The following is a 144179-nucleotide window of genomic DNA, read 5'->3' as shown; positions in this document are numbered from 1 at the left end:
GTGGCCTGTTAGTTAATATAAAGATGAGAAATGACTAGGGATGCTCCTCAATATCAAATTGACATAAAGAGCCTCTGAAAGGGACCTGCTTTCCAGCAAGCTTCTCTCTTCATTAGTACAAAAGTAGATGATGACCTTAGAGAGATGCTCAGCCAAGATGTGCCTGAATTTGGTGCGTGTTGGTAAAGAAGAGCTTTGACTCCTAAGCAGCTCAGTTCACCAATGGCTAAAGATTCTACCTGGGGATTTCAACAAGCTCTTAGGAGCAAACGACAATAAGAACAGTAATAGCAAATACTGACCTAGTGTTCACACTGTACCAACTGTTGTTCTTAAGCAATTCACGACAGAGGAAGCTAATTTTATCCTTAAGACAACCCTGCAATGTAGGTCACTGTGACAGAGGCTGCTGATTTTTTTCTGCCCATCCTTAATGTTTCTGGGCACATAGCTAAGCATCCATTTCTCAGTTTCCCCCTGGGCCTGGTGTGTCATGTGACTCAGACAGCCAGTGGATTCAGAGCAGAAGTCATATGGCCTCTTCCAGTCTCTCCTCCGAGTTTTTTCCTCCAGGGACTCTTCAGTAGAGTTGATAAAAGTGTTATCAACCAGAGTCCCTAAATGACTAGAACAGAATTGGCTGAGCAGCCAATTCAGGGATCATCTGAAGGTCCCTGGAACAAATGTGTAACTGAGAAATAGAAGCAGTCTTTCTTTTAACGTGTATCATGTTTTCTCCCTGCTAGCATTCTAGGTACTCACTCTACCACTGGGTTAAGTGCTCAGCTCTGAACAGACTTCTTTCCTATTGAACTAATGCCATCTGGAATGTTATCACCATTTAATCGAATCTAGTAAATCAGTGTATACTATTGTTAGCAGCATAACCATTGCCTTTGTACAGATGAGGACATGGAAGCACAGGTAACATTCCCATCGTCACACCCAGTATAACTGGACTTTCTCTCTCTGGGGCTCATTTGGAGGTTGTTACAATGGTCATGGAGGCTGGGCATTTCTCAGGCACCTCCATCAGCTTTCTTTATGCCCCATAGGAGGAGTTTGCTCTCCCCCTGCAGTTGGTCTGGGCACCGTCTTGGAAGAGCAGGCCCCTGCCAGGAGCCTCCTCCAGCTCCAGGGCCACCCCTGTGTCAGTCAGTCAGTCATCAACCGGAGTAGATGTCGAGGGGGTACAGGTTGGAGAATGACGCCACCCCAGGGCCTGGCACGAAGGAGCAGCTCACACCCCAGACTCCTGGTCAGTGCCCCTGGGCCAGCCCAGCCCTCCTGCCGCCCCCGAGGGGAGGTGGCCGGGTGGGTGGTCGCGGGGAGGGTGGGATACCTGGCCCCCGGCCCGCGGCTCCTGCTGGCCCTGCGCATCTCTGTCTCCACAGTGAAGCCAGAGTCCTGCATTGCAGGGGTCCCAGCGCACCCCAGCTTGCCACTCCCCACCCACCCGCCTGCTTCCTTTGTCCTGGCCTGGCTGCAAGTCTGCGGCATTCAGGGAGGCACTGCCAGGCCGGGAGAGGCTTGGTGCTGCCTGGTGCAGCAGCACCACCTAGGGGCATCCTGGAGAGGAAAAGAGAGAGGGAGGGAGAGAGAGAGGGACAGAGAGAGAGACAGACAGAGACAAAGAGAGAGAGAGAGAGAGAGAGAGACAGAGACAGAGAGACAGACAGAGAGAGAGACAGAGACACAGAGAGACAGAGAAAGACAGAGAGAGAGACAGAGACAGAGACAGAGACAGACAGAGACAGAGAGACAGAGAGAGAGACAGAGACAGACAGAGACAGAGAGAGAGACAGACAGAGACAGACAGAGAGAGAGACAGAGACAGAGAGACAGACAGAGAGAGAGACAGAGACACAGAGAGAGAGAGAAAGACAGAGACAGAGAGAGAGACAGAGACAGACAGAGACAGACAGAGAGACAGAGAGAGACAGTGAGACAGAGAGACAGAGACAGAGACAGAGACAGACTGAGACAGAGACAGAGAGAGAGACAGAGAGAGAGACAGAGACAGACAGAGACAAAGACAGAGGCAGTGAGACAGAGAGACAGAGGCAGAGACAGAGAGAGACAGTGAGACAGAGAGACAGAGACAGACAGAGACAGAGAGACAGACAGAGACACAAAGAGAGAGAAAAAAACAGAGAGACAGACACACAAAGACACACAGACACAGACGCTGATGCAGACACAGTCACAGACACAAACACAGAAACAGACACAGACAGACAATAGATAGACACACACAGAGATAGGCACAGAGACACAAACACACATACAGAGATAGAGGACAGAGAGCCATAGACAAACACACAGACACACAGAGACAGAGAGATCAAATCCATCCACCGTCTGGGCCATTTCATTTCCTAATTAATTTAGATCATCATCCCAACAGACAAAAAGGGAAACTGATGCTCCAAGAGATTAATGCCATCTCTACAGGTCAAAGGGCAGCATAAGTCAAAGGGCAGACCCCAAATCAGATACATTCCTGCATATGGCACCTTTGCTCCTCTACTGGGGGAATTTCTCCTGATGTAAGCCACCGTGGAAAAGGGTCTTCCCTTGTTCTTCCTTGGCTTTGGCAAGCTCTTTGCTGTGTAACCAGTGGCTAAAGCAAAGGACCTCTCTGAGACCCAGCGGTGTCACTTAACCTTTGAGATCATCCCAAGGCCTTCTTTGGTCCTGGCTCCCAGGAAAGTGTGCCCCAGCCCTGGGGAGGTGACTCGGTTCAAACACAGTCCAAAGAGCTAAGTCAGATGTTGTGAGTCATGGGGTTGATCAAGAGGAGATCTCTGAGAAGACAACTAGCTCCATAAACCAGCTAAATGATTATCCCCACAAAGACGGGCTATGTATCCCTCGGGGCAGAGCTGCTTCTTTGAGACCCTGGTTTTGAGGCCTAGAGCCTGTGTCATTATCTCCATTTTACAGCTGAGAAAACCAAGGCACAAAGAGGCTGAGACATTTTCTCAGAGCTTCAATTCCAAGGGAGCCACGGCTGATGTCATACCCCGGTGCTCTGGTGCTCAGGCCCTGTTCCAAGCTGGGAACTCCTTCAGGGATTCCTGAAAGCAGAGGGGTTCTCTGAGCCCCCATAGAGAATGCCGCCCTGAAGGTGAGGAAGAAGAAAGTGGGAAGGGTGACCTGGAAAAGACAAGACCTCGAGATGACCGGGACTGTATCTAAAGAAATCCAGAAGGGCTGAGGCAGAGTGGAAGGATACACAAAGCAGATGAGTTTCAATAAGGAGCAACCCAAGCAGAGAGAGAAGAGGAATGCCCATAGCCCAGTGGCATGCGCAGTGGCCTTGTCCCCAGAGCTGACTTCTCCCTGAAGCTGGTGGTTTCCCCCAAGGCTTGTTCTCAAAGGCCCCCCAACAACACATCTGTCCCAGAACAAAAGGCTGTGCCCTTGAACTTGCTTCCCTCCCTTAGGGCAACTGAGGCAGCTGGGGAAAGCATGGGCCTGTCCTTAGAAAGGGCTTCTGCAACTCTCCTCAGCTCTGGACAACCCCCAAAGGGAGTTTATTTCTTACACGCCACAACCTCACCTAGGCACACATTCATTTGTCCTTTCTGGAACCACTTCCTCCTTTCCCAGGCATCAACTCTCTTGAGGCCTCAAATTGTTTTGTTCATTCCCTGCCTGACACATTCCACCACTCCCCAGCACTGCTGACGAGACAATGTTCCAGAAACATGTCAAGTGACAGTACTTCTCTTAGATAGTGGTGTGTGTGCCAGGCCCTCTGGTCCGACCTAGGTGAAACTATGGCAAACGATTCCCACAAAACTACGTGGCAGATTGACTCAACCCCATCATATACAGGATTCCTAGGAACTAGTGAGCCATCTTGGGGATGTCTGCAAATAGGACTGATTTCTTCAGTTAACCAATTGTGTGCCAAGTTATCAGGAAATTCTTCATCTCCTCTAAGAATGGAAGTCTGCTGTTAACCTATACTTTGCCTCCACTTTTCAAGAACCTTTGAGTGTTCATAGGCCAAAGGGATTCATTTTCCTCCCAAATACCAGGTGAAAAGTCTGATAGCAGTTTAGTACCATAATACACTTCATGGGAAACTGGCCTACTCAGAATACCATGTTAACTACCTCTCTGGAGCCTTTGCAGGCCTAAGGTCCAGACCAACCCCAGTGGTTACTGCTCACACCTCTGACATCGGGAGTAGGTATTATCCTCAGGGCTACCAAAGCTTATTCTGGAGAGGTTCCGTCTATTTTCAGTCACATATTATGCGAAATTTGGCCTTCTTAGGCCTTGAGCCTGGGCCATCGCCATAGCTCACCTTCCTGGGAGTTGGCAGCGGTATTGCCCCCCAGAGAAGATCCAATACAGTAAAAATCTCAAAAGTGGGGTTAGGTCTCAGCCTCTTTATTTCCGGAAGGTTCTTTAGAAAATGTGCCAATTGCTTTTTCATTTATCAACTCTGTTGACCCTAAATATCAGGAGGTATAGACTTTGTTAGGACAGAGAAAGTTCCTACACTATTTTCCCTTAGCAGTTGATGTCAACTTAACCTAGTTTTTAACCCGAAAGGAAGCTAGTTGATTAACTGTTTGCCTGTATTGGTATGAAAAACCCTGCCATTCCTCTCACCAAAACACTAAACAGTGAGCTTTGCCTCTCCAGATACTCTCTCACTGTTCATAGAAAAGCTACAAGTCAGCCAGACTGAGAGCATGGTACAAGATCATATAGCTTGGGTGAGAAGGTGGTTCTACAGCTGTACATTCTCCAGCTTGTATTGTTGGTTTTGTTTGGAGGTTTGTGAGATTTCCCCATTTGTATTCATGCTGGTGGCAGGCATTTCACTGTCTCAAGTACGACCTACATTAACAGTCTGTTGGAGATGGGCTATTTTTACTTCCAGTGCTATTAAAAGCTCAGCTCTCTGCTCCATCTCATTCTACTCTGCCAAAAGTGTGCTAGAGTCAGTGGGCCCAGCTTTGTTGTTTGATCCCCAGTGTCTGTCTGCAGGCCAGGACCAGTGGCTATGTACCAGTGAAGCTGGGATTGCCTGGGACTGCCAGCCTCACGATGTAAAAGATCCAATGAGAGTTTGGAAGGTGTCCTCACCTCATGGTCATTTGACCTTTCCAAAAACAAAACAAACAACAACAACAAAAACAAGATCTGGCAGAGGCCAAAGGTTGTTGAGTTTTCAGATCTAGATGATTCTCAAAGCATTTAGGTCACACTTACATAGCACAGTTTTCATGACGTGGAATGGGGGAAGAGGTAGACAATTTTCTGTGGTCACCCAGAAATGCTAAAGAGGGGCCAGGAGTTTGGCCTAGTGGTTAAAGTGCTTGCCTAGCATGCATGAAGACCCGGGTTCGATTCCTCGGTACCACACACATAGAAAAAAGCCAGAAGTGGTGCTGAGGCTCAAGTGGTAGAACTCTAGCCTTGAAAAAGTCCAAGGACAGTGCTCAGACCCTGAGCTCAAGCCCAGGAATGGCCAAAAAAAAAGGCAGAAATGCTAAAGAACCAGGGGAGAAGATATGATATGTGTCACAGAGATTCTGGTTCACTGTTACTCTTTCTCTAAGACATTACCACAGAGAAGCATGTAGGGACAAGTTAGCATCACTGATTTATAAATAAGGGACCAAGATCCAGACAGTAGAAATGTCTTTTCTTTTTTGCTGTGATGGGGACTCAAGCTCATTATCTGATGCATTCACTCTGCTTCAGAGGTTCTGGAACAGAGGTTCTAGTTGCACCTGGGGAATTGTAGACTTACGGCAGTTATCTTGTGCCTCAGGATTGGGACTGTTGAGCTGCTGTTGATCCTAATAGACACCACTGCTCTTGCTGTCTTTGTAGCAGGAACCCTAGCAAATGACTATGTTCTAGAGAACTTGGTTGGTCCTCTGATGCACAAGGCCTTGGTCACCACCTAGAGGGACTCGGTTGCTGTTGCTGCCCTGCACTTTCTCAGGACCCATCAACCAACCTCAGTCAGAGGCTATTTCTGCTGCTGCCCTGTCACTTCTGCATGAGGGGATCTTCTCAGGCCTCCTGCTTGCCTAACAGCAGGGGTCCCAGCTTCACCAATCTCTGATGCCCTGCTTGTTCCTCTTTTGCTTCCTGTAACGCTATTCTACTCCTGACAAAAATCAAAAGTTGGCAAGGAAGGCTACTCTAGAGAAACTTTTTAATAACACCTAAGACTGAAACACCCATAAGAGGTATGTTCCAAATATTCACCAAATGAGCTCCACAGTCTGTTTAGATAGCCAGAAAGGGGATAGAACAGGGATGTGGTCACCAAACATACCAGTTATTCCCCTTGTACACAGGAGACATTGTACTTGTACACATGAGGATTGTGTAGACACAATCCCACTTGTTATTAGTCATGGTGATCCTTTGTGCAAATGAAAGATTGTGTCTGCACTATATATATATATATATATATATATATATATATATATATATATATATATATTGCTGGGCCTCCGGAAAAAGACAATGGCCATGTAGACTTCGTTGAAGCTTATGATGGTAAAAAGTCTAGAGTGAGCTATTTTGCTGGGCCAATGGCCTGATGAGCCAGAATCATGCTTTGGATCCAAAGCAGTTGCTGCTGGCACGAGGGAAGCCCAGCACCCTGAAAAGGGCCTAACAGCTGACAATTAGAGAAACAAATCTCCCTGCCCCCTAACATCTCATTTGAGGGGAAAAATACAGCAAAATGGTGGTGACAATAAAGGCCTGGTATTAATATCATCAGTACTTCACAGCATTTAGCATTGTTCTTACAATGCTTCACATCTGCCCCAGTGCCTAAGAGAGAAGTGAGCTCTTAACATCTGTCTCATGATCACTTGCCATGCAGTAGGATTGAGGGGGTCAGGCCTAAAAACACCGACCAAATTAAATGAGTGAAACCTCTTCATGTTGCACAGGCAAATCAAAGCCTAGAGAGAGGCACTGACTGGCCCAAGGTCATTCAGTCAATGCTTCTAGCCAAGCATCTTGCTTTCTGTTTAATCCCTCCTTCTCCAAAGTACACCAGAGGGGAAGAAGAGACAAGGGCACTGCAAGTAGTACTTGTGAAACAGAATAGTGATCAGGAAAGAGGAGATACGTGATGAGAAAAGATGGAGAACAGTGATGGAATGGTTGGCACTGATCAAGAGGTCGTGTGCTCTTAATCTGACTTGTTAATCGAAATCTCTTTGTGCAACTACTTAAAACTTAAAAAAAAACAAGCTTGCAATCATTAGTGAAGTGATTAAAGCAGTCACCCTGGTGTGAAAGAGCTGATCCCTCTAAAGCCAAGCTTGCAATGTGGTTCAATTGCCTTCTGCCATTGGCTTGTCCATAGTCCCTTTGCTCATCAAGATTTAACCGGCCAGGTGAGGATGGGATCAATAACAATGGTTCTATTTACAATGGACTCAGAATCACACACAACAGACATTCCCTTTGTACTCTCTCCTTCTATGTTGTGATTGGGGTTTTGAACTTCAAAACACATACTAAGAATATTTAAGTAGACCATACTTGGAGAAGATAGTGGCCAAATATATGTCCCCCCCAAAAGATCTGTATTCAGATTTTACAAAAAGCACAACTTTACACTATGACAAGTAATATAACTTCACATAGGAAAAATATATAAGGATAGATATTTTATCAAGAAGATAGGTGAATGGCTCAAAAACACAGGAAAAGATACTCAAGCTAGTCATTAGAGGAAAGTTAACTAAAATCACAATAAGATCCCATGACATGTTCACTGGTAAAAGTATAATAAATAAGACAATAAAAAGATGTAAAGTAGACAACCAGACTATATTTTTTCTTGGATAAAAAAGCTAGAACATAACAAGGAAGTGACTAGTGAGGATTAACTATAAAAGAATTGCATTTTATTATTTTAACTTGCACTGTAAAGTATCACCACAAATGAGATAGTTTAACGAGTTTCATGCTTGGTTAGTTATAAGAATTCCCTATGTAAGAAAAATAAATGTAGATTATTATTTTCTAGTTTCTTTTGTTGGTGATGAAGGATTGAATTCAGGGTTTCATGCTTATTGGTTAGTTTTTCTATCACTTGAGTCATATCTTAGCTCCCCTTTTATTCCTTGTTTGTTTTGATAGGTCTCGTACTTTATTAAAGTATATTAGACGATAAGATTATTAGATGATTTTCTAGTAGAAACTGCAGATAAATGAAAAGAGGGGGATTAAGAGGAGTAAGGAGCCAGGGATGTGCTGTGGCTCACGCCTGTAATCCTACCTACTCAGGAGGCTGAGATCTGAGGATCAAGGTTCAAAGCCAGCCTGGGTACAAAAGGACCTGAGACTCTTATCTCCAGTTAACCTCTAGAAAACTGGAAGTGGGGCTTGCCTCAAGGGTAGGGTGGTAGCCTTGAGCTGAAGAGCTCAGGGACAGCGCACAGGCCAATATCAAGCCCATGACCCACACTAATTTTTTTTTTTTTTAAAAAGAGGAGTGAGGGAAGGGGTGGATAGGGAGGGATGGGTGAAAATGTTGAAAAGGGTGATCAAGATGCATTGTATATTCATAAGCTCCTTTGCTAAAACTCCTTTGTACAACTACTAAGATATTAATAATACCAATAAAGAGATTTTTGGATGTTTTTCTATGTGGAAATTGCAAAGATAAGCACGTAAATTTATTATAGAAATGCCATTAATTTATTAAATACCTTAAAATATGACTTTTTTTCTTAGGATGGAAGGAGAATTCTCTGGAGATATACTACAGCAGGCAAGTCCTGCCCCATGCTCAGGTATAGGATTTAGAGAGAAATAGTCATTGGTCGGGACTTTGTGTTCCCCCAGAGAAAGGTCATCGTGTCTTAACTCAAGTAGCACATTTGATGTTCTGATCCTAGATATCAGTACAAGAAAGTCTTGGCTGAGCCCTTGTCCCTCTTGAGCAGGCAGGATGTGTGAATCTCAGATATGTGTGGGCCTCATTGCCTTAGTGTCTTTATTGATTGTCCAGAAGTGAGTTTAATGAAGACAGAATGTCTCTTGTAAATAAATCATTATCCCTGATCAAGGAAGTATAAACAGAACCTGGCCTGGGAAACAATCTCTTTGTCTCTCCCTACCACAGACACATGAAACATCCAGGCTCTGGGGATTTACTGAAGTCTGGAGTCAATAATAAACTTCCTGGAGCATAGTAGGAAGATCCCAAAACAAAAGACTCCCAGGAGAGAAGGAGAGAGAGAGAGAGAGAGAGAGAGAGAGAGAGAGAGAGAGAGAGAGAGAGAGAGAGAGAGAGAGAGAGAGAGAGAGAGAGAGAGAGAGAGAGAGAAAGAGAAAGAGGAAGAGAGAGAGAAAGAGGAAGAGAGGGGGAGAGAGAGAGAGAGGAAGAGAGAGAGAGAAAGAGGAAGAGAGGGGGAGAGAGAGAGAGAGGGAGAGAGAAAGAGAGGGAGAGAGAGAGAAAGAGAGAGAGAGAGAGAAAGAGAGAGAGAGAGAGAGAGAGAGGGAGAGAGAGGGGGGGGAGAGGGAGACAGAGCTGATTCTAAAAATTGGGAAGGAGGAATTGAGAGGAATAGGTAAATATTATTATTATTATTGTTGTTATTGTTATTATCATTGTTGGTGGTGGTGGTTGTGGGGCTGGATCTCTGGGCCTGGGCACTGTTCCTGAGCTCTTCAGCTCAAGGCTATTGCCCTACTCCTGGAAGCACAGCCCCACTTCCAGTTTCCTAGTGGTAAATGGAGATGAGTCTCACAGACTTTAATGCCTGGTGCCAGCTTTGAATTGCAATCCTCAGATCGCAGCCTCCTGAGTAGCTAGGATTACAGGTGTGAGCTACCACATCCAGCAGTAAGCCTTATTTTTTTCTTTCTTTTTTTCATATATTTTTATTGTAATTAATGGAGGGGTTACATGATATTTGCCAGATAGAAGGTGCATTAATATTCACATACATTGATACCCTCTCACATGTCTTGGTCCCCATTTCCCTCAATAAGCCTTATTTTTAAAATATTCATTCTTAGGCCATGAAAGTGCTTATGACATCATCATTATTAAATTCTTCTTTATAAATTAATGAAGCTAGAGAAATATGAGTCAAATTTCATTCACTTTCCAAGAACTATCTTCTACTTTCTCTGTGAAAATCATTACAACTGAACATTCTTCATTGATGATGTATCATCTATCTACTTTATAAACTTTCTGTAGCTCCTTTTATCCTTCATGAAGACTGAACTGCTTAGTGGATTATAAAGTATTAGATATAAACAGTGGTTTACATTTGTTCACAGTCTAGCACATAGTAGGTCCTTAATGGGAGATTGTCTTTCTGAGGCTATCATTCTCATCATTAATTATCTTGGAGTAAAACAGATGCTGTAAATATTTTCTATTAATAATGTGATGATATATACCTCTTATTGGTCATAATGTATGTGTCAACTCTCAGACTCGTGCTTCACATACAAATTAACCCACGAGCTTTATCACCAACTCAGAGAGAACCTTATTATCATCATTTACACAGGCTCTGAGAAGTTGGGTATCTTGCACATAGTCCATGGGCATATTCAAGATCCTGCTCTTTTCATGATCCTGCACTGTCTGTCCTGGAGAGATTGACAACATATTTTAGAATTATTTAAAGTATTCCTCCTGACTCTATCAATGTATTTTATTCACTTGGAAATATTGGCCAAGCTCTCTTGAGGCATATTGTAAGCCTAGAGAAGTTCTTTGAAGTTTCTCTCCTCTTTCATTCCCTCATGGTCTTATTGTCATCTTCACACACTGTGACTCCAATAGCATCTCCTGGGCATTTGCAAGCCCCTTCTGAAGGTTTACTTGCAAAATCTGACACCCTATGTCTCATACCTAGACCTGCCTACCAATTACCAGAAAGAGCTTCTTGGTCATGGGCTCTCCCTGTAATTGGGAATAGCTTGGATCAGAGTGAGGTTACTGTGCACACGATTTCTGTGTGCCCTGTGCCACTCTGGCAGCCCATCAACTCACACTCAGCCACCTGACAGTTGAATACATGTGAAAACATCCAATCACAAGAGGCCCACTGCCTCCCAAAGAAGCCAATTCCATGACTGCAGAGCTCTAGAAATTTGGAAGTGGGACATAGATATTACTATTAAAAAAACTGAAGGAGCATAATTTGAGGAACATTTTCTGGAGGACAATTTATCACTATGCATCAGTAGCTTAAAAACGGTACGGCTTTTCAATCGAATAAGTCTGTTTTAGTACTTATGCTGCCCAAAGAATTTAAAGTATTTGGGGGGGGAATGTTATTGTTTTCAGTTGTTTGAACTCCAGGCAGGTCTTTTACCTCCTGAGCTGCCCCTCTAGCCATTATTATTATTATTACTATTAGTTTATGTGACACTGAGGAATTGAACCCAGGAATTCCTGCATGCTAGGCAAGCAGGGTACCACTAAGCTACATTCCCAGCCCCCCTGTAGCCCTTCTGTTTTTAAATTTTAATTTTGAGATAAGATCTCACTTTTATGTCTAAGGCATCCTGAACCTCAATCCTGTTATTTATGTTTCTCAAGATCTTGGGATAATTGGCTCATCACTATGCACAGCTCTTTATTGGATGAAATGGAGTCTCTTGCAGGTTTTTCCCAGGTTGGCCTTGAACTGCCATCCTGCCAATATCTACCTTTGAGCTAGTTAGGTTCCAAGTGCAAGCCACTGTATTAGGCCATAATATCCTTCATCGTAGTGAATATGTATGCATCATTAAATATTTCAGTTGTCTTAACACTTGCTCCAACAACTTGTGTGTGAACCCTAAAGCGACATTGTAGAGTTCAAACACGTTAACTTCTGACTCATCTGACCCAGACCTACAAATGTACATTAGTGGGAATAAGCCTGGGTACTGATACTTTTTTCAAGCTGTCCTAGCGATTTTCATGAGCTATTGTTCTAGAGGGAGTTTCAGTTACTCATGGAAGTGATTGGTCAAGATGGATTTAGGTTATGACACCCCAAACCACGGGAGCCTCTTCAAAAGCCCTAGCTGAGAGGGTCACTCAAGGAGGCTGGATGCGAAGTGCTAAGGAGGGTTCTCTGTGAAATCAGCCCCAGTTCTCCCCTAACAGTGAGAACTTAATTCCATTCATTTCTTCTCCTTGGTGCCTGGCCACAGCTTACTGCTGTTGGTTCTATCCCAGTCAGTGAGCCTTCTCTGCTCCTCTGCTGCCTGCCATCCTAATGGGTATCAGCCTCTTTCTTAACTTACTTCCATGGGATGCAAGTATCTACATCAATCCTCTCTAGTTGGATGAAGAAACAAAATGAATTCAGCCAGCTGTTTTGTTTGTTTATTTATGCCAAGAAAACAGCTGTTCTTGGCCCATACCACTACCAGGATTGGAATTCATAGTTTCTGGTTCTTCCAAATCCATGCACTTCAAGGTGTCAGACTGAGGTCACTGAGAGACACATGAGAGCCAAAGTGGTTCTGAGCATCAGTGCCTGGACCCTTCCAGATCTGCCGCTTCTGTTTTGGGGTTTGATCATGGAGAATATAAAGCATTGCTGCCTGTGGTGTGGATCCAGGTACATAGTAGCCTTCTTGGATAAGCATATGTTAGAAAAATAGGAAATACACTGCAAGATGCATTCACATTATATGGCTTTTGTTTCAATATCCTAGAGGTCCTTTCAAATTGTCCTTAAGGTACTATGTTATCTCTCATCTCTTTTGCTGTCCCTTGGTTATCTCATATTGTTACAGTATCTCACTTTGTTATCTGATATATTGGATATATTTGTATTTGGTTATTTGAAATTGGATAGGGAAGGGGGGAAAACAAGATGGGGGGAGGTGGGGGGAGGGTAATGGGGACCAAGACATGTGAAAGGGTATCAATGTATGTGAAGTAATGCACCTTCTATCTGGAAAATAGCACGTAACCCTTTTATTAATTACAATAAAAATATCAAAAAAGATGCATTCACATTAGTCACTTCTCCTCTCCCCCTCCACCATCCCTCTAGTACAAGGCACAGCTGTCTTTTATAACATTAACTATCCATATCAAGCAACTGCTATGATTTGTCATCTGAACTAATGCAAGGGGTTGAAGCCAAGAGTCTGATGTTAATGGTATAAAGAGAGTGTTTAGGGGTATGGCTTCTGGGATAAGATTATGTGAGATTTAGTCACACAGTACACCTTCATAGTGGAACTGTGGTTGCTTTATGAGATGGATGAGGAGGTCACACAGACACAGAGTCACATGCAGTCACAAAGCTGTGGTTCAGCCAACAGGGCCTCTTACCAGAGTCTACACCATGCTATTTGAATGTCCTCCCTCCCAAACTGTGAGTTCAATAGATCATTTTTTTTCTCTGTAAAGTAGCCTGCCTCAGGTGTTTTGTTATAGCAAAGAAAAGCTGATCAACACAATGGGAGACTCCTAAATCTTCCTCTACTTACCCTCTTCCCCTGCCCCAGATTTTAGGAAATTAGAGTAGCTTTTTGATAAGAAGTTGATACCATGTCATTCCTTGAATTAAAACTGCACAGTGACTTACCATTTAGCTCCAAAGAAGAGTCTAAGTCATTATTATGATGAATACACATGAGCTGATCTGTCTCTGGCCAGGTCTCTGTCTTCAGAGCTCCCTCACCCATCCTCCCACAACACAAGCACAATTCCTATTCCAGTAGAGTCTACCTTCTCTCTCCTCCTCTCTTTACCAACTTCTTGCAATTCCAAGCCAAGGCACTTTATTTCACAGTACATTTAAGAATGCGAGTTAGCTGCAGTCTCAGTACAAGAGACAGCAGGGCGGTTGGTCTGGAGGTTAGACATGTAAAGAAACACTCGTCTGTTTATTGAGGATTTCCTGGTCTGCTTCTACCTGAAGCCAAACATCTGGATGGAATATGTAAAAACCAGACCACATATTTGGATGTTCTTCGCATGGTAGCGCTCGCCGGAGAACACAGACCATCTGGGGACTTGTAGCAGTTTTCACTTTCTGTCCTTGCAGTCAGGTTCAGTAGCTCTAAGTTTCACAAATATTTGTTTATAACCTTCTGCTGGACCCTGTGCAGATCACAGGGGATACAGAGATTAACAGGTTCCATTTGGGATCCAGATAATGGATGAGGAGGTTGTAGGTGATTCCTCCTAAGGAAAAAGAGCACTGCTAAGGCTCTGTATTGGAATCCATGGGCAGATCATACAGGGGCTCTGAAAAATAAGTCAGAGAAACCAATGAACCAGACCTGGGAGGTTGTGTCTGCCTTCACAATGAGAGGGAGGTAAAAAAAACTAATGTCCATAGTGTGAGGAAAATACTATTATCAGATGATGGACATATGTGCATACACTATTACTTCTAATACATCTCTTCTTTATGTCTGAAAGTAAAGTTTAATGCACGGTCTAAGACAGACCATGGTCTACCTTTATGGAGGCCCTTCTAGTGCTTTCTCCACTGAGCAAACATTTAACTGTGACCCTGAGCACAGATAAACTGTCCAAGCCCCTAGGAAGCTCTCCATTGGGCTGTGGACCCACCTGTGACCAGTGAGTATTCTGTCATGGTTTGTATCATCTGCCCTCAGCCCCAGACACCAGGGCAGTTCCAGCAGCCAAGCTTCAACATGGAGCCTTCCCCAGATGCCCTGAAGGGAACAAGTCCTGAAGGGGTAATTGTGGAAAGGATACAAAGATACAAGAGTGCTAAGGAAAGGGAGGGAAGGACATTGCCCAGAAGGCATAGAGTGCCAAGACTTTTGGCTTTCATACAGCAGGGCACCCTGGTGTACTTCTGGCATATGATGTTCTTGCATGAATAGATAAGTTACTCTGATTTCTCCTATATGGTGTACATTGCTTTCTGTTTTTTTCCCCCCTTGATTCCTCTGTGCCTTCACTGCTTTTCTTGTTCTCTTCCTTTCTACCCATCCATTTTCATTCCTATCTTTTTTTCTTAGGAAGCTCTGGATTCTTATAGGCAAGGAGGGATTGAGGAGCAGAAGAGAACAACATCTTTGTATTTTCTGTGAGTGGAGCAGTATCCATATATAGTCTAATGTTATGTTTATCCTGCTCTGGCTGTCAGACTTTCTTGGTCCTGCTACGTAGATGAGTCCAAAAGTGTTTTTCAAATCACACATCTACTGAAAAGAGGTTATTCTATACATTGAATGTCAATTACATGGTAGATCACGTGTAAGGTACCAAGGTACATATGATCTAGATTATGAATTTGAATTTCCTCATTTAATCAACACACACACACACACACACACACACACACACGCACACACACACTAAGCTATTAGTAAGTGCTGGAGTGGTAGCTGCTTGGATGGTCACTGTGATGCTTTTGTTCAACCTAGTTTATGTCTGTAAGGTTCCATGGTACGTGATTTATCATAGAGTCTTTTCAGACATAGCCTCAGGTTCACAGTGGAACATCAGAAACTATGATGCCTGGAAACAGAACCTGGAGACAATCTTGTCTCTCTGATATCCCCACATCTTTGGTCTGCACAGTTCCCTAAGGTGAAAACAGCTGTGGAGAAGGGAGGATTTCATATGATGAACGACCCATAGCCCCTCTGCCCCAAAACAGAGAGCCATGTGAAGTCACAAGTCTGTCCAGCTCAGACTTCATGAGGTACTTGATTCTCTATTTTCCAAGCCTTCTCTTATAGAAGGCAATTATTTTAGAACACTCTAAAACTAGTTCTAAGACCAGAAACATGGACAATTGTGTTGTGGCCTCATAGGAAACTCCTCAGAAAGCCAAAAATGATGGTCCCATCTTCCATCTGCTCTCAGTAGCTTCTCTGCTGGATCCTTTAAAATCTCTGGCCGTGATGGCTTGTTGGTAGCATCTGGAGCGGGTGTGGCAGATGTCAGACCTCCTCTTACCTCAGATGCTACGTACCCATGACCCTCTCAGAAAGCTGCCCTTTCAGTTGTCTGTTTTCAGGCTGCAGTGCCAGGTGCTGATATGGAACTTTTTTTTATTTGTGTAATGTAGATGCTGAGCTTGATCAAACCCTGCTCTCTTGGTTGGCCAACTCAGTCAGGCCATAGGGTATGCCAATCTATCAGTGTAGTGCTTTGACTCTGTAGTTGTTCTGGGAGACCTGGAGATACACAGAGAATATTATGTCATTCATTCATGTGGGACCTGGAGTGATGAAAATGTAACTCAAGCTGAATGTGCTCCAAAGCTAGATTTCATTCATTTTGCCTATGAATAGTTCTGTTTCAAGAGCGCGGTCTCATATCTACCCAGCCACTCCTACCACTTTGGATAGTCTTCTTGATTCTTCTACATATAAGCAGTACCACATTCCAGATTATTCTTCTCCCCAGAGACTCTGCTAGCTCTGCCCCTATCCAGCCCTCTTTCTGTCCTAAGCTCTGGGCCTTGACCTTCTTCACTATGAGGCTACATGATGATGGTTCTAGGCACTCTCCTTTTCCCGGCTTGCCAAAGTGTCTCCATACTTCTTCAAAGAAAAGCAGGTATGCCCCACAGTGCCAGCCCATAATTGTCTCCATTTCATTTCCTCATAGCCTCCTCTAGGGAAGCCAATCTGGCTCCTTATAACATCAACTCGCAGATGTGGCATTGTAGCTCAAAGTGGTATAGCACTAGTCTTGACTGAAGATCTCAGGGACAGGACCTAGGCCCAGAGTTCAAACGCCATAGCCAACAACAACAACAAAAATAACATGACTCACTCCTGTAATCCTAGCTACTCAGAAGGCTGAGATCTGAGGATCACAGTTCAAAGCCAGCCTGGGCACTAAAGACCATGAAATGCTTATCTCCAGTTAACCACTAGAAATGGGAAGTGGTGCTGTGGCCCAAAGTAGTAGAGCACTAGCCTTGAGCTGAAGAGTTCAGGGACAGTGCCCAGGCTCAGAGTTCAAGCCACCACCACCACCACCAACAAACATCAGCTCACATTCTTCTGATGCATCCCCTTTCTTTCTGCTAGTAAAATTCTGTCTGGAATGAATCTCCCTTTGAGTATTTCCTGTACTTTACCCATGGCTCAAATGCTAGCTCCTCTATGATGTCAATCTATCCCTGATCAGAAAGCAGCTTCCTCTTTCCTAAATCAATGCACAACTTGTATTTATAAAAGCATTTGAATCCAAGAGGAAGTTTTACATAAAGCAAGGTGGAGCTTGAAATTCAACTAAACCACACTAAATCCTCCTGTGTTCCTAAGTAGTTAACACCCTGAATTCCAGTTGGGTTTTTCCTTTTTTTGGTGGTACTCAGGGCCTCATACTTCCTAGGTTGGTGCTCTACCACTTAAAGCATGCCTCCAGACCTACTTTTTTCCTGCTGTTTACAGTCCTTTATTGCTAGAGTATGAGCAAAGCTTTTGTGCCAATAACAAACAGCTTGGTCCTGGCTCTTGACCATTATTTTCTCACTACCACCAAAGCTGATCTAGTCTTCTCAGTGTTATGCTAAGCTCTTTCTTTGGATAAAGGAGCACTCTGCTGATTGTGAAGACTGTTTGGTTTATTGGGATGCAATTGGCTGATGTTCAGGCTCTAGGCCACACTGTCTTTGTCGCAGAAGCTGTTTCTGCATCTCTTTGTTGGTACCCACAACTGCACAGTGTTGAAGACACCCTTCCTGCACTGCTCTTCAAACACAGGGATGCCTGTGCGCAGGGGAGTTGTCTGCAGCTGCAGTGGCAGGAATTTTATTCAGCCTCCTGCTGGCAGGAGAAAATAGGAATCACCTCTGATTACATTCCTGGCCGGGAGACCTCACCTCCAGGAGACTAGTCCTCACAATCAGAAGCCATCCCTCCTCTCAGCCCAGGGCCTCCATGCAGGATGACCTGCAGTTCCACTTCTAGAATGGATGGCTCCCCCGGAGCCAGGCTCGAAGAATTAAAATGCTGTAAAGAGCCCGGAGTGTTTAAAAGAGGAGATGAGCATGGAAAATAGTTCTTAGTGGATGTCTGGCCCTCGCTGGATGAAGAATACTTGCATCACAGCTGTGGAAGCGGAGAGAGAGGGTGCCAGCCGTCCTGCGGCACCAGGGCCCTGCGTTTGGATGTTGGTTTAACAATCTCGGGATGGTTCAGTCGGCAATGGGCGCAAGGTGGATAGGAGTGGAGGAGGAGCGAGCCCTGGCTGGAGGGCTGGAGCTGGCACAGAGCTGGAGATGGGGTCTCAGACAGGACGTGGGCTGAAGAGAGGGAATGGGGGCGCCTGGTGGGCGCAGGGCGCTGGCCCGGCCTGGCACAGAGGGGACAGTGAGACTCACATGGCCGGATGCAGGGGAGTCTCCCCACACCTTCACGCTTCCTGTGCTCATGCCAAAGGTCTCACGTGGACCTCAGGACTTCCACCCGATTCTTCCTGCCATGCTCAGCATCCACGCCGAGGCCCGTGAGGCAGCCATGAGCACTCACCGAGAGGAGTCTCAGTTTGAAGTTCCCAGAGATCCTGCAGGTGGCAAAAGCCAGCAGTGGCCCAGAGCCTCCAGGGAGGAAGAGCAGAGGTGAAGACGTGGGCACAAGAGCAGGGGCTCCCTCCAGACCTACTTTTGCTGGTTGTCATAGAGACTGGGTCTAAAATTTTTTTGTCCCTAACTGACTTCCAACTGTGGTCCTCCAAGTGTCAGCCTCCCGAGTGAGTGGGGTGGGCACAGTATTTTCATCTGTGAAAGTGAACATTATCCAGCCGCTTACTTCAGAGATTAAAGGCACACAACACTTACGGGATACATCTAGTAGGTGTTTGGTAAAAAATAGAGGTGGCTATTATTAAGAAGGCCGATTGTTATTATATGCCATCTTTGAGTTATTCTGGTACCAATAAGCCAAGGCTCTTGGCATCTGAGGCCTGATTCCATTTCACAGGGCAGTAGAACCAGAGCCCGCCCGTAGGGGTGATTGATGGGTGATGGCCAAACTTCCTGCAGGAGGTTGTGGAGATCTGCTCCGAGCAAACAGAGGGTATAGAAAGGTCACAGAGAACAGCAGGCCCAGGCCCAATAGCATCAAAGGCCCTCAGCCTCACAAGGACCAGCCTGTTCCATTCAAACAAAGGGAAGGGTTTCCTTGAAAATCCTACCCTTTCCTCCCTCAGATTTCCCTCTCGGCTGCTTCTGTGGACACACATGTTTCCGATGAATCCACATTCAAATGAATTTCGGCCGACAAATAACTCGATACAGCTCTTTGGTGGGAGAGAATTCCATCGGAATGAGGTCATGGTTTGGCAACAGTAAAATTAAAAATAACCCAGAACCCCCTGGGATCCAGCCTGGCATCTGCCCAGGGCCGAGCATTTGGGAACCATTATCGGGTTTATCAGGGTAACGTATCACAGAAAACCTGCTTCTGTTTATAGACCATTTTATTATTCCATTTTGACATTTCCCTTTTTTCTTCAATCTCTTCCCCGCCCCCTAAGCAAATATCTATTAGACTGAGCTGAAATGTGATCCAACCAAATATACTGCCCCCCCCTCCCTTCAACTTAAGGCTAAAGCAGGTCTGACTGGAAGCAGAAAGGCTTAAGTGAAAAGTTATGATTTACTTGCTTTCTAAAGAGAAACAGTGTCAGAAGGAGAAGTTTATGAGACAGGGGAAGTTGTGGGGCTTGGGACAGGGCTGGCAACAGACAGAGATTTCCTGAGAAAGTCCCAGGACTTGGGAAGGTTGGGCCTGGCTCTCCAGCACCCCTCGTGGCAACTTGTGGTAGGACATAGCCAGAAAGAGAGCATCAACCATCCAATTGGAAAAGGAACTCCTTCCTGCACATTCTCACCAGCATTATCTTACTGTTGGATACATCGAGCCCTCTTGCCCCCCACCCCTCTCCGCGCAGTGACCTGCCCAAGATAATAATGCAAGAATACAGAGTAAGCTAGAAACTGGTGGCTCACACCTTTAATCTCAGCTATTCAAGAGGCTGAAAGGTGAGGATCAAGTCTGTCATCAGCCCAGATAAAAAAGGTCTATGGGATTCTTATCTCCAATTAACTGTCAAAAAGCAAGAAGTAGAACTGTGGCTCAAGAGGTAAAGCAGTAGCTTTGAGTGAAAAATGAAAGTGAGAAGAGCTCTACATTCTGAGTTCCAGCCTCGGTATCATTCTTCCCTCTCCCCCCTCACTTACCCCACACACATATGAGATGAGCTCTAAGATGAACGCTGGAGTGTGGAGGACGCCAGCGTGAGAAGGAGCTTCACCATGGGATCCTAGGAAAGAGACTTTACCTGATGGCATCTGAACTATAAAGTGACAATACTTGTATTACATGGATATAGGATTAGCCTGTGGAGCAAGAGTTTAATGTGCATTTATTCCACTGTTCTATGTGTTACCGCAGTTGCAGGCCTCACAGGACTCATTCATCTGCTACACATAGCATCCTGCTGCAAGATACAGTAATGACGCCCTGGGCATGCTCCTGAAGAGGAGCATGCTGGGTGAGGCTCAGAGAAGTTAGCCTGATGTGACCAAAGCTCTACAGTTGGAGAGCAATGGAGGCTTGTCCTAAACCTGGAGTGTCCGACTGCAGAGTCTGCGCTCTTAGGCATGAGGTTATCTGATCTCTGTGACCAATTAAATCAGAACCCAGATGTGAATGTGAAAGGGGAAATGTGGGACTGAGCTAGAAACAGAGACCCCCTATCTCCTGACTGCTGCTTCCAGCTCATTTTCCAGGACTATGGACTATCCCAATGTCTATGGATGCAGGGGAGATGACCTCAGGTTGCTTTTCCACCCTTTCTGTTAGGTCTGAAGCAAAAGATGGTGCTATGAAATAGAAAGATGATTTAGATTGTTTTGGGAATGCATCAAAGTACAGATCTGAAAGGAATAAGTGCTGGTAAGGGTTGGGGTACAAGAAACAGGGCCCTGCCTAAAGGTTGACACACATAAGGGCATTTCATGGCTGGGAGTGGGGAAGGCCTCTGCTACTGGCTAGATTTTAGTCTCTGCATTTTCTCCGATCCCTTTTTTCTCCTTCTCTTTTGGCTTCTGATTGTTCCCAGACATGACTACTTCCAGGCTGGCCTCTTCACAAAGACCCCGATACTCGATGATTTGCCCTATCTTCCTCCTTAGCTCCGTGTTTATCCTTTGAACCTTATTGCTCCAGCACTGATGTCTTAACTCATTCAATACATTAAGCTCTTGTCCTGTAGGACTCTTGACTCTATCCAGAACACTCCATTCTTCACTTTTCCCAACCAACATCTCACCCCTCAGTCTTCTTTTTTTCCCCATGTGTGAGAGTGTGTGTGTGTGTGTGTGTGTGTGTGTGTGTGTGTGTGTGTGTGTGTGTGTGCGTGTTCACGTCTGTGCCAATACTGGGGCTTGAATTGGGTACCTCATGTTTTTGCTAGGCATTTCCATTCAAGGCTTCTTGTTCTGCTTCCTGAGATACTGCACCTTCACTTACAGCTTTTTGCTGGTTAATTGGAGGTAAGAGTCTCACAGATATTCTTTTCTTTTCTTTTCTTTTTTTGCCAGTGTTGGGGCCTAAGCACTGTTCTTGGGCACTTTTCGCTCAAAGCTAGGGAGCTGTCACTTGAGCTGCAGCACCACTTCTGGCTTTTTCTGAGAATGTGGTACTGAGGAATTGAGCCCAGGGCTTTGTGAATGCTTGGTGGGTACTCTATGCTCCTGACCCATCTCACAGATATTCTTGCCTGAGCTGGCTTCAAACTAAAATTCTCTGAACTCAGCCTCCAAGTAGCTAGGATAACAGCCTTGTATTCTCAATCTTATTAATCTCTTTCCAGCCTTTTGGTTTGTAACCTTTACCCGCCCCCCAACATCTTTCCTTCGTATATGTATTGTTTTGCATTTGTTTCTTTATCAGTACAAGGATCATTACACTATTACTGCAATGAACTGTTTCCTTTGTAGCCCATACTGATTGAGAGTTAAGAATGTCACTATTCACCATAGCTCAAAGGATGAGTAGATGGAGAAGTGGGGTATTCATCCATTGGAAAGAATGATATTGTATCATTTGTAAAGAAATGGAAAGACTTGGAAGATATATGTTAAGTAAGTCAGGCCTAGAGAGATAAAAAAAATCCATGTTTCCCCTTACATATAGAAGCTAAATTTAGCTTACAAACTCATAAGTAAATGAATGGGGGGGGGTATACAAGTATATACAAATGTATTAACTAAAATATGAAAAGATCAAGGGAGAACTCAAATAGTGTAATGACCAAGAAAGGCAAAGTTCAACAAAATAAACACCAGAAAATGGGTACTTGAAAGAGGTGGGGAAAAGTCAAGGGGAAAGGGAAAGACAAAGAAAGAGAAGAGGGGGAGAATGCAGTCAATAATTCAATGCATAAGTCAGGCACGGTGGCTTATATCTATAATCCTAGCTACTTAGGAGGCTGAGATCTGAGGATCAAGCTTCAAAGCCAGCCCAGTCACAAAATGACCTGAGACTCTTATCTCCAATTAATGGCCAGAAAACAAACGAGAAGTGGGGGTTGGCTCAAGGGTAGGGTGGTAGCCTTGAACTGAAGAGCTCAGGGACAGGGCCCAGGCCCATGACCCACAAACAAACTTAAAAAAAGAAAGAATTCAATGCATATCTTACAAACTTAAGAGGGAGGAAGGAATGTGTGGGGAAGGGAGGGGTAGGTGATGGTATTGAATGGTGACATCAATCAAGATGCATTGTATTCATAGACTGTACAGTCTTCTTTGTACGGTATTTTTAAGGAATTTGATTCATTAGGTTTTAGATAGTTGCACAAGCATTCATAATTTCCTCAATTATTCTTTTTTTAGTCATGCAAACCCTAAATTGTTAGTATTAATGCTTAGCTTTTCTAATTGTTTGTTGACACTGCCTTAGACTGTAATCTCTACGAGAAAAGAACTTATGTGTGTCTGATTACTGTACACACCCATGCTGTGTGTTGTCTGGTTCTATAGGTTCCCTCTCCATGGATCAGCCAGCCATACATTGAAAATATTTGAAAAAAATTGCATATCTGTTGAGAGTGCACCAAACAAATATCAGTATTCCTTGAACAATCCGTTTTTACCTCTGTTCACATTAATTTCATTGCTTCTGGTATTATGAGTAATCTAGAGATGATTGAATATATAGGGCAGGATGTGTGTAGATTATATACAAACATGAGGTCATTTTATTATAAGGGTTTTGGAACTAAGCAGACACTGAAGTGAATCCCCTCAAAGAGATCAGGGAAAGACTGACTCAATGCCTATCGTGTGGTGAATGTGCAAGAAAAATTACTCTACTGAAGTAGCCAATGATTTCTCTCCATGATCTCTAGTTCCCCTCCACTCTTGGGAAAAGAGGAAGAACTAAAGCTGCCTCCAAAACACGAGCTGAACTCCAATTCTGTGAGAGTCTCAATAGCTTTAAATGAAGGTAGTCATTGGGGACGTTAAGATAATAGATGGAGAGGCCAATAAAGAAGGTAATATACAAGTGGCTCAAATGTAAAGAATATAGAAAAAGTTCATTATTCTGATAATATCTAGTGTTGCTGAGCCATCTATCAACTTACTGCTGTATGGCTTCAAATCATCTTTCATCGGTTGCTCTGTAGTGATCAACCAGGAGGAGGAGCTGGTAAAAGTCTCCCTTGATGACTTGTGCAATCTTTGCGTCTCCCAGTAGAGGGTGTGCAAAGAACACATCCAGAGGGAGAGCTTCCTGATTCCTGTGTGTTGCTTCTTCTTCTCACTACACTGCCAATATTACATAGGAGGGGCCATTCCCAGAGACACCCCAAATGATGCTTACCTTCACCAGGTTTTGTTGGACTCCATGTGGACAGTTTCTTAGTCATTTTCAGTGGTCAGTAACTGTGGCACATTGTCAGTAGGACTTATAAGTCCTAATTTTCCATCCTGGCCTATGCCATAGTGCATTTCCAACTTGCCAATCATGGCTCTGGTTCTTTGCTTGCAAGCTTGGGCACAACAAGCATCCCCCAGATATACCATCAACTGGTAGAATCCTGACATCCAACCCAGGGGACAAGGATGGCTGTGGTAGAAAAAGCTAAGTGGGCATCCTTGCATCATTCCCTGCCTACCAAGATGTCACACAGGAATGTTCTGGAAGGAGTGCAACAGTGGCAGAGAAAATTTGTGGACTGTTTCCCATTTCTCAAGGTAAAGGGCTCCAGTCTTCACCATTCCAATTAGAGAGAATGTATTGTTCAGCACTTGATTTATAAAGGGTCTCAACCGTAACTGAACCAGGGGGAAAGATAGGTCTTGAGAGAATCCTTGAGAATCAAGATCTTATGGGCCTCAACTCTTCTCCCACCCTCAGAAGAGATTATATTTGTATTGAGGAGAAAGACACATAGAACCATATGAAAACTGGACTTGGAACAGTGGGAGAATCCATAACTCTAGTACTTGGGGCAGAGACATTCCTGTGGGCTGAGAGAGTGACAAAATGTCCCTTACATGGGAAGGAAAGGGCTTTGGTTAAAGCTATAGGAGTGCTTAAATTTGAAGAGGTCAAGACAGCATTATGGAGGTCAGTGGCAGGGAAAGGAAAAGTTTTAATCCAGAGTCTGGGGTCACAAATCTGGGGGCTTGAAAAATACTTTATAGAGCCCCAGGGAAGTTCTGAGACCTTGGCTTGCAGTGTGTAAAGTGGGTGCCTGCTGTCAGGGCCTCCCTTCAGTCTCAGCTGTGAGCAAGACAGCCTTTTACCCTTTCTGCCCAGATGCCCACACAGCTGGAGATTTACTCATAACAGTGTATGGATTCAAAAAAGCTAAGCCTTAAAAGAGGAGCACTGCATGTAAATTTCTTTCTTCTTAATTCCGGTGTCTTCAGTATGGGTGACACATCAAGGGAAACGCTGCTTCCTGCATCAGGTGTTGGGGGTCGGTGGAGCTACATAGTTCACACCTTACAGCCAATGGCTTGAACTCATCAGAACATTTTGACAAGATAAACGTGGGTCTGTCAAGAGCTTGGCTCAATCGTTCTGAGAGCTCCTCCTGTGGGTGGAGCCGTAGAATTCACACTAGAAAGCCCGTGAGATCGACGTGGTGGATGAAGATTCCACTCCCCACATTCTTCAGCTTTCAGTCAACATAAAGTCCTCCAGGGATCTGGATAGGCGTGAGTGGCAGAGAGATTATTCAGCTTTTCCAGAAGAGGGGATCACTGGGAAATCAGTATGGCGAGAAACCAAGGGCCTCCAGTTGTCCTTCCTTTGGACTCATGTAAGGATCCTATAATGGACCTCAGCGTTTGACTACCTGTAGCAGTGCATTAGTTGAAAATCCCATGACAAAAACTATGGCTTTCCCAGGGAAATGAGCATGTTTAGATGAAGATGATATGTCCCATGTCTGAATCTAGACTTTGGCATGCCATCTTCATATGTATCCATCCCACGGAAACCAAGCTGCTATCCACCTGGACCAGGTCAAGCAAGTTCAAGTGGAGCATGGCTAATGGGGGAGGACAGGGTGACCGAGAGCAGAGGGCCTTCCCCACAATAACGTTGCCTTTCACTCTTGCTTCAGAGGATCCGATGTATAGGTTCAGTATAAACAACTGGGTTTATACTTTGCAAACAACATCAGAAAGACCATGAATTTTCCTTCAGAAGTTTGGAGGTCACCACTGAAGAAAGAAGAGCAGGATATGAAGGAGGTAGAAATCACACATGTGAAGCAGAATGGAAGACACAGAGCAAAGAGCTGTGGAGAAGGCTTGGTCATTGTTCTCAGAACTCTGCATACAGAGTGACCTTGGTGTTGTAATTCTAATTTATATTCCAAGCCTTGGAATGTAATAGAGAGGGAATAAATGTTTGCTTGCTTGCTTGAATGAATGAATGACTAGATCCAAAAGGGAGGTCTAGAATCAAACAAATGTGAGGCAGAAAAGAAGACATGAGTGAGGTGCCAGTGGCTCATGCCTATAATCCTAGCTTTGCAGGAGGCTGAAATCTGAGGATTACAGTTCAAAGCTAGGAAAGTCCATGAGACTCTCATGGACCGTGGCCCAAGGTGGTAGAACATTAGCCTTGAGCAAAAGAGCTCAAGGACAATGCTCAGGTTCTGAGTTCAAACTCCATGACTGACTCCCTTGCCCCCGCTCCCAAAGGCACCTTATGGCTGAATATAAGCTAACTGAAAAATCAACTTTAGCTTATTAGACAGATCCTTCTAGAGAATTAGGCTCCTTAATTCTAGGATGTCAGATGTGAGGAGATCAATGTTCTCATTAGGAATACAGTAAAAGCCACTGCTGCCGTTGAAATGTATGCCAAGCAGTGTCTCTCAGGACTTACGCTGAACAAGCCTATATGTATCTATGTAGATACGTGGTGGCCATCAGAGATGGTTTAACCCTGCAAAAATGTATTTTCTTTATAGGCCCATCTTTATATTTCATGGACATTACAACTCCGCTATCTTACTACCCTAACCTTTCTTTGTAGGTAAAGTACAGGTCAATGGGGAAGAAAAGAGAGAGAAGATACAAAAATCTTCATGATCGCCATAGGCTACATTGAGTAGTCATTGGATGATAAAAACCAAGATGAAAATACTCTCTACCACTGTCTTATTTTTTCTAAATCTATCAAAAATATTTAATTACAGCAATGCTTTCAGAATGAAATGGGTTTCACAAAGTAGATAATGAGGTAAATAGAATTTAGGAAAGGAGCCACTTCAATAATCACGTGTAAATATAAAAAATTGGATGGTATGTTAGGAAACCAAGAACAATTTTGTAACATGGGAAAATAGAATAACATATGTAACAAGGATAAGCACAATGGGAGAAACAATCATAGATTTTTCCCATGTGTTGCTAATAGATCTCGAGGTACTGGGTTTGATGTTATAGAATGTTTGCAAAATGTTAATACCCATGATAAACTATAGATGTTCTATGAAATGAGAGTTTTGTAGACAAATTCACTTAAGGATTGCTACATATCAAATAGATGACTCATTTGTAAACATCCACAATGCATAAAAAATTGGAGAGCAAAATGAATTAATAAATATCTTTTTAACTTTGATGAACACTTGAAAATAAATATATCACCTGTGGAACATCAACTACCTTGCCTGGGCATATATTTCAGGAAGCTTGTTGAAAACTCCAATACAATTAAATAAATTTCACAGACAGGTCAGTGTTGGTGTGGAGAGAAGAGACTGGAGGAATGACAGGAAAGTGACCTGGGGAAGAGCTAAAGAAGTCTTGTGTAATTAAAGATAAACAAACTGTACTTAAGGAAGTTTGTACTTTAGGAAGTACATGTGTTAGGGTATAATGAACAATGTGTGACATAGTTTAAGAATGAAAGGTCTAACACAAAGGTCTAACACTGCAAGAAAACACAAAGAAGTATATGTTTTCTTTTTTTCATATTTTTTTATTGTAATTAATAGAAGGGTTACATGATATTTGCCAGATAGATGGTGCATTAATTCCCATACATTGATACCCTTTCACATGTCTTGGTCCCCATTTCCCTCCTCCCACCCCCACCCTCATCTTGTTTTTCCCTGGTTCCCTATCCAATTTCAAATAACCAAATACAAATATATCTGATATATCAAAGTGAGATCCTGTAACAATATGAGATAACCAAGGGACAGCAAAAGAGATGAGAGATAACATAGTACCATAAGAACAACAATCATTCATTATATGGCTTATGTTTCTATATCCTAGAGATCCCTTCATTTAGCGTCCTACTATATGGCCTTTTGTATCAAGGTTTTGCTCTATTGCAAATCTCTGCTAGGAGAGCCCAAGGTTTCTACTGATTATGACAAATGAGGAAAACCATTGAGCCTATGTTCCTTTGAGACTGGCTTACTTCACTTAATATGATCTTTCTAAGTCTTTCCATTTCCTAACAAATGGGACAATGTCATTCTTTCTGAAAGCAGCATAGAATTCCATTGTGTACAAATACCACATATTGTTGATCCACTCATCAACTGAGGGACATCTAGGTTGGTTCCATATCTTTGCTATGGTAAATAGTGCTGCAATGAACTTTGTTTACTGGTGGATTAGTATGTCCTTGTTTCTGGACAATTGGGTAAATGCCTAGTAATGGAATTGCTGGCTCATAGGGGAGCTCTATGTTTAGTCTTTTGAGGAAGTGCCATACTGCTTTTCATAGTGGTTGAACGAGTTTGTACTCCCACCAACAGTGTAGTAGTGATCCCTCCTGGCCACATCCCCTCCAGCAGCTGTTGTTATTAGTTTTCTTGATCCTGGCCATTCTAACTGGAGTGAGGTGGAATCTTAGAGTTGTTTTGATTTGCACTTCTTTTATGACCAGAGATGTTGAGCATTTCTTCATGTGTCTATAGGCCATTTTTGTTTCTTCTTCAGAGAAGACTCTCTTTAAGTCTTTGGCCCTTCTTTTAATGGGATGGTTGTTACTTTGGAGATTAGTTTTGGAGTGATTCAATTTTTTTGAGCTGTTGATATATTTTAGATATGAGGCCTTTGTCTGTTGTTTGGTTGGTGAAGATCTTCTCCCACTCTGTAGGCTTCCTAACTAATTTACTAGCTATGTCCTTTGCCATACAAAAGCTCTGCAGTTTAATGCAGTTCCACTTATCCAGCCTTTCTCTGATTTGTTGTGATTCTTGGTCCTTTTAAGAAAATTTCGACCTGTGCCAAGGAGGCCTACTGTATCTCCTATTCCTTCCTGTAAAGTTTTCAGTGTGTCAGCTTTTACCTCCAGGTCTTTGATCCATTTGGAGTTAATTCTAGTGCAGGGTGACAAAGAAGGATCCAACTTTAGTTTTCTGCATGTACTTAACCAGTTCTGCCAGCACCACTTGTTGAAGAGGCTATCTTTCTTCCATTCTATTTTTTTGGCTCCCTTGTCAAAGATTAGGTGGCCATAGGTCTGTGGTTTAATATCTGGGTCTTCAGTTCTATTCCATTGGTCTTCAAGCCTGTTCTTGTGCCAGTACCAAGCTGTTTTGATGATATAGCTCTGTAATAGAGTCTAAAGTTTGGTATTGAAATTCCTCCAGCGCTGTTCTTTCTGCTAAGAAATGTTTTTGCTATACAGGGTCTTTTATTATTCCATATGAAATTTTGAATTACCTCTTCTATTTCTTTAAACAATGCCATTGGGATATTGATGGGTATTGCATTGAATTTGTAGATAGCCCTTGGCAAGATTGTCATTTTCACGATATTGATTCTTCCAATTGAGGAGCATGGGAGGTTTTTCCATTTCCTCAGTTCTGCTTTTCCTTTTTCAGACTTTTAAAATTTTCATCAAAAAGGTCCTTTACATTCTTAGTTAAGGTAATTCCTAGGTACTTTATTTTCTGTGAGGCTATTGCAAAAGGAGTTGCTTTCCTGATTGTTGCCTCATTCCTCTCACTGTTGGCATAGAGGAAGGCAGTTGGTTTTTGAGGGTTAATTTTATACCCTGCTACCCTTCCAAAGTTTTGAATCAGCTCAAGGAGCTTGGGAGTAGAGTCTATAGGATTCTTTCAATACAGGATCATGTCATCTGCAAAGAGGGATAGTTTTACTTCCTCTTTCCCTATTTGTATCCCCTTTATGCTCTCTTCTTGCCTTATTGCACTGGCTAGGAATTCTAATACTATGTTAAAGAGGAGTGGAGAGAGTGGGCATCCTTGTCTCATTCCTGATTTTAGAGGGAATGGCTTTAGCTTTTCGCCATTAAGTATAATACTAGCTTTGGGCTTGTCATACACAACCTTTATTATATTGAGGAATGTTCCATGGATTCCTAGTTTCTCCAGAGCTTTTAACATAAAGGGGTGTTGGATCTTGTCAAATGCCTTTTCTGCATCTATTGAGACAATCATGTGATTTTTGTCCCTGCTCCTGTTGATGTGTTGAATTATATTAATTGATTTGCGTATGTTGAACCAGCTTTGCCTCCCTGTGATGAAACCTGTTTGATCATAGTGTATAATTTTTTGATGAGTTGTTGTAGACGGTTGGCCAGTATTTTGTTGAGAAGTTTTGCAACGATGTTCATCAAAGAAATAGGTCTATAGTTCTCTTTCTTTGATGAATCCCTGTCTGGTTTGGGGATGAAGGTTATACTGGCTTCATAGAATGAGTTTGGTAAAGAACCTTCATTTTCAATTTCGTTGAACAGCTTGAGGAGTATTGATGTGAGCTCTGCTTTGAAGACCTTATAGAATTCAGCTGTGAATCCATCTGGCCCTGGGCTTTTCTTAGGTGGAAATTCTCTTATTGCCATTTCTATTTCAGTGCTTGAAATAGGCCTGTTTAGTTGGGTTAGTTCTTCTTGGTTCAGTGTGGATATGTTAATATTGGCTAGGAATTCGTCCATTTCTTCTAGATTCTCAAATTTGTTGCTGTAATGGTTTGAGAAGTATTCCCCCATGATACTCTGGATCTTGGTAATGTCTGTCGTGATATTACCATTTTCGTCTGTGATTTTATTTCGGTATGCTCCCTTCTTTTTTTGGTAAGATTTGCTAGGGGTTTGTCAATTTTGTTAATTCTTTCAAAGAACCAACTCTGCCGGGGCCAGCCGGCAGCAAACCAGGGTTCGCAGATTGGGGTTCCTGAAATAGGGGGCAAGGACTAGGAAAAAATAGAAGAGAGACAGACACACCGGGTCCGGGATGTCTGCAGCCCAAGTAAAGACTGCCTCGTTTATTCAACTCCAGCTTCTCCCTCCTTGAAACCAGGGAACTTTCAACTGTTACATTCATATGGTAAATCTCAGGTAATTTAAACAGAATAAGGCCATAAAACAATAGGACAATAAAGCCATGGTCTGGTGCAAATCAAGGTACAATTTGATTCTACTCTGGCTCCCAACACAACTCCTTGTTTCGTTGATTCTTTCTGTAGTTTTTTTGGATTCCAACTCATTTAATTCTTCTTTGATTTTAATAATTTGCTTCCTTCTAGTGGGATTAGGGTTGGTTTGTTGCTCTTTTTCCAGGAGCTTAAGGTGAGACATTAACTTGTTGGTTTGTGATTTTTCCAACTTGTTGTTGTAGGCACTCAGCGCTATAAATTTTCCTCTGAGTACTGCCTTTGCCGTGTTCCAAAGGAGCTGGTATTTTGTGTGCTCCTTTTTGTTAAATTTCATAAACTGTTGGATTTCTGTTCTGATCTCTTCGATGACCCATTGGTGATTCAACAATGTGTTATTCAATCTCCATGAGTTACAGGGTTTTCATTGGTGGGGATGGGTGTTCAGTTCCAATTGGATGCCCTTGTGGTCTGAGAGAGTGCAGGGAATAATTTCAGTGTTTCTGAATCTGTCCAGGTTTGTTTTATGGCCTAAAATGTGGTCTATTTTGGAAAATGTTCCATGTGCTGCTGAGAAAAACATATATTGTGTTGTTGCTGGGTGGAATAATCTGCAGATGTCTGTTAGATCTAGTTGGTCTATATAGTTGTTCAATTCTAACGTTTCTCTGTTGAGTTTTTGCCTTGTTGATCTGTCCAAACGTGAGAGTGGTGTGTTAAAATCACCAACAATCACTGTGTTTTGATCTATGTATGGTTTCAGTGAAAGTAAAGTTTGCTTGATGAAATTCGGACCTCCGGGATTCGGAGTGTAGATATTTAGGATGGTTATGTCCTCCTGGAGGAAATATCCCTTTATAGTATGTAGTAACTGTCTTTGTCTTTTCTCACTAATTTTAGTTTGAAGTCTATTTTATCTAATATGAGAATGGCAACTCCAGCCTGTTTATGGGGGTCGTTAGCTTGATAGAGTTTATTCCAACCTCTCATTTTCAAAAGGTGTTTGTTTTTTTGGGTAAGATGTGTCTCTTGAAGACAGCAGAACGATGGATCTTGGAGAGTTAAGTCCATTGATATCGACAGTCAGGATTGAGAAATATTTATTAGTTCCTGCCATTTTTACAAGCTTTCATTAGGGCCTGTGTCTTGAAAGTTTTTGTGGTACTTAGATGTTATGAGTTTCAGGTGCCATGTCTTCCTCTGTATTACATTTGTCTTGGTTTTCCATATGTAGAACATCTTTGAGAATTTTCTGTAGTGTTGGTTTTGTTGCTACATAATGTTGAAGCTTTTCCTCGGAATGGAATGTTTTTATTGTTCCCTCAGTTATGAATGAGAGCTTAGCTGGGTACAGTATTCTTGGTTGGTAGTTATTTGACTTCAGGGCATGGTATATATCGTTCCAATCTCTTCTTGGTTGCATGGTCTCTGCTGAGAAATCTGGGGTTATTCTGATTGGTTTGCCTTTATAGGTGATTGTTCTCTTCTCCCTGACTGCTTTTAGGATCCTATCTTTGGCCTCTATTGATCCAGTTAGGATTATAATGTGGCGGTGGGATGTCCTTTTCTGGTCAGGTCTGTTTGGGGTTCTAAAAGCTTGTTGTATCTGGATGGGCCTGCCATTCTGGATATTTGGGAAGTTCTCTGAGATGATTCCCTGAAGTATATTTCCAATACAATTGATCTCTTTCTCTAGACCCTCCTCAATACCAATTAGCCTTAAATTAGGCTTCCTAATTATATCTTGGACCTCCTGTAGCATTTTCTCATATTTCCTGGATTTGAATTGACTCATTTCCTGTTCTTTTTCTATAACATCTAAATTATCTTCAACCCCGGAAATTCTCTCTTCTGCATTGTCTAACCTGCTATCAAAGCTATCTACTTTATTCTTCATCTCCCTTGCTTCTAACTGCTCATTTTTGATGACTTGCATCTCTTGTTTTAGATCACGTATGGATTTCTTTAGCTTCTTGATTTCCATTTGAGTGGTCAGCTCAGAAGCTTTATTCTCTTTGAACATTTGTTGGAGTTCAGTCATCTTTTTGTTTGTGGATTCTATGAATTCATCCATTTCTCTTTGAAAAACCTTTATTATGGCCTCCTTTATGGCTTCCCCTTTTTCACATATCAGTTTGTTTATGGTTTCCTCTTGTTTAGCTGTGCCTTCCTCCCTTATCTCTTTCTTTATGTTTTCACATTTTTCATTAATGATGTTTATCAATTGCATTTGTATAGCACTTGGAAGGCTCTCCTCTAGATTTGCCACTGACTGCTCCATTGCTTGTTTATGTTGGGTGGGAGATGCTATTCCTTGATTTGACATTTCTCTTGAGTTTCTTGTTCTGCCCATTTGAGGATGGGAGCAAGATTAATACTAAAGAGGATTATAATTTTTCAGATACAACCAACCTAGACCTTTTTAGTTGGCTGACAGTAGATATTAGCTCTTTTCGATTGGTATTAACACTCTCTCTTTCTTTTTGTACACTTACATACAAATCTAATACAATCACAGATGACCAATTTATGACCAAAACAATAAGCCCCTCAATCCAATCTCTATTGTATTTAAGTCCTTCTGAATCTAGAGTATGATTGAACATCTAGATGCACAGTATTGCTCAACAACCATCAAATGTAGATCCATGCATTATAAGAGTTGAAGGATGAACAGAGGACCAGAGTTAGAAAAATAATATGAAAGATGACAAGGGAGGTAGGAAAAGAATAATACAGGAGTATAAGAATATTTTAGTAATGAAGAAAGGGTATCGTGTAAGGATAACTGACCTAAGGTGATAGACAGGTAGATTATTTGTGTAGAAAGTTTAGATGAACTTAGATAAAACTTATCAAAATAAGAAGAGTAATAAGAAGAATATATAGAGAAAAGAGAGAGGTTGATATAGGAGATTTCAATGATACCAATTTAAGAAACAAAACAGCCACAAGATAAAAGAAAACAGAACACACACACACACACACACACACACAAAAGCAAAACAAAAAAAAAAAGAAAAAAGGTGGGGGGAGATTCCTCACTGTTCTGAGTTCTTACCCAAAAGATACTAGGGTTGAGAACCTGGAGTTTAAAAAGCAGGTGACTGTATCAATGAGGATAGCGTTTTTATTCAAACTGTACCCAGAGCTGTCACTGTGTTTCTAGGAACGACCACAGTGACAGCAGGATTGTGGGAAAAGAGAGAAGAAAAAAAGAAAAAAAGAAAAAACAAGGAATGAATCATAACATTAGAAAAAGAGGTGCAGGTTAAATGGCAGAGAGAAAAATAAGAACATTGAAAAATGCAAATGAAATGGGTTAAAAAATAATAAAAGGGTATTCTTCAGGTTTTTGTTTGTTTGTTTGTTTGTTTTTTGGTGGGAGGGCAGATTAGGAAACTTGTGTCTCCACTAAATTCGGGATCTAAACACTTCACAAAGTCTTTTTCTCTTGTGATTTGGCTTTGTGGTTTGTGGTTTGTTTGGTAAAACAAAGCTGAAAGATCCCCGGGCGGCTTTGTTTACCAGGTCTGCAGGCGGTGCAGGGGGATGGACTTCAGCAGCGCTGGGGCCGGATTTCTGGCTAAGGGATCTCTGGGAAATCCTTTGCCAGTTAGGTGGCGCTGTCAGCACCACCTCTCAGGCTCCAATTGCTTTGGCCTGGGTCCTTGCCAGCAGTCAAGATGGCGCTGCTCTCAGCTGGAGGGGGAGGGGCTCCCTCCCAATGCCGTTCTCGCAGCAAGAAATGGAAACTTCTCCTCGGAGCTACTCACACATTACTGGATTCTCCGGTTCTGTGAAGCTGGCAGGTCCGTGCAAGGCCGGGTGTCGGCTCTGGGCTCGTGCAGGCTCTGTGTGGCTCTGTCTGCAGCTGGCGCTGCTGTGGAGCACTTTCTCTGCTCTGATTGAGAAGAGCCGTTGTCTCCCCGGCCGCTCCGTGGCGGAGCTCCACGCTCTCTTTTTGCGCTGGTATTCTTCCTTTTTTTCCTTTTATTCCTCTCTGCCTGAGTTCTCTGTGGTCCTAAAGCTTACTTAGGATCAATTTCTGGTAGAGGACTGTCTCCTGCACTGCCAGTACATGAATCTTGGCAGGAGCTCAGTACGTCTCACCCTGAACCGCCGCCATCTTCCACTGATTCGAAGTATATGTTTTCTAAGAAAACATCATAAGGACTTGAGAGAGGCTATCAAACTATACTTTTCCAAATGTTAACTGATTTGAAAATATATTTCTTCCTTTTGTATGAAATAGCACAATTGCTATGGAAAAGGCACCACAGCAGTAATGTTACTTTTGAATGTGGAGGCGAAGAATGAGATGCACAGGACAGATGGAGAGATATTGAGCAGCCAGATATTTACTATCTCCCAAATGATTCTGTCATCAGTGTACACCATTTTCTTTTCTATTTTAAAACTACTTGGTCATCAGTATCAAGGTCATTCTATCATCCACTCCATGGTGCCTCTTTTCCTCACGACCTCCAAGTCCATGCGAAAATTCACTTAATTTATTTTCTAATAAAAAGAGGCCACTGCTGAGTGTTGGAAATATATGTTTGCTTTCTCCATTACATTTTGAGCCCCTGGGGACAGAGAATATATTTTATAGAGAGCTGAACTCAGTACAGGCCAGCGGTCTATACTGAGTGAAACCTCAGGGTCCTGAAGCCTGCATGTGTCAAAATTAATCTTTGTGAATTAATTTCCTAAGCTAAGCAACCATCCACAGTAACAAATTACCTTCTTCCTGGGATGGCCAATTTTATTTCTAGAGTAAATATTTACTTACCTGTTAGTGTATATATAAGTATTCTGCACACACACACACACACACACACACACACACACACACACACACACACAGCTATGTATATGTGTATGTATATGTTCACATTTTCTCTGTGGACCCAGTGGACAGAATTTTCAGCTTGTGGCTAATCTGTCACATGTCCAGATGAGAAATCAATTGTGTGGAGTAAAGTTGGAGGCAGCTGTAACTATACCTGGCAGGGCATCTAGCCAATGGGCTCATGAGATAATGTCTCACTTAGTCTGGGATGAGCTGGTACTCTATCAGAGAAATTGACTTTAACACAGTTAGAGATGAAAGGCCAACAGAAGCAATGTTTTAATACCTACAGAAATTGGTTCAGCACCTTGGATAGCAGTCTAGGCATCTTGCCCTATCTATGTAGTGTCATTGGTCCTGAAATCCACAAATCTTACTAGCCTGTCATGGTTCATATCTGGAATCCTATTACCTGAAAAGCTGAGGACAGATGATTACAAGAGTGAGGTCAGTCGAGGTAAAAGCCTACACACTGAAAACTTTGCAAGAAGGAATAGGAGATACAATAGGCCTCCTCGGCACAGGTCGAAACTTTCTTAATAAGGACCAAGAATCACAACAAATCAGAGAAAAGCTGGATAAGTGGGACTGCATTAAACTGCAGAGCCTTTGTATGGCAAAGGACATAGCTAGTAAAATAATTAGGAAGCCTACAGAGTGGGAGAAGATCTTCACCAACCAAACAACAGACAAAGGCCTCATATCTAAAATATATCAACAGCTCAAAAAATTGAATCAATCCAAAACTAATCTCCAAAGTAACAACCATCCCATTAAAAGATGGGCCAAAGACTTAAAGAGAGTCTTCTCTGAAGAAGAAACAAAAATGGCCTATAGACACATGAAGAAATGCTCAACATCTCTGGTCATAAAAGAAGTGCAAATCAAAACAACTCTAAGATTCCACCTCACTCCAGTTAGAATGGCCAGGATCAAGAAAACTAATAACATCAGCTGCTGGAGGGGATGTGGCCAGGAGGGATCACTACTACACTGTTGGTGGGAGTGCAAACTCATTCAACCACTATGGAAAGCAGTATGGCACTTCCTCAAAAGACTAAACATAGAGCTCCCCTATGAGCCAGCAATTCTATTACTAGGCATTTACCCAATTGTCCAGAAACAAGGACATACTAAATCCACTAGCACAATGATGTTTATTGTAGCACTATTTAACATAGCAAAGATATGGAACCAATCCAGATGTCCTTCAGTCGATGAGTGGATCAACAAGATGTGGTATCTGTACACAATGGAATTCTATGCTGCTGTCAAAAAGAATGATATCACCCCATTTGTTAGGAAATGGAAAGACTTAGAAAAAAATCATATTAAGTGAAGTAAGCCAGACTCAAAGGAACATAGGCTCAATGGTTTCCCTCATTTGTCATAATCAGAAGAAACCTTGGGCTCTCCTAGCAGAGATTTGCAATAGAGCAAAACCTAGATACATAAGGCCATATAGTATGATGCTAAATGAAAGGACCTCTAGGATATAGAAACAAAAGCCATATAATGAGTGATTGTTGTCCTTAATATACTATGTTATCTCTCATCTCTTTTGCTGTCCCTCGGTTATCTCATATTGGTACAGTATCTCACTTTGTTATCTGATATATTGGATATATTTGCATTTGGTTATTTGAAATTGGATAGGGAAGGGGAGAACAAGATGAGGGGTGAGGGTGGGGGGAAGGAAATGGGGACCAAGAAAGGGTATCAATGTATGTGAATTAATGCACCTTCTATCTGGTGAATATGATGTAACCCTTCTATTAATGACAATAAAAATATATGAAAAAAGAGTGAGGTCAGAAAGTCTGTGACCATGTAAACAACATTTAATTTTTTTCCCTAAAATTTGGCTGGAAATCTAAAAAACCCATCACTATGAAAATCCAACTTGATTAATCATCCTTTCTTACTTTGTACACTGCTTATATGATTTTCACATGTTCCAGGAAGAAGCAAAATCCTTTTAGAGAAACCCAGTAACTTCCTATGTTTTCATTAAACATACTTATAAGCAGTGTTTTTTAAAGAATTTTGAAAACTATCCTTCATTGTCTGCTTTATTGACTGGTTATTTTCTGTGGGAATTGAGCTCCCTTGACTTGTCATTTTTCTTGTGTTTTTCTGTCTTGTTTGCCAGGGAAATCCTTCTGGTTTTAATTTGGAGGGCGTTGGTGCTGTGGTCTCCTAATTTTTAGTTGATTTTCCAGTTGATGGTTTGATACTCTGCTGAGATTTGTTTATCCGGGGTCAGATTTTGTTGAGAGCATGAGTGCATGACTAGACTTCAGTCAGGTTGACATGCTGTGATATTAACACTCGACTATCAGTTGGAAGAAGGAAATTGAGGTAGGCAGAGAGAAGTAGTTTTTCAGAGAGGACTCTAGGTAAGGAAAGTCTAATGTTATAGAAGATTTAGTTGAAGAGTGATGAAACAGATGGTAGGTAATGGCTGTAAAGGAGGAAATAAATGAGGTAGAGTGATCTCATAGTCTTCATTACTGAAGAAAATCCAGTTGAGAGTCTATTCATAGACTCCCTAAACACTTATATTGCCTATTTTAAAATTCCTATCACTTGTTGGTATAACCAGAATACATCTTTATTTTGGGGTATAGAAGGTAATTGTGGAGAGGGAAAAGAGATTCAGTGTATCTGTAACTGCTGAGTAAATCAGTTGTAAGAGACACTATGAGCCAATGCAAAATAATATTGAGGGTAACAAAAGCACTCAAATCTAAAACCACAACAGGATACAATATAAAATAAAAAACCAACATAAAGCCCTACATTTGCATATACTTTAAACCAGAGGTATTAAATCATAGATAGCTATTTCTCTATCTAAAAAAGCCTTTGCTTTTGTTTGGTGAGGGGTACTGTGATGCAGAAAAGATTGTATAGATTTGTAGCCAGTAAGCAAATCTGTTGTAAGGGTCAAGACAAACTGAACCAAGCTAAAAAGAGAACAGAATGAGCCAACTAGAGAGAACCAAAATGGAAAGAAGACAATCAGACACATAAAAAGGGAACAAATGAATGAAGGAAAAGAAATAGACTGGGGTTGGGGTAGGGGGGAAGGAAATAAGAGAAAAATAAAGGAAGGGAAAAATAAACAATTTTTAAAAAGGGAAAGAAAAAGGAAACATACTAAAAAAACATGGACAATCAAAAATATAACCATAATCAAACATGTACACAGTTAAGGAATAGGCTTAGCAATCAGCATAGACTATATACCAAAGACAAAACAAAACAACAACAACAAAATGAGTCTCTTGATGTTTGATATGCAGTATCTTAGTGGAGTCTCTGTTTTAGTTGCTGAGATCTGCCTCTTCCCTTGTAGCCATGATCTTGGCAGCACATAGGGATGGACTTCCTTAGTTTACAGGTAGGAGAATCTCTGATAGTTTGAAGTTGGAATCCCCACTGCTTAAGTGAAGAGGGCTAGAGGAATAATTGGATTCTGAGACCTTCCCGACATGGGGGTATGGCTGTTACCTACATTCTCACTGTCAGTATAATTGAGAAATAGCTAGGCTCTTAAGGTGTGTCCGTACTTATAAATCAAAGAGAAGAGATGCATTCTCTGATCAGGTTGTGTGAGTGGCCAGAAAACATTCTGCCTCACCAAGTTGGAGTTTCTGCAGCTCTCCTCCTGGTCTAGATTAGGCAGCTCAGGCTCAACGTGGGGATGCTTAGTTCACAGAGAGGAGAGGGCTCGCTTCTGCAGCAGCCATCTGGGTGTGGGTGGAGCTGTGGCATATCTGGTAGATAGTACCTCAAGTCCCACTTCAGCACAGACCTGTCTGGGTGGTGGTTTTTTTTTTTTTTCATTGAGATTTTTGGAGACTTTCAGTTTAATAATTCCAAAGTGCTCGATTGGCTGACCTCATCCTTGCTCACTGCTGGGGGGCAGGGCTACCTCATTCTGGGCTGGTCTTTGGTCAGCTACCAGAGAAGGGTGGTAACGAGGGTATCAGATTCCTTTGCCCTTTTCAAAATTGGTACTGAGCAGTACCATTGTCAAGTGTTTCTTGCCCAGGTGTTCTGGTGTCCACTTTGCCCCTTTCAAAAATGGCAGCCTTCTTGGGAAGGGGGTCAAGTTTCCAGCCGGATGCAATTCTCTTTTAGTGGGGTATGCATGGTTTCTGGTGCTGTTTTGCGTCATCTGTGATGTGGTGAATTATCTCGGTCTATGGCTGGCCAGCTCTGTCGTGTGCCCTCATTCCTGATTTTTCTTCATGCGGGGTCTTCAAATTCTGTGCTGAAGGCTTGTGTAAAGCCCATGGGCTTGGCTGCTGCCACCCCAGAACACCACTTCACTTGGCATTTCTTCTCGGTGTTCTGTCTTCTTTTATAAGCAGTTTATAATCTTCCTTTGTGGTGTTCATCTCCATATAATCATAGCACACTTGGTGTGACTCTTCAGACCTGGAGTACGTGAAAGACCCCAAAGCTCTGCTTGGCTTGAGAGAGCTTAGGTTGTTCTCATTTCTCTTTCTGCCATCTTCCCCGATCTCTGGAAAGTTTTAATCTTGAAGAGTTTAAGGACTTGTTTTAGTGCTTATGTGGTATCGAAAGGATGCAGTTGGGTAGAAAAGGTTTTCAATGACCTTGCTAAATCCAAAAACTGCTACTGTGCTTATGAGAAAGGAAAAGAGGGGCCGGGAGTTTGGTCTAGTGATAGAGTGCTTGTCTAGCATGCACCAAGACCCAGGTTCAATTCCTCAGAACCACATATGTAGAAAAAAAGCCAGAAGTGGTGCTGTGGCTCAAGTGGTAGAGTGCTAGCCTTGAAGAAGAAGCCAAAGGACAGTGCTCAGGCCCTGAGTTCAACCCCAGGACTGGCAAAAAAAAAACACCCAAAAACCAAAACCCCAAAAACCAAAACACAAAAAATGAAAGAAGGAAAGGACATTTCACATTTCATAAGGTTTAAGATCCTTGATAAACAGCCTCATACCCATTAGATATCAATCATGTCCCCCCCCCTCTCTATACATATATATATATGATGTCCTAGCTGAAATGGGTCAGAGATGTGTGATACCAAGAGTAACATATTTTTGGAATTCTGTGCTATATTTGAAGAAACTGAAGTGTTGCAAAGTGAATGGATAGCTGATGTGTTTTCATCAGACTCATTTACTTATTTCCCATTTCAACAGGAATCATATGCAAAATAGAAGTATATTTTTCAATATATGTATGTACCAGAATTCCACTTTCATTTCATAGCAACAAATACCTTCCATAGAAAAAGAGGCAAAACGGGTTACCTTAGGTTTACAACAGCCTTCACAGATGCCACATAAAAGTTGGCTTCCATGGTTCAGGCTCTTGGAGATAAAACTCCAGTGCTACTTACTAATATCAAGAAAATTCTGTAGCTCTCTGGGATATGAGATTGAATGAGAACTCTCTGAACTCTACTGCACAATTGAATCCCAAAGTTGGGTAAGATTCATTTTTCCCCACAAGGAAACAAATTTATGTTCCCTTCCTAGGATTTCTGTCACTATTGTGCTATGAGCTAATCTTGGTGAAACAGAATATTAATTAAATATTAAAAGATAGTATGCAAGGCCACCTTTCTGGTTATAAATGAATATTCTGGCCCTAATGTATCAGCACAATCAAAACATCCATTTCCACCTGTTTTTATTTGCTTGTTTGACTGAATTCAAAGCAGCACAGAGTTATTATGCCACAGAAGCAATGTATATGAGAAACATCCTTTTCACCTCATTGCTTGCTGAAAAAAAGAAGTATCAGAATCATGGAAAACACTGTTTATTTGAAAATATGAGACACCAAATACGAAATAGAGTTAACATCGACATTGTCACTAGCACACACCCTTAAACCACCCACATGTCTTGGACACCTGTGCATGCACACACAAGAAAACTGATTGTTCAAGGACTCCTGATGCCTGGTGGACAGTATAAGAATTCGTCTCCCACAACAGCTCTGGAGTGAACCCAAGTCCCACCCCCTGTTAGTGATCACAGATGTTCAGCCCATCCTCCTGAACATCAGAGGCAACTACTGAAACCCCGGGTTTCTTCAAAATCCACGTCCTGGTGGTGAATATTGGCTTTGAGCCAGTTGCCTTAGTTAAACTAAAGCGGGCCAGTAGCCCCATGCATATATTTGGTCCCATGTGATAGAAAGTCTAATTAAAAATTATAAATGTGCTCAACTATTTATATATGTATATATATGTATATATATATATAATTTGACAGATAATCCCTAATATTTTCTCATTTAGCCAGCTGAAAGGCAGCTGTGGTATAAACACATGGCTTGGGTTCAAGTTGCTGAGTCTGTGCCTCAAGTGCCAAGTGGGCATGGTCAAGCCCTTCCTTTCGTTGCAACTTTCATCTTTTGATCTGAGGAAGGGGTAAAATGATCCCATGATGGTAAGCATTGGCTACCTCTATGTGCCATGACAAAGCAAGCCCAAACAAAGCTTGTGGCTGCCAAGTAGACCACCTCTGGAGCTGAATATTTAATGATTTGCTTGCCGTACAGTACCACAGTTTCTGGTTTCTGCCAAGTATTTTAGAATTCCTAGATTTGAAAAGGTCACAGTGACCATGTAGGATAATGCTGTCCTGATATAAAGAAGCTACATTCAAACAGCTGTACTTCTTGTATTTGAGAAGCTCTTAGGACAGAGGCCTCTCCTCTCTTTGTTGATTGACATTTACGTATACATCAGAGTCTCAATGATGACAATTAACTGTTCCTTGTTGAAACAAAACATTTATCTACCCCCTCTTCCCCTTTTATTAAAGGACTAAAAGGAATGTTGGCTGGTCACTCAATACCCAGAAGGCAATGGCCTCTTAGAGCTCAGTCTTTGGAATGTTGTGAATGATGCCAAACCCCGAAGTACCCAGACACAACCTCCTCCTGGATTACCATGCACAAGGAATGTCATTCCTTTTCTACCAGTGATGGTAACAACATAGGTCAGATTGAGGATTTCTTCACAAGGGTCCAGATCCATTCCATAGTATATACTAACAGGCTCCACGGTAGAAATGGAGGCGTATGGATTCAGGAGGGATTCCTCCTCGGATCCCAGATCAAACCATGTGACCACATTTTCTGGGTTTGAATAGGTCTCTAGGTGTCTTAAGTCAGCTCTGATCTGCAAGCCGGATGACTAAAAGCCTTATAAGATTGAAAATCAAGGCAGGTGTGACAAGGCTCAAGTCAATCTGCTTAAGAAGGAAGCATAAAGTAAAACAGGGTCAGCCCTCTTTATATTTGTGGCACTTGGCCTTATAGGGCTTTTGGACATCACCCATCTTCATTGCCCTCATTGCGAATGAGCTGAGATGCAGAGATTGGAACTGATTTTCCAAGATTTTCTACCTATGGCCTTCTTGTTTTAACAAGTTGGCATAAGAAGAAGCTGATTTATAAATGCCAGGTAACCAGAAAAATAAGCATTTCCTCTCTCTAAATTCCCTTAGTTTTCTGTGCCCTACATCTCTACTCTTAAATAGAAAAAAATTCTCTTTATTAGAAGGAGCTCTGTGCTCAGTTACTCAAGAGATAATCAGGAGGTCAGTAAATGTACCTATGATCTCAAGGTCAGGTCAAAGTCAGGGAAATTTCTGTCCCTGTAGAAAGAGTTTATATATACAGATTGTTCTGGAAGCATTTTTTTTCCCTCAAATACACTAGAGACAACAACTCTTGCAAGTCTAGCTGTAAGACCCATCTATCTATCCCTAACATTCCTTCCTGATTCCAAGGCAGGTGGATTCCCTTTTCAAAACTACAAGGGAACATTACAGGGATACAAATCCAGACAGAAAGAGGAAAATGCTGATTTTAATAAAAACACGTGCAGACAGAAAAACTGCACGCGGGTTTTGCAGGCTGAAGAAAGGGGAAGGGGCTGTGCTGAATGCGTAACACTTGTGTTTGCTTCTCCACATGCATTTTTCTTTTCTTAGATTCCTCTCTTCCTCTGTCAGGGTAACAGTTGTGTTTTTTGTATCTGAGCTGACACAGGAAATGAAATACTTTGTGTTTCAATAAACTATACTTCCCAGAAAGAATCTAGAATTAAAATACTACGACAAACTATCATGAATTTCTGAGTGTTACAGGTGTTGTTAAAGGACTCCAGTAGCCAAGATCAAAGTTTCTAAATTTGGCCTTTGGAGAAAGGGGTGAGGAGGGGGTGGGGATTCATTTGAGACATCAAAGGCAAGGCTCTCAAGTCAATTTATGTTCTGCTGGGTTGAGTCAGTCAGGATACAAATTAAGGTCCATATATTTCAGTGACAAAAAGGAAATGGTTATGTAAATACACAAGTATTAACATCAATCTGTATTAAATTATGTAAACATATACATCTTCTGAGGTCAGCACACAGATCCTCTTTTTGGAGTGTGGGGTTCTACTGAAGCATTGCTCGAATCTGTTTGGAAGTCGACTCATCATTCAAGTGCTTTGTAGTGAACCTGGTGGAAACAGAAGGTCAGTGAGTAAATAGGGCTTGCAAAAGTATCTAGGAGTTACTCACCAGCCATCTTTACCTCTGGGGAAAAATTGGTATTTTGCAGACTTGTTTCTTTAGACAAAGAGCCACACTTCAGTGCTCTCTGTATTCTCAGAGTTAATATTTCCTCCTTTCTTCCAAAGGCAATTTGCATGATTTTTTCCCCTACTAACCAAATAATTACATAGAGGAGATACCATGAATCTAATTTTCAAGGGAGATAGACTTCACAGGACTGGGTGTAGAATTTCAACTACTACCCTTGCTGAGTGATCAGTGTCAAAATATGACCAACCAGTGGCTCATACCTGTAATCCCAGCAATTTAGAAGGCTGATCTGAGATCCTGTGCAAAGCCAGCCTGGACCAACAGATCTGAGAAACTTTTATTTCCAATTGCTCAGGAAAAAAAAAAGAGTGTAGGTGGAGGTGTAGCTAAAGTGGTAGAGAGGCAGCTTTGAGCAAGAAAGTTAAGCAACAGCACAAGATCCTGAGTTCAATCCCCCAAAGCAACACGCGCACACACACACACACACACACACACACACACACAAATTTCAAAATGTGGATATCCCAAATTTAAACTTTCTTTGTTGTCTACTTTTGCAGCAATGTTCATCCTCATTACGAACACAAGAGGGCACAAATGCAGGGGGAAATACAAAAATTTGCTTCACTCTTCCATCTCCCATTAGTCTGACACAGAACCATTTGTGCAATGGAATGGGAAGAATTACCATGTTACAAAATACCTTGACCACACTCCATGGAAGTTGCCATTTGCTTAAAATTACATTTCAGATGAAGTTATTGCCTTAATTTTACATATGAGGAAACAAAGATTCAAAGAGACTAAATGTCCTACTGTAGGTCACAAAGTTGAGCCTTCTGATCTGTGAGCAATTTGTGATTTCAATTTAGATGTCTATAGTTCCTTCAAAAGCCTAGGAGACACAAATTCCAATACTCATGGGCTCATGGCCTAGCATATAGTACCCTGATCTTTTAAAAAATTTATTTTAATGTATAGAGGAGTTACAGTTATATTTGCCAGACAGAAGGTGCATTATTTCTCACACATTGATACCCCTTCTCATGTTTTTGTCCCTATTTCCCTTCCCCAGCCCCTCCCCTGAGTGACTGTTGTTCTTAATGTACTATGCTTTTCTCTCTTTTCTTCTGTTGACGTTTGGTTAATCTCATATTGTTACAGTATCTTACTTTGTTACCTGGTATATTATATATGTTTTTATTTGTTTATTTGAAATAGGAGGGGGAAAATGTACCCTGATCTTGAAGAAATTTTGCTAGAATGAACAAAACTTGGAATTTAAGAAATTCACATTAAAGCATTTTGTACAGAAGCCAGTCTGGTATAAAATGATCACCAGTGGGAAGTATTATGGGTTAGTTAGGGAATTTGTGAGGTTCTTATGTTAACTTAATTATTTTTTTGCCAGTCTTGGGGCTTGAAATGAGGGCCTGACCACTGCCAATGAGCTTTCTCAAGGATAGAGCTTTACCACTTGAGCCACAGCACCATTTCCAGCTTTTTCTTTGTATGTGGCACTGAGGAATTGAACCTGGGTCTTTGTGCATACTAGGCAAGCATTCTACCAGTAGGCCAAACTCCCGCCGGTTCTTACGTTAATAGTACATGCATTCTATCTATCAGCCTTATGTTGTAAATTGCAGGGATTCAGTGAGACACTGTGTTTAGAGGTGGAATGTAAAATCTGAGATGAAATACCATTGATCTGTTCACTCTGTCTTAATAAACAGACGGAATGTGTAACACTGAGTGAAACAGAGGGAAATGAAGCTGGGTCTACCAGCTTTCCAGATTGCAGTCCAGCATTGGGATAATTTACACACTAGTCCAATTCAATGCATTTCTGTACACACATCACAGCTAAGAAAACTAGAATCCCTCCTTTCTTAAGGCGGCTGAAGGACATGCATCCTTTGGAAGAATAAAGGCATCTGGGCATTACTGTTACCAGTAAGGTGCTGAGATGAGCCACAGCTGCTCAGATACTTAGGTATCCAACCTAAGGGTTGAAACACGGTATATACATGCTTTTGTACAGCTTGTATTTATTTATGTCTAAATGTAGTCCACTGTGTGTCAGCATATTGCAAGAGTCTCAGATTCTGTGGATCTTCTAGATTACTTTAGAGAAAAAAACCTACTGAATACAAAATGGGTGCCTGCACATTAACCAAGAGATTTGATTCACGTGGACTGTGTCCGGGTCTGAGAATCAATGTCTCCAGAAACTCTACACATCAGCTTCATATGGGGAATTGGGAAATAAGACCAGGGGATCTCTTGTTTTGAAGAGCTTCTAGAATCCACAAGGTGAAAAGGCCAACAACCAGGCTCATGGGCCTTATGCAATCACTCAGAGTCAGGTACACATCCTCGCTTGTCATTCAGTACAGAATGTTAGACAAGTTGTTTGACTTCTCTACATCTCAGTTTATCCCTTCTGTAAAACGGGAATGATGAATGTGCTGTTGAGGGAAAGGGTGCTGGAAAGAGTAGACGCGTTAGAAGACTGAAGAGCTAAGCTCTTGGATTCTTGGTCTCCAATGGAGGTAAGGCTGATTGCCTGTGTCAGTCTACAACACAATCCACTCACCTGAGGGCATTCAGCAATCCTTCCACACTGTCCGGAGCCTGTTCCTTCAATACCTTTATACAGCCTTTCATCTAGCAAGAAAAAGCACAATGGTTGGTTAGTGTCCTCGAAATCCAGTCCATCCTAGTGTCTATCATAATGGCAGATATGAAATTCAAACACATAAAAGCTTATATAGAGTTTGTGCTGCATCGGTGCAATCATAGGCAAGGAACAGAGGGAATGGAGACCCTGAGGGTGAAGAGGGAAATCTCTGAAATCTGATGGAGGACAGTTCTAGGTTTCTGACTTCTCCACTGGGTAGGAGAATGGGGAAGTACTTGAAAGTAGAGAACGAAGAAAGACAGATGGGGAAAGGCAATTCATTGGTTTGGGGCTAGCCATGGTCCAGACCACAGGAAGTGGGGTCTGGAATTATAAGAACGTTTCATAAGAATCTAAAAATATTTGAAAACATTCTGTCACTCCGTGTTGGTACACAAATTAATATCCATTGGAGTCTTGGTGATTTTGCTCTAATGATTCCGTCTTTCCAAACTACTCTTCATTCCCTTTGTCCATTTGGGGAAATTCTATACCTTCTTCAAGATTACTTCAAATATCACCCGATCTCTGTCCCTAAGCAGAATGGGTTTTCCCTTTACCTGGGTTTCTGGATCTCTGCAAACTACAGCACAATTTTTGTGAAACTTTACACGGGACTACTTCAAGACCGCATAAATCAACACTTGTCTCTTCCCAGTGTGTGCGGATGCCTTAAGGACTTATAAATCCAGTGCCTAAAACTGTTGGCTAAGAAGCAAACAGGTGTTTGGGAGAAGACTCTTCATATTATCAGAAAAAAGGACCCATCTCAAATATGCGCTGTGCTTAGTAAACTCGACACATTTTTAGATGTACAGGCAAAGTTCAATATCAAGAATCCCTTTTTACCTGAATGGATACAGCCTTCAAAACTCTACAGTTGAAGGTTAATATCATACAGCATCTCAACAGAGACACTCAGCAAATGATGCGTAGCCAAGCCTGTCAATGGTTATGGGTATAAAGCATAGTTGTATCCAGCCTATTTTAAATTGCAGACTCTGTGATAAATTAAAGAACAGCTATGGTAAATGAAAATGTCTTATGGATGCCATGTAACCAACTCGGTTTATAGTTGAATGATACTTATGGAACTATTTATACTTACTGATAAAATATCTGATTGATTATATGTCTGAAAATGCCGAAGCAGTCAACAAATTTGTTGGCATGAACATAAATTTATAACATATTGTTGTGCAAAATTGCAAAACATAATTTGCTAAGCAAACTCACATGTAAAGAGAAGGGACATAATTGCTGAAATACTAATAGTGTTCAGGATTATGTTAAGGTTATTTGAGATTAATTTAATTTTATATATATTAATTTCCCACATTTCAAAGCATTTTTATAATAAATATTTGTTCTCTTAGCAAATAGGTATAATTACCATAGAAGTCATAATTTTATGAAGAATTAGGCATGGCTATGCTAATGAGTCTAGGACCTCAAAATGCTAATTCAAGCTACATTTTTCATGTATAAATCTCCTTCCATTCTCCAGGTGCCTTCTAGGCATCTAGAATTTATGTTGATAGCTCTGTTTGTGCAGTGTGTCACCCTGCCTGAGCCATGCCACCGTAAGGGTTCAACGATCCTATTCTGCACTTAGAAAGTTTTATATGGAAGGCACTATTGGGTTGGTTGCACTATTTGGCAGCAAATTCTGGAGCAAGAGTGGGATGTGAATTCTGAAATTAAGAGGAAAGCACCTAGATAACCAAGTCATTCACTCATTCCTTCAGGAAAGGCTCTACAGAGCATCTACCAAGTGTCATTCATATCCAATGTGAGCCAGATACCATGCCAGGTAGTTGAGCAGACATCAGATAAGACTGATCATGACCCTTATCCTGGTCAAAATCTTAGAGACTCTGGGAGGGTCAGAAACTACAAACTGGTAAGTGCCCTGAGGACCAGAGGAGAAAGAATGCACTAGATCTGCAGTGCAAAGGAAATGTGTTCTTTGTTGAGACCAACCCTTGAGGAGTGGAGAGGAGGAAAAATGGACTATCAGGGCAAGCTCCTTTATGTGCAGGCTTCTAGTCACATGACAAGAAAGGCAGACGACTCAGTGGGACAGCAGGTATGGAGATACAGAAAAAAAATCTGGACGGTCATTGGTAGATAGAAGATAGAAAAGACACATTGGCAGGACACAGCAGGTCAATGCAGTACAGTGTGCAACTAAGGGCCGGTCATCTATTAGCTCCACTGAGGTCAAGCATGTCAGCCTTTCAGTATTCCATGTATATGAGGCTGCTGATCTCTTGATACACATGTGAGAAAGAGTGGTGTTCTTGCTGGGAGAACAGTGCCTAGAACAGGACTCTCTCTGGGGGCCCAGAAGCCGGAGAAAGAGAATCAGAGCATATCCAGTGGCATTCCTGAGCCCACTGGCAAATGGCAGTGCATGGCTGTTCTTACGTCAATCTTGGATGTCTTGCAGAATGCTCCCACTGGGTGCACATGGTCGTAGAGAATGATGACACCCACCATCACCCGCATGCAGAACATCAGCGTTTCTTCACTCGTGAACCTGCTTCTGTACTCCCTGAAAGACACAGACGCAGAATACAGGCATCACTTCCAGGTGGGGACATGGGCTCTTTGGAGTCCACACTGGCTTCTTCTCTAATTTCCCCTGGAGAACCATCGCAGGCCTGTAACAACTGAGCAAATATGCTCTTGAGGAGAGTAACGATGGCAATTCTCCTCGAATCTATCCAACCGGCAATTCAGTGCAAAAATAAGGTAAATTAGAGGGCAGTAAATTTCCTTCCCTTCTGCCCTTCAGCGGCCAGCTCGTCATGTACATCACTCCCCCACCCATCAATCTTGAATATTTTATAGCAGGTCCCTCTGGCTGTCCAAGATTATAGAGAATAATGGCTTCATTACAGAGGAAAAGAATCAGGCTCATTTCTACAGAATGGCTATCATGACTCCAGTCAGAGTAACTTCTTTTGTTAAGACACAGGCTGCAGATGGAACCGGATTGGCAAAGATGCCTCAAAGAAATTAGGTACTATTCATTGACCTGAGAGAATGTGTGCAGTTTGAATTTTGTTCACTTACCTTCATAGGGAGCCTCATGATTAGGATAATTAAGGCCAATTGTAGAGGCTTTCTTGGCATCTATTTCATTAGGAAATGGCCCCACAATGAAGATGATTACTATTCCTGACTTGGAATAAATCATCTTAACTTTGGTATAAGTGAAATATTTGAAATTAATGCCCTCTTACAGTTGAGCAGAACATCACATTTTCTAAAGCACTCTTGACACCTTTGCCCTTCCAGGCACTCTGCAAATTGGATGGTATGATGGGAACTTCAATAGAGGAAGAAAGCAAGGAGGCCCAGGGATGTTAGATCACTCATTTGCAGGCACAGTAGGGGAACAGACATAAGTGGACCCTAGACTTTGAGTGTAGATTTTCCCATAACTATACTGTGTCTTTCTCAACCATCTTAACTTTCTTTAAAACCTAGTGCCTAGAAACTACTAATGGTTCAGGTATAGGGAAACTGCAGAGGAGGGGGGAAGGGAAAGGGGATACAGAGACAGAGAGGCAGAGAAAAAAGAGACAGAAAGAGATCAAAGTGGGAGAGAGAGACAGAGAGAGAGAAAGAGAGAGGGGGGAGGGAAAGAGTGAGAGGGAGAGAGGGAAAGAGGGGGAAATGATCACCTGTGTAACCATCTTACCATCTACTTTTGGTTCTACAATTCAAATCTTGTCTGTAATATGTTTGCAATAAGGTTCTGTAATGACACAGGACACATATTAGTGCTTTATGAAACTGAAGCAGATACCTCAGAGGTAACCTTTGACATCTGATATATGTACAACTCCATATGTACCAATGGAACATGCTGTCATAATCACCTCATCATTTCACCATCATCCACCTTATCATCCTCATCCCCACAGCCCCCATCCCTGGGTATGCCTCGGGCACCACTTACGGAGTTTCCAGCATGACTTTACAGACACTGGTCATTGTGCTGAGGCAGTCTGTGGTGTTCTCTATTGGCAGGGTTTTGTTCTAAACGGGAAATACACATATACATTAGCCTTGATAGCAATTTTTTATGCGCAGTTAAGGAAAAGAGTGCCCGACTGCACGAATTCACTGACTTCGGAGACAAAGTGCATCGTGGCATTGCTAAGAGTTTTCAGCATTGGCGTGGCTTCTGCATAGAAGAGGGACATCCGGTTGGCCATCTCATTATTAACTTCATTCTCGATGTCCAGCTGATGAAAAGAAGACAGAAAGCAAAAATGAAAAAAACCATGGCCCCAAATGCCCCTGAAGTCAAATGCCATCCTCTGGATATTGAATCATAAGCAGCTATCTTCCCTTTGAGCCCTGCTCATCAGTCATGGAGAAAGGTGCTGAGGAAGGGAGATCCTGAGACTCACATGCATGTTATTGATGCGGTTGCGACTGATTGTTCTTCTGTAGTAGCTAAAGTCATTCTGAATGGCAGGATTCCTCATCTGAAATTTACAAGAGAAGGCCATCTCTCAGCATCAGGTGGGAGAGAAGCATTAGACACACAGACAGCAGATTTTGTAAATACGCTGAAATGTCTCTTAGTCATGCAAGAGTCAAAGAAACTTCTGGTTAAAAAAACGTTTCAAAACTTCATCAGTCTAAAGAATGTCCCATTTTAATTATAGGCAAAGTATATTCAGGCAAAGCATATTTGTTCCCAATAAGGAACAGACACTTGAAAAGATCTGCTCTTATTTCATTTGAGTATCTCCAAATAAATCATCATCTTAAGTTACCTTAAGCACATGAAATGCAAACACTCACTATCTTACATGTCTCTCAGGGGTGTCCTCCCACCCCACAGCTCAGACAGGAGGGATTTAAACAGTGGTACTGTGACACGTTTGCAGTGCCTTTGTCCTGACCTTAAGCTCATCGAATCGAAGTGTAAAATGTAGAATTTCTGCAAACTCCTTTGCCAGGGCCTGTTCCCGTTCCAGGTGCTGGGTTGGTGTATAGGGTGGACAGGTGAGAGATTCCAATAAACTCTGAAGAGCTTTCTCTGAAAGTCAAAGAGATCCATATCTTTATTTCAGGTATCCCACAGAGATGCTTCAACAACTGCCATCAGCCTCATATGACAACTCTCGTGGGTGTCTCCATCTCATGTGTCTCTACCCCATCGTGGATATGGAGTCTTTCTCAGGTTAGCTCACACAGGTTTAGTTTCAGTCCAGACACAGTGAGAATTTCGTGAAGATGTTTATGTATCATCCTGCGTATGATATGAGCACCACTCAACATACGAGGATGAGATGAAGCAGCAGCTTTGGATACCTGGGTCGGATCACCTGTTCCACAGATAAGAATTCCTCTGCACCAACACTGAACCTCGTTCTAGGAATTCTTTCTACCAATTGTCAGTGTACTTCCATCACTGTTCTTACAACAATCCTATTCTTCACACCTGACTGTTTCTAAACATTCTCTAAGTTATTTTATTTCTATGTGTTTCTTGTGTTCATCTAAGCTAGTCCTCTCTCACAGGGCTTAATACACTATGGCTAATAAACTGAATCTGGTCCATTACTGTTTTTGCAAATGAAGTTTTATGAAAGGACAGATCTGTTCATTCCTTCTTGTCCTGAGTAGAACTACAATGGGAGAGTCTGAGGAGATGGGAAACACATAGACATGCTTTAAGATATGAATTACTATCTAGTACTTTCAGAGAAACTTGACAATGCTATCTCTGCACGTCCTTTGTATCCATATATAAATTAGGGGCACACACACGCTCCCTGTGCCTTTCATGGCATCTTGGTAAAACATGTCTGCTTAGGGAGACAGGATGCTTTAGAGGCAGTCAGCCGCACACCTGGTCTGCTCGGAGTGGTGAATTTTTATCCTGTTGCGCTGAACCTGGGACCTTGGAGTTTCAGGTGAGTTCTGACACACATTTTGAGGAAAACAGGGGGAGCGCTTGGTTTCTCTTCTATTTGAAAAATCAAAAGAAATCCCCTTTACTTAGGAAATTGGCTTGGTGCATTGAAGGATTCCTCCTAGTCTTAGCTTTTAGTCTTCCCAAGATCAGAGTATGTTAATTTCTGTTTTCTGGCTAAAATGTGGCACTTATTTCATGGCAAGAGTAGAGTAGACTATAACTATACCTCTGTTTCCTTTCCAAATACACTGCATTAAGTAGTGAACTCTTACATCGATTTCCTGTTGGGGACAGTGATTGCACCAGGTAAGGTACCTTGTTCCTACCATCATTCTGGAATTTGCTGTCACTCCATCCCTGTACAGCTCTGAATTTGTTCTTCAAGCTTTCGTATTTTACTACTTTGCATTTATCTCATGACTCTAACCAACTAAGTTTTGGGTGGATCAGCAGGTAACCTTTAATTTCCAAATTTATCACGGATGAGATCAACCTACTGTTAACTACAAAGAGTGGGGCAGAGCTTAGCATGAGATGAAGGGAAACCCATTCTTCAGGTACTAACAGAGACATTCCCAGTGATAGAAAGGGAAGAAAGATGATGGGGGATTGAAAGAAATGAGACTAACAAGAGTTGTCCACAAATGGCCTCATAAAACAGAGTGGATGGCTGCAGTATATTTTCCAATACACTAAATTGTTCCTGCTACCTGACAAAACAGAATTTCACATGCATGGAGGTGATAAACACACTCACCTAGCCGTATGGAAAACTCGTAGAACCTCTTTAGCCTCACAACCAGAGGACATACTGCATTCCATGCTTTTTCTTGAAGCTGAATGTCATTGGGATTTTGAATTGCCTACAAAGAACACAGAAGAATGGTCTATTTTAAGAACAGTAATAAGCATCTCATTAAAGTACCCTAAGATGGAGAAAGGATTTCAGTTTAAAAAATTGCAATTTTTGTGCACTTTGTGAATGAGTGTTATTTTGATTGACAAATATTCACTGAACTGTCCCCCTAAGAGGCTTATTTTGAAAGGGAATTTTAGTACTTGACCACAATGCAAGTGTCTGTACAGGTAGATCTGTGCTATCTCACCCATTTCTTCATCTTAAATATAAAAACAGAACATGTGAGTTCTCCATTAGCATTTGATTTTTCTGAAGTTGAGCTATGGTTTGTTATAAAGGGTAGATTATATGTTGTCCTTTCTCTAAATCATACACTATATTCTTGTCAGTCTCTGTTACCTAAATCACCTAAATTAAATGATGACTTCTGCTTAAAGAAAGCACACTTAGACTGGCTACCAGAGGTTCACTTCTATAATACAAGCTATTTGGGAGGTACAATTAGAAGGATTGAGGTCAAAGGTCAGCCTGGGCAAAAAATTCGTGACACTACCCCTACCCACACACCTTAACCAATAACTGGGTGATTCAGTAGTATGTATATGTCTTGACAGCTACAGAGCATTTGCGTAACAAGTGTGAAACCCTGAGTTGAAACCCAGTACCATTATAAAACAAAAAGAAAACCTGCGTAAGAGATTAGTGTTTTCTGAGCAGTGTAGTCTTGTCTGGGTCTTGGCTTGTGATGATGGTGTACTCTTCTCAGAGGATTGGTGGGTGTGATCTGGGTAAGCATGCATATGTGTGCATACGTGTGCAAGCATGTGCACTCATAAAGACATGTGTCTGTGTGTGCTGACATTTCCAGCAGAGCGTACTGCCCCCAAATTCAACAGTATATGCCTACAGTTCTCAGTTACTGCAGAGCTGAGGTGGAACGATCACTTGAGTCAAAGGCTTTAAGATCCATCATGGCAACATAGCAAGAAACCCCATCTCAAAGGAACAAAAAAGAAAACAAAGCAAGAATCTTAATGCTTTTAAGTAAAAAGAGAGTCTAATTTTTTTCTCCTTAAAGGAATTATGAATTCTGAGAAGTCAAACAGACCATTTTATTCCATGCTTATTAATTTTTTTTCTGAAAAAAGACTTGAATTCAAAGTCTCCTGCTTGCTCTTGGTCAACTGGTGCTCTACTATGTGAGGCAGACCCCCTCTCTGGCTTCTTGTTGGTCATTTTGGAGATAGACTCTCACAGACTTTCTGCCCAGGCTGGCTTTGAACAGTCATCCTCAGCATCTTAGTCTCCTGAGCAGCTAGTAGGGTTGAGCTATCAATGTCTGGCTTTTCTTTCTTTGTAATTGATAACATAAGACATTGAAGACCACCGGTACCTGGAGTCTACTGAAAGCAAGATGGTTTATAGCTGCTGTTTTCCCATTGCACAGGCTGTGGGAAATACATCACCCCAGACCTCCTGATTCAACTGTTATTCAGTCGTTACATGTCTATTTCTCATAAATGAAGTAATCTATTGGCATCTGTTGGAATGTGAATTTTCACCAAATGATAATCTGAGTTGAGAATGGCTAACACTCTATGCTGTCTACATCTCTGTGTGCTCAGGTTAATGTACCAGAACTAAAAGGAGCCATTTGTACATTTTCTTAAATGACAAGTTATGCATCTGGACTTTCCTAATACTCTAGGAAATACCAGGAATATGAATCCTTGAGCGCGTGCGTGCGCGTGCGCGCGTGCGTGTGTGTGTATGTGTGTGGTTTTCTCTTTTTCCTTTCAGGATGCTGTCAGATCACAATTGTTGGCGTACATCTCGGATCTCAGGACCAGCGCCTTTGTAAGCCTGTAGGTCTGTAAGGATGCTCTCAGAATCCTGGAGGACAGCGCTGATCTGGTTCCATATTTCTCTCTCTCCTTCTGTGGGCTGCGCATCTAGGTGGCAGGGAAATAAGAGACACAGAGGGCTGGTGTTTATAAAACTGCTTTCAAAGGATCACTGATCAGGTCTTCCTGTTACACAATCCTGTCTCCTCCCTGCAGGTTTGGTCCTTACTCTTTAACATAACAAGCAACTAAGACAAGATAACTGACACATTGTCAGCCCATGACTCAGATCAGGATATCTAATGATCATTGCACATACCTTTAATAGCACATTAGAATCATTCTGGGGATTCATTTGTTAACTTATTTATATAGAAAACCTGTTCTTATACACCTACTATATGTACAGGATAGGAGAAAATATAAATATTATCTTGGAATCCATTTTACTTAAAATAAAAAATCATTTTTCATATTAAAAATATAACTTTGATTATGGTAAAATACACATTAAATAAAATTTACTTAAACATTTTCTTGTGCAGTGCTGCTGTTTTTAACTCAGAGTTTTACACTCATATTTGGCTTTTCTGCTTAAAACTGGCATGTTTCCACTGGAACCACACCTTGGCTTCTAGGCTTTTGGTAACTGGTTGGAGATAAAGAGTCTCATGAATTTTGCTGCCTGGCCTAACTTTCAACTGTGATACTCAGATCTCAGCTTCATGAGTAGCTAGGATTGTAGGCATGAGCCACCATGCCCAGCTGAAAACTCAGTTTTTTAGACCACCTGTTCTTTGGTCTTAACCATGACCATTGCCTACAAAAAGAAATGACAAGTTTAAGCTAACACAGAAATGAAGGGAATACACAATGGCCTCCTCAAGCTCTTCAGTGAATTCTGATTGCACCTCAGAATATATCTAGATTCTTGTTCCCAGAGGAATTTTGTAGAGGCTGATAGGTGGAGGTTGAAAGGTGAGAAATATTTAGTCTGTTTTCTCCCACAATTGCATAAAATAGGTTAGATGCTGGAACTGCCAGAGAACTATATGCTTCAGGTAAAACAAAGGCACTACTCTGGGAGGGAGGGGAAGATAACATCTCATAAATTTCCTTGTTCAAGTGTTCAGATCTTGAGATGCTGGAAGCTTCCAAGAGATCTGACTAAATGGAAAAACGAAAGCAGAGCTGCGGCTGGTCTCATACTTCTCTATCCCAATCAGTTTAAATCTTCATTTTCATCAGTCTTGTGGGAGAATAAATGGCTTATCTTGCAAGGGGCTATGCACTTGTGTTATGGTCACTAGTGTTATCATAGAAGATAAAATATGTCATCCGCAGATAGATAAAAAAAAAGTGGGCTGTGGCCTGTTAACAAAGGTCCAGCTATTTAGCTCACTGGTTTTTAGATTATTTACCAGGTGCTGCCTGAGATGTAAGAAATTCATAGAATTTCCTGGGAGAAGGAAGAGTGATGTGAATCACTGCATAGCAATTCTCAAAAAAAAAAGAGGGTAAAGAAAAGAAGACTTATAGACCTACATGAGTATCCAGACACTTTGCAGGCTCTATCATCTAGACATGAAAAGATTTCATCTAGGAAATGGGGTCAAAATGAAGCTTATGTATATCAGGGCTCAGAAAGTGAAGAGTGCAGTTAGGGAAGTGTCGAAAAGTTAAATGAAATCTAGATGGGACTGAACAAAGGCAATGAAAGGATCCACCAAGAGGGCATTGTGCAGACGAAGGCTGGAGACTGAGTTAAGCAGAGCTGAGTTAGAAAGAGGAAAAAGATTTGTCAGGATAGAAAACAGAGGCTAGCTCAGGAAACTAAAGGAGAAAAAGGAGTATTTCACTCCATCAGCTCTGTACCCATTCATTTGTTTTCCAAACACATTGGATCTATTTTCTCAGGTATGATCTCACTCTTAGTTTTTCCTTCCTTGCCTTCCCAAACCTTTCTCAACATAAAATATGTGTCTTAACTGTAGAATGTCACAGGCCAGGAAGCCTGTACATTCAGTAAGCATTTCAGTGATACGGCCAGAATTTCAGGGAAATGCTGGCAGTTTCTGAGTGGGAATGATATCAGAGAAGAAAAAAGAAACTAGAAAAAAAGTACAAATCAAAGAGGTTAGCAAACAAAAATCCTTTTTCCCCTTTGAAAAATATATCAAAAAATCCTAAGCTAAACAAAGATAATTTCCTCAAGAGATATTTATTTGGAGAAGAATAAAAGCAAGAGTTCAAGTTATTGAATATAATTATTAGATAGCCTGTGAAAAGAGGAAAGACTGGAGGCCAAGATAGAAGCTCTCTGATCTCAGCTGTCACCTTTCTCTCTCTGAGGGGAGGTGACACTTTTGGAAACAAGTCAACATGGACATTTATGTGACCACAAGGAGTTAGGCATAGAGTGTCACTTCTGTCCCAGAGAAGTTGGTCTTGGGGTGGGGACTGAGGAAAACATCTTACATGACACAGCCAGGTCGACATCCTGAGCTCCTGGCAGCCAAAGATCTGTGAAACAGGACTCTCACTTCCCAGCCCCCCTCTCCAGGAAATTGTTTCTTTTGGCAGAGTTCCTGGTATCCCATTAAACATTTTCTCGTGTGGTCCTGTTTAGCAGTGGTAGGAGATGGTGGGAGAAACCCAATCCATCGTTCTCACTTTCATCTGGGCTTAGAAATGTGTTGGCTCATTTTCTTCCACAATTTGTTAGTCTTCGGGGATACCTGGCTTCTTCCGCCTTCCCTGTCACAGAACGACACAGTCACATCCTCTCCCAGTAGGATAATTAGGTCCTTTGTGCTGACAGCACAGCCAAGCCCTGCCTTCTGATCCAGAACACAGAGGGGTCACAAGTTGTGCCGAGGTCCTAAGTAAAGAATGACAGCTGGGAGAAGCTCTAGTGTCTGCCTCTTTGTTTCACTTTTCAAATGGAAAAGGATTGTGTAATTCAGGGTGGCATACAACATTGGTCCAAATCCTTATAGAGGTCCATCATTTATTTCATATCCTGGCTAGCCAATCAAAACTAACAAATAAGGATTTGATTCACGAAGTCAGGAGATTCCGGCCATAAGTGCTTCATGTGATATTGTATTTTCAGTGCCGGGTACATAGCACATGCTCAGGAAAATTGTGCTGAATAAACAGCTGGAGAAGTGATTTAAAGATATTTTTCACATTACGTTTAGTGAGGGTTTCTCTTTGCTTGTTTTGAATTCCTAGATCTTTGGAGACAGGGTTTGTATTCTTGTCCTCTGTGCCCATGTGTTATCCTATCCATTGGTGACACCCAACAAACGTGTGCTGAATCGTTGACTCACTGAGGAAATTGGCTTGGTAACAAAGGACAATGGGTGCTGAAGGGCAGTCACTTCTTACTCCTGTCCTCTCCCCTCTCCTCAGATGGTTTCTCTACTTCTCACCAATGCCATTAAGAGATACACATTTGTCTACAATTCACAATCTCATTAACACCTCAGTGTTATCATTCATCCATGACTTCCATATCTTCTCAGCAGGGATGACCCATTGTTTGGGCACTGTTCTGTCTGGCAGAGTGAAAAGCAGCAGCAGGTTTACTCTCCCAATCCTAAAACCATTACCATATTACCCCATGAGAAACTTTGGAGTCTACACTTTTTGGCATTTTCTATATTCAGACTCAACTATCGGCCACATTTTAAAAAATGTATTGTGTTTTCAAGATGTCAAAAAAATGACATATTGAAAAGGACCCTGAAGAATTAATGGCTAAAAAGATTTTTACTATATTTAACCTACCAACAACCTCTGAAAGCATTTGTTGACTGAATGGGAGCTCTGAACTCTGGGCTTTGCTTTTCTATTTTTACTAGAAGATTGACCTTTCACCAAAGAAGGTGACATGACATTCACACAATGCACAAATGTGTTCATGTGCACAAACACATACACACACACACACACACACACACACACACACACACACACACACCACAATGTGCATATGATGACGGTAGGTCTGTATTTCTAATTGTAATCAGTGAATATGAATTCTTTGGTAATGTTTCCTCTGAGAACTGCACTCTAAACTTCTAACCATTGCAAATTATTTCACTGAAATGGAGTAGAATGGTTACACAAAGTAAGTATCCTCTAGTCTCACAATGGAGCTGTTAAAATTCCTGTGATTTACACAGGCAATTTCAGAAACCAATACTTCTAGTTGCCCTGAAAGAAGTGTATCCTGGCCATTAGCTGGGCAATGATTTAAGGCCTATTCTGGTGCTGCTATTGTGGAAAAGTAGGAAAATGTTTTATGGACACTGTGACCTTGCATTCACATATTTATTGTGGAGGACTCACTAAATTCCAAGTGTTTACCATTTTTAATAGAAGAAACTGTTCTCTTATCAATGACGATACACTATTTATATAATTTGGCGGGAATATATTGACCTGCCTTTGTCTCTAGTTGCGGACGATGGTAAATATTAACAGTCAACATTCTAGTATTCCAGGAATCAAGGTGAAAGTTTAGCTGCTAAGGGCTCTGATATTTATTCAAGATAGAATGTTTGGCATTCCAGGGTGCTAATGGACATGAAGGTGGCTTGCATTTTGTCAAGAAAGAGCTTTGGCTAACCTACCACAGAGAACAAGAGCAAGGCTTATACTGAAGAGGGGCTGTCAAATCCAAGGGTTCTTATCATTGCAGATCAGCGGAGACCCATCCAGTCTTCAAAGGCACCAAGCTCAGGCTTACCTTCTCCTAATAGCTTATTTGGGACTGTGTGGAGACGCTGCCAGAGGCCCAAATGAACTCAAAATAATCAAAGAGGAAGACACAATTTATGAGGTGTCTTTGGTTCTGAAGGAAACCTAGTATTTCATCAAGAAGATATATAGCTACCTTTGTGCCCCATGACTGCAGGATAAACACTAAAGGAAGGCCCAGCAGAAAGGACTTGTCAAAGCTATAAATTACATGTGCAGCCTTTCTGCCCCACCCACTTCCTGATGCCCCCTTCCCAGCTCCACCTCAGGATCAACTAGGAAACATAAATAATTATCTATTATTAACATGTGGGGGATGTAAAATGGGAGATGATCTATAGCTGAATACAAACTGCTTTGGGAAATAGCATGACACTGTAAAGGTCTATTGGAAAATTTAAGTGGATAGGGCTGACATATTTATTTGTACAGGACTTCAGTCACTACATAGCAGAGGCCAAAGCTCTTTCCTTGGAAAGATGACACCAGGGACAGAAAAGGGATGGGAGGGTCAGGGACCTTGAGGACTGGTCTATTTCACTCACTATATTGGGTGGAATCCAGGAATCCAGGGGTGGAATGGTGGATGGAGTTTGGAGATGGAATCCTACTGCCAACTTGTCACTGGCTGAATGATATCAGCACTCAAGACAAAGCCAGTTGATCTCCCTGGGCCGAGGCTCTGTGCCCTTTTCACTCTGGGGTCAGGTTCAAGTGTTGACAAAGCCAAAGGGCTAGAAAAGTAGGCATTTTTGTCTCTAAACATCCATGATGCCATCGATACACTTCTTCCCAGGTTGATTCAAATTCTTGTTTTATGTTGGAGTTTTTGTTTTGTTTTGTTTTTTGGCTGACAGAGCATACTCAAAACCAAAACCAAAACCAAAAACAGGGTCATGTATACTTTCTGATATCTAGCCTCTTTCCCAAAATTTTTCCAGCATCCTCTGGATACTGTAGCAGATATGGAGATGCCTTTAGCAGAATTCCAGTGGATCGAAAGATCAGTACTGGCAGGCCGCAGTCCTGAGTAAACAGAAGCATCCAGATGGCAGTCCAGGCCAGCTCAACCCCTGGCTCCAACGAACAGGAGACTGTAGCATTTGGGGAAGTTGTAGAATTTCTCATAACCCGCCTGCCTTCCACTGCTATTGTTTTTCATGCTCCTGCATTATTGATAGGTGTGGATCTGTCTCTTCAGAGCACCTTTCTTTTTTTTTAAGCTACTTTCTTCTAAAGAACATTTCAACTTGTTCTTGTAGGAAGGCCTACAGCACTCCCCTATTCATTTTAGCTGTCACTGACTTCTCTCCTGCCTGTGCTATTTGTCTCTGCACCATGGTCACAGTTTGATTGCCCAATGAAATGAAAAAGGAATTGTGATACCTTACCCTCCAGGCTATCCTGCTCCCACCAAGAAACCACCTTCATTGTGGCCTTTTCTGCTCAGAGAACGCAGGAAATTCTCTACATAAAATGACTAAATGACTCAGCATTCAAAAAAACCCCCAATGGCTCTAGAATTATGCTTCATGCACAGTCCTATGATAGAGTGTGGAAAAGACACATACTAAACACAAGATGCCATCCACAGGCAGGTGTGGTGGTGTACTCTTGTAATCCCAGCTAGATGAGAAGTAGAAATAGGAAGATGGAGGTTTGAGGGCAAAAATGAGTAAGGACTTATCTCAAAAAACCAAACAAATGTGGTTGTTCATGCTTGAGCTACTCAGGAGGAAGAGAAAGAAACACAATCCAAGTTCATCCAAGGGAGACTCTATGTGAAGAAACAAACTGAAAAAGAAACAATCACAAAAAAGGCAAAAAATACATATAATAAAAAATAAATAAAAATTTAAAAAGTACTGGGGATGTAACTCAAGTGTTAGAATACTTGCCTATAATTCAATTTCCAGTTCTGCCAAAAAATGAAACAGTTGTCAGCCAGATCTTCACTTCAAAGCAGTATATGCTATTAAGAGGGCCAAAGATCAGTGTATGGAGATAGAAGAAAAGTAACACTGCTTGGTTTTGCCCTGCTAGAACATTTGCAGCACTGCCTTTTAGGTGGTGGTCTTCTCATCTGCCTCACCAGTAGACTGCTAGATCTATAAACTATTCAAAACACTAGCTAGTGGTGTGGTTGCTTTGCTGAATCCCCTCCATGATAACTTGAAAAGCTGCATCCCAGTGACCATAGCCCTGTATTCTATTGACACATGACATGAATGGATAAAGAAAATGCTACACTGCACTGAACAGAACACAATTAAGCCTTAATAAAGAAGGAAGTAGTGCCATGCATAACAATGTGAATAATCCTTGATGATATTATGCTAAGTAAACAAGTCACAGAAGGACACTGATTCACAATGTCTAGAACAGTTAAAAGTCAAGGATGGAGGTTGTGGAACAGTGATTGCCTAAGCCTCTGAACCTGGGAAGACAGATATCAATGAGTCATAGGCATAGAGGCTCACGAGTACAAGATGAGTAAGTTCTAGAATCTACAGTACCACAGTCTGACTTGTTAACGCCAGTGTATTACATATTTAAAAATCCGATCAGAAGACAGATCTCATGGTAAGTATCACAGCTTTTGTCTTTTTTAAAGAAAAAGTCTTCAGATAAATTATATAAATTTGTTTCGATATTGATTTGCCCTTAAACTTACACTTATTTTGAGAAAATCAGGGTAATTTCAGCAAGTACTCTGTTATATGATATGAATGATCAAATTTTGTCAGGAATAAATCTATGATTCTATAACAAGTTTTCATATTAATGATGAAAAGATGCAAGAGAAATCACCAAGAATAGGATTCTCTGTTTAACAAAGTACATGGTAAACTAGATAACTATGAAAACACCTGTAATTTTTCCTGTAAAGGAGGTGAGGTTGTAAAATACTTAATGCAATACCATCCAAAAAGGGATGGGATATGGCTGCATCCAGGTTTGGCAGAGAAGGGGTAAGAAGACAAAGCTACCACACAGGTAGCTAAGAAGTGAACAGCTGAAACATTCTCACAGTTTAAGAGGAGGTGCATGAGCTGGCCTGAAGCCGAGAGGCCCCTGGGACTCCGAGACAAAAAAGGAATCTGTATCTACTTGCCAGCATTTTCCCAGGGATTGCCACCCAATGCTATCAAGAAAAATTGAAAGCAGGAACAAAAATGTAGGAAGACACCCTGGGTTTGGGGCCTTGAGCTTGCCTGAAGGCACACGAGAGAACACGGATAAACAATCTGGCACTGTAGGTCTTATCTGAGGATGAAGCAGTGCCCTCTCTGCTTAGGAGGAGAGGAACCCAAGGACAATCATAAGCAGACTCGAGTTACTATCCAAGCCATAACAGGAAAGTGTTATGCCAGTGAGAGGATTGGGTTCAAGGCCAGCCCAGAGAAAATGGCTTATGAGATCCCATAAGCACGATATAGCAGTACACTCTTGTTACCTGGTCCAGTAAAATGCTCCAGATCCTATCTGAAAACCAATGCTTCATGTGATAGAATGCATGCCTAACAAACAAGGCCTTGACTTTAATTTCCTTTACCTCTAAAAGAGAGAAACAGAGAGGCAGAGGGGAGGGAGGGAGAGGGAGAAGGAAGAAGAAAGGATGAGGTGAGTTGAATGAAGTATTCTTTTCTCTCCTGTCTTCCAGCCTTCAGAGAAGAAATGAAGATATAGCAAAGTGGCTAAGAGAGAAAAAGTGTTAAAGTAGGGGAATGGAAGGAGATGCAAAAGTGGCTGTAGAAAAATATAAGCAGAAAGTACAGAATTCACTTCAAAGGTCAAAAGGAATTTAAATCATATTTTTGCAACTAGAAAACCTAAGGACAGATGTATCTAATTTTGTGTTATGTTTTGACCTAGCTTAAATTATGTCTATTAGACCCAGTTCAATTATATACCATCACTGACTTCAAAAAGAATATTCAACACTGAAAGTAGAGGTGCCAAGTTCACTTCAGCTATTACACATGCTTTCAAGCTTCCTTTCTCCCTTGACCCCACACTCCTTAACTCTTCACCACCCAGCCTCCAGGTGCAAAGAAAAAGCTTTCCCAAGGGCCACCAATGACACTTACTATCCAACTGATCATCTCCTGGATTTTCTTGTTGTTAGTATAGAACTCGGGGCACTGTGCTCCTGCTTGGATTTCTCTCTCTCTCTCTTTTTGTGCTCAAAACTGGGTTCAAGAGTTGGAGGCATGGCTTGGGTGGCAGAGTGCCAGCCAATGAGGAAAAGCATCAGATTGGGGTCCTGATCTCAGATATAAGCCAACCAAACAACAATAATAAACCTGGGTTTTACCATTTGAACTATATTTTCACTTTTAGCTTTTTGCTTTATGTAGTTAGTTGGAGATAAGAGTTTCTTGGATTTGTTTGCCTGCATTGCTTCAAAACATGATCCTCAGGTCTTGGCCTCCTGACGGCCTAGGATTACAGGTATGAGCCATCACCATCCAGGAAGATCATCTTCTTTTTTTGTCAGTTGTGGGGCTTGAACTCTAGATCTGAGTGCTGTCCCTGAGCTCTTCAGCTCAAGGTTAGTGCTCTACCACTTGAGCCACAGTGACACTTCCCATTTTCCGGTGGTTAATTGGAGGTACGAGTTTCAAGGACTTTTGTCCTAGTGGCTCATGCCTTAAATCTTAGTTACTCAGGAGGCTGTGATTTGAGTATTGCAGTCTGAAGCTAGCCCCTGAGAAGCTTATCTCCAATAAAAGACACAGACAGAAAACTCAGGAAGTGGTGCTGTGGCTCAAGTGGTAGAGCACTAGCTTTGAGTACAAAGAAACTCAGGAAATGTTGAAGCCCCAGGACTGGAAAAATAAATAATCAGCCAACCAAATAGGAATCTCTATGCAGTAATGCCTTTTAAGCTATTTCTACTCAGAAGAAAGTTTAAAGATTTTGATAATAAAGACAATTTTTTGAATAAGGAGAATATTTACATCTCTAAATCCTGAAATAGTTTTAAATAATCATAAACTACATAAAGAGCAGGAGAGAGGAGCCAGATACATTGGTACATGCTTGCAATACCAGCTGTCAGGTAATGAGATAATAGGACTGCAATTGTATTTTGAGGTCAGCCTTGACAAATTAGTAAACCATGGTCAGAGATATTTTACATTATTCTGTGGAAATTAACATTTATTACTTTTCTTTTGCATGTGATAAAGTAATTCATAAAAAATTTAAAAAGATACATAATGATTTTTCCTAGGCTTACCAAGGCTGACCACTTCTAAAACCAAAGAAAGAAATGGAAAAGATTTCCCATTCAATTTCTAAAAAATCTAGGAAAGGAAGAAATAAAAATGATTTTAGAAATACTCTCAGAAAGGAAACACATAATTTTAGTTGAATGTGGTTGATATATCATATAAAAATCTATCACCTCCTAATGAACAAGCTATAAAGAAAATGAACGGTTTCCATTAGTTTGTTGTAATTAAGTTGGGAACTTACTTTCAAAATCCAGGAAAAAATGTGGATAGTTCTCAATTTCTCTGGTCAGGACTTTAAGCAGGTTTCCCATCCCAGCAAACCTAGCAAAGGGAATACAAAATAAAATAGCCATTAGGAATATTAAAAACACAGATTCACATGAATAATGCAGTTCTCTCTACCTCTGAAGAACAGAAAGAAAGAATCTGTGGAGATGAACAATCATTTTGTAGTCCACTTCTGAAGTGGTGATAAAGTATGTCTGAGGTGAGGACACATTACACTTTAGAAACGTCAGGCCAAAAACATCCAATGGGCAATAATGAAAGTATTTCACTATAAAATGACAAATCAAGGAACATTCCATTGAAAGAATCTGGTACTCAGTTACTGGAAGTGAAGTTTCAGCATATTCTATCAAGTACTTCCATTTTCCCATTACTCAGCTTCAGAATCTTTAGATAGATGTCTCAGGTTGTCTTTGCTTTCTATCCATTAATATAGAAGAGATCCTCTAAACAGACAAGCATGACAGAGATTATTATTAAAATACCTCTCCAGAAAGGTTAATTTCTAAAAAAAATTATTGTAAAGGTGATTGATGTACAGAGAGGTTACAGTTACAAAAGTCAGGTAATGAGTACATTTCTGTTTGAACAGTGTCATCCCCTCTCTCATTTTCTCCCAGTTTTTCCTCTCAAGGTTATTTTTTTTTTTGAGTCCATGAGAAACAGAATCCGGAAACCACGGATTTAGGGTCTTGAGGTTTCCTTTTGAAGTGTATAAGAGATAGGATTTCTCAGAGCATGGTCCTGGGCAGGTTAAAGACTCTCATAATTTGACATTTCATGATAAAGACATTGGGTGCTTTGTGAAAGGAAAACAGTGAAAAGGCATACTATCAAAAGAAAGCATTGTCACTGGAGCAGCAGTCAACAGAGAAACAGAAATTTCTTTCACACCTGCAGCCTCAACTAAAAATAAAAGATGGTGGACATGGTATTAGAAATATAAACACAACTACATAGACATAAAAATTTATGACCCTACAGACAATGTTTTATTACATAGGTTAATATGTATCTATGACATACAAACTCTCAGCCTAATTTTAATTATGTTCTAAAATCTATGTGCCAGTGATTGTATATAGAGATTCCCTTCTTGAATACTTGTTTGTTAAACATGTCATTTGAAATATGATGTAAGAATCAATGTTAATAAATTCTTTAAATAAATAAACAAGGGGAAAAAAGGTGAGATAAAATGTAAGGCTCTGTTTATTTATTTTTAAGTAAACAACGCACTTTCTACTGCTCTCAAGGTAGGACATTCAGCGGATTTTCACCCAGTTACTCTCACTCAATAGATATTTATGGAGTGGCATAAACACTACTGTCTCTGAATCTGCCACATGTGAACTCTCATGGCTCAGATGCTTCATTTTGTGCAGGATCAATGTCAAGAATCATGGGACAGGTACAAGCACAGCTCAAACAATGAGAGCCTCACCCACTTTCCTGCCTGGGCGGGCTTCAAACACAGGTCCTCAGATCTCACCTTTTTGAGTAGTTAGGATTATAGGAATGAGCTACCAGCAGCTGGCCCAATGCCCATTCATAATCCCAGCCCTGTGCTCACTGCCTCTACTCTTCAGGGAAAGATGCTTCATCTCTCAAAGGCCTCAGCTTCCTCATATGTAAAATGAATTGGTGAAAACTACCTATATGATCAAGTTGTGAGATGAAAATATAAAATATGCCAGTGTATTAAGAGGTGGAGATCAGAAATATCACAGTGCAGAGCCTGCCTCCCAAAAGAAAGATGAAAAATCCATCCAACCAATAGATTGGCACAGTGGTGCCCCCCAGCCATCCTAGACATATGGCAGATAGGGATTAGGAGGAGTGAAATCCCAGGCCTCATCTCAACAGAAGCCAGGTGTGGCGGCATATGTCTGCCATTCCAGCTATGCTGGGAAGCATAACTAGGAAGATTGCTTTCTGGGTTGGCCTAGGCAAAAAAGCAAGATCCTATTTTAGAATTAACCACAGAATAAAGGGTGGGAGATATGGGTCCAGCGTAAGAACAGCTGCTTACGAAGCCTGAAGCTGTGAGTTGAAATCTAAGTACCACCATTTTATTTAAAGGAGAGAGTCAAAAACAGCTTAACATGACACTGACAGCAAGTACTGGAGAGATGCTCTATGGTCTTAGTTAAAACAAGCCAGTAAACAATAGCTCAAAGCATGCACTAACCTGCTGAGGGCATTGAACTACATTTAGCACTGAAGACTCTCTCACCTCTCCACACCCTCCCAGCTCTCGTGCCTCACACTGCTTCCTTCTTGATGCACAGGCTATCTCGAGAGTTCCATTTTCTTTCTAAGGCCAGATCCTCCACAGGATTAACTTGCAGCAAGGAAGATCCAGGTTAACACCACACTTAGTACCAAATCAACACTGTCCCCAACCTGCTTGCTATTTCTCAGGCCCATCATGTATTCCAAAATCACACTTCCTCCAAAATGGCCTAGAGCTCCCATGTCCTCTCTCTCTTTCATTGAAGAGTATTCAAGTTTCAACCCTTGAGCCCTGCCTGAGATTCCCACACCTTTTCTCCTGCTGATCTGTGCAGTGCATTGTCTGTGTGCTCAGTAGACTTAGTTGTTGAACCTAGAGGGATTGGAGAAAAGCGGGTTCCTCTCATGCCTACAACGTCCCCCTGCATGGAGCTAAGCAGTCGGATTTCTGCTTCAGGAATGTTTTTGGTGCCTGGGTATTATTTTAGGAGAGCGATTGGGACAATATAGTTTTTGAGCTGATGTGCAAGGCTCAGAGTTTTTGTAGTCATGAGGGCAGCTTGGAAAGCAGCAATTGTCAGTGACCGTGGAGGCTTCAGGGTCACTGCGGTCATTTCACCACACCATCCTGCATGGCCAGGATACCTCTGGCTTTACCCATAGAATTGGCCTCCAAGGACTATTACTGGAAAAAGGAGCCCAACCTGAATGATGTGATATTCAAATTGCCCATCTACATTCTTTTCATGGTAACTGCTAAGCCCCTTGAATACCATTTATATCTGCCTACTGTTTAGCATCACAAGCAAAACCATTTACCAGCTTCCAGTTACCAATTAGCCTACAGGATATAGTATACAAAAGAGAAAGCTTCCAAAAATACTTCTCAACAGAAGAAAAGGTGCATTCATTCAGTACTAGGAATGGTACAAAGAGCTTCTTTAAAATGATATAAACTATTACATAAATGACATGATATTTGATAAGCTACCCTATAAATGACACAAGGTTCTTTTCACCAGTGGAGTGAAGTAGTTCAACATGAAAACTCCACAAGACTGAATTTGCTAAGCCCGATCAACAATGGTGGATTGCTGGCCTGGGAAGCCTGTTAGTGCCCATCTGTCATACCTATGACAGTCAGGAGGTTTTCTGTTCCACTGTTCAACCTGTTGCCAAGATTCTCACAAATGATTTCATTCCAAAGCAGATGAAGAAAACCAAAGTGATGTGACTCTCTCAGACACTTCCCTCTGACCATAAAAATGAGTGAATGGCGAAAATGTGTTTTCAAAAATGTTTTAGCACCACAAGGGAGGGCACTCAAGTGGGAAAAGCTCTATGAATATCCTCACCCATCAGCAATGCCATGGTGTACCTGGGAAGAGCCTGGCATTCTCTGTGGAACACAAGCTGCGAGAGTCCAGTTGGAAGGCTATCCATGGTTATTCTCCCAAGAAAAATACCAAGAGACCATTACAGAATTGAGCAATTAAGTGCAGGTTTACAATAGCCCTTTCAAGATGTGAGTTCAGTTCTAAAATAGATTATATGCTCATTGCCGATAATTCCCTACAAACAGCAATATTACAGCAGCAGAAAGTCTCCAGGAAGTAAGTAAGGGCTGAGCTGGATGCATTTTTATGTGAGCGGAAATCAGTGTGTCCTCAATTTCAAATGGCAGACAGTATGTAGAGTCAGCCTGAGATTGCTGTGAACCAACCCACCACTGAGAAATGATGAGTGAATTTGTTTATGTCCAATTGTGAAGTCCAGAACATGGTTGTGAAGAAACCATCTGAAAAGTCTGCCTGTGAACTAGAAAGGCTCACAGTCTTGTCTCAGCCCACTGGATTGCAAAGGGAAATAAGTGCCACAGGAGGAGCAAAATGGCCGCAGAGGCCTGTGCTCTAGTCTTGGAAAAGCCATTTATTTACCACATTACGTTGACTAAATGATTTCTGCCCTCTTGGATGGCTATTACACCAGCCTAGCAATGAAAAAGGGCCTCTAGAAGTCACCTGAAACTTGGGCTGCTCTGATAAGGGATGCATCCATAGACAGCCATTTCTTCTGGGTTGCTAACCTTTCTCCAGAGTTCTTTCTCAGAGATTTAGTCAAATGCTAGCCAGGACTCTTCCTCAGAGAGTGGTGCTTCCAAAGATGGCATCCCAAATGTATTGATGGCCTGTACCCTCACATCTCAGCACATTTACCGTGGTCACTGTTGTGGCCTTGATACCACCTTCCCCCATGTCTCCTCCCTCCTTGTGTGATGGATCGGACTGTGCAGGAACTTGAGCACCATCCTAGCCTTCTCCACCTGTCACACGGCTTTATGTCAGTCCCTCTGCAACGCCTACCAGTTTAACTTTCCACATCTCCCTCACTTCCTGGGTACCCTTCTCCTGATTCTTCTTTTTTTGTGAAGTTGATTCTACTCTCCAGCGTGTCTGTGTTCTCCTATCCTAGCCCCTGGTTTCTTGGATCATTCACCATGCTCTGAACATGTTACCGGAAATGTCACCTAGGAAATACATGCTGGGGAATTAAATCTCTTCAATTCCTATTGTTTTATAATTCCACATATACAAAAAAGAGGAAGCTTTCTTCTTGTCTCTGTCTGGCTTTCATTTTGTGAGCAGCTGTGTCACACATCTGTTCTTGAAGTTTCTCTGCCTCTGTCCATATGTCTCTGTCGGGTGGGGAAATATGACCTTGCAGGTCAAGATACAGAGAGAAGGAGTGCTGCCAGAAAGGTCCTGAGAATGAAGAGCCCCTGGAGAATTTACTCACTACAGGGTCATGGGATGGCTTGGTTTGGAACTCAAGGCTTTCAGATGTTGAGTTTTCTTAAACTAGGCTCCACCTGGGTATTAAAGGCAGTTTTGCAATGGATACAGCAAAGCATTAAAAGAAGCAGAATGTAGGTCAGTTTTGGGGGAAATAGAGCATGTCAAAAATCATATCAGTATCTATCTATCTAAATCTCCAGCTACCTAAATCTTTGGGCTGGGAGTGTGGACTTGTGGTAGAGTACTTGCCTGGCATGCACAAAGCCCTGGGTTCAATTCCTCTATGTCACATATACAGAAAAAGCTGGAAGTGGTGCTGTGGCTCAAGTGGTAGAGCACTAGCCATGAGAAAAGCTCAAGGACAGCACCCAGGATCCGAGTTCAAACCCCAGGACTGACAATAACTAATTCTGTCTGTCTGTCTTTCTAAATCTCCCAAAGTGAGTTCACACGCTAAGAACTTGAGGTGTGGATGGCCAAGCGAGGGTAGCCAGCTTCCTCACATCTCACATCGAAATGCCCAGAGCATCGCCAAGGGAAGCCTTGGCTTGAACCCCAAGTAAGCTGTGCCGACCACTGATCTGAGCCTGGGATGAGAATGTGGATGAGGGAAACTTGGCAGTTAGGTGCTGGGAGGTGAGGTGAGGGCCACAGGGCAAGCGGGATGCAGAGTTGACACAGCGCACAGAGACAGATGTTGCACTCCAGTGTAACCCCTCCAACCTTGGAAGGTGGCCCCCAAGGCCCCAACATCTGTCTGGGTGCTTCTTTTCATGTTTTGTCCTTCCTGAACGTTGTGCTTGTGTCAAGTAAGAATATAGATATGTCAAGGTCCTGCCTCTTTCTGCTTTTCTTAGGAAGCTTTTTTTTCCTTTTGGCCTGTGGCCATCCTGTTTTTCAACACAATTGAATAGTGATCTTCCCAGAAACTCCCTCTGACCCCTGGAGAGAATTAACAACCTTTCTTGCTGTGGATTCCTTCAGGGGCTTCATGTTACTTCTTCACAGAATATTCCAGACCTCAATCAGTCTTGACCACTCTGCACCCCACCCAAGCACCAAGAGCAGGGTTGAGACCTCACATTCTCCCCTGCAGTTCTCTGAAATGCACTGGAAGCTCAAACAGCAACAACCACACTGATACTGTCTGTAAACAAACTGAGCAGAGAAAAACAGTTGCAGAGAAGAGCAGGTATAGAAAAGAATTCTGTCTCACAATAAACCTTCTGGATGGCTTGAATGCTGCTGTTGTTTGGGATCCCAGACTATTTTGTAATTTTGTCATATTTCGAGGAGGTATGAACAGAAGCTCAGGAAGGAAAATCCCTCATCTATTTCTACACCGTGACTTTCTTTGTATAGACAGTCAAATGGCAAGACAAGTGAGTGGAAGTGAGTGGAATATGGACTCAGGCATTCTCAAGAAAGAAAGAGAGCCAGATGCAGGTGAGTCACGCCTATAATCCTAGCTACTCAGGAATCTGAGATCTGAGGACAGCAGTTTAAAGTCGGCCTAGCCAGGTAAATCCCTGAGACTCTTACCACCAATTAATCACCAAAAAAGCTGGAAGGAGAGGTGTAGCTCAAGTGGTAGAATATCGGCTTTTAGCACAAATGCTCAGGGACAGTGCCAGGATCTGAGTTCAAGCCCTAGGAGTAGAACACACACACACACACACACACACACACACACACACACACACACACACACAATCATTTAGTGGAAACAATATGTTTGTATATTGGAGACTTTTCAAGTGTTAAAATCTGAGTTATCTTTAGTGCAAACCACATTATTTCCTTTTCAGTTGATAAGAGAATGTAGGTAATGTAGATAAAGTCCTATTTGGCTTGCAGTAGGACCCCAGCTTCCCTGACAACAAATAGTAATGATATGCACCCTTTACCTTGCCTAAACAAAACTGCAACCACAATGCAAAGGAGTTACTTTCCTTACAGCAAGCAGTTCTACTCTGTTGCTATGGACTAAGGGAAAAGAGCTGGCTCTGGACCACCTTCTCAGCAAGGAAAGGAAGCTGGGCCCTGAATGGTTGCTCTGGGCTGTTTTGCATGGCTATTAATCATACAAGAGCTCATTTATGAAAAACACAGCTCACTGTCTTTACATGACAAGGTGCAGGAGTCCACCGAGCCCCCTTATCCACCCTCCTCCAAAGTAAAAACCCCAAACAAAACAAAACAAAAAACAGCAGAGCACTGTGGGCGACAGGGGAGGAGCTGAGTGCAGGCACACAAGCAGACATTGTAAGGCTGTTTGCACAACCCCGTCGTGCTCCTCATGGATTTCCTGCCAAGGAGACATTCAGATCTCACAGCCTCCTTTGCAGACATTTGCTCATTCAACATAGCTTCAGGCAGGGTGTGCGGCAGAAATGCAGAGCATGCTGCCCTCTGCAGGTTATTGCTGGAACTGCATGCCAGGAATACTGAGATAACAATGCAAAAAGAAGTTATCCAGCAAACTATGCATCCTTCTTTTTCTAAAGAGTTCAGCACCGCAGAAATGAACTTTAGGGTCTAAGAACCCTGAGTCTAAATTAAGGTAACAAGAGACACATGAAGGAACTTGGGTAATTCATTTTCCCAAATCACATATTCCAGATGGAACCCATGCCATTTACTGGGCTATGGCTGCCACTTGACCAATGCTGAATGAAAGCTCTTGATGATATCCAGTGTTAAACTCCATCCAGTGTTTATGTCATAACTGGGCCTTTTGTTCCTGATGCCTCATTTCCACAGTGATGCTGAAAGGGACCAATTCTGTGTTAGATCTTTGCCACAATTACACATTTGGGCTGGCAACTGTGTATCCTTTTCATTCATTGTGTCTCCTGGAATCCTAATGTCCCACCTTAAGATACATTCAATTTGATGCTGGTTGGGAGGGAGCTGGTAGAAATTCTTACCTAAATTGTATTCTTTGAAGCTAGAAGACAGATTGCTCTGTCAGATTTCTACAACTGTGATCTGGCTGCGGGTGTTCCATGTAGCAATAGAACATGAATCTTTGGAGTTGGGAAGAGCAAGAGTGAAGTTTCAGATCAGCCATTTTCCAGCTAGGCAGCCTTAACCAAGGCACAGAAGCTTCACTGAACCTTCCCAGGTCTGAGCTTCATTATGAGCAAAACAGGAATCATTCCAACTCCCACCAGGGATATTTTAGAAATAATAAAGCAATGCATATAACCAGCCAGACATATATATGGAGCCCAGAGGCTCATGTTGTGGAATGCCAGCTGTGCAAGCAAACTGAGTGAGAGAGAGGCCCTTACGTCATGACCTGATACCAAGAAAAAACACTAGCCTGGTGCCTGAGACTCCCTCCCACTATCCTAGCTACATCAAAGGCTGAGACCTGAAGATCATGGTTCAAAGCAAGGCAGGAGAGAAAAGAAATCTGTGGGACTCTATTGCCATTTAGCTAGCAGAATGTCAGGCTGGATATATGGCTCAAGTGGTAGAGTGCCAGCTTCCTGAGTAAGAAAACTAAGTAGCGTGTAATGCTCTAAATTCAAGGCCCATTACCAGTACACACACTCTCTCTCTCTCTCTCTCTCTCTCTCTCTCTCTCTCTCTCTCTCTCTCTCTCTCTCTCTCTCTCTCTCTCGTCAGAGAGAGAGATTGTGCTATAGTCAGATTTTGTCTTATCTCCACTCATGTAACCCTGGAAGGTGCTGAGAGAGGTTTAGGCAGATAGCACATGGCTTTTTGGTATTGAGTTACATCCAAAAACATAACATTGAGTTACTTAGTCTTCGTCTTGGGGAGATGGAGGATGATAGCACATACTCATGTGTGCACACACACGCAATGTACTGACCACATCACAGGTACAACCCAATTTAACCCACAAGTGTGGGAACTAGTCTGGTATCTGAATTCCAAGGAGAAAGATGGAAGCAAGTGGAGTAGCTTGCCCAAGATTATGCCTCAAACAACCGGCTGCACTGGGTAGTGAGAACTGTCCACCCCAGGGGCTCTGTGTCCCTCACCGTGACTCTCCACTTGTCTGATGCTCCGTAGCCATTACTGGACATTACCAATGAAGGCAGCAGGGTGGGGCTGCAGGCACACCCACGGAGTCATGAAATCACTGGGGTGTTCAACTGTGAGCTGTTGGTAACATTTCTCAGAGCAAATCAGTGTTTGAGGAAAATGGGTGGCAGATCAGAGGCTGGGGAAGCTAGCGACATGAGCCAGAATGGGAAAGAGGCTTGAAGAAAATAGGAGACGGATCCAGACAAGGGTGAGAGAGAAAGGGGAAGCTGATACATGGTCAGAAGATGTTCTCGAGGGAGCAGTCAAGGGAGAGAGCCAGGAAGACTGGCTAAGGATGGACTATGGAGGAATTTGCAACCCAGTAAGCAAGAGCAGGGATACTCCTGAGCAGAAATGTGACTTAACACTGTTAGTCTGTTAAATGTCTAGTGTGTATCCCTTGCCTGCGCAACACCAAGGACCTCAGTGGCTAGAAAGCCATCATGTGCAGGGAGCCACAATCTCACTTCAGTATTTCCAAAGGAACCTTGCTCTGAATCTCATCCTCACCGACTGGTACCAATAGGGCCAGGCTACAAGATCAAGGCACCTCCTTCCTGTTCCAACATGGTAGGGTTTAATCCAAGGAGAATAGAAACTTCCAAATAAAGACTCAAGTAACTTCATGCTAAGCGAAACAGAATTCTGATGCTACTTGGATTTAAGAAGCAAAACTGCCCAGGAGAACATCTCCACAGGACATCCATAGGCTTGTTCCTTGGTGCTTTCTGGAGTTCAAATGCTGTAGAAAAGGTATGGAGATACAATAGCAGCACTTTCTGACGGCACAGGCTGTGCCTGAGCTGGCCATAGTTAAATGGATGTGTGCTGGAGAGTTCATCTCTGGAAAGAAGAGTCAATTCAGAAATCATGGGAATGAATGCATTGATAAAGAGAAGCTTCTCTGCACATATCAGTCATCAAGTGGCATAAAAGGAATCAGTAGAAGTAAATAAAATCATTTTATATATTCAATAATAAAGGCCCCAGCACTTATATAACTGGGCTTAATCTGTTCCCTAAAATCTAATGTAATATTTATCTAACCCAGGATCCTTCACCTTGGATTCTAGAAGCAATCAAAAACCTCCCACAGTCTCAACCTCAGAGTTCATTTCATGAGGTACCATGTATCACTGAAATCATGTTAACAGTAAGATGATAACCACATTCAGGCCCTAAGTTGAAGATGCTTTCTAATTACCAAAGCTGCATCCATTGGCATTCAAAAATATTCCATGCGATGACTGCATCACATTATTCGTAAAGATCCCAAGGCCTCAGAATCTACTTACATTTTCTAGAAAATGACAATACCTATTTAAGTTATAATTGTTCCAAAGCTTCTAGAAATCATAAATTTAAAATGTCTTATCAGTTCTGTTCTGTTCTCCATCTGTTCATATTAGATCTTACATTTCAATTGATCCACCTGTTTCTCTCACTCGCACTCAAATCTGCCATCTTACTACACACTTGATATTGTCCCTGAAGGAAGATATACCTCTTTCTTTGTGCATGATCAATACCTGAACATCCTGAACGTGTTTTCTTGAAATACAATGCACAACTTGGCCCACCTATAATCCTAGCTATTCTGGAGGCTGAGATCTGAGGACTGAGTTTCAAAGCCAACCCAGGCAAAAAAGATCAAAAAAGCCAGAAATGGTAAAGCACTAGCCTTGAGTACAAAAACCCAGGGACAGTGTCCAAGCCCTGAGTTCACACACACACACACACACACACACACACACACACACACACACACACACACAGTACAGATAATAGGCACACGTGTCTGATGTGCTCTTTGAGGAAAGGTCTTATTGCCCCATCCAGCCCCATCCATTCCTAGCACAGGAATCGATATGGAAATAAAATTGGCAAGTAGTCAAAGGAATAAATTCATTTCCATTTGTTTATTACCGAGACCAGAGCTAAATAAAACACTTGTTGCCAGTAAGAGTGAGAAGCTAAGCTCAAAGATGGAGTCTAACGACATAGGCTCTACTGGACCCTGTTCTCTGTGTCTTTGAGGACAGGAGTGCACAGAGGGAGGTGGTGCATCTGGACTGAAAGAAGACAGAAAGAAACTGGGGAGGGAAGTAGGGGAGAGGAAGAAGATTCTCACGAATATCTACCCATCTATCCATGGGTGAACCCCTAGGCTTTGGACAGGGGAACCCTGGTTCCTCACTGTCATCCATGCTGGGATCATTCACCGTGGGTGGGGCGGGTGGAGATGTCCCTTGGAAACCACAGCTGTGATAGGCTGGGCTGTGAGATGTGTTGGCACATCCCAGTCTTCTGGTTGAAATGAAGTGGCTGGACCAGTTTTCCTATGGCACTTTGAAACCTCTGAAGTCAGCTCCCTGCCAGGCTATGATGTTATCCCTGCTCGGCCCTCTGTCCCTTTGCCAGTTTCCATGTCCTCTCTCACAGTGCATTCCTGCATTCCTAGTCACTCTTGCTTTCAATCCTGCCTCTCTTCTATATGAGCACCCCCAAGATGGGAATTTGAACCTACGAACTACTCAGGAGGCTGAGATCTGAGGATCCTTGTTGGAAGCCAACGTGAGAGAAAAATCTGTGAGATCCTTATCTCGATTAGCCAAAAAAAAAAAAAAAAAAAAAGAAAGAAAGAAATCCAGAATTGGGAGGTATGGCTCAAATGATACAGCGTTAATCTAGCGCAAAAAAAGACAAGAGGCAGCACCCAGGTCCTGAATTTAAGCCCCAAAAGGGACACAAGTATATACTAACTATAACTTGCCTTCCAGCTACAATGAAGAGATTCAAAGCAAGAATTTGCAGTTCAGCACTTCATCCACTAAGGGGCGTTGCCACCTCTCAGGTAGGTTCTTGGTACAAAGTTAGAAGCTTGGAGAAAAGGACAAACCAGAGGATTCATTGCAACATTATGAGTATTTTTCCTAAGCAATATTCCTCTCAGTAGTAAAAGTAAAAGTGCTTGAACTCTCAGTTATAGAAAGCAACGCTTCCTTAATATAGATAATTTCTGCTTCAAAATCATTAGTCTTGAGTCGTTTGCCAGATGGAACCCTAGTTTTGGAGAAGGAAAACTGACTTAGAGGCAGCCATTTGGCCAAGAATCCTCTCCCATCCCTTGGATTAATTTCTTAAGTCATATTTTCCTCTGAGAAACATCTGTCTTAACAGCTGAACTGACTGGACTTCATTCACAAAGCCAGAAGTGCAAAAGAAAACTGGTACTCTATAGTTATAGATTATAATTCCAGAGAGACTCAGCACAACGAGTCTCTATAGATTGCCTTAATAAAACCTACACTTAAGATTCTATGAAGAATGCTTCAATGAATCCTCTGGAGAATATTCTGGAAACTCTAATGAAGAAAGGTTTAAAAAAATCCTCGAATGTGTTCAGAAAATGCTACTTGGGGTAAGGTCAAAAGAAAAAATTCCTTTTATCTTGACACTTTAGTCCAGAAAACAGCAAATGTTACATGCAAAATGAGAATTTGTTCAGAGATTTTTTTTAAATACATTTTTTTTCTAATCACTTAAGCAACAAAAACCAGTGTCAATGTCTGCTCAAAAGCAATAGATAGAAAGGTCTCGGGGGCATGTGTATGAGAGTTCAGGCAAAATAATATCTTAAGATGAAATGTTCATATCTAGGTAACATATTTGCTGATTTTGGAAAGTTTTCTGCCAACTTGTAAAAAGTACATTTACTCTGGTGGTGGAGAAAAAATGAAATTCTCCATATGATAGTTTATAAATAAAAATGACTCTCCATAAAAAAAAAATCCTCAACTCATGATCAGTACCTACAGACAGACTAACAGACAGACAGAGATATGAGTTTGCTTGCAGTTTCCACTTGCCTCTCCTGCCGGAAACTTGTAATATACAAGAGAAACAGTAAGGTCCCCACGGAACTTCCCTGTTTGGATTAATAAACCAAGACCACGATTAAACCAAACAAACAAATTCACAAAGTTTATCTCTGGATTTCAGTTTAAAGCCCTGCCCTGTTGCTTGGGGCTGTGCTGTGCTTCCAGCCCTACAAGCTGGGCTCCTGGGCTGTGTCTGTGGTTTCCTTGTGATGCCCAGTTTGAACCCTTGGCCTTTCATCATGATTAAGGCCTGCAGGCTGTCTAGACAGATCAAGTGCTCTTTGGAGTACTTCTTCATTCTCATCAAAGATGACAAGCTGCCGTTCTGATGCCAGGTCAAGAGCTGTTGGTTCAGCTGATGCCATCAGAGAGCCTTGCTCATCAAACCCATCTCAAGTGGCTTGGTACACAGCAGAGAGTGGGGAATGCACAAGAGGGGGTGCAGATTCAAGGGAACCCTGGTTCCTCACTTCCTGTTGTGCGACCTGCACTGGAAGCCACCGCACTCTCCAGCTGTATGGTCCTGAGAGACAACTGGAAGCTGAACTCTTTGCTACCCACCATGTCTCTCTGCAAAGCAGTTTTTCACATAAAGAAACTGAGCCAGGTTGCAATCTAGAATTCTTTCAATGTCCCCACTCCCCATCCTGTCTCCTGTAAATGCACAATACCATATTCTACTCAAGTACCCAGTTGTTCTTACCTATAAAGGAGCCTGAAGGATTTGTTTCTTAATTTATTTCTAATCATAATGTGCCATAAGGATTTCTTTTTTCCCCTCAGAGATTTGCTGCTCTAAGCAGGGCCAGCAGCACCAGCACCCATCTGCTCTCTGTTAGGAATGCAGAATGAATTGTAAGCCTGTCTCAGCCCTATGCAGCCAGCCTGCATTGTTTCAGTCCTGATGTGTTGCATGATGAGGTTACAGAGTGAACTCCCCTTTCCTTCCTTACCCCCCAAGTCCACGGGTGTTGTAGAACTAGTCCCTAAAGCAAGTACCACACCCACACTGGTGTCATCTGCATTTCGTTTCATAAATGGGGTTATTTATTGGTACTAATTGACACAAATGAGAATGTAAGCAGAAATGGAACATATGCATCCTTACTACAGACTGGGTTTTATCTAAGCATTTATTTATTTACTTATTTATCCATTTGGCAGTACTTGAGTTTGAACTCCGGGCCTAAAGCTGGCTTAAATAGACTATCACATGAACCAGGCCTCTGGCTACTTTGTTGTTGTTATTGTTCTAATTATTTTTGAAATGTAAGTCTACATTTTCTTTTGACCAGTTGACGTTTTCCTGCCTATGCTTTCTGTGTAGTTGAGATATATATATAGGCCCAGTTATTTTGTTGCCGATTTTTTTTTACCTGGGCTGGATCCAAACTGAGATGCTCCTGGAGATGGGATTATGGGTATGTGTCACCAGGACTAGTTAAGTATCACTCCTTGAACCCAGGATCATATGCCTATAAATATTTCTTCTTTATATTATTAGAAATATTTCTCACTCTCCCTGACTCAATTTACATGCCAGCAAAACAGCATCAGACAGAAATCAGACCAGATAGTTTTTCACACCCCTCTAAACACCATAACATTCCAAGACAAAGAGAGTAATGGAGAGGGAGATGTAGTCACAAAACCCAAGGCGTATCCTACAAAACTAAAACAAATGGAGGGAAGGAGTGTGTTGGGACAGATGAGTGAGAAGGTTGAAAGGGTGACATTGATCAAGATACACTGTACTCACAAACTGCTGTGTTAAATGGAAACTCCTCTGTACAACTACTGAAAGATAATACAAAAATGCATTTAAAAAACTTTTCATGTACATCTTTCTTCTAGTAGAAAATTCCAGGCATTCAATGTAGTCTTTGCTTACTTTAAAGAAAAGGAGCAAAACAGAGTCCACACACTGTACAGAGCAATTCATTAGACTGGGCTGGGTATCTTGCTGCTCACTGACCAGACAGCTGTCATTCTCTGACCCAGGACCAGCATCTCAGACTTCTTGGGCCTGGCTGGGATGCAAGCTGGTATAGAAGTGCCCTCAGCAGGCACCAACTTCCCTCCCCCTGCAGAGCCAGTGTGTTGGCATGGTGACACTGAGACAGTCTTTGCTTGATTCATTTGATTCATCGCTTCCCTTCTCTCTGTTATCACTGTGTGAGATCTTGCCCCAGAAGGACAGCGAAATCCTGAGGGTGAGGTCTGATGTCAGGGAAGAACAAGCACCGCTTTGTCGGCCCTTCAAGAGGACGAGGCTAGCCAGGCTCGGGCCCTGCACAGAGGAGGCCTGTGCTCACTCAGCCAGGGAACAGTTGCCAGGCTAGCTTGGGCCCTGCTGGTTCTACTCTCACATCTTAAGCTCCTCCTCCTCAGGGCTCAGCAAAGAGGAGCCTTATAGGCCCCCGAGGCCTGCAAACATATGTTTAGAAAAGGCTTTGGGCAGAACTCGCTGCCTCCATCAGTGTCACAATATCACCATGAGCCCAGAGCAGTGACCTGTGTTTATAATACAGCTACTGGGAGGTGGAGATTGAGGTCAGCCTGCCCCAAAAGTACATAAGACGCCCACTGCAACCAAGTAAAAGATGGCTGATGTGGTGTGACTGCCATAGTAGCTACATGGGAAGCAGAAAGAAAGACAGTGGTATAAGCCAGCTGGAGATTCTACTCAAAAGATAACTAAAAGATAAAGGACTGGAGGTGTGACACAAATGGTAGTGCACCAGCTAGCAAGTGTATGGCTAGGTGTTTGAACGGTACCACTAAAAGAGGAAAATCTCTATGAACCAACTCATTCTAGACAGTCTTCCCCTTTTGCTTATAATGCCCTCTTTGCCACCCCCTACTCCCCCATCCTTCCCTGGACCTCCTCCCTGCCTCTGAGAACAGCCTTGTTAAAAAACATCCCTCCCCCATCTGTGGTCGCTTAGCAACCATTGAACATTCCAATGGCACAGACTGTGTCACACACACCAGTGACGTCCCACTGCACTCTTCACTGTGGCTGACTTCAGTTCTGTAAGCCTGGTGTATAGGACCTGAATATTCTGCACCAAGGAGCTGTGGAACAGCAGGATTTTTTTTTCCAAGCCAAAAGCTTACATGCCAAGGGCATATCTCAGCTGCAAAATCTCCTCCTCACTCTCCTCAAAACACCTTTCTGTTTATAGAAGATTGATATACAGTGTGTGTGGGGGGGAGGGGGGTGATGGAAAAGTTTGATAATCAAACCCTAATAACTGTATTATGCATATACTCCCATATGCTACATATGCATCTGCATGTGTGTGCATGTGTCCTGCACCGCATGCACGCACACGTGTGTCCCAGAAGAAGATAGGGAGGAGGCCAGGTACAGTTTGCTCTAGGAGCAGCAGATCCAGCTCCCTGTAAACCTGTATTTTGCCATCAGGGAGTCAGCATTTCTTGAAGACAGTGATGGATTCCTCTTCTCCCTCTTTCTACTTCTTTTCATGATCTCCATTATCTATTCTGTTCACAAACACCTCCATGGGGTCAGAAAGACGATGAACTCAGGTTCGTCAGTTGGCTTCTTTTGAGTCATTATGGCGAACACGGTGGGAGGATGAGGAGGTGGCTACTAATGGGTTTTTAAAAAGCACAGTTGAGGCATGATGGGTGGGGCATGGTGAGTTCTCTGGCTGCTTCCTCCCCCCACCATCACAGAGAATGGGATACTGGACCCTATTTATAGTGTACTTCTCCACAGGGAGTAACTCCCTTCTAGTCTCCAACTCGGGTTCGTCCTTCATTTCCCAGCTCATATGGCCCCCTTGGAGCCTTCCCTGATTCTTGGATAGATCGAGAACATGCCCTGTGGCTCCCGGCTCTGTATCCACATCCTTTAGTTCTTACCAGAACTCTAGTCCAATATCTTCACCTCTCACTGTTGGCATCTCTGTCATCTCTGTCACACAACAACAGTCTTCCTTGAGAGCCTGGCTATGTCTGGTCTATCTTGATGTTCACAGGCCCACTGTAGTGTCTGGCCAGTTTTACAGACTTAGAACTTATCTATTGAATGAATGTCAACGTTCTAAAAAGAAAAGTCTTATCTGAGTACTTAGTAGAGAGAGAGAGACAGTTAAGAAGCAGATACTGCCCATCTGTGTGCTGACTAAAAGAAAAGGACCTAAATTCTATCATCCTGATCCGAATAGCATAAGCTTTTCCCAGTCACCTTCTTGTCAGAAACAAGGCTCTTGGTTTATCCATTTCCCAGAATCTGTGCACCTAAGTGGGATGCAAAACCTCCCAGCATTCACCTCTCACTGGGGCACTGGATGATGGGAGGGGCCTTTGTATCCATCAACCATCTTATTGGGCTGATGTCTGTAAACATCCTTAATAGCAGAGAAATGTACTCATTACCTTATTTATGTAACCGTAATCCCTCTGTACATGACCCTTACAATAAATATTTTTTTTTAAAAAATAGGCATGTGTCCTTAATATGTGGCTATTAGATCCAAATAGTACAAGAGCAAGGACTCAATATTTGCATAGCCAATGCGATGGACATGGTATTGGAAATATAAACACAACTACATAGACATAAACATCTATGACTCTATAGACATAATGGTTTATTACATAGATTAATATGCATCTATGACATACAAACCCTCAGCCTAATTTTAATTATGTTCTAAAATCTAAGTGCCAGTGATTATATATATTTCCTTCTTGAATACTTGTTTGTTAAATGTCATTTGAAATATGATGTAAAAATCAATATTAATAAATTCTTTAATAAAAAATAGGCATGTGCTATTCAATTATTGGTGCTGGCAAAACTTGGCAGCCACATGCAGAAAACAATTGATCCCAGCCTATCACATGCACAAGCATGAACTCAAAGTGCATCAAAGACCTCAATATCAGACCTGAAACCTTGAAACTGTTACATGATAGAGTTGGAGAGACACTGGAACTCATAGGCACAGGCAAAAACTTCCCAAACAAAGTTCCAGGGTCACAACAGACTGGAGAGAGACTTGACAAATGAGATTACCTAAAAATAAAAAGTTTCTATATAGATTAAAACATAGCTACTAAAGTAGAAAGACAGCCAACTGGAAAATGATATTTACCGGTAATACATCAGACAATGCTTAAAATCCAGTATCTACAGGGAGCTCAAGAAACTATCTCCTCCCCAAACCCAACAAACCAATAACTTAAATGAGCAAGGGAACTAAAGAGAGACTTATCAAAAGAAAAGGTTACAATGGCAGAAAAACATATGAGAAAATGCTCATCATCCATGGTCATAAAAGAAATACAAATAAAAATAACCCTAAGATATTACCCCAATGACAATGGCCAATAGTCTGAACTCAGACAATGACAAATGCTAGAGGGGATGTGGAGAAAAAGAAACCCTACTGTACTGCTGGTGGGAATGAAAAGTAGTTCAGCCACTCTGGAAGGCAGTTTGGAGGTTTCTTAAAAAACTGAAAATAGATCTTCCCTCTGATCCCACCATAACACTCTTGGGCATCTATCTTGAATATGATAACCTAGGATATCATAAGGACACCTACTCAGCCATGTTCATCTCTGCGCTATTCACAATAGCCAAGCGATGGAAACAACCCAGATGCTATACCACAGATGGATACAAAAATCTGATAAATATACAAACACAATGGAATTCTACATAGCCAACAGACAAGATAAAAAAAATGGCATTTTCTGGGAAGTGGAAGAAACTAGAGAGAATCATAATGAGTGAGATAAGTCAAGACCAAAGAAACAAAAGGTGCATGGTATCCTTAATATGTGGCTATTAGATCCAAACAGTACAAGAGTGATGACTCAATATTTGGGTACTCAAGGTTATGGACATGGTCTTGGAAATATAAACATAACTACATAGACTAAAAATCTATGATGGGATATAGCATAATGTTTTATTAAATAGATTAATATATATCTATGACATGAAGGGCTCAGCTTAATTTTAATTATGTTCTAAAGTCTATGTGCCAGTGATTGTATATAGGCATGTAAAAGAACTGAGGGTCAAATGAAAGCAAGACTTTCCCATCTATTCAACTGTTGAGCTCTGTTCTCAGAATAGATGATGAACTCTCCTGGCCCACAAAATCCCTTGCTGTTACCTCTAGCTTCCCTCTGGAACCCCTCCATCTCATAGATGTGTCCCTCTCACTGCACAATCGCTTTAAGAACTGCCTAACCTACCCCCTTCATCAGCACAGACATTCCTAACACCTTCCCTGAGGCTTCGTGCCTCCTCACTCTTTACCTGTGATCTACTCCTTAACTAGGAAACGGTGGAAGGAGGCATGTCCTAGAGAACATCCTTGCTCCATCACCCCTCTGTGTGGGTGAACGGCCCCTTCTTGGGCTCTCTACATCCATTTCCAGCCAAACACGGCCCCGTCAAACTACAAATAATCCAAGGCAATGAATGTCATCATCAGTGTCATCCTGAAAGTAAGAGCTGTCACAGAGACACCCAGACATTTGTGAGTAGTCAGGAATGAACTGATCCTCTTTTATCCGAATGAACTGAAAATATCCATAGAAATGATCTACAGGAGGTTCTAGTGGAAAACTCCTATTCTAGCAAACTATTTCTATGATGATCAAATTCTAACAACTGTTTACTTCAACCTAACTTAGTGGATGAATTCTGAAGGAAGCATTCAGGCCAAGTTCTACAAATTCATACAAGACTCATTCATCTTTAGAGTCTCAGAAGCCAGGGCCCAATAAAGGTTTTGAATGCATGAATAACACCCATTCGCACAGCTACCCTTATTTCTACTTAGGGATGCTTCTGTGATAGGATCTTTCAAGTACACTTGGGAGGCGAGAGGAAAAGGAAAAGTATCGCAGGAAAATCCAGCTAGAATGTAAATGCCTAAGCCCTTACTGAGGCCCCATATCACTTGCCCACTCCATTCTGCCTTCATCTCCTTCCACTGTCCCCTCAACCCTCCTGTTCCAATTGCATTGGTTACTCTATTCCATAAAATCAGACACATTCCTTTCAGAGTCTATGCTATTCAGATTCTTTCCAGCCTTGTTTCATCATTTTCTTTAGATCTTGCTTTATCTTGGAAACCTTTTCAGCATTTTACATGAGAGTAATTAACATTTCACTAACTCCATACCTCTTTAGCTTGGTTTTATTTATTTAATTCCTTCTGCTTTTATTATATCTTTTTTTCTGTCATACTGGCTACTGCCTGCTGTAATACACATGTGCTCGAAACTTTTTGATGATCCCTGACCCAGCTTGGATGCCAGCTCTCTGAGAACAGAAACTTTATTTTGTTCTGTGATGAAGCCCTAGTACGAAGCAGCACCTGTCACATACCACATAACACATGCGCCAAAAATATTTGCTGAATGAATGGACTACAGGAGAGACAAATGCCCAAAAGTGTGAGCATCCAAAAGAGTGAGCATCCAAGGAAGAAAATGAAAACCCAGATGAGAATGTGCTTGAAATTTGGCTGCCTTACTGGGTCTCAAACCAGAAAATCTGTCTCCATATAACTAGGCCCCTCCTTCTGGGCCTTGGAAATAGCTGCATGCATTCCCTGCATGCAGGGAAGAAGCTTCTGGGAGGAAGTGCAGAGCCAGTACTTAGGGGGACAAGGATAATTTCAAAAAAACAAGGGAAGTAGTGGGTCTCACCAAAATAACACATATATTCTGTCCCTACCTCCAGGTGGGCAGAGACTTGGGGGTTTATATAGTGCACAACGCTCTTTTCTTTCTTCTGGATAATGCCACAGATCAGGAACCTTTCTAAAGGAAGAAAGTGGAAAAGGAAGAAGGAGAAAGGACACAAAGTCAACCTGTCCATCATAGATGGAGTGTACAGCAGAAGGAAGAAGTCTGGGTCTAGTAATCCCAGGAAGTTAGCACAGGAAGCTGCATTAGTAATCAGCTAGTCTTATGTATGGCTTTAGAAAACGTTTCTGGTCTTAGCTTTCAAGGAAACCTTCAGCATGGAAGACTGCAGCAGGTTAACACCAGCCACCAGTGTATGAGTGAAGGATGTGACCATCTTGGTTTGGGAGCCATTGCTTTCATGCTTTCTGAACTTGACACTGAGTGTGCCTAGAAGTATTGTGTATTCATGTACTGGTGTCGAGGGCACTGAGACCCCCAAGAGATGTTTGGGTGATTAAGAGGCAGGCCAGCTCACATGAGATGAAAATCCAGTGAAGAAGTTCAAATAGATATGGCCAAAGCCTTTGTCACATGAAATAACCACAACTGGTTGGAAGGAGGTGAAGGAAGAGAGAAATTCAACATGCTGGTTGTAAGGAAGATGGAAATGGCTAGCTGTAGCTTGTCTCCTGCAAAGGATCTTGGACAATAACTTTATGAAGCAAATTTGTTCCTAAAAATGTGATAGGGTGTAAATCACGTCTCTAACATGGGACCTCAATCCCATCTCAAGCTGCCTAACGAAGGATATTCCCCTCTAAATTGGTTGGTCCAGAGCTGAAGAATGAAACTCCAGCTAACAGAGGTTAATCCTAAATGGATAGTGGAAGGAAGTGACTAAAACCCCAGCTCTAATCTGTTCTTACCTTGCATGTCTTTCTTCAATTCCTCTGTTTTGTGCCTAAATAATCAAACTACAGACAACAGCACTGAGTTTATGGAGAATACAGCTTTACAAATCCCAGAAGCTTTTGATCAACTTCAGAATTACAGCTTCCTCGAGATGCATGTTAGCTATTACTTATGTTCTTTTTCTTGGGTTTTCTGTAAATATATGTGGTACTGGGAGATACAGCTTCTAATCAAACCTGGCGAAATGGCTGTCTTTAGTACTTTCAAAGCATCTATAAACATGCACATTACATACTTCCTACTAAAATGCTAGTGATTGCTGTTGTATAACCAAAATCCAGTGGTCATTACCTGGAAATGTCTCTTGTGATCCTGCTTCACGACTCCAGGCTGAAGGGATGAACCAGTGGAGTAGCTGTGAGACCACAGCACGTGGCTTTCCAAGTCAGGTCTGTGGTCCCTGAGACAGTCTCTGTACTGAAGGGAGTGCTACCTGCAGAAAGGGGATGGAAGACCCATTATTGTACAAGGCAATTTCCTTTCCTGGTTACAATGTGTTTCTATGGAGAGTACAGAACGTCAGAGGACCAGCAATTTCCAGGGACAGAAGTTATCTATGAGATTATCTTGCCTAATTCTTCCATTCTGCAGTTGGGAAACCTGAGACTCAGAGGAGAAAACAGCTTCCAAAGATCAGTAATTTGAGAGTAGAATCCTGATTTAAACATGCCTCTCTGACTGTGTTGGCCTTTGGAATTTTTTTTTGAAAAAAAAAAACAAAAACAAAAACAAAATAGCTACATGATCAGGCTGACATCCTAAACAAGTAGTCGTTGATCTTGAATGGAAAATCTTTTGCTTTAAACAGAATTTTTATAAAGGGAGATGGCACATTTTCCTAATTGCTGGATATATATATATATATATATATATATATATATATATATAAACATACATGTTGTTGTTGTTTAACTAAGGGCATATAAGTTAGTAAAGTAGTCTACTTTCAGGCATGCTGTCACGATTCTCTCCTTATTTTTCATTGGAAGTACTGTTATGAACTGAGCACTGGTGACTCATGCCTATAGTAATAGCTACTCAAGAGGCTGAGACTTGAGGATTATGATTTAAAGTAAATCTGAGTAGAAAGGTCTGTGAATTTTTTTGTTTGTTTGTTTTGTGGGCCATAGGGTTTGAACTCTGTCTGGGTGCTCCCTGAGGTCTTCAACCCAAGGCTACCACCCTACCCTTAAGCCAAGCCCCACTTCCCGTTTTCTAGAGGTTAATTGGAGATAACAGTCTCAGGTCCTTTTGTGCCTGGGCTAACTTGGAACCTTGATCCTCAGATCTCAGCCTCCAGAGTAGCTAGGATTACACGCATGAGTCATTGCACCAGGCTAGGTCTGTGAATTCTTATGTCCAATTAGCCAGCCAACATCTGGAAAGGAGCTATGGCTCAAGTGAGAGAGCAGAGCCATTAGAAAAAAAAGCCAAGTGACAGCAGGAGACCCAGAGTTCAGCACCCAGTACCAGCAGAAAAAAAGAACAGAACTAGAAACAGGGAGAGGAAGAGGGGAAGGGAGGAAGGAAGGAAGGAAGGAAGGAAGGAAGGAAGGAAGGAAGGAAGGAAGGAAAGAAGGAAAGAAGAAAGAAGAAGTGAAGAAAGAAAGATCACTGTTATGGAAGATTGTGTGGCCCAGAGGCACAGTGTGGATGTACTGTTATTTAGTGATTTTTTTAAATTTTAGTTGTTGATCATGGGGTTTGAACTCTAGGCCCGGGGGTTGTCCCTGAACTTTTTGACTCAAGGATACTGCAGTACCCCTGGGCCTAGGTGTTGTCCCTGAGCTCTTCCCTGAAGTTACTATGCCACTTCCGGTTTTCTAGTGGTTAATTAGAGATAAGAATCGCACATCTCATGGTCTTTAGTGCCTGGGCTGGCTTTGAACTGTGATCCTCAGATCTCAGCCTCCTGAATAGCTAGGATTACAGGCGTGAGCCACCGTATCCGGCTAGTCTCTTTCTTTTTATCTGCCTCTGTCTGTGTTTTAGAAAAAAATGCATTAATATAAATGGGTTCTCCTCCAATGAGTATAAATTCTTATGGGAATTTTCCAGGTCTCCCACATTTAAACAACTACTCCTCTATGTAGAAAACCAAATTAGAGGGGGGGAAATGCAAATCTTAACTGTCAAGTATATCATGTGAATTTGAATTTTCTAGATGTATTTCTCCAATGGGTATTCAAAACCTTTTTGTGACTTGCTACTAACACCACTTTCTAAGCAGTAGTACACCCTGCTTCCACTGCTAAAATGGTTTTCAGAGTCATAAGGAGAAAATAGTTTGGTTTGGAAGTAGAAATAAACCTACATCTAACTTCTAAATCTGTTTGTTTGTTTGTTTTTGTCCATTTGAACTAGATTGTTATTCAGCCTGAAAGTTATCTATTCATTCCAAGGTTTTAACACAAATGAGTCTTTGGGAAGTTGTAAATGTCCTAAGGATCTTTCCTACTAGATTCTATTTCTAGCAGGAAGACACTGAAGGCCACAGCCTCCCATAGAACCTCCCTTTAGGGACTCCCCGAGCCTCAGGAAGGCTGGGCTTGTCCCCAGCTCTCTGCAGCCACAGCCAGAGGGCATGGCAGGAAATTATGATTATCAATACTCTGGACTTTGTTCCTGTTCTCAGACAGACCAGGAGAGATGGGGTGGGAGTAGAGAAAGAGGAAGGAAAAAAACAGGAAGTGGGGTGGGGGAGGGAGGAAAGGAAATGATAGAGAAAACACAGCAACTCTGAAATGTCCTTGGCCTAATGAGAAAGTGATCTCTGAGGAGACATGTGGAACTGAGCCTTGAATTTGGGGAAAGTGAGTCTTGACGGAAATGGGAAAGAGGGGCCCAGAAGATTTAGGCTTATATTCAATAAATTCCATTTTCTACCTCAGAGCACGTGTGAACACAGTGCTGTTTTCTGGACAAGGGGCACTGAATTTCCAAAGAAAGATTCAGGGTAAGACCAGGTCGCTCATCTCTTAGTGGAGACTGAATGGCCAGATGAGTCATAGTGGGCCTAGACACGAGAGAGAATCGCTTAACATGATCAGTTATCGGGGAGAGCTCGCCCATGCTTCCTGCTCCCTGCTCGCTCAAGTATTCTTAAATTATAACCTGTCCCAGCAAGTATGAATGAGACTGACTCATTTGGCCAGGGTCAGAAAAAAAGAAAAAGAAATCCTATTAGCTTCTACTACACAACTCGGAGGGAGCCAGGGGCTGGTGAGTCACACCTATAATCCAAGGGTTACTTAGGAAGCCAAGAATGGGAAGACCTCAGTTTGAAGCTAGTCCAGGCAAAAAAGTTTTCAAGATTCCCCCTTCTCAATCCAGAGCTAGGTATCACAATACAAGTCTCTGTCACCTTAAACTGCATGGGAAACTGAGACAACAGGGACCTGAGCTTCAGGCCAATCTCAAGTAAAAATGTCTGCAAGACTCCATCGTAGTAAAAAGAAGCTGGACGTGGTGATGCAGGCTTGTCATTCCAGGTACTATGGAAATTGGAAAATTGGTAGACTGTTGTCTAGGTACATTCCTGGGCACGAAGTAAGATCCTATCTCAGAAGTAATCTGTGCCAAAAGGTCTGGAGATATGATTCAGTCATAGAGTACTTTGTGCTGTCCAGCGAGCATCAAGTTCTCAATTTAAATCCTATACCATCCAAATAGCACAAAGAAACAAAGGTCAGTACAGCAGAGAGCCAAATCTCCTCCAAGATCTTGCCTGAAAGCTTTCCTTCCCACCTTGTCCACTCTGCATCTTTACAGATACCTACAGAGAGTCCCTACCTCGTTTGCATATTTATGGATGACAATCTCCTGGTAACCCTGAGCAACCACACAAAGGGAAAAGCCTAACAATACTTTAATACCAATGTATAGCTCTCTGTTAACACTAGGGCAAGAAGGATATGTGGAGTAATTAAAAGGACAGATCCAACCCATAAAAGGAACCAGGAAACTAGCACGTTGAGAGCAGAGCGTTTTGTGGGCATCAGCCTGGCTCTGGTCCATAGGCCAGTTATTTGAATAACAGAGAAACAAATCCAGCTCTTGTCACAGTCCCACCTCTTTCTCTCTTCTAGACAGGATTACTAAAGGGCAGCATCAAGGTCCCCCAGCAAATGGCCTTCTGCAGAGCTGCCCTGGATTTTGTAAATTGTTCCTTCCCCATCCAAACAAACGGAGCAACAAAGAGTAAGTGTATCTTTGAGTGGAGTCCAAGCTCTTTGAAGTGACTGCTGGCCTCAAATGTTGGTGAGGGAGAACAGAAATGAAGCAGGGAAAGGAACTGCAAACTGGTCTCCAGAAGAAACAGAAGCTCTCATCCTACCAGCACTGCTTTCATTACCTAACTAGCATATCATGGATTTGGCCTCCTCGGCTCTGCTCACATGGGGAGGAGATGGGCTCCATGGACACACGGGCTGGACATCTGGAGCATCTGGAGACCAACAATGTGTTTCTGATTCCTTATTCCATCTTCGTCTATCTCAAAAGAGTAATCATCTCATTTTAAAATTGACAAGGCAAAATCAAGAGACATGAAATGATTTATTCAGAACCGCTAAACCAGGACTACAACAACAGGACTCTGCAAAGGACTTTCAGTTCCCTGTCACGGCAACTCACCCTCCCAGCCCCCTATCCAGTACAGGAGCTGAAGGACAGCCTAAGACAGCTGCATGTCCTCTCCTCTGAGAAGTGTTCACGACAAGAGGCCAGGGCAAGGGCAAACTAAACAGAAGGCCAGATAGATGGACCAAAGGGCCTGAGAGAGCAAATTCCACCCTCCAAAATGGGCAGATCCAGGATCAAGGGCTCAGTGTGGGAGCATGTGCATTCACAGTGCCCCAATCCCCAGAGCAGAGCTTACTCTCCAAGTGGGAAGTGTTCTGTGGCATTTTTCCCACAATACCAAGAGCAGGGACCATATGGAGAAACAAGAAGGATGAAAATTTGAGATAAGAACAGGAGCTGACTTATAGCAAGTTCCTACTATGTGTCAGGCTTTGTTTAGCACTAACCATCCAACAACCATCCCCTGAGAGCTCACACCAGCTGCCCAGGGTGGCTCTGCTGCCTCTGCCCCTCGAATGGATGAGAGAACTAAGACAAATGATGAGGTGACCTGTTCAAAGGATTCTGAGTAAATGTGGCAGAGACAAGGTATGAACTTAAAACAACTGGCTCTAATGCTTGCTTTTAACCTCTCCATAAGACTCTTGCTTAAGGCAGTTGTCTTAAAAGGCAAAAAAGTAGAAAAAACAAAACTAAAGCAACCTTACTAGAAACAGACTTTATTCAAGAGGGATGAGGGTCAGAAGCTGGAAGGAATATTGAGAGGGGCTCCACAGGCAGAACTGGGAATTTAGCCACTGGTATCCTTTGGCTGGTCACCCACGGGTGTCACACTTGCATCAGCGAATGACATCCTGGTTTTGGTATTTACAGGAGGAAGAAGTGGGTGGAACTGGGAGGGGCTAAAGAGAGGCCCAAGATGGGAAGGTTATCAGTGAAGATAGAAGAGATGGTGCTTTGGGAACCTTCCATGTCCCAGAAGACAGAGCAGCCAGACTGACAGGCAAGTTATTCTCTGCTCACAGTTGAGGCCCATGGGAAAGTTGCCTGGTTTCAGCCTTTAAAAGCATGACAGATAGAGATCAGAACAGCGGTCATCTCTTACCATGTCACAGATGATGAGTGTAAAGCCCAAATATTAACAATCATTCTGGAGGAATTAATAATGATCATGATGATGATGACTGCAACAATCATTAGTTATTTGTCAATTATGGGCCAGGAAGTAATTTAGATGCTTTAGATAGCTCATTAATTACTGTAAGAAATCTGTGAGAGTCTTCTGATTTCTCTGTGAGGATGATTATTCCTGACTTACATCTAGGATAAGCTAAATCATTTGGTAAAGGTCAAAGCAAATAGCCTCTGCAAAAGGTCCTGAGCCACTGTTTAGATGACATTTCAGCTCTGGATCTCAGCTCTGAGCCACACTGCTGTGAAACATTGAGTCTACTTACCCTGCCTGTTATGGTGTTAAGTCACAGCAAGTTTGGGAGCTGTCAAAGCACCCAGCACAGGTTTTCACTTAAATTATCTACCCACACATCTCTATTAAATGCTGTTAGCCACTTCCATGTATGTGGTCACATATAATTAGGGTTACCTCACAATTTATCATCCGAACTTGGATACGTTTAAGAGAGTCAAGAAGTGCTGTTGATAATATGGTTAAATTATAACACAGAACTGACCAGGCACAAATAGCCACTCATATGTAATCTACAGTCCAGTGGAGTTAGTTTTATCTAAATGTGATGCAACTCTACTGTCTCTGGACAGTTCCATACTTTCCATTCTACACACACAGACACAAAGACACACACACACACACACACACACACACACACACACACACACACGGTCCTTCAGGACAACCCAAACTCCCTTTGCTAATCAAACTCTCTTCTTCTAAGGTCCTTGAGATTGTAGGCCTTATTTGTAAAGAGTCTACCTACTTGGAGTACAGGTTGGTCATGCGGAGATTGGATATGTAGGGTAAGTTTAACAAGATATTTAAAAATAAATGGTATGTTCCTTATGTCTTGGCAACCCAGAAATTGATCCCTCACCTTTGCTGATCACTGAGCCCCACACATGAAGGCTCTCACTCTAGGATAATCCAAGATCACTGGATAACCCACTACTATGGGAAGCAGCAACCATGACCTTTGTGCATATCTGCTAGAGAGAGAGTAGCCCCATTTGCCTGCAGGTTTCACCCTGGCTCCACAAGTTCTAGCCCTCCATCCCGTTAGCATATAGAAGCCCTGCCTTGAAGTAGCCAGCTCCAGCTACTCTGGCATCAGAGTAAAATTCCTCTGCTTTTGTTCTACTTCTTCCCAAGACCCCTCCTTCTTAAAAATCTCTAGCCTAGAGGGAAAAAAAGAACCTACTATTCTTGTGGAGGTAATTGGGGAATACCTGACCACAAGAGAAGGGAAAGGACTTGCCAATGCTACCCAAAAAAGCCAGGACTAGAACAGTTCTCCAGCTTATCATCAGATTTCTCATTCTCTCATGCTGAGGAACTCATGATGAGAGCACAGCTTGGGATACCAATCTGGATACCAGGGTGACGAATGGACATGAACCTGACCAAGATAATCTTGTATGGTCCAGTTCAGTGAGCTGATGATGAGATGGTGGTGATATGGGCCAAAGAATATAGACTCAGTCACTAACCATGAGCTAGAGGCACTACCATGAATACTACATAGATGTTTACTTCTAGGCCTTAGATCAACACTTCTGGCAATGGGAATATTTCTATTATCCACATTTTATAAATAAGGAACTGAAAAGAAACCCAGAGAGGCTGATATTGATACCCTTGTTCATGGTGAGTAGTGAAGTGTCTATGGGAACCCACAGCTCTTGGATTCAACCTACAAGCTACTGTAAGAAGGATGATTCAGGTAATCCACACAGATGGCTGCCTGGATTTTAGGGTGAAGAGGGCCACAGAATAGCAATAAGAGCCAGGTTTCCACTTTCAAGCTTACATTTATTTCATTTGCAAGGCTGGAGTTTAACACTGATCACGATCTTTATTATCTTTAAGCAGCCATTAAAGTGAGGCCCCTGTCAAATAGATTGGAGCCTTCTGAAGACTCCATCCAGCCTTTCAATGAAGTCATACCACACTCTCTGCAAGAAACTGCTAAGGGTGTATTCCTTCTTCTGGAGACCATTTCTGAGATTTCTTCACTCAAATTTCTCCTTTATTGGGAAGAGGGATGTATTTGGAACTCAAGAAAGTTGGCCTCCTCTCAAAAGTCATGAGCAACAGGACAGCCATAGGCTGTCCCCCTTCTCTTTCAATGGCTACAACTACAGGAACATCATTTGAGGGGGGTATACAACTTAAGCAGGTTAGAGATTTCAGCAGCTCTCATCTTACTTTGTCTCCATTGGGAAGACAGCAGTGAGACAGAACCAAATATTCCAGATAGTAGAGTCCATATGTGATCACCTGCGGGAGATGTAAGCAAAGAGGATGTCTTGATGTAGTATGGATGCTTTACAGAAGGGCAAGGAGACAGGGGTCTACCCTTGAACTTGACGTTAGTTGGACTATGTGATTCTTAGCCTCTGTTTTCTGATGTACACATGAAAAATTTGCTTAAATGCAGATTATATGGAAATATACATCAGCAAGCCTCTATGGGCTTCTTTGAAAGTCAAACGAGTCTTCTCTTCCAACATACCATAGCTTTATGGGCTCATGGTTTCTGTCCAGCATTGAGTGAATGATTCCTTAAGAGGTCACATTACGCCTATCTCTAGGGCCATGGTAACTAGCCCAGAGCCATGTATAAAAGACAAATTTAGATGGCTTCATTTGTAACACTGAGGATAGTGAACAGCTCAGTGTGGCTGGCGATGGAGGAAGAAGGGAACAGAAATGCAAGTAAGTAAAATAAGAGGCTGGATTTAGCCTAAGTAGGACTTGAAGGTAGAGGAGGAGAAAGATAGTAAGTCAAATGCTTTTATGAATGGCAGCGGGAGGAAGATGGGGTTGTACAAAGGGCCTAGAGTCTCCATCTCAGCAACTGTATACTTTAGTCTCAACTTAGTGCAAGTTCCTTTGGCCTTGGGGCCTTATCTTTACCTTGGGAATACTAACGTCATTGCAGGGTGACAAAGGTGACCAAGCATTTCAAGTGACCAATGTAGTACTTAGCACCTAGGAACTTTAGCCAATAGGATTGACTTCCCTAAATCAGTGAAGTCAAGCTGCCTTGGACAGTCAAGTCCAATCTTTATGTAACAAAAGGTTACAGAGGTTCAAGCCATGCTGACTCAGAGAAAGGAAGCAAGACACAGTGCCTGGTCATACTTCACTGAGAACAATCTGAGAGCCCCTGTTGTTCAAGTTTCCAGTAATTATGGTTACGGGACAACATACTGTAGGAATACCTGCAGCACTCATCTACTCAAAGCTACATGGGTTTCACATGACAAAACATTATAGGAGCCTTACAAGCTCCTTGGAGCAGGCCCCCTCTGCCCCTCCCATAGCCCTAGCCCTCAGCATCATCCACAGGGGACACCATTTGAGAGTTCTGTGGAGACCTCATTTATGACCTGTGACTTAGTAGAAGACAAAGAATGTAGGCTGAGGAGTAGATCTAGCATCGTATTTATGCTTCGACCCTAAATCACTTTAAGACACAAAGACAAGTCACTTACTGCCATTTAGATAATGAAGGGCTTTAGGCTGGGCTGTCTTGGACCTTGAGACTGTCCCTGGCTAAAGCCTGTCAGGGGAATGCTTCCATAGAGGGTAATGGACTACATACATTGGCATCTGAGGAGGAATCCCTTTACACAGAAGTCTCTACTAAAACCAGTGTGAAAACAGAGCCCTTCCTGGACAAGCCCCACTCAATCCAAAGCCAAAAGAAGTGTACTGAAGACAGAGCCCTGCTCATGTTTAGCTCCTTAAGGGCCCATTCCTGTCTGTGCTGTCTCAGGGGAGTTACTTTATACTCTGAGCCACAGTTTCTTCATGTAAGCATCAGTGATAAAGTTCCCTTGCTTACCACACTTCTCAGAAAACTATTTTCAGACACTTCAAGGAGAGCCTAAATCTCATTTCACTGAGGCACTATGAGGCTTCTTTACTCTATCTTTGTTCATGGAGATAGATTCACTTGCATGTACCAGATACTGAAAATGACACCCTCTCATCATCCTCGGTAAGGAGAAAAGAGTCAGAGCCCTCCACCTACCTGGAACAGCTGGGAACCAGCTTATCTGTGGTGCTGTCAGCCCTGGCCTCCCAGAAGAGCTCCAATACTGCTCCAGACAATAGCACAGCTGCTGTTCTTCCTGGGATTCCTGCTGCAGGGCAAATTCGGAAGTCATATGATAAGCATACAGTGCTTCATTCATCCTCAGGACACAGGGATCCTGCTTTCCCAACAGCCAAGGCAGAACTGACCATGGGGTACATCCTTCCTCCACACCAGCCCCACCCCCCCCAGCACCTCCCACTTTGCAAAAGGAACTAGAAGCAGGAGCTAGAAGAAGGGAAAAGAATAAGAGCCCCAAATAACATCATCACTAGGAAGAAAGGAATATATACTTTCTATGTGAGACCTACCATCTTCTAGCAAAATTCCATATTCCTAAACCAGCCCCATTCTCTCCATGAATTCTGACTGTAACTGCTTAGATTCATGATCTTTGACCTTGTACTGTAGCCTAGATTTTTACTTCCTTCTGCCAACCTTCACGACCAGACCAGCGAGTTATTCCTCCAGACAGTCTCTCTGATTACCCCCACCCCTCAACACTCCATGTGAAGTCCATGCTGGGCTTTCCCTCTCCTGAGCCCTCACAGCAATCACTAGCTTTATAGTACCCATGAGCTGCCTCATCACCTTTTCAATGGACTGTCATTCCAACCCCTTCACTAGTTTCACTCTGCCTGGTCAGAGGTCCAGTCCTCTGCAAAAAGAAGGAACGTTGTAAAGCACACACCTAGTGAGGTGTCCTTCTTGCTCAGGAACCCCTTAAAGGACAACTTCAGAATGAGATTGAAATGTACACATACATGTTCCCACTCCTCCCCTGGAGACTACCTGCATTCCACTCACAACACACAATACCAATAAGTTACATAAGGAAGAGACATCAAAGGTAGGAGAACACAGGACCCCTGACAACCCAGCTTTTATTCTTCTTTAGTCTCAAGTGCTCCCAGGAACAAGTCCTACCAATGTGTAGGAGCTTTCAGCACTGAACTATGGCAGAAATAACAAAGCTAAGACCAATTAGTTCCAGTTACTCAGGGACAATAGGCTCCCATTATAGTGACAAGAAGACAGCCCATCAAGCAGCGGGGAGGTAAGAAGGCACCCGAGTCTTGGACATGAGACAATTCATTTCTTCTTTATAGACACCTGACAAAGTTACTGTGTCTTCTCTCACAAGCAAGGAAATTAAGGTTCTCAGTCATCTCTAGCTTCCATCTGGACTACATTTCCAGGCAAATGTCATCTCCCTAGGTCTAGACTAGTATATCCACCAGCCCATTGGCCATCCCCACATGTCACTTTCCACCTGCTGTGACTGATGTTGAGTGACAGCATACTCAGTCCCTGCCCAGAATTCAGTGTGTCCAGGAATGGATTCTTGGAGGAAATCTTAATGCTTTTTCTCCAAGAGCAGAATGGCCCTATTGCCTCTCCAACTTTCTAATGAAAGACTGTGGAAAGAAATTGCCTGTTGCCAGACAAGAGAAAATTCCACTCTAACTGCTCTATATTTATCCAAAGAGATGATCGAAAACCCCTGCCAGACTAATGCTTCCCCCATAGTACATCACAGCCGAAAGCCAGTGTGTTTAGGAGAGAAGAAAGTCCAGAAGAAGGAGGTCTGGAAGTAAGTGAGAGCTCAGTGCTGGTCATTTTGAGAACAAGAGCCAGCAGGAGTCCAGTGACATCCAGGAGCCATGAGCACCAGCACGACACAATCACTGTGTTTCCTCCTCCACCTTTACAGTCAGTGATGTCAAGCAAATACCTCAAAACAAAGCATGGTGAGGGAGCTACACCATGGAAGTTGACATACACCTTATTCAGTAGTGTTTTATTTATTCTAGGCAAACAATTAGTAAATCTTTGCTATTACACTGCTGAATGGATCTGGGAGAAGGTAGAGGATTCACACTACATTTGATTTCTGCTCCAGTTACATCATTTCAACTGAATAGGTTTCCTGCTGGCCCTAACTGTCCTTCTTTGAAAAAAAAACCCAGAAGGATACTTTGATAAATGTAAATTGGCAGTGTCTGCCAATTTTTGTCACAGAAGTATGTATGGTGCTACTGGGCAGATACATTCTTCCATATCTTACAATGCATAAGGGAGTTCTCCCATCACAGATTATTCCACTCACAAGACAGCAGTATCCTAAAGAAGGTATCCTAATAGAATGATTTTCGAGCATAGAGACTCGATGAACTTCCTTGTGTACATCCACCTCCAGAAGAAAAATAAAAGAATGAATGTCTATTGGCAGGGACCCTGGAAAGCCAACAGGACAGAATGCCATGGTATATGCTACAGGTGAGCAGTGCTGGTGTAAGACACAGACCTTGCCCCAACACAAAGCTAGGCACAGAGAGGGATATAGCAATGGCTTATAGGAAAAGCACCTGGGTCTAGTCGAAGGCATGATGCAGACATTCCTGTCGGATAACACTGCAGGGTGTAAAATCCCTCCACAGGGACAGTAGGTGGAAAAATCTGACACGTGCCTTCAACGCCTCTGAAAGGGAGGCAGCAGGAAGGAATGGTGTGATGCTCAACCCCAGAGACTTTGCTTTGACAAATAATCACTATGCAGGCGACCCAGACAGCTATGGTCAGAGGAGCAATTTTATTTAAGTCCCTCTGTAACAGGAGTTGAAATATTTGCAAAGGCCAGGCTATCCAGTGCCCCTCTGGAGAAGCAATTGTTAAAGGACTCAGCAAGAAGCATGCTTTCTACATATCCCATGCCACACTCCTTTTATTTCCTGTGCCACTGGGGATGGAAAATGCACTTAGCACAAACCACCCGAAGTGGAAACTGTGTTGGGTGAGCAACACTAACAGGCTGTGGTAAACTCTGGAAACCACAAAAGAATCCAACAAGGTTTGCCCAACTCTGACTTCTCTCACATTGAAAAGAGCAAAGCCATGCAGGCAACATACCTACTGTCCCTGAACCATCGAAGCCTGCAGTTGGTGACTGAGGCTCACCACACACAAGCCTTTGCTTGAGTCACAGGTGAGACTCCAGACTTTGCACTAAATAAGGTAGCCAACTTCTAAAGGAAAACCCTAAAGGAGTAGTAGACAAATGGGGACCTCCCTCTGTGTCTCCCTAAAGATCCGAAGCTGACCATAAACAGTCTGACTCACAAAGCCCTTTAATTAAAAACCCCAGGGCTTAGAGCTAATTCTAGATGTGGCAGGACCCAGTGGCTGCACAGGCACCAGAACTGTGAGCAGGATAATGAGCATAATTTTGCCCTTCCTGGTTCATGAATGATAACTCACTCAACTATAAATTAAACTCCCTGAATGTTTGAGCTGGAGGCCACCTGAGCAAAGGCCTGGGCCTGGCTTGCTTTGTGGTAGACATCCATGGCGGAGAAAGGGGACATCTGTCCCAGGCTTGCTGATACCTTCCTTGCACAGTGGCTCTCAGTTGAAAGCAGGTTGTTCAATGTCCAGCATGAATCTCATACCTTGTTGGACAGAATGATCTTTTGAGTTCACTACAGTCTCTCTCCAAAGAGCTCAGAACTCTTGTTCTTGGTGCTCAGAAAAAAATCCAACCCAATAGGATACAACCCCAATAGGTCTCTCAGGCCCATGGGAGGAACGCAAGGACGCTTCAGAGAAAGAAAATCCAAAACTAACATGACTACAAGCCAACTCTGAGACCCTGGATTCAATTGACAGACAGACAGACAGACAGACAGACAGACAGACATGTCAGCACTGTCTTTAACATGGCCTCTTCATCCCTTGTATATTATTCATCTTTCATATCCCCATCCCAACAAGGCAGGTCCAGGCTAAGTGAAGTATAGAAGTATGCGTGGCTAAGTAGCAAATTGCTTTCACTGGTTCTTGCTCAAACCATAAGCAAAATCCTTTTTCTTCTTCTTTTTTTTTAAATTTAGAGCTATAACGGCTAGAGCAGGAATAGCATGACTGCTAAACACTGGAAACGACTGGCGAGAAGTGATTTCTTTTTACCATGTAACATATCTGCACACCAGGCAGCAGACCCTCATCGAACTCTGCCCTTGGACTCTCAGATTCCCCACCCCCAGCCCAAACTTTGAGGAATACATTTCTGTTGTTCAAGCCACTCCTCTAGGTATTCCATTACAGTAACCTGAACTAGCATAATAGGTAATGGCAAAATTTATTTTCTCTACTATTATTAAACATCTGATATCTTGTATTGCAAGATCGAATTTTTTTCATACTAATGACGGCCAACATGTATTCATATCTTTACCATACTGAGGTCTTTATAAGAGGATCTCTCCTTATCAAAACAGATTCACACAGAATTTATCCATCCTTTGTCTGTGGATTTGCTGAGGCTACACAGCTAGTCAAAAGCAGAGGTATCTAATTCTGAATCTCGTGTTTACTCTCTCAGTGCAGCTTGCCGCCTTTTTTTTTTTTAAACAGTAATTGTGCTGATATAGAGTTAGATCAGATGTCATAGATGCTGGAAGTCACCTTTAGTGCTGAGGACTGGCTGGAGGAGGGGGGAGGGGCCTGGGACGTGATGAGCAGGATGACTTAACTCAAGGTCAACATGTGGCTGCACACCTCATGGGTACACAGTACAATTACACGGCCCCAGCTGGTGGGCCGAGTCTTTGAAATGTGTTCAGACAGAGGGACAATGATGGGGAGGAAGAATCGAGCCCTATGGACTCTCACTGGCTTCCTATAATTCTTATGCCTCTGAGAACAAAGCTGGCACCTCACTGTTATTTGCCAGCAGCTCATGAGATAAAAGAAAATACTACATGAAGTGACAATTAAGTACAGCATGACAATTGCCACTGTGGAAGCCTCAGTGTGGGGAAGGTGTCAGGCCCTCTGCTGTCTTCTCAGCCTCTGCCTCTCATTCCAGACTAGGTCTCTCTCCCATCCCACTTCATTTCACCCATTCATTTCTTCCACTCATGCCACACCCTGCCACATGTAGTTCTGCACATCAGGAGCTTTGTCACTTCTGTCTGTGTTTATTGCTCTGAGACTCCTGCCTGACACCTCCCTCCCCCATCCCTTCCCCATGTTGTCCCATCTGCCTGGTTAGGGGGCATAGAGTTCAGGCACTGGTTCCTCTGGGAAGCCTTCTCCTGCCAAACTGCCATAACACAGGTGGGGGTTGATGCCCAGTACTGGAGTGGGAGTCAATAAGGAATCCACACTCTGAATGTAGGGTTTTCCTTTCATTATGTGACATGGATGAGTTGATATTGTCAAATCTTTAAATCATGTAAATACAAATACACACACACAGACACACACACACACACACACACACACACACATATACTTAAGATCTCTTATCCATATTCATATCTGTATCTGTATCCCTGCTCCAGCAGTAATGACTATGGCTAAGGTACTTCTCCATTAGTTTTAAAAGTATTCTATTGACTTATTTAAATTATTATCTTTAAGTAGCTGTATAAAGGAGTTGCCATTTAACAAAGAAGCTTATGAATACAATGCAACTCGATCAATGTCATACATTTCAAGGTTCTCACCAATTCCTCCCTACTTCTCCATTCTGACTTCCAGTTATTTTATCTCTAAAATGGAACAAAAACATCATGCACACTCCCTATTTCCAAAATGTTATGAGAATAAAGTGAAGTGATTAATACTTTATTATTGCAGATTAAAAGTATGTAAGAAGCCCACATATAAGACTAACCTCTCTAAAGGTAGAACAAAAGGACACTCAGAACTTTAAAATTCCCACTTTGGTTCAGGAGTTTGGCCTAGTAGCAGAGTGCTTGCCTAGCATGCACGAAGAAGACCATGGTTCGATTCCCTGGTACTACATACATAGAAAAAAGCCGGAAGTGGTGCTGAGGCTCAAGTGGTAGAGCTCTAGCCTTGAGAAAAGTCCAAGGACAGTGCTCAGGCCCTGAGCTCAAGCCTAGGAGTGGCAAATAAATAAATAAATATAAATAAAATAAAATTCCCACTTAGAACAATTTGAGATGGCTACTTCTTGCCGCCATGACTCTCAGGTCTACAAGGTCTTATTCTCTGTAACTGCCTCTCCTCATACCCAGGATCTGGACTAGCTTTCTTTCTTGTTTTGCTTTTTTTGCCAGTCCTGTGGCTTAAATTCAGGGCACTGCCCTTGGGCTGTCTCAAGGCTAGTTCACTACCACTTGAATCACAGGACCACTTCTGGCTTTTTCTGTGTATGTGGTATCGTGGAATCGAACCCAGAACTTCACACATACTAGGCAAGCATTCTACCACTAGGCCACACTCCCGGCCCCTGGACTAGCTTTCAGATGCCGGCATAGAAGTAAGGAGACAAAATGCCAAGACTCAAATCTACCTTTCCTATTTATCCCACGAGTGTTTCTAATTTCAGCTAAAAGGAGAATTCTCACAAGGCCCCTTTGAAATCTTGGTGAATAAACAGACACGCAAAAAGAGATTTGATATTCAGAAGAGCAAATGCTTTGCCAGAAAGGATGAGCTCAGAACATCCAGAGTATTTCAGCCACCCCGCTCTCAAAGAGCTCTCACGCTGGTTATTTCTGACTCCTGCTGAAATAAGGAGAGACAAGGAGATGGCCAAGCTAAGTACCTGGCTTGCATGGAGCCTGCTGGGGAATAAAAGCCCCCTTTCACAAAGGAACATTCCCAATTTTCCTGATTAACATCACCTCTTCATCTGGTACATTCTGTAAAAGGCTTCTCTAGCCAATTGCAGGCTGAGTGAATGCAATGACAGAAATTGCTGCCTGTAAAATTTAAACCATGGGCATCTGTTCAAGACTCCTGGGTAATGATATCTCCATGATATATAATTCATGATTGCCTTAAAGCGTGGCCTACTTCTGACAAGAGATCATATATTTGGGAAAAGTCAAAGAGGGTGGAAGGAGAAAAATCATTTGCTATTTGAGCAATGCCAGAGGAGACTTTGGATTACTTTTTTTCCCACCATAAGGGCTTCCCTTGAAGAACATTAATAGGTTAGATAGCTAGCTAGCTAGCTAGCTAGACAGACAGACAGACAGACAGATATGTGTGTGTGTGTGTGTGTGTGTGTGTATGTATGTGTGTGTGTGTAAGTATTTTTTCCCTCTCTCTTAAACCAAAAAGGCAACATGTCATCGAGTTTCAGTTTTATCTTTTGTAACACCGGATAAAAGATAGGCTGGATCCATCTGTTAGCACATACAGGCTACAAACTGTGAAAGCAGGCACGCCCGCACACACATGCACACACATCCTTACAGAAAGGGGAAAAATCCACACTAAAAAAAAAAAATTATCATCAGCCGTCTCACCCAATGCCAACCAGATAGCAGTGCTTTTATCCTTTTATGGGCAGATTCAGGAAGAAGCCAACCTCCCTTGCCTGCCACAGAGGCTCTTCCCCTGAGCTGCCACGGGACCAAGGACGACACCGGAGTTGATTGCAGGCCAGGCCCTTCCTTCCGTCACTGCTCTCTGGCCTCCTAGAGCCAGTGATGATCCTCTTTAGGGCTGTCAGCCAGCAGCGTCTCCAGCATCCCTGGCTGAGGGCTCAGATAATCTAGGGTACTAAATAGGGGTTTCCTTCCATTCTAGGGTTTCCATCCTCTGTCACAATGGCTTTAGTCCTGCAGTTGGTTTTCCCAGGGAAAATGAGTAGGCAGGCTGCCTGGGCCCATTTTGCTCTATGGAGCTGGTGTAGATAGGCCCATCTTGTCCTTTGTCCTTTCTTATGACCTTGCTAGTTGGGTGGCACCACTATAGCTCTCTGAACTTCAGATATTGCTTTTGCTCAACAGTTCTTGACAATACTGAATGCACTTACCATAGCAGATGCAAGAGAGGAAAAGATGAGACAATAGAAGCTAGAGGTGACAAAGATGTGTCACCCCTGAGGCTTGATAACCACTTTGTTAAAATGGGCACAGGACAGATAAGAGTTTAGTACAGGGCTCTTTTGTTACTTTAAAGAAGCTATGTTCATCACAGAGTTCCCAAAAGAAGTATGCTTCATGTCATAAATAAGTGAAGCTTGAACACACAAGGGTTCAGAAAAGGGTGGCAGTGAGGGGACATATAAAGTGCATATGAAGGTAGAGATCAAGGCCACTAAGTAGGTTTATGTAGTTTATATGAGGGACCAGAAACCCATCTCCACAACATGGCTGTGTGCTTTTGAATGTTGTGGATTCTCCCTTCCACCTGTCCCTACTTCTACTGTTGCCTTGATTTAGGTCCTTATTATCTGTGACAGAAGACATTTTCTGGAGCAGTGAGGCTATTTTGGCATCCTCATTCAATTGTTCAAAACCTTCAACGAGGCTCCTCCTTCGACTAGCAATGAAGCCCAGTCTCTCTCTTCCAAGGCTGTGTTCATCAGATCCCTAACCAAAAGTTCTAGCTTTATTTTTTATTTTCTCGATTTCTTCCCAAGACTCTGTCCCAGGCCCAGTGCTATACTTCTAAGCTTCCCAGCTTCCCACCAGTATTATTTTGCCTGTCTGTAAAATAATTTCAGATATTTTCTTTCTAAAATAACCTCTGGACTCTACCTCCTCATCTTATCTAATGAAAGTTCCAGGGCAGACTCATTGAGTCATGTTAGCCTCCTTCTCATTTTGGAGGCTAACATTTTCCGCATTACTTAAAACATACTGCTTGTCCTTCCATGACCCTCAGTCCTTTAGTCTAGTTGGACTCTCTTCTTACTCTTCTTACCAGGGCCCTGAAATCCTTTATTTTCCTTTTCCTTTCTTTCTTTTCTTTTGTGTCAGCCATGGAGCTTGAAATCAGGGCCTGGGTGCTGTCTCTGAGCTTTTATGCTCAAGGATAGCACTCTACCACTTTGAGCCACAGTGCCACTGCTAGTTTTCTGGTAGTTAATCAGATATAAGAGTCTCATAGATTTTCCTATCCTGGCTGGCTTTGAACTGTGATCCTCAGATCTCAACTTCATCCTGAGTATGTAGGGTTATAGGTGTGAGCCCGTGGTCCCCAGATAAAATCCCAGTCTTCACTTCATTGGTCTGCTTCCCTACAACAGTCAGAGTGACCCCGTGAGCACCACATGCCATTGCCACCCACCTGGGCTCTAAACTCTCCAGTAAGGCCAGTTTCCCTCAAATCTAAATCTTTCCCTCCCTGGAGTCTCTCTGATGTCACCCTCTACTCCTCCATTTTGCTATCTCGTCTCCACCACATTCGAATTCCTGCTGCTCCTCAAACACATCACTCATACTGAATTTTCTCTCTCCTAAGAACATTGCCTCCAGATTTACCCTCCTTTTCCCTCACCTTTAATAGTTTTGTTCATATGTAACCATTTGGATATGAAAAATCCAGATCAATCTTCAAATTGCATCTCTTCCCCAGCTCTCACAATTCCCTTTCCTCTGTCTCAACTCTCCCACTGGCCTCCAAATGCATTAGAAGACAACAAACATTACATTATCACTTTTGCCTTAAGGCTATCAATTATATTTTATTATTTTTCTATATAATAAATGTTATCAATTTGATATTGTTATCTGCATTCATCTTAGCTATTACTGTTATTATTAACATTCCTTTAACATTTAAAAGGTTAATTATTATTGACATTTTCACTGATATATTCACAATGCCCTGGCGTAAAGTAGGAATTCAATATTTGTCAGATACATAAATGAATGGTTTGATCCCACAGTCTCTGAAATGTAACTTAAACAATGATATTCAAGTAATATGCAAGGCACCTGTAGGCAAAGAGAGCCGGAGAAAGAAGAGCCTGAGGACAGGGTCTTCTTACCTTATAACAGTCTTGCTAAAACCTGCCTGAATTTTTCAAAACCAACAATGAAGCGTCCCTGAGCAGCTTCAGACTTGCCCAGCCCAGACAAAGATTCAAGAATCTTCAATGTACAGTGAAAGTTTTTCTAAAGAGTCAAATGTAAATGAAACAGACTAAAGCTGATAAGTAACTATTTATCAACACCCTGTCCACAAACTGAATCAGATTCCACTGTCACACATTTCCACATAGTGTTACAATGACAATATCTTTCATATCATCTATATTCTTTTACAACTGAGCAGTCTTTAAAGCATGCTCGCAGAGCTCAGTCCACAGCAGTCCTGACCACTGTCTTGTCTTTAGTACACATCCATTCTCAGTGCTTTTTAAAAGTATCTTTTGGTGGATCAAGAAATAAATGATCAGCTGGGCACTGGTGGCTCACATCTTTAATTTTACCTACTCCAGAAGCTGAGATTTAAGGATTGCAGTTCAAAGCCAGACCAGGCAGGAAAGTCCACGAGACTCTTATTTCAAATTAACCCCTAGAAAACTGGAAGTGGTGCTGTGGATCTAAGTGGTAGAGCAGTACCTTGAGCGAAAAGCTCAGAAACACAACATACAAGCCCTCAGCTTCAGTCCAACATGGACACACACAAGAAAAATGATGCCTTCTATACATTTTCTTTCAGGGCTGATTTTTGGATATGCAAACTGAATACAGCTCTCCATCAGGCTGGTCCTCGAAGCAGAAAGCACAGGAGACATGATTCCCCCAGTTGCCTGGCACAATACCTGACTGCCTGCAGACATTCAACCAACATTTGTGATGAATAGAAATCAAATTCATCTACCTGCTGGCCCAGGCAGGGTAAGGGTGTATCTCACTTCTCAGGACTTTGCTATTGTGGTCTGACCAAAGCTAGAGGGCTGGTGTGAGGTGGGGTCAACACCCTGCAGGTTGCTGTTTCTACCTGTCCCAAGCAACCATGGGTTCCAACGGGTATCACAGCAACTCTCCTCGAAGGTTCATTCTCTTAGAGGGCAAGTTGAGTCCTGGAAGATTCAGTGTTGTCACAGACAGAAGGGGAATCATCACACCAGTGGCCACTCAGCTCTGGGGGAATTTGCAAGACCCTCTGAAGACTCCTGTATTCTGGCTTTGGATAGGCAGTCTCATACTTCCTGCTACATGCTGATCCAGAGCACATCGTGATGTTACAGAGGCAGCTGTTTGCTGGGCTGCTGGGCTTAACTACCACTGTCCATCAAAAGCTTTCTTCCCAGATGTTGGTGAAAAGACTTGCCATTACCAAGCTCAGAGTCTGATTGGGGGCTTTCAGGCTCTGATTAAAGTTAGGAATTAACTAGGCTCCAGAAGTAACTTCCTTAGAGGCCACACATAGATAATCACATGGAAGATGATTTTAGCAACGCTGTGTGTGCTTTTTTTTCTACCATTGGGGAGTCTTTAATGTGGAAGGGGGTCAATTATTGCTATGGGAAATAAGAAGAAAATAGAGCAGAAAAACAAAGCAGGATGTAGATTGCCTTTACCCATACAAGGGCACATGTGCACACACACACACACACACACACACACACACACACACACACACACACACAGATTCCTAGAGATCAGCCAGCAGCAGCATATAAGTACACCTCATATTCATAAGATACACCAGGCAAAGTGATTGACCGCAAGATGAAAAATATATACGTATTCCTGTTTTAATTGTAGTAAAGATCCTGGCAGTAAGGCTTGAACAGTGATGGCATGCTTTCATTGAGAAGTCCTATTTCAGTTGAACTGACAGAGGTGCTGGGGATACCTGGCAGGCAAGCAGAATTGATCTATGAGCACTAACATTCTTTTCATTTTTTTCAACAGTTTCATAACCACAAACAAAAATTACAAATGACTTAGGTTTGGCATTTGTGAGTTTCTAGATGAATGAACTCACCTATTCTTGTCTTGTTTATTTATTTCACAAATATGTGCTAAGGTAAGCAAGGAAGTATCTTGGGCTTGTGCAAGGGTCAAGCATTTTAGACCCAGAAGCCTTGGCTCCAGCTTAAATGTTGTTCTGAAAGTGGAGCATGCTCAAATAGGCCACAGGAAGAATCTCAAGAATCTAGAGGAGTTAGGTCTGTGCAAGGAGCAACGTGGCCCTGAGGCAAGCAGACTCTGGCCCTCTTGTAAGGCTAAGAAAGCCCCACGAAGTGTTGGAAAACCTCCTCTTGGTAACCGTTCATTTTCTTAACTTCTATTATATTCATTAAAGTGTTTTCTGTGCTGGTTCATTTTATGCACCCACTTGACTGGCCCGGGGATGCCCAGTTATTGGTCAAAATACTATTCTGGATGTCTCTGAGTAAGGTGAACATTTCAATAAGTAGGCTGATTAGGTAGCTTGCTTGCCCTTCCCAGAGAGCCTGTTAAAGGCCTAAACAGAACAAAATGCACAGCAAGGGAAAATTCTCTCGTATTGTCTAAGAAATGAGTCCTCTCCTGAACTTAGATTTGGTTAGATCTTAGACTATTTTTTTTCTTGGAAATCAGCCCCTCAGACTCAAGTTGAAATAAGACTATTAGCTTTTGGCTTCTTATCAATACAAATATCAAAATTCCTCTGAGCTTCTGTAATTCTGTAAATTAATTCCTTAAATCAGTAAAATCCTTCCCTCTCTCTCTCCCATCCCACTTTCTGTATATGTAGGTATATGTGTGAATGTATATATGTGTGTCTCTCCATATATCTCATTGGTTCTACTTTTCTGAAACTACATCTGATATAGTCTTCCTTTTTAAAAAGATATTTTACAGTCATTAATTGTGATAGTGCAAATCAGTGAATGGAATTTTGTCTCCTATATCATACCAGTCAATAGCAAGGAAAAATAAATATATGCATTCAAATATTAAATAATGAACACAGGTCTAAGTTTTAAGTAGATCTGTGGTATATTCTGTAATCTAAGACTGTCTCAGTCCAGGTTTTACCATTTGTGGGTTGCCTGATCTCAGGCCTGTTTTCTCATCTGTACTAACAGTACCAGAGTCCTCTGCCAAATTGTTGAAAAGACGAGACCCAGTCCAGAGCTTAGCACACAGTCTATGCTCAGTAGATGTTTGTTTCCATTCTCCCCTTTCAAAATCTATCTTACAGGCACTCTAGGAAGGGTCTAGTCTCCACCTAGCCCATTACCTCTCTTGGATACATTTAAGCCTCCCAAGAAACATGTCTTTCTTCTGTGGCTCTTTAAGTTAGCACAGCATACTCTCTCTGGGATCTTTCCATTTTGTTTTCTTTCTGCCTGTACAATCTGTACTTCCCTTTCAGAAATTGATATTACCCTGACAACCTCTTTTATGTGTCTGGACATCACAGTCAGAAGCCAGATACTGTATGAAAAGGAACACTTTTCACTCCTATCACAATTACTCAAATTTATGTCTTCCCATCCCACTGACATTGGCCTAACACAGTGTGGATATTTGTATTTGTGTTTAGACAGCTAAGTAGGCAGACAGACAGACAGACAGGTGAGCAACACATACATAAAAGCAGTGATTTTTGCTTTCTTTAGTGCTAGGAAATTAATGTTTAAAAATATGAGAATGAGCAGGGTAGATGAATGAGTGAATGAATGAATGAATGAATGAATAGAAGGAGGAAGCCTGGCTACGACAGCCCTGAAGCCAAGGCACATGCTCTGAAGTGTCAGAGTAGACAGCTCTGCTCCGAGAAGATGATGACAAAACGGGGTGGGAAGAACTCACCTAGTAGGCAAGGCCGAGGAAACCCTCAGTTATCCTTGCTCCTCACTTCCCTGTGTGTTTGCAAGAGGGGTCCCTAGGGTCTGTACCCCTACCCATTCAGTCTTTAATAGAATCTTCTAGGGGCAAAATATAGAGATGAGACAATGGAAGGAATGGCACAAATCAGGGTGCATTGTCCTCATAATCTGGCTTGGAGAAGTGAAACTCGTCTGTACAACTACTTAGAAAATAAAAGTATTTTCAGGCCATGCTACTGACCATGAGCCTTTGCAATGCTTGTCACGAGTCTATACTCTGGCTTGAACACATGCAACATTCGGGGTTGGAGTCACGAACGCTCCATGTCTTTGCTGTATGACACATGCCAAATGCACATACCCTACAGCTTTGGTTTCTTTAAAGAGGCATCCATGGTAGCATGTAATTCCCAGGATTGTTCAGAAGACTGAGGAAGACAATATGTTTGGGGGAGAGAATCTGAAAATTAGTTTCCAGCCCTTAAGCAACATTAGAACTAACTACAGTGTTTTCCCAATGCCAACAGAAGTTAAAATATTAATAGGTTAAGTAAGGCTTATATTTTCCTTCTTATTACTGAGATATACCACTTTATTTTAAACTAACTTTTAAAATAAACATTACTTTACTTAAACTTATTTTTTTCTGGCTGTAATCTTTCAATGATGATGATGAAAGGATTAAATGTTAAAATTAGATGGAATCCTAGCTACTCAGTAGGCTGAGATCTGAGCAGCAAGATTCAAAGCCAATTCAGACAGACAGATCTTTGAGACTATTTCCAATTATCTAACAAAAGGCCAGAAAGGAAGGTATGGCTTAAGTGGTAGAGCGCCTGCCTGGAATGAAAAAGCCAAGTGGGAGCACAAGGCCCTGAATTCTAGCCCTAGTACTGGCAACAAAGTGGAGTTGGGGGACAAAGTTCTGCCCTTGCAATTGTAGCATCAACAGAATGACACTTCACTTTCTTGGGCTCCTCATGCACTTCACACTGACCCTTAAGACATAATCTCATCAAGGTCATAGAGGGAAATGATGTGACGCAATGGCTCCCAGAGCATTTGTGTGAAAGGTGCATCCCACTCCATCCGCCCTCTGGGAATTCAAGACATTTATCTGCATTGTCAATCTACCTGAGTCACAACTCCACACATATTGCATAGGTCCTGAGCCCTACTTCACACAAATGGACCCCCAGATACTGCCCAGCTCAGTCCATCACAAGAGACACAATCCAGAGGCCCAGAGCACAGACGAACTAGGTCCCTGTGAAAATTTCTTATGCTTCAAGTGAGCACTGCTGTGGGAAACTCCTGCCCAAGCCGGACCCACAGACTGTGACTCAAGCCGACCTGAAGTAGTGCTCGACCAGGAATGCAGAGCTCCTGTCTATCCAAGCTTTCAACGATCATTAAATCCTCACATTTCTAAGTGGGAATGGGACCACTGATTGCTATCCCTAATCCACAGATGTGAGCAGTGCTACCTATGCAGGCAAATCCTATAACTTGCTCAAAGCCCTACAGCTAGTGAGTAGAGAAGAACCATGGTCCCGCTGCTGGGAGAAACTCCACTGACTCCACCCAAGTTCCTAATCTCAGACCTTGCTGCCTTGAGATTTTTTCCTCTAAATCATAAAGCTCACTATTGCTCTCCAGGGTGACAGGATAGACACAATCGAAATGAAGAAAAAGATACCCAAAACATCCCATGACTTGGATAGCGTCAAAGACACAACAATGGCTAGGAAAACCACAAAGGAATGGCTGTCTTTCGTCAACAATGGCTGGGACCTGGAGTGGAGTTTATAATAGTAGGATTCTTTAATATGCAGACATAATTTTCATCATAGTGAGGCAAAGGAGCTCTAGAGGTGTGATTACACAGTTGAATAAAAATAATAATAAAATGGGGCTGGGATAGAGCTTAGTGGCAAAGTGCTAGCCCTAGCAAGCACTTACAACATCCTTGGTTCGATCGCCAGTACCAAAAACAAACCAAAATACAAAATGATAAACACGAATCTCTCTAGGGCATAACTGAAACAATGCTTTTGCCAATTTTAATTGAAGTAGACTATGGAGACTTTAAATATACAGTTATTTCTCAATACCTCTGGGGATGGGTTCAAGAATTTACTTCTCTTCTGGCTACTTAAATCCTAAGGCTCTAATATCCTTACTATAAAATAGCATAATGCTTATATGTAGACCCTCTATACACACACACATATTCTCTATTACTTTAAATCATCTATAGATTGCCTAAAGTACCCACAACAAGGTAAATGCTATATTGAACTGTGTGGCTTAGGGAACAACGACCAAGTATCAGCACATGTTCAGTCATGTATAGCTGACATATACACACTAGCAACAAGGCAACATATATTTCAAATATTTTCCATATGCAGTTGTTTAGATGTGTAAACAAGCCATGAATACAGAGGACCAAATGTATTTGACTTCCTTAAGTTCCCAGAATACCTAAGCAGCTAAAAAACCAAAGTCATGCATTTATTCATAGCAGTAGCATATATTCCCAGACAAAATGCAAGATTTCCCCTGAGGTCCGGTGATACGACACACATCCTTTATGTCATGGAATTGCCACGTATTAATGTAATATTCCCATCAAAATATCAGCACCAGTGATTATCTCAGTTCCTTGTATGATGTTGTTTTAGTAAGAGCATACTGTTCACATGGTATATAATAGGTTTACAGTGTGAAGGGCAGAATACATTATTTTCTCCACTCTTGCTGGTTGCCAAGTGACTTACATGTACCAACACCTCTCCTACGAGAGAGGGAGGGACTGATGGGAGATGTGGACACCTGTCCTGTCTCACAAGTGCAATGTGACTAGAATAAAGAAAGCCATATCCCACAAGGCATGGCAACAGCCATTCCATGTTTCTGTCACCTTGCTCACTCTCTTCTCACTGTCATGACTATCATGAGCATGACATAGTCTCTAAATAAATAAATGAATACATAAATAAAACATCTGGTTTTTTAGCTTAGGTCCTAGAATAGGGAGAAATGTGGGACAGAGCCACACTTACCTGCAGTTATGACATGTTTGTGTGTACTTAACGAGAAACTGAGATTGAGGGGCTATTTCTTACTGCAGCAAAACTAATACGAGATACTTTCTCAGATTAGATCACTTGACATTCACATGTACTATGTTGGATACATAAAGGAATCATAGCCATTTTATACCTAAGATCTAACGATAGATAACAATGGTTCAGAATCAAACAGTAAAAAGACAACAGCAAAGGAATAAAACAATATACTTTTGTTGTCCCTGAGCGTAATCTAAAGCAAGACTGCCCCACCAAAATGAAAAAAAAAATGTCTTCTGTAAAATATGGGCTTGCTAAAGATATCAACAAATCATAAAGCTTTAATTAGTCTCTGGGTCAATTCCTCATTATCAAAGATGGTGGCTCAAAAAACCAAGAGATGTGCAATGAACAAAACCCATAACAAAAGGCTAGAGCTGTTAATCTCTTCAACTTCACAGGCTACATACAGCCTCTACTCTTCCCCCAAGGTGAGAAGGTCCCTCAGGTCACATTGAAGTGTGACTTTCCTCTTAGAGTGTGGCTGATCCATTCTGGACAAGGAGGGGCTCCCTAAGCTCAAGAGAGGAGCTCCCTAGCTGCCTGTAACAAGTGTGTGCAGCATTCCCCTTACGCACCTGGATCAACCACGGGGAAGACAATGATCAGAGCACTGTAATTTTTACCAGGAAATAAGCACGAAGAACCCCTGACCTTAATTTCTTGTCTAGAAACTTGGTCAGAAACCTGTAGGCTGACTTCAGTCAGGAATGTAATGTAGTTTTCTCCTCCTATTGTTTTCAATTTAAGCCTATTGCTCTTTTTCTTTGCTTTGTTCACCTTTTCCTCTTACTTTCACTTAGAGAAGGAAAAGATCAAACTAGCTAACTAGGGGCAAGTGAATCACCTTGATGATGATGCCTCACTACCCTAGCCTGATGGCTGGGCATTCTACAGCAGCTGAGCTGTTAACCACCAAGTGCAGTTCTCAAGAGCTATTTTGCAGGGGTCTGGGAACAGTGGCACCCTAAATGTGGCTTCATGACAATTCATACCAAACGAGGCTGACTTCTGACACTTCCCCGCTTGCCCTTTACTCACTGACACAGTTTTCACAAACATCAAGCCTCCTCAGAGATAGAGCAACTATCTTGACTGCTCCTCCATAATAGCAACTAAATCAATCAATAGACAAAAATATGTATATTTTATGGTGTTAAAGCATTGCACTGAATTACAGAAACAGAAGGCTAATCAATAATCAGGACTAGAAGAAAATGCAAAGACATACCTAGCGAAATACTATACGAGGAAAAGATGGTAAATGTGAATAAATGCGGAGTTTATTCTAAACCTCACCACTTAGCATGCTGTGAGCAGGCGCTCTCACAGTCCTGTTGTTCATACCTTGAAATTCATACTAATCCTTTAACTTCTATCAAAGTATTCCTGAAAGGGAGCCAAAAGGGCAGGATAAAGAGAGGAATGCTCAGGTTAAATCATTGGCCAGCATTGAATTAATTCTCCATTCTTATAATATGTGGTATACAAGGTATTTGTTGTTGCTTGGTGACCCTCTTTACAAAATTTACAACATACATTTGAACCCAGAAAAACCAAGCAATCCTACAAGAATGTAGGTTTCCCTTGGGTTGGGAGTTTGGCCTAGTGGTAGAGTGCTTGCCTAGCATGCACAAAGACCCGGGTTCAATTCCTCAATAACACATACATAGAAAAAAGCCAGAAGTGGTGCTGTGGCTCAAGTGGTAGAGCTCTAGCCTTGAGAAAGTCCAAAGACAGTGCTCAGGCCCTGAGCTCAAGCCCAGGACTGGTAAAAAAAAAAAAAAAAAGAAAAAAAAAAGAATGTAGGTCCCCATAGGATAGGACTTGTTCCACCCACCCTGGCTCTCAGTGATGCTTGTATATTCTTCAATTCACACAAAGTTGGACCATGCACTGGTAGCTCATGCTTATAATCTGAGCTATTCGGGAATCTCAGATTTGATGGTCACAGTTTGAAGCCAGTTTGCAAAGAAAGGGCCATGAGATTCTTATCTCTGATCAATCAACAAAATAGCCAAAGGTGGAGGTGGAGGTCTGGCTTGAATGGTGAAGCACCAATAGTGAGCAAAAGAAAGCCAAGGAAAAGCATGAGACCTGGAGTTCAAGTCCCTGTACTAGCTGAAAAAAAAAAAACAACCCAAAATAAACAAAAAAGTTTGTGAACTTAAAAAAAAGCAAAACCCAAAACAAACAAAACAATGAGAATAGGGCAAAAATTTTGCTTTGAATAAAATTACTTTGAACTTGTTTATACATAACCCAACAAATAAAAGAAGTTACTTTCTTCCTCAAGTCTCATGAGCAAGTACTCCATGATCTTACAATTGTGGCACAACTGTGTGGTATACACACCCACATGTACACACACACACACACACACACACACACACACACACACACACACACCTATAGTTGAGAACCCAAGTTTATCACTTACGAAAATGATCTACTAATCTCCTCCAAATCTCAGAGTGTCCTGAAGCTTCACTTTGCATGAATTGCCACCCTTTGAGTGTTTTACGTAGGTATACATTGCTAGGTATCTCCTTTTGTCCCTAGAATGCAGGCTGAGCCTGGCAGGGACATATGGGTAGTGTGCAAAGGGGAAGTGTCTAGTTCTGATGGTCACCAGAGGCCAGTGCTCTCCTTATCCCTCCTCTCTCTTCTTCTCCAGCCCTTGTCTGCACTGCCAAGTATTACATCTTGCCTAAGAAGAAGCAGAGTATCTCAAAGACTGGTGTTCTGCCCTGTAAGGGGAAGGTCCCCACTAGGGCACAAAGGTTATTTGCTTTCGGCCAAGGTCTCCAAAGACAAAGGCTTTCAGGTCTTCTGGGAGCCCCCCACTCCCTACTCTGAGTCAGCAGTCTTGTGAGTGGAAAGTCCTGGCAGAAATCCTACCCCACTTCAGGGTTTCTTGAGAGCCTTCTTGTTCCAGCCTGTGGTCACTCTTAATAAACACCAGTCCGCAGCAGGGATCTTGCCTGCTGTTAATCACTGAAGGTTCTAGAGAAACCCTCTTCCTCTTTCTACAATCTGTAATGAACACTTTCCTCTCCTAGACATTCACTTCCAGATTTTTCTGGCCCTTCACCTTTCCCTAATATTTCTACCTGCTTGATGCTACTCCACAGAAAATTTGCAAAGGGAGACATATAGCCAGTAATACCCTTTCAAAGTCCCCATGTTTCAAATCATTTTTAGGACTCTTTAGCTTTAAAAACAACAATAATCACCAAAACAAGCAAATAAGTGTGTGTCCATGGTTCACATCTATAATTCTAGCTACTTGGGGTGGGGGGGGGGGAAGGCTGGGATCTAAGGATCTTGTTCAAAACCGACTTGGGCAGGAAAGTACCCAAGACTCTTATTCTGATTAACCACCAAAAAGCTGGAAGCAGAGCTGTGGCCCAAGGAGTAGAGCTCTAGCTTAAGTAAAAATTCTAAGGAACAGAGCTCAGGTAGTAGCAGCGTGCGCGTACACACACACACACACACACACACACACACACACACACACACACACAGAAAAAGATTAAAAGAAGCCAGAAGAGGACGGAAGGGCAAGGGATCAGAGGTGAGAGGAGAACAGGGAGGGGAGAGGGAGTAGGTTAGGAGGGGAAAAGAGAGAAGAGTGTCTGACTCACTAGGAAAACTGGAGAAGACAACAGGGAAGGAAAATCAGGGAAGGGGAAGGCGAAGGAGGGGAGAGGATGCAATCAAGCAAGCAAAGGTGTTCAGGCAAGTTGTGCTCTTTCTCTGACCCAGGCATTGAACTCTGTACTGAGGGTATAAGCCCAGGCCTGCCCTCTGGGTGCACAATGGTATTGTTCAACAAAGGAGTAAACCTGGAAGAATAAACACGATGTCAGTGATATTGGTCAAGGGGTCTGAAGAGGTACAGAGATCACAGGATCACTGGTGACAGCTTGCTGACCTAATTGCCTGCCACTTGCTTGCATGGCCATGGCTTTCAGCCTCCTTACCATCATTTTGGCTCCTGATTTATCATTTCCCATGGTTTCCCTGACTACCCTTGTGGCTCATTCTCTCACTTTCTTCAGATCTTCTGGTAAGGCCTTATCTGGACCATTCTGCTTGAAATGCTAACTTGTTCCCTTTTGGTCCTCCACTGTATATACATCTCAGCTTCATTTTACCTATTTATACATTCCTGTCTATCCTAATAGAGTATAAACTCCCCTAGGCCAGGGAGTTTTGTCTCTTCGTTTCACTGTTGGATCCTTAGAAACCAACCTACAACAGTTCCTGACTCATTTTGAGTATTCAATAAACATTCATAGAATAAATAGATGGATGATACATGACGGATGGATGAGAATGGATGAATGGGTGGATATACATGGGTGGATGTAAATGGATGTGTGAATGACAGATGCTGATGGATGATAGATATGGATGGATGGATGGATGGATTTGGTGATCAGATGGAGAAGGTTTATAGGAGAACCATATGAAAGTGTGTGTGTGTGTGTGTGTGTGTGTGTGTGTGTGTGTGTGTGTGTTGTGCATGCTGCTACTGCCTGAGCTCTGTTCCTTAGAATTTTTACTTAAGCTAGAGCTCTACTCCTTAGGTCACAGCGCTGCTTCCAGCTTTTTGGTGGTTAATCAGAATAAGAGTCTTGGGTACTTTCCTGCCCAGGTCAGTTTTGAACCAAGATCCTTAGATTCCAGCCCTCTCCCCACAGTAGCTACAATTATAGACTTTCATATGTCCATATGAAAGTTGCTGTGAAAGGATCTTTTAGGGAAGAATGCTTAGGAAAGCAAATGCAGCTTAGATATGATTTTAGGTAAGTCATATTACCACTTTCTCTTCTATAAGATGAAGCCAACGCACAATATGCCCAAGTCTATGATGAGCTATGAAACTAAAAATAATTTCTTTTTAAAAAAAGGAGTCTGGGCCAGTAGAAATAAGCCAAACATCATGCAAACTGATGCAATATGGGAAAAGCCAAGAGGAAGTGTGCCTTTCTCTATAACCACGGGCTTGAGGTTTGACCACAAACAGAAACCGGGGAAGACCAACATGGTGAGAGTAGAAGCTGGTAGGTCAGCAGGACTTGATCTCAGACCTCAGCCAGGGGTCTGTAGTTTCAGGCCAACACATAATCTCAGGCACCTCATGGAACTCTGTTCTGTGAATTGCTGGTTCACAAAGCAAACCACACTGCTTCCTATGCTATCTGCCTTTGTGTAAATAGCTGCATTGCTTTTCCTCTCAGTTTCACTCTCTATGTAATGAAAACCACAACGTCTTCTTCCATTATATGACACGTGTGAAAGTTTCCAGAACAGTGTCTGGCATCTTGAAAGCCTATGACAAAAGTTTGTTAGAAAGAAATACAAGCTAGTATATGTATAAAGTTTACATTATAGTAGGGAGAGCCAGGCATCTCCATTCTGGAGAAAGACAAAGAAATCACACTATGATTGTATTTGCTGAGAGGCTTAAGAGACCGGTAATGGCAGGAAAAGGGATTTTATATTCATTAAAAGAAAACTGTGATCTGGAAGTATGTTAGCTGTGCTGTATGAGAGGAAAGAAAACTTTCAGAGACTGATTTCACCCAAATTCTGGTGCTGAGTTTTTGTGCTGTGTCTTAAATCAAGTTTAAAAATTTTTTCTTGCCAGCAGTATCATTATCCTCAGAAGAAGAATAAAAATTTCTGCCTTGCAAGATAAGGAGTGTTAACTAAAAGATTGGCAAAATGAATAAGTACAAAGTGACAAAATTCATTTTCATAAATTTAATTGAAACTGTTTTGAGAAAAAATTAAGGGCTACATTGGTAAATCATTGACTAGGAAAAAATACCCCATATGAATATACCACAAAATAGCTAGCACACTGTAGTTATTGTAGTTTACATGAGCTACTCAAACTCCTGAAATTGAGGTTTAACAGATAAATGTATGCAACCCTCTGCCTTCCTGACAGGTAACTGAGTGTCCAGTGTGACAGGTAAGGAGGGAGGGGCCGTGGCACATAGGTGGCTTCAAGGAGGAGCTGTGCAGGTAATGATGCTTTCACACTGTGTGATCTTCCATGTCCACCCTCATTCAGAGGAAACTCCAGCTTCTTCCCATGAGGCAGAGAGCTTCCTAGTAATAGTAACCAAGCAGGCCAGAGATAAATCTGTCCACCCCACCTCAAAAGTACCTGTGGGAATGACGAGTGAGTCCAGACCTGCCTCCTCACCTAGCCTCAGCCTGCACCCCCTACCTACTTGTTAGAGATGGAGGAACTGAAGTTCACAGAGGAAGTAGGCTTTGCCAGGGAAGGCAGGGTATGAAGCTGAGCAGCAGGCCCAGAGCCCAAGGGACTCCCCAAACAGTGCCCTCCCTGCCCCCAGAATCCTCATCTTTGCCAGCTCAGTAAGCAGAAATGTGCATGATGGCCAAGTTCTATTCTATTCTCATACTTGGATGATTTAAGTTTTCAAAACCATGTCTAGAATTAGATTTTATAGGGCTTCCTGTTTCTGAAGCAGAAGGATTAGAAATTTCACCCTGAGAAATATAATTGAGTTGCTTTCAGCCAGCCAGCCAGCATCACCCTTCTCCATGGTTGCTGGACACTGAAGGACAAAAAGCCCCTGAGCCTCAGAAGTGAGAGGCTGATTCCACTTAGCTTCACTAAGGCCAGGGGCTGGCCTGAGCTGTAGGCTCAGAGCACTCAGGACACAGCCCTGCCTGAGCAGCACCTCCCTGGATGTGCAAGGAAGCCCAAACACATACATGCCAGGCACACACATGTGCATAAGCAATGCACACTGACACTACCCTGTATACCAGGCTTCTTGCACACATGCAAACACACACACACACACACACACACACCCACACACCTCAAACTCACAACAACATCCACTCACAAACAGGCATCCTTCCACCACACACACTGATAATCTCAGAGAGCACATCCACATCCACATACTTTCACCCAGTCACAACCCATACTGCCCCCCCAGTACAGTGTGCATAGTCATTCATGCATCATGTGCAAATAGTCATCCACATATCACACACACACACACACATACACACACAAACACACAGGCCTGGACCTCTGTAATAGGAAGCAGAGTCTGAATCTCTCCTTGTATCCTTATCTAGATGTGTTTCAAAGTGTATACAGCTCTCAAGTGGCTCCAATGGTCTGCACAGTCTCACATTCTACTGTCACTTTTCCACTGTGGAACCCACCCTCCCTGGTCAGGCCCCAGCTTCTGGCACAGTTACTGTTAGTGAGGCTGTCCTCACATAAGCAGGATGGGCTCTCAGGGAGAGGCAAATCTCACAGGGTTCCAGAAGCTTAAACTTTCATCAGGGCCAAGCTTACAATTAGGATACATTCAGCATGAACACCAAAAACAAAGGAATGAAGAAAGAATGAGAGAAGATAAAAGATAAACAAATAGGGAGAAATGATTTGATTAGTCATTAGTGCCCAAGGCAAATTAGTTCCTTAGGCAAATGTTGTCACCATAATTGGGAACCCTTCCATTTCCTTGGGCCCTACAAGCTCTCTCCAATGGGGAGCTGCCACACTCCTCTTCGACACCCTCTGCGGTGCTTAGCCACAGACATCAGGATAGCCTCAAGAATGCAGGGCACCCCTTGACAGCAACTGCTACCCACTAACCATCATGGCTACAGTCATTTGCCTGTCAGGTCCTGAGTCCTTGCTGCCCTCAGTCCTATGAATGACACATTAGCCACAGAGCAGCTAACAGTACGCAGAGATCACTGTCATGGAAACAGTAAGGGAAAAGCCCTGGAGAGATCAAGGCCTGACTTTGGAAGACTTCTTGCACCACTACAAGTTAGCCTGGGGCTGGACAGAGGTGAACAAAAGGTAGCATGGTACTTCCCATTCCTGTCCTTTGGGGCCCTGGCCTCCATTCCTAGACTCTCAAGGAAGGAAAGGAGGAGATCATTTGCTTAAATTCAGTTCCAAAGAGCAAGAGAAGAAAAATGACAAGTCCGCAATCACTGAAAAAGTTAAGAGCAGACAAAGAACGAGGCAAGACCTTCCCACGCTCCCCTGAGAGCTTTCCACTTCCTCGTGCTCACTCCAGCTCTGGTTCCTCCTCACCAGGCTAAAATGATGAGTCAGACTGAAAAAGTCCCTTTTGCCTTCCCCCAAGGCCAATGGTGACACCTGATTAGAAGACATTCTCCATCAAAAACAAAAAAATCCCAGATTATTTTTACTTCTAAGGAATTTTTAAAAAATTACTTTGTCTCAATGACACATTTTTTTCTCCCTTGGGTTTTAAATTCATGTCTAGTAGCCACCTGAAGTCTGTGAAGTCTGACCCCAGCTCTTTATGTTAGTGGTTTTTTTTTTTTTTTCAATTAGAATCTTGCTTTCTGTTCAAGCTGGCCTGGATCATGATCCTTCTATTTACATTTCCTGCACAGGTAGGATGACAACTTTTATTGGTTGAATGGGGTTTCCTGAACTTTTTTGTCTGGGCTAACCTCAAATGGAGAGTCTCCCCATCTCAGCCTCCCAAGTCGTTAGGACTAGAGGCATAAGCTACCTGTCATTAAGTTCCAATAAACTTTTGAAGCCAGTTAACAATAGATTATTTTGCTTTTCTACCAAGATTGGCCATTTAATCCACTTCAAAAGGTAAAAGCTGGGCCGGGAGTTTGGCCTAGTGATAGACGAAGACCTGGGTTCAATTCCTTGGTACCCCACATACATAGCAAAAAAGCCGGAAGTGGTGCTGAGGCTCAAGTGGTAGAGTGCTGGCCTTGAGAAAGTCCAAGGACAGTGCTCAAGCCCTGAGCCCAAGCGCAGGACTGGCAAAAAAAAAAAAAAAAAAAAGGTAAAAGCTGGCCACTTTTGATTAGTGTAAGATGAACCATGTTACCACACATGATCATGACCACAGGCAGGACACTCAGGCCTGGGTCCTTCCCAATCTTAGGAATACAGTGGCTACCATGATATCCCTCCCCTCTCTTTTTCTCCCTCCCCCCCCCTCTCTCCTACTCTCTCTCTCTTTGCTAGTCCTAGGGCTTAAGCTCAGGGCCTGGGAACTGTCCTTGTACACATTTTGCTCAAGTGTAGCACTCTGCCACTTAAGACATAGTGCTACTTCTATGTATGTGGTCCCGGGGAGTTGAACCAGGGCTTCGTGCATGCTAGGTGAGCACTCTACCACTAGATTATGCTCGCAACCCCCCTGATGTATTTTTTAACAGAACTCCGCAAGCCCTTTAAAATTCTTTGCTCAGCTATAGTTCTGAATTCTTTATACTTTAGAGAGGCAACTGAATAGACAGTTATATCATGTCAACTCCCAGGAAGGTCTGAGGGTCTCATTATCCAGCTGAAAAACCTTGTTCACCACTGAGTGGGATTCCCCTATAAAAATGGGCCAGATTTTGTTTCTTAATGACATGTGCAGTGCATTGGTGGCTTTAGACACAACAATAAGAGAATGTGTATATTTAAGAAAATGAATTATGATCCTACTTATTACTTATAAAGATATTCAAGGACGAGATTTGAAATCTAAGGGCTCCAGGGAGAAAACAATTTCACATATGTAAAAGATAAGGAAAAAAAGAAAATATATAACATAACATAGTAGGTGCAGTACCTGATTTTTTGTTATCATTGTTAGAATCTAATAAATTTGACAGCTAAATTAATATGGTGTGTGATATAAAATGGAGACTCATAAGCTGGTGGTAGGATACCAGAGGAAGGATTTCTCACATCTCTATCTGAGGGAATACAGAAATAGATTGTGAGAGGAAGGAGAAGTACCATGCTATTTCCCATAAAGAATTATACATAAAGAGGAACCTAAAGGGTGTAACCAGAACGTTCAAGCAAATTTTATTCAAACTCAGGCCAAAGATGTGGGTGATACATATTTAATTCATTATTTTCCCAGAATGTACCTGAGACACAAATATATAATGGGCCTCAGTTTAGAAATGTGGAAATTTGCAAGAGTCAAGATTTCAATCCAGGTTTACTTGCTTTCCAAAAAGGTCAAGAACTACCAGGCATACATGTTATTTCTGTGGATTTCAGAGTGCTCTCCCTGCCCCTCTCCTTTTAATCTCTCTATTCTCCTTTACATCCACCCATTTATACATCTTACTTTCTGTAAAGAAATTACTCGGAGATACTCTTTCATCTGACTCTATCATTTGATAAGCTGATAACGAAGTTCTCTTGTGTTCCTACAACCCCCAAGTGCGCAGGGAAGAGTCTGAAAAGGAAGTTACAGAGTACCTAAAAAGCCATATCCCTGGTGTTCCCTAGGTTCTGCTCATTACTAGTGGATAGCATCTTCTGACACAGGACTCACTGAAGGATGTCAGCCAGTCACAGTAGAGTACTTAAAGTACAAGCTACATTTTTATGTTATTTACTTCAATTTTTGAGGTGTGGCGGTATCTCTGACTATGAAATGGCTACCTTTTTGAGACATACAAGCAATGCTGCCTTCCTGGCTAGCAGCATTACACAAGTTCCTTCAGAGCTTTGGACTTCTGTTTCCCCATCTATACAAGGACGTTAAATGCCTGTTCAGATGTTCCTCAGAAGATTGCTGAAAGTGGTTATTACCTTCTTGTAAACCTGATGACAAGACCCTACATTGCTCCATCGATGAAAGCAGCTCTGCCCACTTTTTACCAAAAGAAACATAAGACTCAAAAAGATGAGACATCAGGGTATGGGTGGCTCATGCCTATAATCCTAGCTACCCAGCAAGCTCAGATCTGAGGATTGAGGTTCAAAGGCATCTTAGGCAGAAAAGTCCAAGAGACTCATCTCCAATTAACCACAAAAAAATGGAGGCATAACTCAAGTGGCAGAGTGCTGTCCTTGAGAGATAAAGCCAAGCAACAGCACACCGCTCTGAGTTTTACACACACACACACACACACACACACACAGAGAGAGAGAGAGAGAGAGAGAGAGAGAGAGAGAGAGAGAGAGAGAGAGAGAGAGAGAGAGAGAGAGAGAGAGAGAGAGAGAGAAAGAGAGAGAGAGAGAGAGATCTTGTCAAAGGTCAAGTATGGAGTATGGATATAAGTTCCAAGATCTTCTCTAACTCTCCATTTATGCTTTCTGTAGCGCATTGCATCTTTATGTGGGATGAGGTATATTCAGCCCGATCAGGATCCTCAGAGATCTGGTCACCAATGGGCTGCAGAGAACATGAAGGGAGCTGAAGTAGGTATATTGTTCGTTAGCTGGATTGTTCATTACTTCTCAAGACCAGAACATGTCAAGATAAGAAAAGCATGTCCATTTATTTTAAAACTTGAAAATCACCAAGCAAAACAATATTCTTAAAACAAAACATTAAGAGCACACTGCTGTCAGAAAGACATCTGGGAAGCCAGCGCCTTTCCCCATTTCACATTTGTGAAAGTTCTGAAACATGGCTGTAGCTAAGGACCTGTTTTCCACTCCTGCTTTTATTTTTTTTCTTTGCTCTTTCTGTTGTTACTAGCGTCAACTTCCAATAATTATTGGAATACTTAATCAAAATACTTACTCTCCTTCCTTTCTGGAAGGGAGAGTAAGATTTCTCTTCTCTTTGGGAGCATTCTGTGAAAACACACATGGTGCTTTCTAATTCCAGTCAGTCAACAAGCTTGTTCGACTAACCAGGTTTCTCTTGCCCTGTGCTCTTATAAATGAGTCCAAGAACTTATTAGAATCACCCAGCTTGATAGAGAAAAATCATTTTAAGTAATGACATCCAATTTTTTCCTCTTGCTCAACAGTAAACTAAAAGCCTTACTTGGGATGTAAGGTATGGAGCTGACTGCTGAGCCCAAGATCTCAGCCTTTCTGGACATGTGCTTTTCTGTTTAATGATTTGTCTGTGCTTCTTTGTCTGTGTCACTGGGGCCTGAGTCTCCTCCTCCTCTTCCCTGGGGGAATGAGGGGTACCTGAAGGCAGGTCCAAGGCCACACTGCCTTTATATAGTCACAGCCTTAGTGCATCAGGGGTTAAGGATCTACACTGAACATCTGTGACATGAATGAATGATTTTACTTTTATGCTCCATCTCTCATAAAACTGCAATTAAATTCTTTGGGGCACTCTATCTCCCAGCTTCATTTAAAAAAAATCTAATTATCTATGTCATGCCAATTTTTTTTTATTAGAAAGTGAAATCATTAAATAAGCAGATACCAGTCTCAGGCCCTGAGATAATTGCAAATAGCAGAACATCTGTCCTCAGTTTTTAGCTGGACCTGGTAAACAGACTGTTAGAAAATATGGAGCCAGTCTTCACAACTTGGATTGATTGGAGCAATAAGATCCTTAAACCAAGGATATTGAACTTCTGAATGACCCAAGGAAGGCAAGGGGGGGGAAAATTATATAATTGTTTTTCAATATTTCTATTTTTCTAGATGGGAGGTCTAACGACAGGTTGCATCCCATGTCACCTTGTATTTGAAAGGCAAGCCATCCATGTGTCTAAGCTCACTGGGTCTCTTGTCTCCACAGTCCAGGGAAGCAACTGTTATGTTTTCCATTCATAAGTTCAATTATAAAGCCCAGACCTGTCCAAAGGCTCAGGGTGACTCAATGACAAACCTGTAATTCATTCCTGTGCTAAGGAGACTACTTCTAGTGTCATTAAGTGTTTTCTCTTAACTCAGACATGTCAAATTCCTCTCCCACTCATGCTTTACAAAAATAAATCCTCAGTCAGCTGCAGAAAGCCTCGTTAATGTGGTGCTCAGAGCAAAACCCTAATAAAGTCTCTAAATATTTACTATGCGTCTGAGTTACAGCACTGACCAGTTCCACCCCTATTAAAATCCGCTTGCATTTTCCAAATACAATTATTTTAGGTCACTGACACACCAGCCAAGGAAATGACAAGACTGTGCACTATGGTATAAAGAGCAAGTAGAACCTAGTTTTATATTCAGGTCTGCCCATTTATCAGCTGCCAGATACTGTGCAAGTAAATGTATCTTTTATTTTTCCCCCCATTTTCTTAGCTGTAAAATGGAGACAATAATACTAACATCACCAACTTGCAATAACGATTAAGGAAATATATATATGCTTATCTGCATATACCATGCGAAAATAAATAAATAAATAATCATGCATCAATGGCTTATGTGTATACGCCTAGCTATTCAGGAGCCTGAGATATGACTGTCCTGGTTTGAAGTCCAGGTAGAGAAAGCTAAGAGACTCACAAAAGCTAAGAGACTCACGAAAGATGAACGTGGATGTATGGCCCAAGTGATAGATTGCCAGCCTTAAGTGAAAAAGCTAAAGAAACTGCTCCCAGACCCTGAAATCAGGCCCTAATGAGGGCACAAAAACAAAGTAAATAAGTGAATAAATACAATAGGACAGAACTAAGTATACACAGAAAAGGAGGGGAGGGGGACATTTTAAAGTTGTCATAAATAAAATATGTTCCTGAAATTCTGAGTTGTGCTGCCATTTCAAGTTGGTTCCCCTCTGGTGCTTGGAGCACTGTCATGGTAGCATTATACACAGCTTATCTGGAAAGAGATAACTGGAAGATTAATCCACAGTGCCAGCATTCTGAGCATGAGCAATTTTTAACCTGCTCAGAAAATGAATGGATCTCCAAAGGCCAGAATCCACCTAAGGAGTTGTCTACCACAATAGTTCTAAGAGGACTCAGAAGCCCAGTAACTGAAAAGACTTTTTTTTCCTAATCAATATAACTAAATAACAGCAAGTCTACTGTGAAGTAGGCATCATGCCAAACCCTATAAATACAGAAGATCATTTAATTCTTAGAAGGAAGTATAATTGCTGCAATTTTACAGATAGAAGAATTGCAACTAGAAAGAGGTTAGCTATGCCTTTAGGATCCCACAGTGAGGACACAGCAGTGGTAGAGTTTGAACTCACACTGGAATTGAAAGCCCATTTTCTTTCCGATTGCCAGAATGCCTTTCCAGAGCAATGCATGCAGCTGCAGAGGAAGGTTTTCAACCCAGATGAAGTGGGAACCCAGAGTCTGATGAGTGGGTGCGTCAACATTCATAGAAGGGGGAAGGCAGGACTGGCATCCTGCCACTCTCCTGCTCTGCTCAGCGGAGTGAGGGATTCTCCATCAATCATGCAGAGCTGTGAGGACCAAAAGAGGTTTCTAACGGGGTGGCAATAGGACAGCTGTACTTCAATCCTGATGCACAACCTAAGGAGTGGCTTGGCCTCATGGCCATCTCTGCATCCCACCTCACCCTTCTCTAGACCATGCCAGTCCTCTGGCTATCCTACCAGGATCTCTTTCCGAGTCTGTTTCCCCACTCCAGCACATTTTTGTAGGTTTGTTGTGGAGACCGAAGTAGTGTCCATGTTTTAACCCTCAGTGTTCCCACAGACTAGGATCTCCATAAATGTGAGGTACATCAATGAAGATGGAGTCTTCACAGAAAGGCTACATGGGAGGACTTGGAGAAGGTTTCAAACCCTAATATCCGGAAGTAGTTCTCAGTCCCTCAGGGATTTCTTTAACTATGACATCAGCCAACTGGATGAGGACATTGAGGGTCCTTCAGACTTTCAACCATTCAAAACACTATGGACTTCCATTCCATGGTGTGTGTGTGTGTGTGTGTGTGTGTGTGTGTGTGTGTGTGTGTGTGTGTGTGTGTGTGTGAGAGAGAGAGAGAGAGGGGGGGGGATAAAGGAGTACTAGAACGTGAATTCAGGGCCTTGGCTCTCTCACTTAGCTCCTCTCTCATAGCTAGTGCTCAGCTTATTTGAGCCACATCTCCACTTTTACTTTTTGCCAGTTAGTTGGAGATAAGAGTCTCTGCGATTTGTCTGATTTCAAATGAGGATGCTCTGGTCTGAGCCTCCTAGTAGCTAGGACTGCACGTGTGAGCCATCTTAATCAAGTTGTCAAGCTCATCTAAAAGGTGGGAAATGTAGCTTCCCAGGAGTGAGCGAGGTGGTCATCTGGCCCCTTTGTGGTTTCATGCTGTCTTAATGCATTCTTTTTGCAATGAACAAGACTATGTACCACACAGCAAGGCAAGGGGGTGGCAGGGAAAATGTACTGAAAACAAAGAGAAAAATCACTCGGAAAGGAGGGAGCAACTTCACTGGAGGTCGACACTGGACAGTGGGTGACCCTATGGCCCTTGAGCTGGCTCTAAACTCCTAGCCCAGGGCTGGCTCTGTGTCCCTGACTCATCCAGTTGCGTCGTGGCCCTGGGAGCACAAGCAAACTGAATTCTTCAGAACTGGGTAAAAACAGGAAGTCACAAGTGGCTTTGCTCTGCTTTCAACTCAAGTCCCCAACAGTTGGGGTCAAGGGTGTCCAAAAGACATGACAGGCAGCTCCCTGGCAGCTTGCCCTCACGGGGGTCGCAGCAGCTCACCAGAGGAGTGGAGGGACCAGGTGCACTTTCCAAGGAGCTTCCTAAGGCACAGAGATACTGTTTAAGGACGGGGGCCCCTCTAGGAGCAGCACAAGGGAGCCCAGCAGAGTGGAAGTCAGGGACTTGCCTTGGGTTGATCATGAGCTAACAGCTGTGTGACCTCCTGAATACAAGCTCACTGGATACAGCTTACTTCTTTCATTGGAAAAGTGGAGGCCACCCTCCCCTACAGCCCTTTCCTCAAGGTGAAGGTACATCCGAGAGCTACTGAAAGCACTTGGAGTCTCTTAGCAGCAGCCAGACAGTTTGCTACCTACTGTGCTTCCCAGCCTAGGATGCTGTTGCCTCACTCCCCAGAGCCAGAAGGCAGTGTGGGCAGGATGGATCCCACCTCACTCTCCTTCTCTTCCCCTGTCTGGAGCCCAGGATCAGCTGAAGGTGAAGTTCTGCCAGCCCCCAGCTGGGCCTACTGCCCATGTTTATGACTGTTTATTTCAGAGCAAGTAGAAAGGAGAAATTAGAGCCATAAAAGACAGGACAACAGACCAATAAAATCCAGCTCCCAGAAGAGTCAGAGGGAGGAAGAGAGGCAAAACTGTCACCATAGCAACACAAGACAGTCAGAAACACGTAGGGAAAAGAAGAAGAAAAAGAAAAAAAAAAAAACCCAGCCTCTTCTCTTCAGGAGGAAGAAGCCCTGGAGCCTCACAGACCAATCAGTCCTAAGACCCCCTGGCCCACAAGTCCAGCCCTGGTCAGGGATCACCCTCCGCTCACTGGCAGCATGGATTTTAGCCCTGCCTGTCTTGGGTTTCCAGCCCTGGGAACTCAGTGCTGTGTGGAAGATTTGGGTCCATCCAGAGGAGGCAGTGAAAGTTTCTCACGGGGAAATGAAGGAGGGTTTTGGAGCCTCAGAAGACACAGAGGCCCACTGACCCTGCCCGAGGTTCCCTAGGGAAGAGAGGCAGGAAAACAAGGCCATGGGGATACGAAGGCCTGGCCCGGAGTTCAAAAAGGTGGTCCCACCATCCCGGCTTCTCTCAGTCTTAGCTGTGCGATGCTGGGATCTGAGGGCTGGTGGGGCTTTAAATGCCAAAGCTCCTGGCCCTGGAGTGAGGGGACAGCTTAGAGAGGGGAGGAGCACCTGCTGGCACGCGGTGACGGAGGTGTTCTTGGTCCTCTCCGTGGACAGACGGACAGGTGTCTCCACCAGAAAGCACGGCTGGCCTGAGACCAGCGTCTGGGGAAGTGGGTCAAATGGTTCCCGAAGGTCCCTGGCCAGACTCTGGCTGTGAACTCCGGCGGGGGGCGGCACAGCGTGTGCGCTCGCTCAGAGCCTCTGCGGCAGGTGGCGGGGCCCAGGTGTGCGGGGGGCTGGGGCGGGCTCAGCCGCCGCCCCCTCTGGATGGTGGGGGCAGAGGGCCGGGGTCTCCGGGAAGAATGGCTGTGGGGCTACCTGGGGGCTGGGAGGGGAGTGGCTGAGGGGCGAGCGCAGTGAGGGGACAGCGGTCGCGGGGCCCCGAGATCGGGTTCTCCGCGCTCACTCCCGGCGGCTCTCCCCAAGGCTGCGGGAGGGAGGAGCGCGGGGCAGGATGGCCACGGTCGATCCACTCCGCCCCGCACGCGGAGACCCCCGCATCTCCTCCTGAGCTCCCGGGTCCACAGAACCCCGCCCGAGCTTCCCACCGCGCCCCGGGACGCGTTCCCCACCGCGTTCCTCACCCTGAGAGAGTCGCCGCCGCCCTGCTCGGCCGCCCCGCTCCGCCGCCGCCGCCGAGGAAGCCTCTCCCGCCGCGGCTGCAGCCAGCCAGAAGGCTCCGAGCCCCGCCCCGCCCCGCCCCTCGCCCGGGACCGCCCCTGAAAGGCCCCGCCCTCCCGAGACCCCGCCTCCAGAACCCTCCCCGCCCTCCGTGTGGCCCGGCCCCGCCCCTCTCAGTCCCCGCCCCAATCTCGGCCACGCCCAACCTCTAGCATTATCCACTGTGTCTTAGATCGGCCACGCCCTCAGCCAGGCTTCGTCCCGCCCCCATCCAGGCCACGCCTCCTTCCAGCCACGCCCCGCCGGGATTCCTCCGCAGGTCACTAATCGCATCCCCAAGCTTGCCTGGGCCAGTGAATCCGGGAGGACTTGGCGCCAAGTCGGCCCACTAACCCTTGTCTCCTCTCAGCCGTGGCCTTGCCCCTTAGGAGGCAGCCTTAGGAAAGGCATCCCTTTCCATTTGCACACCCTGAATCCATCCATTCCCACTAGTCCCCTTCACCCAAACAATACCAAGTCCTCAGAACCCTTGGACACAGGCCATCCTCATCCTAATGCCGGTGCACTCAGCCTGACCACCCCCACTCCCAAGTTCCTTTGGCTTGGGAATCTTTCTTTGCTCCCAGATCACAGGTGCCTGCTGTATTAACATTTATACCCAGCCCTGAGCGCTGCATTTATCTGAGGGGCACACTTAAAAAATCTTGCCAAAAGTTTAGTTACCTGGTATATTGTATATACGTTTGTTTATTTGAAATAGGGAAGGGAATGGGGGGGGGGCGGAAACAAGATGATTGGAAGTGGTTCAGGGGAGGGAAACCGGGACAAAAGCATGACAAGGGTTATCAATGTGTGAGAAGTAATGCACCCACCATCTGGCGAATGTAACTGTAACCCTTCTATACATTATCCCGACAATAAAAAATGAATAAACATAGTGGTTCTATCCTGTAATTCCAGAGCTAAAGGGGCCGAGAAGCAGAGGATCTGGCAATTGAGGCCAGCCAGACCGTCTGGATTACTAGGCAAGATCCAGTTTTAGATGATGATGATGATGATGATGATGAAGATAGATAGATAGATAGATAGATAGATAGATAGATAGATAGGCAGACAGACAGATATCTAAAGAATGGTCACACCTGAAATCCTAGCTACTGAGGAGGCTGAGATCTAAGGAACTGGTTCAAAGACAGCCAGAGCAGGAAAGTCTATGAGACTCATCTCCTGTTAACTACCAAAAAGCCAGAAGTGGAGCTGTGGCTCAAGTGGTAGAGGGTTTAGCCCCAGGATCAGAGACAAGGCCTCGGCCCCGAGTTCTAGTCCCAGGATTAGCACTCCAACCCCCAAAACATCTCTATTGGAAATCTCTATTGGAAGGAGAAAGTAGCAAATTGCAGCTTCATTGTCACTGTCATTGTTTTAAAACATCTGCCACATAAGCTTTTTGCATTAGAGAGAGGGAGATTCAGGAAGCACAAAGAAGACTGAGCTGTGCCAAACAGGTTGTGAGTCAGAGCTGTGCGTGTGTGTGTGTGTGTGTGTGTGTGTGTGTGTGTGTGCATAAGTAGATGGGTAACCCCCAGACCCCAGTTGGGCTGTTTCTTTTCCCAGTCAATTACCCAGAGCATCATGAAACTTCTATGAAACCTTAATGACCCAGGCAGTGTGCCTGGCAGGAGCTGCTGTGCTTGGATAGCAAAACCCGGGAAGACAAAACCCAGGTCTGGAGTGCAGGAAGCACCAGCAGGCCTTCACTTCATCAGGTGCATCCCTTTCCTGAGCTCCAGCATGTGTCCCCAGGGAGGACGTGTTCTGCCCAATCCACTATGGTCTAACAGGTTGTGACCTACTTAGTGAAACTCCTGTTGTGCTTTTGGTGCAGTTTACTGGGCAAAAGGACACAGTCTAGCTTAATAAGAGATTCCCATTTGGAAGGGGATCTTGGGATAAAAAAGAACATCTTTTCCTTCTTCATTTGAATCTGTCAAGGTTTTCCGAGCCCTGGCCTAACTTAATTTTTTTGTTAATTCCTACCAAGACAATTTAGTTTATCTCTGTGTCGCCTAATTACAAAATATTTATTTCCATTAACTTAACCATGACTTCTTTCCCAAATACGCACATATTGTACACACATATACATTCACGAATACACATGCACGTGCATGCATGCACACATACATACACACACACACACACACACACACACAATTTCCAGAATTTCAAAACTTTTACTCACTCTGTTCCCCTTGAACTTGGCCAGACTTTGTGAAGGACATAAATGATTCAGCCACAGTTTCCATCCCTCCACGTAAAGCACCATTATTTCACAATCTAGGAGAACTTTTTACTTTACAGGTCTCTAATAACATAGTTGATGTTGGTGAGTTAGAGCCTATTTGATGTATGAGATTTTTGCTTCCACACACTTAGAAGAGGCTTTGGTTTCCATAATTGATGGATACCTACATGGCACTGCCCAGCCCATCATGAAATAATAGGGTTTTCTAATTGTCAGTATGGAATTTAATAATTAAGTGTTTCCTAAGATACAATAATCAGATGAAATAGTTTCTCCACTTTATCAGTAATGCTAATAACAACTTTAGAAGTTGTTATAATAAAGATTACAGTGAAATTAAAGTGCTATTTAGGGGGCAGGTAAGCTGAGATCAAATTTCTGATGGTTTTGAATTCACAGTACAAGTTGGCTTCACTGACCCTGACTATCTTAGTTAAATTAAGTGTAAATGGAACAGTTCCAATTCCAAGGACATGTGTGTGTGTGTGTGTGTGTGTGTGTGTGTGTGTGTGTGTGTGTGTGTTTAAGATCAATTGACTGTTACCCAAGTGTTAGGCCCTGTGCTAAATGATGGAATAAGGACACTTGTCCCTGATCTTGAGGACACAGACACAGACTGCCAGTGCAGACTATGACATAGCAGAATAAGAAAGAGGCTGCACACATTCCTGTGTGATTATAAGGACCCAGGAATTCACTGTGACCGAAAGGGCAGGACTGGCTTGTGAAGTTAAATCCTTAAGGATAAATTAGACTTTCAACAGAAAAAAACAATGAGATGAAGGTATTCCAAAGAGAGAAACAATGGCAGGGGAAGGGAGGTGACCCCAGTACTTTTCTAAATTGAGATAGAAACTGTGTACCACCACTGAATAGAACCACAAGACTGAGAGAAGCTTAAAGATCCTGAGGAGCAGGGATTAGAGAACAAAGAGTGAGTTCCACACTCAGAGAACTATTGTCACTGCCCAGGTACTCTAGGCTGCCCACCCTGGGACAGGCTCTGCAGCCTCACATTTGCAAACATTGCAGATTCCCAGAGAAAAGAGCAATACTTAGCACAGACAGAATCCCCTAGCCTTACTGAGTGAATAAAAGTCATGGAATATGACATCCTCTCTAGAGAAGCAGCCCTAGTCAGGGTTCTTCACCCACTGAGACTCATCCTAAGGCAAAGAGAAGGTTCCCTCTGCATATCTCAATAGACTTTGTTCTCTCCACATTGTACCATATTTCTGGGAAAAACTGATTCTGTTCCTGGACTGTCAATGACACCCATCTGGCATGGCTTCAACTCCAATGCCTTAGGGGCAACGTGGCACTGTGGGCTTGGACTCCTGTCCTCTGACAATTCCTATAAAACTGGAAGTCTGATCCAGTTACCTCTTTGATATATTATTTGCTTCAGAAGGGGCATGATGGATTTGATTATGAGTATGGAACCAATCTTCACACCTGACATTCTGTATACTCCCTTGTTGCAAAAGCCACAGCCCAACCTATGAACAACATTTCAGTAGTGTCTGAAAATCCTTGCCTGTGGCTGAACTGATACCGCTAAGAAAAGGGCTATGATTTTATTGCTTTTTTAATTGCTCAGTATGTCAAGATTTTTCACTGCTTTGCAAGTGATTCCCCTGTGCCATGAATCATCTCTCTCCTGGGTCCATTCATTGACTGTTTATGTTTCTCCTTTCCTTCCTTCCTTCTTTCTCTCCTTCCTTTCTTTCTTCCTCCCTCCCTTCTTTCCTTTCTTCCTCCCTCCCTTCCTCCCTCCTCTCCTTCCTCCCTCCTCTCCTTCCTTCCTTCCTTCCTTCCTTCCTTCCTTCCTTCCTTCCTTCCTTCCTTCCTTCCTTCCTTCCTTCCTTCCTGCCTTCCTTCCTGCTTTCTTTCCTTTTCAAATACTGGGAACTGAAATCAGGACTTTGTGCTCAACTACTTCAGTCATGTTGTCAGACCTTTTGCTTTTTTCATTATCTTTTCAGATAGGACCTTGTACTTTTCCATCCTTCTTCTGAATTTTGGAGTACAGTCCTCCTGCCCATTACCTCTGTTTCTCAAGTAGCTAGGATTATAAGTATGTGCCACCATACTTGGCCTTCCATTTATTTTTGTAAAACCTGGCTCCAAAGCATCACTCCACCCCCCCCACTCCTCACCCACCCCACCATCCACTAATGCTTTCAGTTCTCCGAGACAGTCATTGCTGTTCCCCAATTGCAACTGCACTTTACATTAACATCTGCAATCACCCTCACCAAGCTGTGTTGGGTGGATCACTGGATGTACAGTTTATTCCCCTTACATGCTTCTCAGTATGTTCTACAAAGTCATTATGGGCACTGAATTAGCAAACACCAAACTGTAGCTTCTAAGAGAAATTGGGCTACTAAGGGCTTCTGGTCACATTGTCATCATCTCATCATGCATCAGCTCATCCTTACAGTACAGGAAACATACATACTTATGTATATTGTTAACTCAGTAACATTGAACTCTAGGCCCACAGCAATCGACACTGCCTGAACAAAGCTGATCTACCAGTGTACTAAGAGGAGCACAAAACCCTCCTGTCTGAGAACTCTGTACAGCACTTCAGCTCTATGCTTCAAAACCATTTGAAAGAAGGAAATCACCAACAAAAAGCACAGTCAAGGAAAAACTCAGCACTAAATAGATTGCATGGAGGTCACAGTATGAAAGCCAAGGCGAGCAGGGAAAACCTTGTTGAAATTGAGTGGAGAACACAACAGCTGAGCGACTAACCTAACTCCCGCTGATGCGCGATATCAAAGAGCACAACAGCACTGAGAGTATTTGAGATTACAAATAAATTTTGTCAAGGAAGCAGATACGCAAACACTGAGTCTTATATAATGAGGAGCAGCCACTAAACCATAAACTGCGAGGCCAGGACCTCTGCATTGTCATTCTTTGTATTTTCCCAGTGCCTTAGAAAACATGCCATACTTAAGAACTTGAATGCTCAATGAAAGTCAGTTGAGTGAATAAACCTTTCAAGGAGGTCTTGATTTTCTTTCTTCATTTTCTTTTAGGTATTTAACAACTTTTTAAACTTGCATTAATAAATCTGGAAGGATATTTCTGATTTTTTTTCATAGGAATGGTTTGTTTTCCTTAATCTTTTCGTGTGTGTAGGGGGTGGGGGATACTGGAGCTTGGATTCATGGCGTCACAATTTCACTTGGCTTTTTTGCTCAAGGATGGAGAAATACTTCTACTTCTGGCTTTTTGCTGACTAATTAGAATTAGTTTCCTGGACTTTCCTGCCCAGGATGGCTTTGAGCCCTCATTTTCAGATCTTGGCTTTTGTAATACAAGCATGTAGTCTAGATTACAGACAGGAGCCATCAGGGCCAAACCCCTGACCTCTGACCCCATTCCAGGCTTTGTGGAGTGTATCCCCCTCCTGTGACACATCTGGGTAATGCATGTGTGGGCTTCCAAGAAAGGCGCTTCCAAGAAAGACAACCCAAGGCACTCACCTCTCTGAAAAGAGAAGTAGAAGAAATAAATAGGTCCTAACTGGGCACTGGAAGCTCACGCCTGTAATTCTAGCTGCTCCAGAAACTGAAATCTGAGGATCACAGTTCAAAGCCCACCCAGGCAGGAAAACTTATGAGAGTCTCCTCTCCATTTAATTACAGAAAAGAAGTGGAAGTGGAGCTTTGACTGAAGTGGTAAAGTGCTAGCCTTGAACAAACTAAGCTCAGGGAAAGTGCCCAAGCCCTGAGTTCAAGCCCTAAGACCTGCATACACACACACACACACACACACACACACACACACACACACGAGGCTGGGGAAACAGATCCAAAGCATAGCCTGTGATAGAGAAAATGACACAGCTTAGGAATCAAAAGGGACAGAAATGGCAAAATAAGGAATAGGACAGGAAATAAACATGTGACTGTAAGGGAACCAGGGTCACAGGACACAAACTTATTATTGAGTCAGATGCAAGATGAACCTGACCAAGAGCAGTAGAGTAGACAGATTTGTTTCAATTCCCTCATCACAGAAACAAAATCACCATCAAAGGGCTTGCTGTGCAGGATTGTTTATGCGATTGACATTTATTGTGCGCTGTGTGCCAGACAGAAATGAGAATAAAGTAATCAATATGCAGAAAACGAATGAAGACCCGGCCTCATGTGTGATGTGATCATATTCATTTTCACTAATAAATGCTCTCTTTTACCATCCTAATCTGCAAAGCGTCATTATGTCTTCTCTCTGCTAAGTACAGACTCTGATACTTTTTCATTCATCACTTGATGTCAACCTGACTGGTTAGGTAAATTTGGAAATTGCTGATTGCATTATTTTGGGGGCCCGTGACAAATGAATCAACCTCTGTAGGAGACTCAACCTTGTCACCTGTAAAGATCACAGTCTCCAAAATCACTACCGACAAAATAATGACCCCTCCATGGAAGCCTTTGAGCAGCAGCTTAAAACATTTTACAGGCATAGCCTAGTCATCTACCAAATATCACAAACAGGCAAGGAAGGGGCACATGTGACTGTGCCCATTTTACAGTTAGGGAAATTAACCTTTGATACAAACCTGTTCAAGTCACCAACTGAATCATAGCTCAGGAGAACAAAATAATACAAAAGTGTCATGACTCATGGTTAAGGGCCAAAGCTTGACACCTTTGGGCTTCCATAACTTCTTCCTTTTTTGACAAGAGTGATTTTATTGTATTAGTGAACAAGTAGGCAGAATTAATTCAGACATAGATCAAGATATTCTCTCTTGCAACCAGAGATTTTTTTTTATCAAATGTCAGCATCTATAAAACAATCTGTGCATGAAGATGGTGATAGAATTCTCTCATCAAATGGAATGGTAGGCCCTACAGAGCATCTATGTGATCCATTATACCAACACCCAAATGTTTCATGTTTATGTTTGTGTGTCTACATGTGACACAACTGCATAAATGACCATTTGGATAGTTTTAACTTACAGTTTTTGCTTTTATGCTTTCTTTTTTTTAAACAGTTTGAGAGATGTATTAGAACAGTGATACAAAGACCTTGATATATTCACAGTTCATATTTATTTTCTTTTTTAAGTGTTTCCGCAGTCAGCACTCAGATCATTTACTAGTTAGCTCTTGCCTGAGTTATTTTGAGCTTTGTTTTTTTTCTGTTCAATTCTATTTTTTTCTATTCAATATCTTTACAAAGTTGTACAAAGGACTTACCATTCAACAGAGTAGTTTATGAGAACATTGCATCTTGATTAATGTGATCAAGATCTTTCTGATTGTCTTCCCTGTCTACATTTTTTAAGGTTGTACTGGGATTTGAACTGAGCACTTGATGCTTGTTCGGCAATCCCCTTCACTACTTGAAATCCTAACATTTTAGCTCTGTAGTTATTTTTCAAGCGGTGCCTTGCATTTTAGCCCCTGCTGGCCTCAAACTGTGATTTCAATTCTGCCTTCTTAGTGACTAAGATGATAGGCACATACTGCCACATTCAACCTTCCTAACAATGTATTTATTTGATTCAATTCACTATCCACCTAGTAGCTCCAGTGATGTTTGCAAAAGAAATATATAATAATGGGAGATCCTTATTTAAACCCTTCAGTGTCCATCCCATTGCACTAGAATATCTCACAGTCTTTGTAGAACTCATTTATAATCTGCATTTGTTTGTTCTTTCTGTTGTATGTCTTTACAATCTCTGTGTGTGTGTGTAGGGTGTGTGTGTGTGTGTGTGTGTGTGTGTGTGTGTGTGCGCGCGCGCGTGCATGCTCTAGTCCTCGGGCATGAACTCAGGGCTTACGTACTGTTCCTGAGCCTATTTATTTTGCTCAAGTCTAATGTTCTATTACTTGGGCTTCAGCTCTCCTTCTGGCTATTTGGTGGTTAATTGGAGCTAACAATCTCATGGACTTCCCTACTATGCCTGGTTTTGAACTGTGGTGCTCAGATCTCACCTTCCTGAATACAAGTGTGAGTCCCTGGCATCCAGCTAATTCTTTACACACCTAAAAGCAAAATGTCATTTCCCTCCTGTCTGCCTTTCTACCTGTGTGGTTTCACCTCCTGAAATCTCTCCTTTTGCATTATCAAATGGATAAAATCTCAAATTATGCTTCAGGCTAAACTAGTACATTCTAACAAAGTCTTTCCTGAACTCTAATTCTGTCACACTTCACAGTCTCACAGTGTTTTAATTTTTCCCATCACTTTGTGAGATTCTGGAACTTAGAAGTAACAGATGTGCCTGCATACATGCACACACACACACACACACACACACACACACACACACACACACACACACACAGGTACTGTCTGTGTTCCCCATACTTATCATCTAATGTACGCTAAATAAATACCCTTTCAGTCCATCTAAGTTAAATTGTACTCCTGCAGATCCAGAGACTAGAGCACTTTTCCCTTTGAAATTATTTACAGAAAAGCAATGTGTAAGCAAACCTGAAAGAGCAATGCAAAATGTCTTCAGCCAAGGAGAATTCTTCTTTTTAGGATCCATGTTTTTTCTGTGCAAATTAAAAAACATTCCCCCAAGATTTCAGGATCCTGAGATAAAAATCCACATTGATAATAATTAATCAAACTCAGGGAGCTCTCAGCTTTTGATGTTTGTTCCTAGTCTCATGTGCCAACACCTCTACATTTTCTTTGTTTTAATTATACTTAGCAGCCTTTTGTTCTCCCATGAACACTTGTCTAGGAGGCTGGGACAGGCTAGGGATCATCATGATCATCATCATTAGGAGAAATATTATTTACACGGTCTATTTTTAGAGTTGACAGTGAACCCACACATAAGCCCACTGTGACCCCAGCAGGACACAGTGGTTTTGTGAGCAAAGTTCTGGGCTCTGGAATATTTCACCTGTCTCATTAGTGTCACTCATATGGTGTGACTGCTAAGATGGCAGCTGCTTCTTCAAATCAGCTCCATCAAACTGTGTCCCATCTGGTAATAGGACAAGAAGTAGAGATGCTAGCAAATCTGGTGACTTTCATATTTTTATGCATAAATTTGATTTCCCAATTTACATTTCATCTCTATCGAGGCTCCAGGAATCTTTCATCTGTATAGTTGTGGTGCTTTCTTTCTGTCTTTCCTAGAAGGAAAAGGGGCATTGACTTTCACTGTACATACCTAAACATTTCAGAATCTCAGAGAAGAAGGTACCTTTGATAGAATCTAATATAAATAATTTTTTCACTTGAACCCAGAGAGGGAAAATGATTTCCACAGTCATAAGGCAAATGTGTATCTGTGTACTGGGGCCTAGTTACTGTTGCTGAATGAGTGTACACTCTGTGACTTATAGATTGTTACATACCTAGAATGCTAACCTTCTGTTTAGAAGTTTTCAAATTTCCCTTAAAGAACAGAAAACTTCTCAGGTTGCAAAAGGAGTGTGTGTGTTTGTGTGTGTGTATCGCCAAAGATCAAGCTGATTTGGTGACAAGAATCTGGAGCTGCATTTTAAACAGGCTGAGTGATCTAGTGGGAAGAGTTTATTGTCCTGAAACTTGTGTTCTCAGAACAGCTGCGCTCTGAATTCATTGTAGGACTGCTGGCAGGTCAGCAAACTTGTCTCAGTGCTTTCATTTGATCACTGTAGATCATAAATACTGCCCTGCCTACCTCACAGGCATGCTGAGAATCAAATAAAGTGACAGATGAGGAAAGACTGTAAAAAGCTACGTGAAAGAAGTTATTTCATCTAGCATTAGAAGCCCAGCAGAATATTTTGACCTTTACTTATTGTTCAAATGACATGCATACAAATTTGATAGATTTTCGATAGATGGTCAAATGTTTTTATACAAGGGACAAAATAGAGGGGGAGTCAGGAGAGCATCCATGCTTCTCGATTCTGATTTGCTTAGGCCATTAAGAACACTTTGTGTTTACTGCTCCAGAGGCAGAATCACAGTGAGACCAGACCAATAAAAAGTCAGTGATACTCTATCTAAAAAATAACCCAGACATGTTTGTGTATACTTATGATCTTAACTACTAAGAAGGAAGATGTACAAGGACGATGGTCTTGGGAAAAGTTAGAGATCTTATCCAAAAATGAAACTAAAATCTAAAGGACTAGAAGACTGGCACAAACATGAGGCCCTGAGTTACAATCCTCAGTGTCACCAAAAACAAAACAAAAACAAAGCCTTTTTGACTTGACCAAATGATAGGAAATTGCAGGGTAGATTTAGACAGAGGTATTCATAGATAAAATCTCTAGTGTAGCCTAATGAGCTTATTCTAGGTGTTGAATGGGATGGAAAAATGTTTCCACTCCTAAGGTTGATTTCAACAATATTAACTTCCTTTTTTCTATGTTTTGTTCTGAAATGACAGACTGATAGTCTAACTCAAACTAAAGAGTAATGACTGAGAGGTGCTTACCCATTTCAAAAAGTGTCTAGACAAGGTTTAATATAACAGACATCCATTTTCTATAGAACATTAACATTTCATTACTTGTTTTCCAAGTTTTTCCACTTAATAATAGAAATAATCACTTACTAAAAACTTTCATGTTTCTGCTTGGATACTAGACATTTCTAATGTTAAATTTCTGCTTATTCTTTTTTCTTGCTGGACACTGGGGAGTCCTACATTTCTCAGCCTCCATAGACCCCATTTCTGACCAATCATTTCTCAGCAGTCTTAAGTCACTTCTGAGTTATACTTAAGATTCCAACTTGCATCCCTTGCCTGTTGCTGTTGTTATAATAGTGAAATGTCTCCTAATCTAGTTGACATATTTTCCCCCCTTTTCTGGTTCTTCCTCATGCATTTGTCAGCTATCTCCGTTTACATTTTTATGTATTTGCTAAGTAAGTATACACAGTATTACATAGTATATGCTTAATTTATAGTATTCTTTTTAAACATTTTATTGTAAAGGTGATGTCTAGAGGGGTTATAGTTATACAAGTCAGGTAATGAGTACATTTCTTTTTCTGAGCAGTGTCATCTCTTCCCTTATTTATGTATAATATGTTGCGTGATTTTAGTTTACACAAATCTACCATATGGCATTCTTGTTCTTATATTTCTTCACTCATCAGAGTGGATTCTTGGAACCATCCTTTGTGATAGCTATAAAAATTTGTAGATTATGAACATATTCAATATTATCAGTGAATCATTTTTCCTTTCAAACAGTCATTATTTTATTATGTATAGTACTAATGTATTGATTATTTATATGCAAGTTTGAATTGTATTTTTTCTTTGGCATTTAAAAAATTATTAATGGAATCCTTTCAGTCTTTTTCTGATACTTTAACAGAATACCAAAGACTGGATCAGTTATTTTTTTTTTAAAGAAATTTTTCTCGGTACTCATGGATCAAGTCTATAAAGCTTAGCTAGCTAAGAATCTGTGATCTAAAGGATCACAGCACAAAGCCATCCCAGGTTAAAGAAAAAGACCAAGAGATTTCATCTCCAATTAACTCTGCTGGACATGGAGGCATAGCTGCTGTTGTAGAATTCCAGTGGAGCAAGCAAGCTGAATGAGAGCATGGGACTCTTAGTTCAAACTCTAGTACTACTAAAAGAAAAGGAAAGAAGAGAAAAGTACTAGCTTATAGTTGTAGAGTAGGAAAGTTTCCAACACATGGACTTTGGGAAACACTATCAAACCAAGAAGATACAGAGCAACTTTCATTGCTTTGATTTGTTTTCTTCAGGTTACTAAAATATCTACCTACTTTAAAAATTGTATCTATTACATGGTCTACAATGTACAAGTCAAACATTTGTCTACCTATGCTGATTTGTGAAAATTAGAACGTTGTATTCTGACTGTTAATTGGTCGTGCCTTTTAACTTTGTGGTACTTTTAACAAATCATATATAAAGGATTAATTTTGATTAATAATCAATCTCTACTTTGTTTCCCTTCCTCTCCTTTCCCTTCTTTAACTTCTTTTTTCTCCTTCTGTCCCTTTCCTACTTCTCTTTCTCCTCCTCCTTCACCTCTTCTCTCCCTCTCTCTCCTCTCCACTCTTTCTTCCTGTCTCCTGTATCAGGGCTTGAACTCAAGGCTTTGAACTTTTGCTCAGTGTTCTTATTCAGGGTTGATATCCTATTACTTGAGCTATATTTTGAACCCCAAGCCATCACTTCACTGATTAATTGGAGAGGGAGTTTTACGTACTTTTCTGCCAGGGCTGGCTTGGAACTTCATTTCTCTAGGCCTCAGGTTTTTAAGTAGCTAGGATTGCAGGGGAAGCTACCAGTTCACAAATGGCTTTATTTTTTTTTTCCAGTCATGGGGCTTGAACTCTGGGTCTGGGCATTGGTCCCTGAGCTCTTCAACTCAAGGCTACCACCCTACGCTCAAGCCACAGCAACACTTCTGGTTTTCTGGTGGTTAATTGGAGATAAGAGTCTCACAGACTTTGTGCCCAGGCTGGCTTTGAACTGAGATCCTCAGATCTCAGCTTCCTGAGTAGTTAGGAATACAGGTGTGAGTCATCATACCCCTCTTAATTTA

General features: G+C 42.5%; 1 protein-coding gene across 3 annotated transcripts; it reads right to left on the bottom strand.

Moving 5' to 3' along the window:
• Positions 1-41495: 41495 nt before the first annotated feature.
• On the bottom strand, positions 41496-131366 carry Cyria (CYFIP related Rac1 interactor A). 3 transcript variants are annotated; one of them, XM_090337426.1, is made up of 13 exons: positions 131288-131366; positions 97393-97504; positions 87866-88007; positions 65888-65967; positions 55620-55741; positions 53688-53793; positions 51912-52048; positions 51411-51488; positions 51126-51242; positions 50954-51033; positions 49411-49537; positions 46897-46967; positions 41496-44214 (listed from the first exon to the last, which is right to left on the bottom strand). In XM_090337426.1, the coding sequence occupies exons 4-13, from the start codon at positions 65955-65957 to the stop codon at positions 44151-44153; spliced, it is 972 nt and encodes a 323-aa protein (XP_090193552.1). In that variant the 5' UTR covers positions 65958-65967; positions 87866-88007; positions 97393-97504; positions 131288-131366; the 3' UTR covers positions 41496-44150. The 3 variants fall into 3 exon arrangements, with proteins under 3 accessions (XP_090193552.1, XP_090193553.1, XP_090193554.1); XM_090337427.1 differs by having other exon boundaries at positions 97393-97501; positions 131288-131308; XM_090337428.1 differs by lacking the exon at positions 97393-97504 and having other exon boundaries at positions 131288-131308.
• Positions 131367-144179: the final 12813 nt, after the last annotated feature.

Source organism: Megascapheus bottae, chromosome 7 (assembly GCF_031878675.1).
Source record: "Megascapheus bottae isolate mThoBot1 chromosome 7, mThoBot2.hap1, whole genome shotgun sequence".
In the NCBI taxonomy this organism is placed as follows: Eukaryota; Metazoa; Chordata; class Mammalia; order Rodentia; family Geomyidae; genus Megascapheus; species Megascapheus bottae.
The sequence above is the reverse complement of the archived record's forward strand: the minus strand, read 5'-3'. Positions and strand labels throughout refer to the sequence as shown.

What these genes read in the sequence shown, in the direction of transcription:
- Cyria (XM_090337426.1), bottom strand. Translation starts at nt 65,957, where the DNA reads ATGGGAAACCTGCTTAAAGTCCTGACCAGAGAAATTGAGAACTATCCA. An exon ending in CGAGTTTTCCATACGGCTAG is followed by an intron (nt 52,049 to 53,687) that starts GTGAGTGTGTTT and finishes TTTGACTTTCAG; the next exon opens with AGAAAGCTCTTCAGAGTTTA. An exon ending in AAAGTCATGCTGGAAACTCC is followed by an intron (nt 49,538 to 50,953) that starts GTAAGTGGTGCC and finishes TGTGTCTTTCAG; the next exon opens with GGAGTACAGAAGCAGGTTCA.